At 45.4% G+C, this 144,179-nt stretch overlaps 1 protein-coding gene across 2 annotated transcripts; it reads right to left on the minus strand.

Annotated features, from left to right (window-relative positions):
- Positions 1-781: 781 nt before the first annotated feature.
- On the minus strand, positions 782-88,428 carry omd (integrator complex subunit 5 omd). 2 transcript variants are annotated; one of them, XM_075673302.1, is made up of 7 exons: positions 87,285-88,428; positions 76,126-76,322; positions 63,037-63,315; positions 39,835-39,978; positions 23,075-23,410; positions 14,980-15,378; positions 782-4,044 (listed from the first exon to the last, which is right to left on the minus strand). In XM_075673302.1, the coding sequence occupies exons 1-7, from the start codon at positions 88,201-88,203 to the stop codon at positions 3,526-3,528; spliced, it is 2,793 nt and encodes a 930-aa protein (XP_075529417.1). In that variant the 5' UTR covers positions 88,204-88,428; the 3' UTR covers positions 782-3,525. The 2 variants fall into 2 exon arrangements, with proteins under 2 accessions (XP_075529417.1, XP_075529418.1); XM_075673303.1 differs by lacking the exon at positions 63,037-63,315.
- Positions 88,429-144,179: the final 55,751 nt, after the last annotated feature.

Raw genomic sequence — 144,179 nt, forward strand, 5'->3', positions numbered from 1 at the left:
TTTGAAGAATCAGTTTCTAAGCGCTCCATTTGTGGTGCCGATTACGCTACAAGGGGTTTCATATACTATGCCCTATCAATGCAACTATCCCTTCACCTTTTCCGAAGCATGCCGGCAGCTTCCGCACTTACAAAACTGACCGTGTCGCCCCGCCGCCTCTCCATGCATTGGCAACCCCCCCTTAAATTCCTTGAGGCTTTCCTGGATCTTCCTTGAAAATGCCTTTGAAATTTCGACTTATTCTAAGGAACTGTCTTCACAATGAATAGAAGCCTATGGCTTGCAGAGTGCTAGCCATGTTGAAGATGTCTAAACTATAGACTGACATAGCTCTAGCTGCTTCTAGCCTGCTCAAGCTGTATCAACTAGCTAGTAGCCAACTTGTACTTCCCAAGTTCTACACACACATATACATATGCACGTGTAAAAGACTTTAACAGACTAAGTGCGAGGCAGACTGGGCACGAAAGCACAGTGGTTATGCTAAGAATCGTTATCTTGCCGCAATCCGGATAAGAACTATTAATCAAACAATCTGTTTCAGTTTTCTTACACAGGAAATTGAGATTAGCAAGAGAAAAAGCTGTCCAAACAACTGCTTGACAAGGCTCAACAACCTTAGGAAAAAAAAAATATACCTAATGGTCCAGCAGGTTTTTGTGCCTCTTCCTTCAAATTGTGTGCTTATTCAGCACGTGCTTAAATGTGCACACTGTTTGCAACACTTGTCTCTTGCAGCCATATTGCACAAAGGCAACAATAACTATAATACAAGGGACGCTCTGAAAGTAAGTTTTGTCATTTATTTTCACACGATAACCTTATTGAAAAAAAAAAATATAACACCATTGCATCATAAACTATACATCTTGCACTATCGTTCCACATAGTCATCACTGACGTTGAGCTATCTGCCGTAGCATGCAATCAGTTCAAAGAAACCACTCTGGTTTCTTTGAACTGTGCGCTGAAATGCAAAAATTGTCACACAGCCTTCTCCACCTCAGCACTGTTTCGGACGTGACGTCCCGCACTGTCAATGCAGGGTACAGGTGCCAATTTATACCGGATGCACTTTCATTGGTGACCAAGTCGTCGGCACACGTCTGTCTGCCATCATGATTTGTACTCGAATAACCTCTGGCACGCCGGTCTGCTGCTACTCTCTCTTCTTCGGTGCTCTGCGCATGCGTCATTCCTCCTCCGCTGACGCTCCTTCTGTTGCTGAACGAGCAACGGGCGTGGATTTTTATGGCGATTGTTTATTTCTCCTAGTGTACTGCTTTCTATTTAAAAAAAAACAAAGAAGGCGAAACTTACTTTTGGAACACCACTCGTAAAACAAATATTGCAGAGAACTCACAGTGCACTAGCGTTCTAAAATTGCACAGCCATGTTGCTGCTGTGTTCTGTCACATACGCAGCACGAGTTTGAGCAGCTCAGAAAGACATTGCTGTGGTGAACTTCTGAGCAACTCCATTACATGCTCATTGAAGTGTCCGCACTAAAAAATTCACCAACGATCATGATACTCCCTACTGCGAAATTTGGGTGCAGCTTGTTTAATTGTGCAACATGTTTTAATTTCGCGACATATGGGCCGGTGCAGACAATCTGTCTCGTGCGGCACAGTGCATACGGAGCAAAGTGTGGTGACACTGCCTCGATAATCAGGAGATCGTGAGGCAGCGTGTAGGCGACGCATGGGCGCGATTCACAGAAGCCACCGCAGACAGACCTCCCCTCGTGCAGCACTTTGTTTCCATATATGGTGGCGTCATAGCTGAACAGACGACGTGCGCTACTCTGGAGCCATAGTCGCCGCGGAGCCCATGTTGTATGACACGGCTTTTCTCTTCAGGCTATCGCCACACCCTCCTGCTCCGCTTTCCTCCTTAGGCTGTCTTCTCTATCGCCGTCTTTCATCACCCGCTGTGGTTCACGTTCGCTCTTTCATCCTTCGCTGTGCTTGTTCGTCTGGTTACGCCGAGGGATGCCGATGCTTGCCACTGGGACGGGCACCTAGGAGCTGCACTTTAAAACGCACAAAGATGGTTACATATTTTGCCTTTTCTGTCAGCCTATGCAAGTTGATTGCTTTTCAAAAGGACAACCTAAGCTGCCCAAGTGGTAGTCATTAAAGTGTAGGCGGGCTTTGCCAGAACGACAGTGTACTCGACTGTCTGGCAACGAACTTGGAATGCATTATATAACTGCGCAAATGACAACAGACGAAGAAGGAAACCTGTGTGTTCCCTTCTTTGTCCGTTGTCGTTTGCGCGGTTACATAATGCATTCCAATATGGACCACCAACTAGCCTTTCTCTCCCTGTTAAATGGCAACGAACCCCAACAACTGCCAAACAAATATGCTGATCAGGACCCCAACCTCATACGGGAGTGTGACAGACTGGAACAGGCTGGCAACAGGGCACTGTCCACCAAAGGTGGACAAAAAAAATAATTTTCGCACTGTGGAGCTTCACATGCGAGACTTCGATACCTAGTGTTGGTTGAGTTGTCGTCCCCTTAAGCAAATTTATTCTCTTCCCCTCTCTTTCTGCATCAAGTGCAGAATGGTTTGAATGGCTGTGAACAGACAACACTAGCCAGCAAAGTTCTCTCTAGAGATCCAGTGACACACATAAGCAGACGGGCCACATGTGTATTTGAGGTTATATAGCCGACACCCAAGCAAACCATGCTTACCTTATACACTAAGAGGCAAGTCATAACAGCACAGTCATACTGGCGCGATGCAAGCAGCTGTGGTAGAGCGATTATTTTATTGAACATGTATCGCGGCTCTAAGGAACAGAGCAAATAGGAACTGATTTCTCAGTTCCTAATTTGAGCACAATAAAAAGCCATGACACATAAGTGGCACGAGACCGGCTCACAAACATCTGCAAAGGGGCCAACTACTTCGTACAGTAAAAACAGCCCCATACCAGTGTCACATGGTCACTTTCGATTGCGCTTGGGCCCGATTTGGATTGAGCTCGACTCAGGTATAGTGTTGCTACATGGTCACTTTTGATTGTGATCTTGCTCATTATGAATCCAGACAATCACAATCCCTGCATGGTGATAGATCCTCTAGATCATGATCGTAGGCTGATGATCATGTAGTTCTGAGGGCGGCCAACAATCAGCAGACGACAGCCTTACCCACAAGAAGAAATGAAACATTTCCTAGAAAAAAAAAACATTTTATATTGCAATTTTTGCAGCGTATTAAAGAAATCTGATAAGTAGTTTGGGCCCACTAATGGCACCTGGTGCACTTGAACTCATCCAAACTAAATCTGAACTGGACCGTGTAGAAGCAATAATTTTTGATAGAGATCAAGAAATTCAATCCAAATTTGGCTTGATCGGAAGTGGCCATGTAACACTGGTATCAGACAGCCATGCTGATGTAACATTACATGACATGTTGCAATCATTGGTGGCATACCGAACCTAGGGTCCTCAATGACCAGCACTTCCAACATTCAGCAAGGTCCACATTCACACTAGTTTCATGTGTCGACACTGAAGAACTTCTGGAAGATCAGTCCGCATGTCTGTATGTTGCTGATCATGATGGCTCTCAGCCGCTCCATGTACTTGAGGTCTGCGGCGGGTGCCTTGAACTCGCGCCACAGCTCACCAGTCGTGGGGTTCTTCTGTGTGAACAGTGCCGGGCTGGGGACGTTGTTCCGCATGTACTGCCAGACATCCGACAACACGCAGAAGACTTCGAAGGGGCTCAAGAGCGGCAGCACCTCACCGAGACTGTTCATGGCTGGCGGGAGCAGCTGGCCCAAAGACATAATGCGTAGCACCGTGCGGGTGGTCTCGAGATGCTTGGGGCTCGAGGCGGCTGCCTTCTCCTGGCAGTTGCGCCAGTGGGTCATCGCGACGGCCATGACGGCACGGAGGAGGACACTGCAGTAGCACAGCGACGGCCGCACTGATGCCACCAATCGCAGGAGGTCCCACAGAATTGGGTGATCCACAAACATGGCCTGGATGTGAAGGTCACGCTCGATGGTCACCTGTGCAAAAAAAGAATGTAATTGTGGGCTTTGACATCCCGAAAGTGCACTGAGCGTTATGTGGAATGCTGTAGTTGAGGGCTCTAAAATGTTTTGTCACCACCCATGGTTTCTTAACCCATTCGACGGCATGGAAGAGCTGGGTTGGCAAGCTTTCTGCTAGTTGATATTTTCTTGTTCATTTCCTTGCAAGTCTCTTGTATACCTTCACTTCTGCAATCAATTATTGCAGTTTTGTTTACTAAGTGCTTAAAATATTGTGCACATTGCTTTTTAATGCAAAAGCATTATATGTCTCATGAGGCAGAAAAGCCTGCGGTGTCCGCAACTATTGGTAACAAAAGCCATCATCATTAGTGATGTCATCAGCATCTTGTACGATGTCAATAGTAATACACAATTAAAGTTGGAATGAGTTAGAGTAAGATGATTTAAGATGGAGTAAAGTGAATTAAGGTGAAGTAAAGTGAGTGAAGATTAATAAAGTAAAGTGGATTAAGGTTCATACAAATTAGACAAAGGTGGATTAAGATAAAGTTGTGAAGGTTGTGTGTATGACATATGATGACACAACCAATTAATTAGAGAAGTCATTATGCTTCTGCATTCAAATCACGTAAGAATACGTAAGTGACTGTCAATTTTTGCAAAGCATCCCATAGTAAAAAAAATGACATTTTTACCACAATTTAGAATAATGGTGCTTTCACAGTTAAGAATTAACAAGCACCTATACTCGATCTAACAAATCATTTGCAGCACTGCCGAAGGTACGAGCGCAGTCGAAAGTGACCATGTGACACCAGTATAAGACATTTTCCTGTCCCAAGCAGTTGGCTCCCTTGCAGTGGAATGTAGTTCCAGGCATAATTGCTTATTGGTGGGATTAGACAGCTTTATTTCTGCTTGGTACGTGATACGTTCCAGCGATTCATGACATGTTAGGACCTCTGTGCATGCACTGCGTACACTGTAAATTACTATGGCCGTGGGTAGATGACGCAAGGCAGATGGACACATCTCGGGGAGCATTCGGCCTTCCCACAGGCTAAAAGTTCCTGCAGCCTCCACAGTGCTGTGAATGATGTGCGAGATGAAGAATATATGCAACAATTTGTCGATTTTACCCTCATCGAAATATGGCCACCACAGCTGGGAATCCAACCTAGTGCCTGGCAGCAGAATGCATTGCAGCCACTGCACCACCACAGCGGCCTCACCTGAGCCATGGCAGCTGTAGCTTTATGACATAGCCTGCCGCAATGGGCAACGAATGCTTCTTGCACTCTTCTCGCCTGGGGTGGTGACATCGAGTGAAGGGCAAAGCAAAAACAATGCTGCAAATTTGTTAAGGCATAAATCTAGAGGAACAACACTTGTCAAGGTGTGAAAAACCGATTCGGAGACGAGGTTTCATGAGTAACATTGTTTGCTGGAGCATGATTACGACGAAGGCGCCAAATGCAACAATGAACATAAAAAGGAGACACGAGACACGTCTCGTGTCTCCTTCCTATGTCTATTGTTGTATTTGGCACCTTCGTTGTAATCATGCATAACCAACTCGCCCACCAGCATGTGCTGTTGGAGCATTGCTGCATGAGTGCATGGTGAAGCAGCTGTGCCTGGCTTGACAATGCAAAAACTGAGGCTGTGTGTCATAGTAACTCCCTTCCTTCGATTCAGTGTCTTGTCATCTGACATTCTGAGAGACATGACTGCCACAACAGTGACACGTCTGGATCACGATTGAGAGGCAGTGTCAGCAACGTACATCATCGAGGGTAAAAGGAGCGGTCTTTGCGAGGCACCTCAAGCCCCAGAAACAGACACAGAGAAGTAAGGGTAATAAGTTCGGCTAGTTGGTTTCTGCAGAAATGCATGTTTACCTCCGAAAAAGAAAAAAGGAAATAAAGAAAATAAAACATGAAAACTGACACAGGTTAACGACGTGACCGATAAAAAAAAAAAATTCACCCATTATGATACTCCCTCATGCGAAATTTAAGTGCAGCTCTGTGTGATGTGGGGATGCTGGCTGCACCGCTGTGCCGCCATCATCACCACCTAGGCCTGGCTCATACGCCCGTGCCACGCGAAGCTGGCCTGGGGCTGGAGCGCGAGGAATGGCGATGAGGAAGCTGACCAGTTGGTCTAGGGCTTTAGGCAGTAAAGGAGGTTCTAAAATATTTTTTTGCGTGAATGGGTCCCAGACGACGCAAGCACATTCTAATCGTGACCTTAGTGATAATTTCTGGTAGCTCTAGCTGGTAGCGGCTGGAGACGGTGAATGACCAAGCTGTAGTTCCCTTTTCCAAAGGCGGAAAAGCAATGTTAGGCGTGCTACCTTTCTTCGGGATTCTAGGGTGGCAATATTATTTTCATTAATCAATTTAGAGGGGAAGTCATAACGTCCATAACAATTATAGACGAAGCGGACGGCAAGCCTGTTTACGTTTTCCAGTTTTAAAATATTTTTTTGCGTGAATGGGTCCCAGACGACGCAAGCACATTCTAATCGTGACCTTAGTGATGATTTCTGGTAGCTCTAGCTGGTAGCGGCTGGAGACAGGGTGAATGACCAAGCTGTAGTTCCCTTTTCCAAAGGCGGAAAAGCAATGTTAGGCGTGCTACCTTTCTTCGGGATTCTAGGGTAGCAATATTATTTTCATTAATCAATTGAGAGGGGAATTCATAACGTCCATAACAATTATATACGAAGCGGACGGCAAGCCTGTTTACGTTTTTCAGTTTTAAAATATTTTTTTGCGTGAATGGGTCCCAGACAACGCAAGCACATTCTAATCGTGACCTTAGTGATAATTTCTGGTAGCTCTAGCTGGTAGCGGCTGGAGACGGTGAATGACCAAGCTGTAGTTCCCTTTTCCAAAGGCGGAAAAGCAATGTTAGGCGTGCTACCTTTCTTCGGGATTCTAGGGTGGCAATATTATTTTCATTAATCAATTGAGAGGGGAAGTCATAACGTCCATAACAATTATATACGAAGCGGACGGCAAGCCTGTTTACGTTTTCCAGTTTTAAAATATTTTTTTGCGTGAATGGGTCCCAGACGACGCAAGCACATTCTAATCGTGACCTTAGTGATGATTTCTGGTAGCTCTAGCTGGTAGCGGCTGGAGACGGTGAATGACCAAGCTGTAGTTCCCTTTTCCAAAGGCGGAAAAGCAATGTTAGGCGTGCTACCTTTCTTCGGGATTCTAGGGTGGCAATATTATTTTCATTAATCAATTGAGAGGGAAAGTCATAACGTCCATAACAATTATAGACGAAGCGGACGGCAAGCCTGTTTACGTTTTCCAGTTTTAAAATATTTTTTTGCGTGAATGGGTCCCAGACGACGCAAGCACATTCTAATCGTGACCTTAGTGATGATTTCTGGTAGCTCTAGCTGGTAGCGGCTGGAGACAGGGTGAATGACCAAGCTGTAGTTCCCTTTTCCAAAGGCGGAAAAGCAATGTTAGGCGTGCTACCTTTCCTCGGGATTCTAGGGTGGCAATATTATTTTCATTAATCAATTGAGAGGGGAAGTCATAACGTCCATAACAATTATATACGAAGCGGACGGCAAGCCTGTTTACGTTTTTCAGTTTTAAAATATTTTTTTGCGTGAATGGGTCCCAGACGACGCAAGCACATTCTAATCGTGACCTTAGTGATAATTTCTGGTAGCTCTAGCTGGTAGCGGCTGGAGACGGTGAATGACCAAGCTGTAGTTCCCTTTTCCAAAGGCGGAAAAGCAATGTTAGGCGTGCTACCTTTCTTCGGGATTCTAGGGTGGCAATATTATTTTCATTAATCAATTGAGAGGGGAAGTCATAACGTCCATAACAATTATATACGAAGCGGACGGCAAGCCTGTTTACGTTTTCCAGTTTTAAAATATTTTTTTGCGTGAATGGGTCCCAGATGACGCAAGCACATTCTAATCGTGACCTTAGTGATGATTTCTGGTAGCTCTAGCTGGTAGCGGCTGGAGACAGGGTGAATGACCAAGCTGTAGTTCCCTTTTCCAAAGGCGGAAAAGCAATGTTAGGTGTGCTACCTTTCTTCGGGATTCTAGGGTGGCAATATTATTTTCATTAATCAATTTAGAGGGGAAGTCATAACGTCCATAACAATTATATACGAAGCGGACGGCAAGCCTGTTTACGTTTTCCAGTTTTAAAATATTTTTTTGCGTGAATGGGTCCCAGACGACGCAAGCACATTCTAATCGTGACCTTAGTGATAATTTCTGGTAGCTCTAGCTGGTAGCGGCTGGAGACGGTGAATGACCAAGCTGTAGTTCCCTTTTCCAAAGGCGGAAAAGCAATGTTAGGCGTGCTACCTTTCTTCGGGATTCTAGGGTGGCAATATTATTTTCATTAATCAATTTAGAGGGGAAGTCATAACGTCCATAACAATTATATACGTAGCGGACGGCAAGCCTGTTTACGTTTTTCAGTTTTAAAATATTTTTTTGCGTGAATGGGTCCCAGACGATGCAAGCATATTCTAATCGCGACCTTACGACTGTGTTGAATGCCAATTGTTTCACAGATGGAGGAGAATGTTCCGGCTTGTGTCTCAGTAGGCCGAGTTTATGTCGAGCAGACGCACAAACATTATCAATGTGTTGCAACCAGGTTAGACGATTGTTGATGGTTACACTCAAATATTTAAAGGAGTCTGTTTGAGTGACCGCAGAATGATTAATAGTGTATTGATATGCTAGAGGGTGTTTTTTGTTGGTAATGCGCATAAAAACCGCTTTTTCTTCATTAAGTTTCATTTCCCAGGTGTCGCACCAGTCAGAAATTGCAGTAAGACTTCTATTCAGGATCAATTGAAATTGGCACCTTTAATCTTTTTGTAAAGTAAGCAGTCGTCCGCGAACAATTTAGTACTCACACTATCATCTATGCAGGCTGTTATGTCGTTAATGTACACTAGGAAAAGTAGCAGTCCGAGCACGCTTCCCTGCGGCACTCCTGAATTTACGGGGAGATACCAGAGTAATGGCCCTCAACATCGACAAATTGTCCGCGAATGCTCAAATATGCACAGATCCAGTTTACAATGTTAGGTGGAAACCTATAGTTGCTTAGTTTTGTTATCAAACCAAAATGAGAGACCCTATCAAAGGCTTTGGTGAAATGGAGGAATATAACATCAACCTGGCTGGCTTTATCAAGAACGGAGGCAAAAGCGTAGACGCTAGAGGGAAGCTGAGTAGTGGTAGACAGTCCCTTACAAAAGCCGTGTTGGCATGGGGACAGAATACCATGTTTTTCGAGAAATTCCGTCATGTAATTTGAGATAATATGCTCTAAAAGCTTGCAAGATGTAACCGTCAGTGATATAGGGCAATAGTTTGATAGTAATGTAGGGTCACCTTTCTTAAATACAGTCACAACACGAGCGACCCGCCAGTCTGATGGAACGATGCCACAAGATATGGACGAGCGGAAAATTACCAGAAGAAAATGTGAAAGCCACTCGGCATAGCGACGAAGAAAAGCATTAGAAATGCCGTCAGGACCGCATGTCTTTTTTTGAGTTTAGATTTAAGAGCATAGAAAATATACCCTCGTATGTTATAAAATCAGAACTTACGTTTTCCACATCTTTAGCAATGACCGGAGAGCACTGATTAGACTCAGAGAAGATCGAATGGAAGTAATGATTACATTTGGATGCCTGGTGTTGCTTATCTTGAATTATCTGACCATCAATCTTTAGGTGGTCAAGAGCTTGCCTCTTCTTATAGTTCAAATGTCGCCAAAATTTTTCAGGGTCAGTCTTAAGAAATTGGGTGAGCATGTGGGAGCAATAAAACTGCCTACCTGCTCTAATTTTTTTAGTGAGTGTTTGTTTTAGCTCGTCGAATACTGGGCCAAATTTTAACGCGGTGGATTATATCTCGATTGATCCAAGGATTTTTTCGGTGCACCTTCTCCATTTTACTAGGGATGAAGTTATCAATACAGAAGTTGGCAAATGGATTTCAGCTTTAGCCATAGGTAGTCAACATCATCGCCAGAGAAATCTTCCAGTGCTAGTTCAAGGTAATCGATAACGGACTCGTCATTTGCTTTAGTATAGTTTTTGAAGGATTTGCATTCTTTAAGCGCATTATTGTTTGAACTATCCGTTCGACATGTGAAGCACACAAGCCGATGATCTGATATGCCTTCCTCAACGGTTATTTCAATGTCTCGAAGAGATCTGCTGTGAAAAACCAGATCAAGAATAGAGGAAGCAGATCCCTGCACCCGTATTGGAACGTGAACTGCTTGGTCGAGATCGCAAGCTAACATTGTCTCGAAGATAATTTGGTCCACTAGAGTAGGTCACGAAAGTTTCTTCCAATTTATGCTGGGAATGTTAAAATCGCCAGCCACTATTATGGTCTTTCTGCAATATTTAACAATATGTTCATGCAGTTTGGTGAGGACATCCGACGTGGCACAAGGCGGACGGCACACTGCTACAAGGTTAAACAAGAACCCGTACAAATTGATCTGTAGGAACAAACTTTCATGATGATCAATTTGTTTTATTAACGATACAGACATGTTTTTGCTCACAATAACGGCCACACCACTGCTATGGGAAGTTTGGTCTCTTCTGATTGTTTATGTACGAAGGCATTGCAAATGTTTGCTTTGATGCGCACGAGATGGTTGGTTGTGGATCATCCTTCTCTAAAGCTACATTGATATGGATCAAGAATTTTGTTTGACTCAAGGAAGTGTAAAAAGTGACGGTTTATAATTTTTTCAAAAAGTTTACAAATACAACTTCGGAGGGCGATTGGGCGGTAACTAGTTACTAATGTGGGGTCTTTGCTGTGTTTCAGAATCGGAACAACAAGGGCTTCTTTCCATGCTGTAGGGAGGTACCCCGCAGCCCATATAGCGTTGAAAAGTGTGAGTAGCGTTATTTGAGCACCACTGGGGAGGTGTTTAATCATGTCATACATGATCCTGTCCGGTCCAAGTGCAGAGCTCTGACATGCAGCCAGGGAAGCTCTCAACTCCGCAATGTTAAAAGGCAGGGTATGGGGTTCGGTCTGTCTGCATTTGCAGTCGATAGCCTTGCATTCTGCTACTTGTTTGTGCTTTAGGAATGCCTCAGAATAATGGTTAGAACTGGGAACATGCTGAAAGTGTTTGCCAAGAGCGTCGGCTTGGTTTTCCAAGCTGTTCGCTTCATTGTCCACTAGGGACGACAAATGAATTTCTTGTTCTTTTAGCCTTCTCAGCCCATCCCCATACTTTAGCTTCGTCAGTATATGAATTTATGCTGGAGAGAAACCTTTGCCAGCTTGCTCTCTTTGCCTGTCGTCACATCTTTTGTCCCTGGGATTTAAACTGTTCAAATTCTAATATATTTTCGGCTATAGGACATTCACGTAGTTTGCGCCAAGCTTTATTTTGTCTCCTCCGTGCCTCTTTACAATCATCATTCCACCAGGGGACCCATCTTTTGAATGGGGTGCCACTTGTTTAAGGAATGAACTTTTCAGTGGCATCAATGATAAAAGTGGTAAGGTATGAAACAGCATGATCTATACTAAAATTATCTATAAAGTCTTGTGATAAATTAGTGAATTCCTTAAAACATTCCCAGTCAGCTGAGGCCAGTTTCCAGCGAGGGACGTGCGGAGGGAAGCCAAGCTGGTTTATTAAGTTCAATGTTACTGGGAAGTGATCACTTCCAAATGGATTTTTTATTACACATTATAAATCAGGGAATATAGAAGTGGAGCCAATTGACAGGTCTATTGACGAGTATGAATTATGGTGGATTTTTAATAGGTTGGTTCCTTCTTATTGAAGAGGCACACATTGCCGTTTGAAAGGAAATTTTCAATGAGACGACCTCTCGTGGCCCATCGTGAGGCTCCCCACATCGTGTTGTGAGTGTTAAAATCTCCCACGAGCATCTAAGGCTCAGGAAGCTGATCAATGAGGTTATAAAAGTGTTTTTTCGAGATGATGGTTTGGGGGTATATAAATGGTACATACAGTGACCAACTTATTAAGAAGAATGGCCCAAACTGACACTGCCTCAGGGGACGCCTGAAGGGCGACGTGTCGGCAAGCTACAGACATGTCGGCTACTATTGTTACACTGCCGGAGGCGTTAGCCTCATCACGGTCTTTTCGAAAGATGGTGTAATTTCGAAGGAAATTTGTGTTTGTAGGTTTCAGATGTGTCTCTTGGACACACAGCAACTTTCGATTACGTTTTTGTAGGAGTTCTCTAATATTATCACGGTTATGAAGTCCTCTAACATACCATTGTAGTATTTGTGTCTCCATTATGATAAACGTGTTTTGTGCTGTGGGTTTAAGAGATGAAGATTATGTCACAGGCCCTTTTGTGGCACTGTGACGTGAGTTTTGTCTTTTTTGGAGTGATCACGAGAGTATCGCCACTCCTTAGGCGCTGGTGGCGCCATCTGGCTGGTTGTTGTGACAACAAGCAGCCAGTAGGACACACGCCTACGTGCTTCTTTGAATTAGATGTTTTCTTTTACTTTTATTGTCACAATTTCTTTTTTCCACAATGGGCACGACTGCGAGTATGCGGCATGCTCCGCATCACAGTTTACACAGTGGAGATAGTTCTCACACGATTCAGAGGAGTGCTCATGAGCACTGAATTTAGCACAAGTTTGGTGGCCTCGGCAGTTCTGTGAACTGTGGGCAAATTGCTGGCATTTAAAACATCTCAGAATGTTTGGGACATACGGTCTGACGTGGATCTTCAAATACCGTCTCAATATTCTCAGGGAGCACACTTGAACCAAAGGTAAGTATTAGATGCTTTGTTTTAATCTATTTTCTGTCATGACTTAGCAGAATTCTTTTAACATTTATTACGTTTTGATCGCCTCCAGCCTTCTAATAATTAGCTTCTGTTAGCTCTATCAGGTCATCATCGGAAACAACACCATGGTTGGTGTCCATTGTGCAGCACGGAGTAACTGCCACTGGGACATCTCCAAACAATACCAGGTTATGCAGCTTCTCATGTTGCTTTTTGTCACGGAGTTTCCAAAGGAGATCGCTGCTAGGCATCTTTGATGCTTTATAGCCTGGTCCAAGTGCTTGAGTTAAGGATTTCTAAACAACAAAAGGTGACACGGTTCGTGCTTGTTCTTTTTTTTTTTTTTCAGAGTGGATGACGTAAAATCGGAGGAAGGTTTCTTTTTGGCGACCAAAAAATTCAGAAATTTCATCGGTGTGCCCTCTCTTCAGGGAGCGATCAGGTAGTGGAGGGAAGGAAGTAGCCATAGGTAGACATGCAGTTTTCAGCAACAATGCCAGCCACCCACCATGGAGCCTTACAAGGGGATGCTGCAGGGTCAGTAAAAACAGGGCCTCCAAATGCCAGCTGTACTTTACCACTATAACCAAATATGACATAACCTAGGTTGGCGACTCACATAAGGCTAACCCTTGCTGCCTGGAAGATCTGAAGTAATAAAGAAATGAGTACGAGACAGGAAAGATGAAAAGTGAGAGAAATACGAAGGCTGGAGGGGGAGGGAGACAGGAAAAGGCAACTACAGATTTCCCCCAGGTGAGTCAGTCCCGGGGTGTCGTCTACATGATGCCGAGCCCAAACAAGTGTGTTGCCTCCGCCAAGGGTCCTTAAAGGTCCTAACACTCAGCATCGGCTCAACCTTCAGGATCCCCTTTTCCCCGGACACGGCTAAGCGCCGCACGGTTAAATGCAGAAGGGTCCAACCCTCGTGTGCTTGGGTACGTGGTGTCGCAACACGTAAAACACTTGCTTACGCAGACATTCCTGTCGGGAAAAGCAGAGGAGGAGAGTATGGTGAAAGGGTGAGGAGGAAAGAAGTGCCACATGAGACATGCTTCACAGCTGTGACAAGGCATGCGGCGAGTGTGTACACTGATGCCATATATGGAAACAAAGTGCTGGCATGGGCTTCAGACCCATTGCGCATGCGTTACTTCGCCTGCGCCGCCGCCGCTAGAGAATGCGCTCTGCACGAGGCATGTGTTTCTGTGTTCATGCTTCCCTTCTGAACAATGAGCTGTCCAAGCAAAGGCTCAGTGCCGCCGTTAACAGGACTCTGTCATTGAGAATCAAATTATTCGCCACAATATCTTGCGAATTAAAAATGCCTAAACAAGTGTGCTCAAAATTTGCATAAGGGAGTATTGCAATCGTCTACGAATTTTTTTCCTACGCCTCAACATGATTTATTGGCACACAGGATATGATTATAGAGTTCTAGATGAATAATCTGTTGATCTAGTTTGACTTTGTTTTCCATTAGTGTCCTTTTAACCCTTAAGTGCCGGCAAAATATCCAAAAATGTGTTCCGAAAATTTTATTCTTTTTTCATTGCATATCTGGATAGCAAAGCAAATTTTTGCAGATTCGAAATATATATAACAGCGTGTTGGCAAATTCACAACTTGTGTCTGAAAATGCACAAATGTAAAATGAGGAGGCACTGGCAGAAGGTTCCATCCATCTTTGTCCAGTGCTGCACCATATCAAAACTGTTGTTGTAGTCGGTGACATCACAGTTACTGGATGTGTCATAGCGCTGAAAACACTGCTGTCACTATCAATGCTCTCATGCAGAAGCAAATCACCTTTGGAGCTTGACGACTAAATCAAATGAAGACGGGTGCTGCAACATGCAACTAGCAGCTGCCACTTCTTGAATCTTTGCTGGACAAACAGGGTCTATGGGCTCCCTAGCAGAACAAACAGAGATCTCGACAGAATGTCGAAATGGTTTGGATGAACGCAGCCTGTTACTGGCACTTTGAAAGAGCACCTAAACACGTGGATGAGACAGACTCATCCATGGAAAAATAATAATAAAAAAATAAATACAAGTTTCACCACAAGGAAATACTACAAAGGGTCATTACCTTGAGGAAATCTTCATCTGGCCAAGGAAGCCCGTTGAACATGACATCCGACGATATCATCTCGACTAAGAGCAGTGCAACAATTTTCATGCCACCAACGGGGGAAGTCCGCGTGGGTGATGGCCTGTCATTGCGCCACGGCAGGGCGCAACATGCTGTGATCGCTTCCAGCAGGAGCTGCTTGTTCAACACAACCTCTTCATCTGCGATGGGCGGCGACGGAGGCACGCTCCGCAGCCCAGAGCCAATGACACCAACACGCACTATGGACGAGTGGCTCTGCGGGAAGTTGATGGACGTGGCGAACTTCTGGTTCTCGTCAAGGAGGTGCACAAAGCGAGGTCGCCGCAGGGACACTTCAGTGCTCCGTCGTGGGCACGAGCCAAATCGCCAAGAGACCTGCAATGATTGATTAATCGATTGGTTTCCAAGGCTGATGATGGGCTACAAGGGACGCGGCAGTGGATAGCTCCAGATTAAAGGTACCCTCAAACTCCTTTAGAGTAAAAATCTACTACACAGGAAATGTACTATTTGCGTCATTCTCTTGCTGAAGTGCTCCATGCATGTGTTGGAATGTGTATTTATGTATGCTTATACAGCAATAAATCAATACTAGTTGCAGTACAGCTTAGGTTTGTTCACTGTGTTATGCACTCATATTGAAGTGCACTGCTATATTCCATCTATTGGGTAAATCTTGTACAAGTGCTGGAACCAGCTCTTTTAGCTTTTCCCTCCATTTTTTTTCCCTCCATAAAGGAGTGCTGTGCACAAAGCCAAGGACACGGCCGTCTGTCAATCCTGTGTTAACGCCCGTGTGTCAGCCGGCATGTCAACGGCATGCACAGCAGCCCTCTATTACCTGTGGCCTTGTGCACAGCACTCCTTTATTCTCAATTCGACACCCTTGCTGCTAACATACCTTCGCTCATTGCTGCACCCACCCGCATTATGCCCTCTCCCCTTTAGAGGAGTCCCACCTATATATACTGTGGTGAGGAAAGCATATGTCGCCTTGAAGAAGACAAGTCCACGTGTCGAAACGTTGGCTCCTGCTTGCACCTCATTCTCATTTTGCTCATCGTCTAAAATTTTACCAAGCACTTTAAACGCTAGCTAGCAGTGCGGCGATCAGTTGTTCCCGCAGCGGAAGTGCAGAAGTGCACAGCAAGAGAGCGCTTTGTTGTTTGTCGAAGGAGAAAACTCGACACGCTCGCGTCAGTGCAACCGAACTGTATCGAACTGCATCGAACTGCATCGCTTGGCTGACAAGCATGCTGCTGGTCAGCCAAGCTAACGCGTGATACACCCTGTTTCATCGGCTCCTGCGTGCGACAGGACATGTTCTATTCCCGCGCCAGCCACACTACACTGTAGAGTGCCCAATTTTCACCGACGCAGCATACTGTGCCACTCGTGAGCCTCGTCCGCATTTTTAAGTCTGACTGTACCCGCGCCTGGCCTCCCCAACGGGCTCTTCTTTGAGTGGAGGCAAAATGTATCAGGGCTCTACTGTTGAACGTAGACGCCCAGATGGAGAAAACTGGCTGCACACTGAGAATACTTCGCATCAAAAGAACATCGCAGGCGCGCAACAGTGTGGGCACAGTGCAAGGAGCAGCTAGCCGAGTGCTATGAGTCTGTGGGCTAGCAGGCATGCAGGACCTGCCTGCTGATACACACGAGAACAGCATACGAGCAAGGGAAGCAGACGACCCGGGCACTGGTTCTCTAGTCTTCAAAGCACATCATTTCCGGCGACTGGTAATGGTAGCATTTTTTTCAGTTTGGGCATGAAAAACATAGAGTTTTGCGAGTGTTTTATGAAGCGCCCACTGGCATTTTAAGCGTAAAATTTTCCCCTGAGGCAACTGTATGTCTAAATGATCTGTAACGGGGCTTTTTACCTGGTCCAGAATTTCGTTGCAGTTGGCCTTGAATTATGAATACCACCGACTTCCGTTGATTCGACCTTGACGGGACCAATGATATTGATTTAATTATCTGGTGGGTCAAATTAAACAGCATGCAGAAGAAAAAAACACAGAAAATCACCACTCATTTATTTGGCAGTATCTGCCGGAGTTTAACACACCTCCGAATCAAACCCACGTCAACTTTCTGTGTGTCAAAAGTAGAAAACTAATGTAGAAATTACTTAAAGCTCCTAACTAAAGTATAAATCTAACGCGCACCCGATTTTGTTTAATTGCACGCATTTTTTAAAAATTCAGCATCGCTGTACGTCTTTTAAATTGAACTGTGCTGTAATACAGCCCTGCTATACAGTAGCGTACGAGCGCCGCAAAGGCGGTTTTGGTTTCATATCCAATTGCACTGCCCAGGAAATTTTCGGCCCAATTTTCTTGCAAAACAATATGCGCCCATTAGAATTTAGTAAATACCGTAATCAGTAATCAGACATTGTGAGCTACTGTTATTGCTTCAAGATCTTTCTAGGGTGGCCCAAAAGTAGGAGTTCTTGAAGGGAGATGACGTGTGTTCAATGCATTCAATGTCCCCTAAGCTCTGCTAAGACAGATGCTGCAGCTAAAGGGGTTGTTATTGGTGTCACCATATGGGTCAAGTGCATGTGTGCAAACTGGTCAAGTTCGATTTACCCTGCCAATGCCAATTTTAGTATCGAAGTAACGAATGTTTGGGGCAATATAAATGCATAGGTGCCTAGCAGGACCTTCGGTCGGGATTGAATTAACCGAAAAATTGAATTAACACAATTCTGCAATGTAGGATATAAAAAAGGTACGTATTTACTGACATAATGATAGCACTTTTTTTTTCAAAAGATTTGCACAAATTTAGGGGTGCAATTATTATGCGGGGCAAATTTTCCGTGAGAAAACAACAACAACAATTTGAGCACCGAAAACGCAAACAAGTTGTGGGTCAGAATTTGTACGATAGCTATCATGAACATAACCAAAAATAAAAGTTGGGTAAGGCATAAATGCACACATTATTATGATTCTATTGCATATGGTTATGATTCTATTGATTGCAAATTTCTCAAAAATACTCGTGTCTACAGTTCAATCATACTAACAAAAATATTTCAGCAATCACTTGACACATCAACTCTTCCAACCCAATGGAAAATTGGGAAGGTGATTCTAATCTTCAAATCTGGCAATAGAAGTTCACCATGTAATTATCGACCCATTTCCATTACTAGCACATGCTGCAAACTCTTAGAACATATTAGTATATAGTACTCGAACCTTGTCGCCTTTCTTGAATCTAACTCCTTTTTCTCAACAGCTCAACATGGCTTCCGGAAATAATTTCATGTGAAATGCAGCTCATATCATTTTCTCATAAACTGCACCGCATTCTTGATTGTTCTTCATTAGCTGACGGTATTTACTTAGATTTTTCTAAAGCATTCGACAAGGTCTCCCACATACTTTTTTTTCATAAACTTAGTCAACTTAATATTGATAGTAGTCTTTATTTGTGGATCAAAGATTTCCTTTCAAATCGTTCCCAATTTGTTGCAGCCAACTTTCCTCTAACCAATGTCCTGTTCAATCTGGAGTCCCTCAAGGATCCGTATTAGGCCCCCTTCTATTTCTCATTTTCATTAACGACCGTCCCTCTTCAGTTTCTTCTAATATTCATCTTTTCGCTGAGGACTGCGTTATTTTCCGTGAAATAGTTACTGATAACGATGCTAACATTCTCCAGTCAGATTTAAATTCTATATCTAACTGGTGCAATACTTGGCTAATGGAATTAAATATTAACAAGTGTAAAGTGATGCGTATCTGTCGCGCATCCAGTAGTCCTGTTCCATATTACCTAAACAACTCTCCCTTAGGTGTGGTTTCCTCCTATAAGTATTTAGGCATTCATATCACTTCTAATCTAAGTTGGTCTCTGCATATTGAAAAGATAATTAACAATGCTAACCGCATGTTAGGTGACTTACGTCATAACTTTTCTGTAGCCCCTTTGTCTTTAAAGCTCTTATTATATAAAACACTCATTCGATCTAAATTAGAATGCGCCACTCCAGTCTGGGATCCCAGACCCCAAGTCTGGGATCCAAGCATTAACAATTTGGTTGCGTCACTAGAAATGGCGCAGAATCGCTCTACTCGCTTCATATGTTCCTGTTATAACCGCACTGCTAGTATAACTTCTTTGGAATCTGATTTGTCTCTTCCATCTCTAGCATACCGCCGAAAAAATTTTCGCTTGAACTTTTTCCATTGGCTTTACTATCACCCTATCCTCCTAATGAATTCATTCTTCAGCCACATTATATATCTAACCGTGTTGACCATCGCTTTAAGGTTGGTATCGAACCATGTCCCCCCCCCCCCATACTAAAACCTTTCTTTACTCTTTTTTACCTTGAACTTCACAAGATTGGAATCACCTTTCTTCCAACATTGTTTCCATTAATGATAATACCAGATTTAAATATGCCTTAGCTAACATTGTATAATTAGGATTTACCATACCTTACCATGCTTTCTGATATTATGTTTATGTTCATTATTACTTTGTTATTATTATGTTACTATGCACTGTATTTATTCTCTACCCACTCCCCTCTGTAATGCTTCGGCCCTGAGGGTAAATAAATAAATAAATAAATAAATAAATAAATAAATTATGTAAGCACTACATGAATTGCAGATTGCCCTTTTATTTTTTGTTTTCTCATTCAATAATGACCCCTCACTTTATTCCTAGACTGACTGAATCTCCACTATCATTGGTGCAAGGTTCATCGTCAGAACCGGCAGTGTCACCAGTGGGGCAGCTTTGCAGTTCCACAGAAAGTCATCTTCCGTCCTGTCCAGTGCGTAGGATATGCCGGTCTTCTTAAAGCTCTTGGCCACTACGTTGTCAGAGATACTGCTCCACGCTTCAATGATCCAGGAGCAAATCACCTCTGTGGACAATCTTCAGATTTTTCACTTGGTGTCAAATCACGTTGGGTCGCCGCCATCCACATTGTGCTTGAACGGTTCATTCAGTGACACATTAAGAGGCTATAGCAGCAACGTCAGACCCCCAGGGATCACTACAATGTCCGTGCGTAGCTCCTTAAGCTTAGCATGAACACTCTCGACAAGAGTGCTTTGGAAACTGTCCAACACAATAAGCGAGGGAAGCAGAAGCGCACCTGCTCTTCGTCCCCAAACAGTATAGATCCAATCGACCATGACTTCTGCTATCATCCACCCTTTTACTTGAGTGTGGATGTGGATTCCACAGGGAAATTTTCCCTCTGGAACAGTCTTGCATTTCAGGATGACACATGGTGGCAGCTTTCGTCCGTCTGCCATTACTGCAAACATAATGGTGCATTGCAGCTACTCTGCACCAGATGTCTTCAAGAGGATACTCCAAGCACCCTTCTCGCTGACTGTTGTATTTCGGGCGATGTCGAAGGTCCACGAAGTTTGGTTGGCGTTCCCTATTTGCGACAAGAGGAAGCTGTTCTTTTCACGGATCCTTGTGACGAAGCAGTGAAAGTCTATCATCTTGTCCTGATACACAGATCAGAGCCACTGGCATGACGTTCACCACCTCAGCGACAGACAATTTCATCGCATGAAGCGAGTCGTCCAACCGGAGCTAGTGCGGAAGTCCCTTGCGATGATTTCCAGCTTCTTGGAAATTGTGTGCGCCTGTGTCTCAATACAAATTAAAAAAATTACTCTTAAATTTATATTTATAGAATTATTCATATTATTATTATTAATGAAATTATTAACAAAGGAGAAATAATTTGTATTCCAATATTTATATAAAATATAAAATTTATTTCTTTTCTTATCATTTCTAACGACACTGCACAAACATCTTTGTGCAGGTCCCTTACGTATTCAAGGACCGCCTCCTCAACGTGAGGGAACTTACCCATTTTGGGTTCACAAAAAGCCCGGCACATCCTGCAAATAGCTATCAGCTCTTCACACTTATTTTTCCAGTACCCTACTTGGATTTCATCGATGCCGAAATGCCTGCTGGCAGCACGGTTGCCATGCTCCAGCACGTAACAGCCTTAAGCTTAAACATGGCCGTAAAACTAGCATACCGCCCCATGGTGTAATGGCAACGAAACAGACAAACAGCTACAAAGCACACTGCCACCTTGCAAACTGGCGAAAATGCGGTGTCCATGAGAATGCATCAGAATGCGTTTACTGCGGGATGACGACAGGTCAATCAACAGGCAGCTGCCACTGTAACAGTGCTAGACATAAAAGCAAAAATGGCGGCAGATGGAACGAGCCCATCGAGCTTCTGTTTTTTTTTTCACGAGTACCGTATTAACTGGAATCTAACGCACACTTTTTTCCATTAGAACGGGTCCAAAAATTACGTGCACGTCAGAATGAAGTACGACCCTACATCTGCGATACCATATCACGATCAGCATTTCAAAATGGCTGACTCGCACGTGCTTCAATCCTAGCTGCCGTAGCTTCCTCCATGTGTGCTGCAGTACGTATGCTTAGGAATGACTTAGGTTAGTCCACCGTCCATCTTCCCGTTTGCTGCATTTGCTCTATGAGCATGGAAGTGCCGACTACAAAGACACGCCGAGTTCATCATGATGCAGCAAATAAAAGGAAAGTGCTCACATTTGCGGAGACAGACGGAAACTGGGCCGCATCACGAGTGTTCGGAGTTACCTAAGCTTGCGTGCAGGAATGGCGCAAACAGGAGAGACGTTCTACTCCAGCGGCTGCTGTGTACGGCGCAGCCCCTATCTTGAAAGTGATCTGCGATGGAGACAGTCTACACATCTAGGCACATCGTGCTGTGTTCTCGTTGCTTAGTTCGTGTTGGAGTGAGAAGCCGCACAAAGGTCAATTTGCCCACTCCTGCTACCGCACTTTCTCACTCCAGCGTCTTGATAAAGAGTTTCTGTGGTCATTCAGCGAGACGTGTTCATGTTTGCTTGTGTGCACGTGACACCATGCTTGTTAATTTATTTAGTAAGGGAATGTCTAAAACTCTACACGGCTGATAAAACTACTATCCTTACTATTCGTGTAGCTGTCTACTAATTTGCTACCACAATCGATGCTTCACCTTTCGGGCGAAACTGCAACTTTATTTATTTATCGCGACTTTAGTGTATTGGGAGTAAATACTTGTTTTTCCAAATGAGAGCAAGTTGTATTTCTTTATAGAAGAATGAGGCCTGGGGTACTGTAAAGGACATTTTTTGGGTCACAGCAAATGGGTGCGCGGCACAATTGAGGGCGTTTTTTTTCCTCTTTTTAGGTCGCAGAAAAAGGATGCGCTTTACAATTGAGGGAGCATTAGAATCGAGTAAATATGGTACTTTACATGCAGTGAAACAGTTTCTTCTGTATCAATCATGAATAATACCATTAATATCGGCAAGTCTGCGGAAATAACGTAGCCATGTCCACCTTGAGGGGACAGAAACAGAGATGGGCACGCTCAGCTGCCACTGGCATAGAAACACATGGTGGTCATGCTGCGAAAACTGTAGCATTTGTCTTTATATCCTAATATGGCACGTTTCCGCTAAGGGTGGGCGAATATGTTAGCTGTGTTATAAGCGCTGGCATATGAAGAGGGTACACCTCTACCGGATCAATGTAAACGTGGCCACTGTAGTTGCTGCTCACAATTTGGTGCGTGCCCTCGAGTGCAGATGACAGCAATCAAAAGGAACCTCTTTGTTTTTTGTTGATGACCACAACCATCATAAAGCCAACAAATTATGAAGCCAAGGCAAGTTTGGTTGTAGATTTTTTTTTCCCCTTTAAGTGCAGGAAGTGATGAAGGGAATGAAATGGGGCATCTGCTTAAGAATCTGTTTGGCGCATGCAGTCCACTTGGTAAGTCTTGAAGAGTAGTTTGCAGAGCACTCGACAGATGGTAAGCATTATCATCATCAGCCACACCTGGTACACGACATTTCACTGTGGCAAGTTCGGGGTGCGATTATCATGCAATAAAATTCGCAGTTTTGTTTCGGATACGACTTCATCATAAGGGGGCCCCGCCTGCGATAGCAAACCCCTTCGTGCGCAGTGAACGACGGGTGGTGTCAAGCGGACGCTCTCACCTTGTTGTCAAGTGCCCCAGAGAGCAAATTGCGGAGTGCCAAGTGTTGCGCAACGGAGCGCGTGCACAGCGTGGACAGCAGACGGAAGCAGACGCAGGCGGCCGTGTACTTGCGCGACGGCCCGTAGTGAGCCGGATTGCAGACAATGGCGAAGAAGTAGGCAACAGCTGCCGCGGCCACCTTGACCACAGCTGTGGGGGACATGGCCTCTGGCTGCACAGACGTGGAGAGTAGCTCCGCCACAGCATCGGCGTACGTCAGGTCAGAGGACAGCTGCATCTGCTCGGCCAAGACCTCGGCGAACTTGCAGACAGTGCTGCTAACACGTAGACCAACCTGGTGGAGAAACATGACAGAAGGCCAGGAAAGCGGGATCTCGTCACACAACTGTTACCGTGCTTGACTCCATGAAGTATTAAGTTATTGTAGTGGAATGTGACTTCAAGACTTTCCTGCCCGTGGGAAAAGCAGCAGTTTATTGGGCAGTCTAGTAAATACTTTCCTGCCTATCACACAACATGCTTGCAGCTAAAGTACATAATTTCCAATCATAGAGGAGGAAGTTCTGTTTTCACTGGTACTTGTCCCAAACAACACGATCATTAAAATTAATTTGAATAAAGAAAGGAAAGAAAAAAACTAAACAAGAACTTCATGAAAAGACGTATAAAAACACCATTGTTACTCCACACAAAGAATAAAGAAATTCAGTATATGCAATTCCAATGCAGGGGTCCAGTGCAATACTCCAGCAAATATCCCTGGATGGACGGATGGATGTTATGAGCGTCCCCTTTGGAATGGGGCGATGGGTTGCGCCACCAAGCTCTTGCTATTTACTGCCCAATGTCCTACCTAGGTTAAACAATAAGAAAAAGAAAAGATCATAAAACCACTATGAATTCCCACAACCAAATTTTCTGATTCCCTATTGCGAACTGTGCTTTCATACGTCTCCGTTTTTTGTCGTTTCTCTACCTCTCTTCCAACAATCCTCCAATCGTCTCTTACTAATTTCTATTGCAGACATGTTTACTTTTCCACTGCTCTCGCTGAACCCAAGGGCTTCAAGGAGGCCAGTGGTGCCTAAATCAACCGCTGGGTAGACGTCTTCATACTTTAATAAAACATGCTCCATAGTTTCCCTAGCTTTACCGCAGCAAGCACATGCTTCTTCTTCCTTCTTATATCTCGCTTTATAGGTGCGTGTTCTAAGGCATCCCAATCTCGCTTCGAAAAGTAATGAGCTTCCCTTTGAGTTATCATAAATTGTTTCTTTCCTGATTTCATTTTTTCCTCTTAAGTAGTTACTCATGGCAGGTTTCTTTTCCATTGCGGTCACCCATGAGATTGTTTCAGCCTCTCTGACTTTCCGCTTGACGTTCTTTGTTGCTCTGTTGCCCACACTACAGGCCGCATACTTGCTGGTAAGCTTCCTAGTCCTCTTCCTCCACTGTGAATAAATGTTTTTCCTGTGCAGATACCTCAACACTCTCCCAGCCCATTTACTTTCTTCCACATTGCTCAGTCGTTCTTCAAACTCAATTTTAGTGCGAGCTTCCCTCACTTGAAAACTAGTCCAGCCCATATCACCCTGCACAGCTTCATTTGTAGTCTTCCCGTGAGCACCACAAGACGTTAATTTCCCTTTATTAATTACTTCCCTCCACCTTGCGGGTTTCCGCAGAACTACTACGTCAAACTCTTGCCTTTGCTTCGTGTTGTCGACAAATTCGATTTCGCCCTGCCATCTGCTAGCTGCCTGGTTAGCTCAGATGGTAGAGCAGCTGCCCTGGAAAGGCAGTGGTCCCGGGTTCAACCCCCGGAGCAGGACGAATTTTTCTTCAACTGCGAGGGTTTTCTTTCGAGGAACCCGTATGGGTTTCCTTTGTAGCAATTGCTACCACTGGGTGGATGTCTCATTTTCCCTTTATTAATAAGCTTTCTACATAAAGAATTTCTCGAGATATAGTATAGGAAAATGTTAACCTTAGTGACTAGCCTTAGTGCAATCGTGACGTCGACTTCCGGTTGTCTTCTGGTGAAAAAATCTACTCCCTAAGCGGCCCCCAGATCCTGGCTGAAGGATGCTAACACGCTGCAGATAAGAAGAGGAATCTTTAAAACACGCAGGATGTCTTGATATCAGCGCATGGAAGCTTTGAAATGGTTCGGAAAAGGAAGTGAACCCTGTGCTGAAATATGACAAACCAAAGTTGCCTTTCGTGTCAGTACTACTTCCAAAGTTCAAAAAGTTGTGCGCAAATGCCATGTTTCTGTGGATGAGTGGCATGATGCCGACACCAGCGCGAAAACTACGAGCGCTCATCGCACCAACCAGGCCCCTTTTATGGAGGCACTTTAAATATCTGCATGTGGCGAAAAACAAAAACAGAAATGCAAAACGGAATAAAGAGTTCCTGAATAACCCAATGAAATGCGCTAGCTGACCAAGAGTGCCCGAAGATGGCACAATACCAACTGGCAACCATCAATAGCTGATGGGAATAGGTGCTGACAGGAAATCGTTAAAGGCAAATCAGTTCTGTAGAAGCTCAGAAGGTGGAGCAAGGTTCACGAAAGAGAAAATTGTAGGGGTGCGTGAATACCAAATGGTAGATTTCAAATCAAATACTGAATATCAGAAAATTTAACACAAATTTTTATGCTTCCAAATTTTGCTGAACATGCTCAGGAGGCTAATCACATTACTTAACACTTTCGTTACCACGCCTATTCAAATCGATCACCAGTGATCGATGCTTTAGACCAATGATTTTTACATGTTGGAACCGTTTCTTATCTACTAAAGGCCACCCAATAGTTAGTAAAGGCACTGCACTTTCAGAATCAGTTTAAATTTTTTGCACTCAGACGATATTGTGATTTTTGACGGACCTTTTTGCGAACTAATGTGTGTAATGCTGTACGGAAAAGAGGCGTGGCTGTCACCTTCTGCATCGCTTGAGAAAGAAGCATGCTGCTCACGATTACGCCACACTAGCATCAACACTTTTTAATCAAATGACTCTCAGCAAGTCACAAATTGAATTATATTGCTGGCTTTGTCATCCAACAGCACTGAGCGGTGATAATTAACCGAAAATAATGCCAGCTGTTCACTAGCGGGCTTTGGTTTGGAGTCCGAGTCGTTTTATTCCACCAAAGTCTATTTCTGAAGGTCCTCCTAATGTCCAACATGTGGACGTGGCATTTTCAGCCAGTTTCTGAGAGTTTAGGTTTCATTTATCTTGTACAATCCCTGCAAGGGGCGCTGCTGGTGCTACTGCGTAGTTATCGAAAGTCGCTTCAACGGCGTCGTCCCACGCAGCTGCGTCACGAGAAAAGTGTCATGCTCGAAACTATGCTGCACCGGCACTTCAATTTACTGATGAGGACTCAAGCTATGATTCAGAAGATGACAGCAAAGACACTCAAGCTCTGACAGTGACGATGTTTTGAGTCAGCATGGGACGCCCACAGGAGCTGACCGGCGAGTTTCCTCTACGGCCTGCAGCGGTCTCTTTGTGCACACTTATCTGCCAATATTTTTGCACGACTTGAGAGCTCTACTGATTATCTTCATGGTGCTTACTTCTCTTGGTTATGACGTGCTGCCATCGGCAACAAAGAAACTTCTGTTCACACCATGAAGGCCACCCATAGCACATTTCGGCCAAGCACTACGAATATGTGCAAGTCAATTTACAACGGTGTGGGATTTCCTCCTACTCTTCTTCTCTGCAGAGGTGGTAAAGACAATCTGCAAAAATGCAAACAGATGTGCTTGGATGCATAATCTTGTAGTTGCTGAGCTACGCTGAGAGCGACCGGTCCTGGAAGAGGTGCATGACTCTAGACGAACTGGTGAAGTATGTTCCTTGGACTTCTCATCGGACCATCCTTAGAAGGTGCCGAGAAGGCGGAAGTGCAAAATGTGTTACGAGGACTGCAATGTTGAACAAAAATCAGACGTTTTGTGGGAAAAGTGCGGAGTGCACCTACGCTTCACAAAATCCTGCAACTGCTTTACCGCATGACATGAGCGATGAACTGGGCTTGCATTTTTTTTGTATCTGAAGAATGGCGGAGTACTGAGCATTTATATTTTTCAGACACTATTCCTGAGTTATTTTTCTTTCAAATGTATATTCTGAATTTCCTTAGATATTGCTTTTTTTAGATATCATGTTTTTTTATTGTTGTTTTTATCAACTGGCAGCAAAAATAACACTTTCTGGAATTTTTATGTTTTACATAATAAATGTTGTTTGGCAACAATGTTTGTGGAAAGAACATTGCATTATGCACAATATGCTACGCTGCAATGTGTGCCGGGATGTTATTTGTAGTGGTAAATAATTTTTTTCCGAGCTCTATCAAAAACAAACATTTTCTCGTGATAACGAAAGACTTGACAAGAATCTTGCTAGCTATGAGTAACTTAGGTACCTATGAATAGAGATGTATAGTCCTACGCCATGTTTGCAAACAACGGTAGGTGCTGTCGCATAGACCCCACCCACATGGTAGTGGGGGACTCTGGATTAATTTTGAATACCTGGGGTTCTTTAACATGCGCCCAATGCACATTCTTGCATCTTGCTCACATCTAAAAATGGCTGAACGAGACAATATGGCTAGATCTCCGACCGCCGCAGTCATGGCCGGCGGCACTTGTGATCTGGGCGCAGCTTGTCATAGTGCGCTTATTTTTTACTACAAGATTAATATGGGCTTAAATAAATTAACTTTCTTGGTGTCATCGGAATGAACAGCCAATGAGATGTACTAGTACTAGAAACTCAGCCGAGCCGCCTCACTAAGACAGTCGGTGTCTGCTTTCCGCCTGCAAGACAAAGTGCCATCGAATCGTTACTCGTGAAAATGCCAGTTGTTTAGTAGTAGGTGCTGCTTTGAGAAACAGGTGCACATTGAACATAATTTTGTTTTATTAAGTATTATTTAATGTGAAAAATACTGCAGCCGATTCCTATGTCACCATGAGCGGTGATAGAAGCTATCGCCCCAGCTAGGCAATGGGACTGGTGAGGTACCTGCCCAATGGCGATGCCAGCTGTGTAGACGTGCTGCAACCATCGTACAACGATATCCGAGGAATCGATCGTCCGTCCAGTGTCCAATCTGAGGCCACATTTTGTCAGAACTCTTTAGAAATCTTTTGGGTGGTGGTTCGGACAAGTTGGATGCCCTATCATATTCACGTCTCCTGCTCCTACGGGTAAAGCATTGTCAAATTTGTGCTTTCATTTGCGCTTGCATGAATGACCAACTCTGCACATATTACTTCACGCAAAGAAATTCATCCACACGTTTAGGCACGTTTATGACATGCACACTGCAATTAATGCACCTGTGACCATGCAGCCTATGTATGTGAATGTGTGCTAGGCTATTTACGTTGCTGTGTGACATGCTTTGAGGTGCACTGGCTTGCTCGACCTACGTTCAAGGCTAACCCTAATCTTGCTTTCTCACAGTGCTGTAAGAAATTGTACTGACAAGCTATAAACGATCCTAAGCACCCGCATTTGTTAATGCACACCACGCAAAACAAAACATAAGCTTAACTGTTGCGAAAGGTTTGGCTCATAATCAATGAGCAGCCCGTTGCTTGCGACCATTTTCATCAACAGGAAATCTATGAAAACTTGGGCCTGTTGCATCTTCTAGCATGTAGTGACTGTCCGTCACTTCATTGTCCCCGCCGTGAGGGTCATTGCACCCTGCTTGAACCGTTTGCAGCAAAGAAGAGACAGTGTCGTGCGACCACGTGAAACCAGCCTATCTTCAACATTAACTCTTCATTCCTTCCGCCATTCATGCCTAAGCCTCCGGAATTCCATGAGGGAACCCTTGTAGCGGCTGTCCATCACTTTGTTGTTCCCGCTGTGGGAGTCATCGCCCGCTGCTTGAACCGAAGCAGCTGTCCGACAGGGGCACCACCACTGCCACTCGGAAAACCTGCTTTTATTCTTGAATAAAGCCAGTCGACTCTCTATTCTCAACCTGTCAAAACGTGCATTACTTGCCTCCGCTAAACTGAGCTCCCAATAAGCGCAAGCCACCATGAGTCACGATGCAGCTTGTTGGCCTACCGAGTTTCCCGCGTAGTGAAACTGAACCACACATGCGAAACCCTGCGGCTACTGAGGTAGGTAGGTAGGCATAGTGGCGGCGTGGTAATGCAGTGCCTGCTGTGTAAAAGTTACTGCCGATGACCAGAGCCACTGCATTTTTGTGACGTAGCGCAGTGGTGTAGGTTTATAGTATCATAATCGGCCTACCTTTGTGACTACTGTTAGACAAAGGCTTTTTTCCCTACAAACTCCAATTACCCCTGTCTTGCGCTAGCCGATTCCAACTTCTGCCTGCAAATTTCCCAACTTCATCACCCCAGCTAGTTTTCTGCCATTCTTGACTGCGCTTTGCTTCCCTTGGCATCCATTCAGTAACTTTATAGCCCACCAATTATCTACCCTACGCATTACATGGCCTGCCCAGCTTTATTAATGCGAAAGCATTATATGCCTCATTGTGCGAAAATCTGTCAGTGTGACCGAAAGATGGCACAAAAAATGGCCAACGATGCAAACAGTAAAAACACAAAAAAGAATGCTCGGATCGATGTCAAATTTCTCAGGCAGGTTCCTGTAAACAAAGTAAATTAATGGCTTTGAAAAGAAAATTTGGTAAATTTCAGTCTGGATGGTAATTGAAATGGGGCCTCTGGGGTGTGAGACGAGCACATTTCCTCGACGTCACGGCGCCTCCACGGCTCAGGCTGACTGAAGGCGTGCCTAATGTGCGCATCATTGCACACACTACATCACAGTCACCTGGCTGACTAAAGGTGTTAGTGCGTGCATCATAGGGCTCGTCACGGCTCAGTCAACGAGGAGGAGGTGGGACCACGTCATGAGTGTATAACACGAGTGCGTTCCTGGCAATCCAAGGTCTGCAAACGGTACAATGCTTTCGCATTCCCACACGTAAGCAGGCTTAAGTGTCTCTGCCCATTTTAGAGCGCAGCTTTTAGGCGGCCGTTCCTGTGGCGAGCGTTGGCGTCGGTGGCATAACCCAATGAACGAGCACAGAGAAAGATGAAAGATGAGAGCCGCGAACAGCGGAGTCCAATGACAGCAGACCCTTCGGTGACGCGCGCTTGGGAAAACGGTGTCATGCTGACCCACCCGACAGCTTGATGTGCACTCATATTCGGTCTCAGCCGAACCGCTCGTTTCATACTATTGTCTGTTCAAGTGAGCTTTCACTCGCACTTGTTTTGTTTGCTTGTTTGGTCTCATTCATGCTTGTTTCGAATGCCATCGTTTGGAATTGTTTTGTAATCTGATTGTAAGCACGACCCGAATTTTGTAGTATTTTATGGAAGCCATGCGGCACCAGCAATTAGGCTGGAACCTTTGACGAGTCAGGTATAATCACTGACGCACTTGACCCGCAGACCAGATTTTTGATGATTGCCTACTCAGCTATATGTCTCTCTCAAGTTCCTTGCCTCAATATATCGTGAAATGAAAACAACTATATAGCTGTGCTCAAATTTTACATTAGGGAGTATCGAGTAATTGACCTAGATAAACATACTCCTGTACAAACTCAAGAGGCTGACTGGCGATCCTGAATTCCGGTTCCCTTGCCAGGCTATTGAACATGATCTTTCCCTTCTACACATTAACCTTCAACCCCACTCTTACACTTTCTTGGTTAGGGTCCTCAGTCATTCATTGTAATTTCTCTGGAGTGTTGCTGAACAGGACGATGTCATTGGCAAACCGAATGTTGCCGAGATAGTTGCTGTTGATCCTCACTCCTAAGCCTTCCCAGTCTAATAACTTGAATACTTCTAAGCAAGCAGTGAATAGCATTGCAGAGATTGTGTTTCCTTGTTTGACCCCTTTCTTTATAGGTATCTTCCTACTTTTCTTGTGGAGAATTAAGGTAGCTGTGGAATCTCTGTAGACATTTTCCAAGATATTCACGTATGTTTCCTGTATTTTTTATTATGCAATACCTCAGTGACTGCTGGTATCTCTACAGAATCAAATGCTTTTTCGTAACCTATGAAAGCCATATAGAGAGGCTTAATTGTACTCTGCGGATTTCTCGATAACCTGATTGATGACATGGATGTGATCTACCGTAGAGTATCCCTTCCTGAAGCCAGCCTGTTCCCTTGGTTGACTAAAGTCCAGTGTTGCCCTTATTCTATTGGAGATTATTTTGGTAATTATTTTATATAATACTGGGAGTAAGCTAATGGGCCTATAATTTTTCAGTTCTTTAACGTCTCCCTTTTTGTGGATTAGTATAATGTTTGCATTCTTCCAGTTTTCTGGGACTATGCAGTCAATAGACACTTCGTATAGAGAGCTAGCATTATATCTCCTCCATCTTTGATTAAATTGACTGTTATTCCATCCTCTCCTGCCGCTTTTCCTCGTTTCATGTCTTGCAAGGCGCTTCTGACCTCATCGCTAGTTATAGGAGACGTTTCTGCATCCTGTTCAAGCAGAAGTTCTACTTGATCCAAGAAGCGGGTAAGAAAACGTGTTCCAAGACCGAGTTGGCTGAAAGGCACAGCGTGCCCCTCTCAACGTTGTCCACAATATCAAAGAACAAGTCAAATGTACTGGAGGCCTACAGCGAGACATATTCTTCGAAGCGGTCGTGAGTGCGGGCTCCCACGTACCAAGATGTGGAATCGGCTTTACTTCGCTGGCTGCAGAAAGCAGACGCAGCCCACCTTCCCGTAAATGTAACGATACTGCGGGTGAAGGCAAACGACTTGGCTCTACAACTTGGGCACGAAGAGTTCAAGCGAAGCAATGTATGGTTCGGCCGTCTTAAAGAGTGCTATAATATGACCTTCATAGTCGTCTGTGGCCAGGGCAGCAGCGCAAACGAGAGCGTTGTCGACGACTGGAAGAAACAGACGTTGGCTCCATTGCTTAGTGAGTATGGTGCAGACGATGTGTACCACCCCGACAAGCCAGCCCTTTTTTACAAGATGCTGCCCACAAAAACGTTCGCTGCTTTAAAAATGCACGACTGCCACCAAGGGATGAGCTTATCTACCGGCACAACAAGAAAGCCTGGCTGACAGGCGCAATATTTAAAGATTACGTTCGGCAGCTTGACCGTAAGTTCGCGGCCATGGGCAGGAATGTACTGTTCGGTGTTGTTAACTGCCCGGCGCATGGTGACATCCCACACCTGAAAGCTATCAAGATGGTATTTCTTCCTCCGAACACCACGTTGATCTCGCAGCCAACGGACCAAGGCGTAATTCACCACACGAGGAAGATTTACTGCCACCACCTACTCAAGTGCATGCTCCTTTGCTACGACAACGGCAAGGAGTACTCCATCGACCTCCTCGGGGCCATATGTCTTATTGTGTATGCATGGAAGCAAGTCACTTTGATCATGCGGTGTTTTGAACACGCTGGCTTCTTGAAGGAAAGCACCGTCGATGCTGTTGCTGACTATTCATGTGCACTTTATGAAGAAGGAGCAGAGTATTGCGACTGCGTCAATGCACTCTGCGCAGAGGATAGCGAATCCGGTGTAGTCTGCTTCGCCGAGTGTCTGAACTTTGAAACTGAACAACAAACATGCTACTCAGACTTGGAGAGTGAAGCTACCGCTGATGCAACCATGTGCGATAACAGCCACGACGATGCTAATGAGCCCTCCCGAGCACCTGCTCTCGGGGAAGTTATCGGATCGCTGAACGTTATCCACAGTTTTGTTGAGTGCCACGTTGAAAATTCTCAAATGCTGCACATAGTTGGCCAAGTAGAAAACATGACCCTTGGAACGTCGAACTAGAAGATGCGGCAAACCTGCATCTTTGATTACTTTAAGTAATCCAAAAATCGCTGAATAAAGGTAGCGCATTCCTGCAGCAAAATTTTTTGCCTGGGTTGCATTTTTTTTGTATGTACGGTTAATTCGAAAACCCACTTAATTCGAAGATGTCTTGTGGTCCCAATGGCTTCGAATTAACGAGGTTTTACTGTATCCCTTATTTTTTTCCTTGATGATCAGTTTTGACAATTCCGCGAATTCTATCCGATCTCATGGGTTGGACACTTTCATTCTTTGTTGTTTCTTTATTAGGTCCTGTGTAACTTGGGAGAGCTTACCTACTGGTTGCCTTGGTGCCTTACCACCCACATCGATTGGTGCTTCTGAAACCAGCCTAGTTCCTGTTTCATTCATTACCCCTATGCACAGAGGAAGAATATTTAAGAGTTGAAACTCCCATCATCGTAGGCGCGCGCGGGCGACCACATAAAGTAACAAAAATAGCACACGCTGACAAGTTGGGGGGGGGGGGGGGGGCGCATGCAGTGGCGGCGCCTTGTGGAGCGTCATGCAAGCCATAGAAAAAAAAAAAGAGCAGACGCCTGGGCAGACCGCTCGAGCATGCTCCCTTTGGCAGCACCTGTGCCTTCCGCTCAAAGCAGACAACAAGCTGACGACACAGACGTTCGCTTCAGCGGGCATGCCGTAACATTGTGTTTGTGCGGCCTTAAAAGCCAAACAGCAACAGTTCTTGTCGGTGTCTGTTAGAGGGCGGTAATACTAACAGCGCTGCTACATGCAAATGCCCCCTTCTTTGGAATTGCTTTGGAATTGATTTTGCTTTCGGTGAAAACCGGAAAAACGGGTAGACGTCTTGGAGGAAAAAGGTGAAGAGGTGAATCCTGAACGTCTGCAAGCATGGGCTGCGGTGATTCCTGGGAACTGCCGTCAACACACATTGAAAGATTACGTGTGCAAAAAGCACTTCAGGAGAAACATGATGAAATGGGATAAATACTATGGTGAGCTTAGAGGCGAGGTAATCCTGGACCACCCAAAAAAAACCTGGACTTCATCCAAAAGCTGTTCCCTGCATCTGTATTCCATCTCCAGCATATTTGACACCCTCGAAAAAGAAGTGGACTTCCTGGGAAGAGTCATCAAATATCAGTCTTGCAACCGTTAGAAGATCAAGATTGAGTATACATGACAAGTCAGGAACATTTACGATGGTGAACGTCAGCGATGTTCACACAGCGGGCGAGGCCCATGAGCTTGAGGAAAATCAACCTGGTCATATACTCGAAGAAATTGAAGGCAAAGTTTGTCTTCGATGAATGCCAGCAGCACTTACACTCATCCAATCAGTCATCGTGTTGGTGTCAAACAATAGTGCCACGTACAACCAGAACTTACAGATGACCTTATTATAGTGGTCATCGAAAAGAATGCACTTGATTTTTCGCTGTGCTCAAATGGTTGAAGCGTAGCATTTGTTGCTGTCCAGGCTACCAGCACTAAAGAAGCGCACAGCCGAACGCAAGCAACACATGCAACCGGTAGCCTTGGCAACCAAAACGGCGGTAATTTCTTTATCAGTCGCCAGGTGCCACCAGCATGACAGTTGCTCCGTGGATTTGTGACCTTTTCTGGTCACCGCAAAGCGCGGAGTTTCCACTCCTAAATGTTTTTTGCTTCGTGCCTCCATGTCATCTTCCATCTCTCTGTTCTAAGGCTGCATATCTGCAAGTAGTACCAACCTGAATCGTTTTGCTTTTACTCTTACTGTACCCAGATTAGCCTGTTTTTTTTTTTGACCAAGTTCGCTCTTTCTTTCTTCAAATTTAGCGAAATTGTAGACCTCACTAAACTATGGTCACTGCCTACCCTACCTAACACTTCTACATCCTGCTCTATGCTGGGATCGGCAGAGAGTATGAAATCTATTTTATTTCTTGTTTCTCCATTAGGGATTTTCCAAGTCCACTTCCTGTTATAGTGCTTTCTGAAGAAGGTATTAATTATTCAGAACCTATTCCTTTCTGCAAATTCTGCCAACATCTCTCCTCTAGTCTTCCTAGGATCGATGCGATAGTTGCCAATTGCTTGCTCCCCAGCGTGCCTTTTCCCCACTTATGCATACTACAGTATACTGAGTTTGCACCTTTCTCATTGCTAATTCAACATCTTCATAAAACTGTTTTATTCCTTCACCATCGTGAATGCAAGTTGGAGTGTAGGTTTGTACTACCTTTATTATATACCTCCTATTCAGCTTTATTACTACTGCTGCTACCCTCTCATTAATGCTGTAGAATTTGTCAATGTTGCCCGCTATGTCCTTATGGACTAGAAATCCTACCCTATGTTTTCTCTTGTCTGGAAAACCTCTGTAGCAGACGACGTGGCCGTTAGTCAGCACTATATAAGCCTCAGCAGTAAGAACTGGTGAGGCTTATACTGAACTGAATCCACTAAGGCCAATAATATTCCAGGCAATGTTCTATAGTATGCTTTACTATAATATGTTCCAGTCTTATTAAGAGGACACCAAATTAGTTTCCCAGCACTGATAACAACAACAAACTTGCATATCTGACACAATTAGCATGCCTTGCAGTGGCTAATCGGTACGTTCTTCACATGTGCTTCCGTGCTCTTTACACATGCTGCTTTTGTTGTACCCTCTGTTCGCATAGCGTTAATTGTTTCGATCATTCCAGTCGACCTGGTTAAACCTTGCGCCAACAGATATTGTGTCAAGGCACTGATTGTGGCCGTTCACTGTAGGTACCAAAAACAAAAAAAATCTAATACTAGACCCATTCGATTTGTGAATCAAATAATCCAAACATTCGCTATTTAATCCAAAATTGAATATTCCAGTATTTGCACATCCCTAGAAAATTGTCATCCACCTGACTGTAGCACCAAGCTGCGGAGGAAAGCAATGCAGGTTTCTCAGAAAGAAAGATTCGTAGTCAAAAGAAAACTCAATCCTCAGATCAGGACATCAATCCTCAGATCAGGACAAACTTTTCAACACAGAAGCTTCTTCTACTGAGAAACCTGTATCAGTTTTCTCTGTTGCTTCATGCTGTTCTTGGTGGAAGACAAAATTTCCTTTCACAATATGGCTCAAGTATGTGAAAGCCTTTAATTGCCGGATCTATAAGATCAATGGTAACAATTTTTCAAAGGTTGGCTATGCAAAAATTAGAATTATATGAATGCATAATTCAAATAAAACGCAACTAATCTGCTTCCATAATCCTTTAAGGAAGGTAGCCCTTGACTATCCTCTTGTTTTGCATTCTTCAGATTGTTCAGCTTGTTCTTGTAGACCATTACAGTACTCATCTGTTGTAAAATATCTTGGTTTATATCTTGACTGCGACCTTTTTTGGAACAGCCACCTTGCTTACGTTTGTAAAAAACTTCGCGCCGTATCCTGTCTACTGTACAATATAAGATACTAGATGCCCTTATCAGTAAGGAAAACTATAACACATGCTTTAGGCTACAGTCTACTCCAGTATGGAATAACAATTTACGGGCACTGCGCTCCCCGCTGGCACAACAGAATAAATGCGATAATGCGCTCACTCTTAAAAAACATATCTAATGATCTGAACCTGAATGCTGACACAGACCGTTTCAAAGTAATTTCGATGCCGAATTTCAATGATCTTTTAATGCAAACAGTTGTTTTAAAACACTTCTGGTCCAGTCAATTCCTAGTTCCGTACACAGCTTCCCGATGCTTAAAGCCCAGGGACCCCTTTTGGAGGCCACGTTGTTCCACAGGGTACGGTACTAGAGCTCGGGCCCATTATGTGCCCACCTACTTCAATAAATTACCGCACAGCACCTTCTGTGCAAACACAAAATATAAGTCAAAGAGACTGCTAAGGCGTATCTGTTCGTAAAGGCGTACTTGTTCTGTTTATTTACCGTTATTGCTTGTGTTCGTGCATGTGACTGTGCAATTCCTTTGCACGATGACGGTCAGTCTGGTATATGGTTATGCATTATCTCATGGTAATTTTTGTTCCACACGCATTGCTGTACTTTTGTGTTCCATTATGCTCAATGAAATTTCTTTTCATAGACACTGTATAAATTCTAATAACCTTTTTTGGTGTTCTATACTTGAGTTTGCTGCTTACAACTGGTCTATCAATGTACCGTGTATGGTTTTGCTGCCTGCCAGGTGCTGCCGCTCAAGCCTTCAAAGGCTTTGGCAGGCCTGTGTGAATGTACTGATTTGATCATTGGCAATAAAGGTATTATTATTATTATTATTATTATTATTAAATGAAATAAATTAGCATTAAAGTATGACATGCTCTAGTCAACGCTACTAGGCATCAGGTATGCCCACATGTGCTCGCTCTCAAACTCACAGAGTTTGTCTGTACTTCAGCCTGAAAATATCACAATATAGAGGCATACTAATTCCAGCTTAATATGCCTCTGAAAACATGGAATTATGCAAAGTGCCTTGCACAACGCTCACAAATGTTTGCAGTACCCCTTGAACTGAGATCTTTTTTTTACTAACAATTTCAAAGTTCTAAAGAAGTGATCATGATCTCATACTTCATTCAAAATGCAAGTTCTTCGCAATTTGTTTGAGAAGAGGGTTTCACCTGCTCATAAGATGTCATTAGACAATGCACTTGAAAAGTGCTATTTTCTCTTCTAGTGTGCATTTCTTCATAATATTTCACTCTGAGAGAAAGAATGATTGGAAAACCAGGAAAAAATTAATAATAACAAAATTAGACCGCATCAACTATTCTACTGCCGTGTTCCCTTTTAGCAGCTTTGCCATAAAACCTTCATATGAAACACAGAACTTCTAGAAAACTTCTTGAGATGGTTTGAAAGGTACGTAGACATACTGGCTTACAGTCGACTTTCATTAATTCGACCCTATCGGGTCCGGCAAAATTGATTAAATTATCTGGCGGGTCAAATTAAACAAGATTAGGAATAAACTCCAGAACACACCATTATTTCTTTTGGCAGTATTTGCTCTACACTACCACACCTCCAAATCAAATGCACGCATGCTTTCTATGAATTCAAAGTAGTAAACTAACGTAGGAATGAAATCAAAGCTTGTAAACGAAGTAAAAACCTAACACGCACCCGATTTTTCACAAGATAAATTGTTGCATAAAGGCGGCCGTTTTTTTCATGTCTGCTTTGCCACACAGTTTTTGAAGTTAGCTCTGCCGCAATACATCCATGTGAGGTAAAGCATACAATCATTGGGAAGGCAGTTTTGGTTTCATGCCCAACTTCACTGCACAGGCCATTTTTTACACATTTTGTAAAGAAAAAAAAGTAAAGAAAAAAGGCATGTGTTAGAATCAGGTAAATACCGTAATCAGACATTGTGAGCTACTGTTTTTGCTTGAACTAGGGAGGGTCCAAACCGGGAATTTTCGACAAGAGATGACGTATGTTCGACGCATTCACTGTACCCTTAGCTCCAATGGAACAGACGCTACCACTATAGGATTCGGTATCGAGGTTACTATAGGGGCCAGGCTGGTGTGTGCTGACTGGTCAAGTTCAAATTATCTGGCAAAGGCCAATTTTAGGATCTAATTAAGAAAAGTTTGGGCCCATAGAAATGCATGGGCGCTGGCCGGGACCTTCGATCGGGACTGAATTAATCGAACAATCGAATTAACTGGAGTGAATTAATGAAAGTGTGCTGTATTATGAAATGTTGAATTACTATTGCGGCAGGAGGTGTTTCAAATGTTTATATAACTCTCACATCAAGGGTGCACTTATTGTTTTTTGACCGAGAATACTTCCATGTATGTTGTACATTTAGGTTTTTAAAGCTTGTAAAAATGTACTAGAAAGGTTTGGTTTCTTGTGCATTAGAAAGTTGCGTTGCATTGATTGTCCACACAGACTGAAACCCTGCCATTCAATTGTGTTTAGCAAAATAGAATTTGTGGATTGCACAAATGTAGCCACATTGAAGGGGCAAAAAAAGAGGAAACGACATGCAATTACAACAGGCCACAAAAATCTACCTTTTCTTGGACAGATGTGTTTATATACAGAACAGAGCACTCGTGCTATTCCCCACGCATAAATATGTGCGGAGAGTGCTCACTTGCCTACATTTCTTGCAACACACATGTGCATCAGAAGAGCGGACCGACGCACTAGTTGATATTGCATTATGCAACATGTACCACAAACAAGGCACACAATATGACCATAGAAGTTTGTCTTGGCCTTCGTTGTCTTGCATGTCCCGTCTGCAGTGCATGTACATCACGTAATGTTTCACAGGTTTAATCATGCTAAGAGGACTCCGGTGTACAAGCAATGCCAGACTCTTCCTGCATAGGATATGCAAAGCTGGACCTATGCCAAGCTGCACGACGTGTTCCCATTGTTCGGTCACTCCCAACTGAGGTAATGGTTAAAACAACTGGCTCACCAATGAGAGAACACGAGATGTAATCCTACTGCGGGGAAAGTTTTTCTTTTGCCCCGTTTACATTTTTTTGTGTTTATATAATGGTTACTTCCTGTTCATTCTCATAAAAAATAAATGTGGTCACTGGCATTGAAGTAACAGGCAAACACAGATAAAGGTCTAAAAAGTTATCAAAAACTTCCTTCAGCAACTTCGAGACCACTACTACATTGGGGTTAGCACAGCTACAGGAGGTTTTCAGGAAGTGTACAGCCAATTTTTGAAGTTTCGCTTATACTTCAAAGACGTATTCTTGATGCTGTTGAGCTCTTTTTGTGTTTCATGGCTTGTCGGGCATGATCAGCTAGAGGTATACTTTGTCAAAACGGGTGTGCAGCAGGAACTAACGTAGAACGAAATGGTGCTCGAGGGAGTTGTCGCTTACCTGAGCATTGCCGCTGAGTTTCTTGAGGTTCTCAACCAACTGGGTGGGGTTAGAGACTCGGCCTGATCGCAGTTCAGCCATTAGATGAGAGATGGTGTGGGTCAGGCAGTTCACGTGAACCACCTCGACCTGGTAGATCAGCGCCTGCATGCAGAGGACCACCACTACAGACTCAGATCAATTTATGGACTAGCCACAGTTTCAGCAAATGCCTGTATTTGCTCACGTAAGGCCCGCCCTTTTTTTTAGTTTCTTTTTTTCTTTTTTTTACCGAGTGTGGGCAGTCTTATGGCTACTGACTAAAGCCTTGAACAGCACTCAGACAGCTATGCAAATTAATCCAACTGGCAGTTGACTATGAACACAGCTACAGTCACTGACTGATTTTAAGGACACAAACAATGCTGCAAAAAGGTCCAAATAACTGGGCAGTTAAAAAAAAAAGCGCAAGAAACTAGTTGCAACAAGGCAGTCAACGTTCGGGTCTTCACCCGAACGTTATGATAGCAAATTATTAGACAGCCATATGAAGTAAAGATACAAGTTTTATCAGCTGCATAAACTGCTCTAAACATTTTCTTCCAAACTAGCTTAATAAGTACGTTGTCCTGTGCACACAGGCAAGCACGGAAACAGCGCACTCTATGACCGTGGACACTTGTCAGAACCCTGGCGTGCAGCAGGAGCGAGTGAATTCCCCTTCATGCTGCCTCTTGCTTCAATGCAAACTAGGTGCGTGGGAACACAGTGCACGTGAAGCCCATCACCTATATGAGACCACCTAACCTTCGAACGCACTGTGGATTACCTCCAAGGGGTGCACATGTCTGCACTCAGCTGCAGAAGCCGGAGTAAAAGAGGCGCACCAACCTGGCTCCTCCCAGTGTGCACACATCCCCAATTCCACCCTCCACCCTTGCGCGCGTGAGGAGAGGCACTGCACCCCCAAGCCACCATCCTTTTCAGCTCACCCTCCTGCTTTCCCTCAGACTTATAGGCGCACAGTCGCAACGCTATTGCACTTGGACTTTACATGGAATGTCATAGTAACGCCGACAGCATAAATTTGCCTGGAGTGTCCATATAACTGCTCTCGCAATAATAAAATCAATCTCGTTTTTCAGAGCACCAACACAGCAGAAAATTAATTTACTGACTTTGTTCAGTGTTGTGCTCCATTAAAATAAAATTTAATTGAAATTTCATGATCGCAAAGTCCACGGGTGCATTCCGTGCTCCACCACTGCGCAGATCGACATGCATTGCCAGTCGTTGTGAAGAGAAGACAGCGCATGCAGTGTTAATTCAGCAACAATGACAGTTTAGGCTGTGCTGCCCAAAATCAGTTTGGAGTTTGTGGGATCACATGCAGACCCTGTGCGATGCTCACGTGCTTGCTCGCTAATGGTAGTGGGGAGAGGACATGTTTCACTGCTCTTCGATGACGCTGCCAACCAGGACACCCCGGTCCCTCCTTTCCCTTTCTTGGAACCGCAGACACTTCGTCTCCGTTGCTCGGGGAGAAGCGCTATTCCCCCGATGTGTCTTGGTCTTTCAGCTGAGGAGCCTGCGACTGGCCGCATGTCAATTCAGCCACCGAGACCGCCGCACGCTGTCCCCCTGCTGCGCTCAGCCTTTGTGAGCGACTGATCACCCCTGGGCCCGAGTGCGGATCCGCTCTGTGCGAACTGAACGCTTATCAGCCTCTTGTGTGGTTTCCACATTGTGCGTTTTTCGCCTCAGACGTGCAGAATGCTCCGCTGTTGACTCATTTTGTCCCCCTGGCCTGAACCCACTGTGGTCTCAACTCACTGCGAACTGCGGCTTAGGGGAAGCAGCTTAGACTGTTAGGGCTGCTGCGAAAGTGCTAGCGAGCGAGTGCTGCTCTGCTGGCGCGATGCGATTCAAAGAAGGGTCAGGTGCGCATGTGCGAACTTGAGTAACACCACATAAATTTCAGTGGCTTTATGCCCACATGTGATCTTGCGCCATTTCATCCGGTGAGTGCACACACAAACTTGGTAGGCGTTGACAGTGGTTGACAGCTCATCAAGCTCTGCTTCATGCACATGGCCATCAGTTCAGCCCATGCTTGTGGTCTCGCACTCAATCACTCATGTGGCCTACTGGTACCAACATTTTGAGAGCGAACTTCTGGCAACGGCTTGCTGACTGCTACTCTTGCCGACCAGGCCGAACGAGCTCCGCCTTGTCATATCTGCAACCAGAGAGCTTCCTTTTGCTGCCTCCAACCATGAATGCTGTTCTCTTTCACACTGAACTACTGCCCCTGCAGCACAGCTGTTTGTTGCCAAGTGCAGGACATGGTGATAATACCATCATTGGTAGAACAACTAATGCCATCTAGTAGTGGCTTGCGGAAATTAAGTAGCACGCCGATATGCACGTTACACTTAGTGAAACTTTTTTCATATTTTCGCACTCCAAAGTGGGGGTGCAGGTCTTACACAAGGATGGACAGTAGTGGAGTGCGTGCATATCGACACGTGTACTTGTCTTCATCAGGCGACACGTTTCACTGCCTAACAAATGTTATCGCACAGCGCAGGACGCGCTTGCATGTGTGGGAAGTTTCTGGAATGTTATCGATGGTCCTATCCACTGTCTGTGACCGAACCTTGTGTAATCTGATTGCATATGTGCGCGACGCGAATAATGTAGAGCTTTCTGGAAGGCGCGCGGATCCCAGCAATTAGTCTGGAACATTCGACGATTGATGTATAAAAGCCGACGCGCTTGACCCGCTGATCAGATTTCCACGATCGCTGACTGTGTTCGCCGCTGTCGCCGTTCTTTGAGTGTAGCCTTTTTTGAGGGCACAAGTTCGCCCAATAACATGCTAGTTTCGTCTTTCTCAGTTTGGCTGCTTTCTTCACAGTCACTACCACGTGACAATATGATGAAATGTGGTGAAGTGGTGCGGAAAAGAAAGCGCACAAAGATGCTAGCATGAAACACGAGACGAAAGTGTGGGACGAGGTTGTCCATGCATGGCAAGGCTTGAGCGTGAAAAAAGGAGAGAGAGAGAGAATAACATAAGTGAACCAATTTAAGAAGTCCATGACAATGAAAGAACCAATCAGGGAATGCCACTCATAGGGTGAATGGGCAAATCGGCAAGTGCTGTGACCATGGAGGGAAAGAAAGGCTGGCAGGACAAGACAACAGCAAGTGTAAAGCGTAGGTGAAACAGCGCACCAGCCGTCGAAGCAGTGGTGACCAGGTGCTGGTCCTGGGTAAATAGGCTTCCTCCCAACAGCAGCAGTTTCCTGGGTCACGACCTCGGCAAAAGATCTACTTTCACCTTCTGCTCAGTGGTCGGCAACCATGATGGCGACACCACGGAAACGAGTCCAATCTAGTCAAGCCCTGACCAACGATGCCCATGAATGGCAATATGGTGAGTGGCACCTTATGACGGGACATACCATAAAAACCCACATATAGTCAGTTTTTTTTTCCAGATTTTATGATATGAAATCACATCCCAATGATTTTGAGCCCAAATTCACAGTTCAGGTTTCGGTATTGCTCGGCACTATCATCATCAGGTTTTTGCACTATCACAAGTCGCCACTGTAACCGTGCTGACTTACTGACGGCCACACTTTCCACTATGTCAGGACCACAAAAGCAGTATTTGGCTACTTTAAAGGAAAAGTGATCGTAGCTGCCGAAACCACTGGCAGCTGTGCTGCAGGGGCAGTAGTTCAGTGTGAAAGAGAACAGCATTCACGGTTGGAGGCAGCAAAAGGAAGCCCTCTTTGTGCACAGCAGCCTGAGCAGTTTCTGGGGGCCGAAGAATGAAGTGTTCCCTGAAGTTGAACTGCACTTGACACACTTCGTTCAAGAGAAATGAGCTGTGCACCTCGCTGTCAACATCGAGCTGCTGCAAGCAAAGGCGAGAGAGATTGCTAGAAAAAAAGGCATTCTGTGGATGGACTTCAAGGCAAGTGAGCACTGAGAGTCACATTTTAGCGCCACACTGGATTTTCTTTATGTTGGCGCATGCTGATATCATAGAAGATGTCAGAAAGCTACGAAGAGCTGCTTGTGACCTTTCAGCATCACACGATTTCACTACGAAAGCCGGTCAACATTCAGCTGGGCCAGATTGGCAATGATGTGTATCTGGACATGCTCGCGGAACTAAGGGTGCAGCAGAAAGGCTCCAGGCAAGTTTTCTTGGGGTCAAGTGGAAGTGAGAAGACACGGGTCACCGTAATGTTTGTCTTGTACAGCAGACAGTCACAAGCTACCACCTTACGTGGTGCTCAAATGGAAGACTCTGCCATAAGGGGATAATTTTCCATATAATGCCATCGTCCTCTGTCAAGAAAAAGGGTGAATGGGTGCTTGATTAGGTAAAGTCTGCATGGTGCCAGCAGCCCAGAGCAGTGCTGGGGCTACCATCACTACTTCTCCTGCAAGCTTCTTGCTGTCGCCTGGCTAACCCAAGGAAGCGACTGCTGAGCAAGTCTGGCAACCGAGCTCGTCCTAATCCCGGGAGGGTGATGTCCCAGTTGCAACCGCTTGATGTGTGCATAAATAAAACATTGAAAAACTGAATCAAGCACTGTTATATGGAGTGGATGAGGTCGGGAGGGCCTGAAGTGACTCCTGCCAGACCAACGTTACTAAACTAGCGTCAGTTGTAAAACTCCCCGCCTGCGCGCTTACAGCCGCTGTCGCCCCTTCTGTGACAGTTGCCAGATGGCAGTGCCGTTCCATCGAGCTACACTGCAGATGCCTCGCCGAAGCCTTGAGCTCGTGCAGACGGGCACTTAGCACGTGTTTTACGCTCGCTGGCGTTCTCCCTTGTCCGAATTAGTGATACCATGAGAAAGCGGTATCCGCCTACAGCAATAAGTTTTATCGGGCCAGTTGGTTCATACTGAAAGAAGGGTAAACTGCACGAAAGGCAGAAATGCATACAGCGAAGTGCAAAAGCTGCGTTTCTAAATGTCGTGTGTTTCTTCCTGTCATCTTAACGTTTCACGCAGTTTAGACTCAGGAGCCTGAAGATCTGGCCAATGTGCGTGATTGTAGGATGATATTCATCCCCACCGAAGCTTCTCACCATGCCAAAGAAGCGCTACACAAAGAAAGATGAGGTCAGTCTTTGAACACAAAAGCAAAAAAAAGAAAAGGTCTCTGCCGCTCCGTGAAGATGGTTAACCAGCGAAGCTGAAACATGCGGCCCCTGTGTTTATCACTGGGTTAATCCCGAGGGTTCATTAAAGTATTTCTCAATTATGAGGTTACACGCACAATCGGCTGCGACAGAGAGAATGACGTCACTGACGGTATGCCCGCAGTCCGCCGTTGTCACATGCGTTCGATGTCTCGAGTTTGCTCGGCGGCGTGGTTAGCAGCCTTCGCCCGCCACTTGCCGCTTGGGATTGTTCAAAAGTAAATTTCTTCAAAGTTAAATCTGTCCATTATGTAAGACAATGAGTGGCTCATAATCCCTTAAACAATGGCTCATACCCCCGTAAACGCGGCCTCCCCATTACGACGACAAAAGAGAAGTGAAATTCCACACTGGAATGATGAACGGCAATGCAGCCAGCTGTGGAAAACGACGATGAGCATGGGAGCAATGGCACGAGCGCGTGCTGTGGATTTCGCAGAGTTCCCTGTCGGCACAAGGAATCGCTCTGTTCCACGCCGAGCGAAGCGTCGTATTGCTGGGAGCACCGAAAAAGTGGTACGCCGAACTGTCGACATCGTTCCGATAGCCGCCTTTGCAGCCAGGTACGCCGCTCGTTGGCATCGTCTGCTGATATTCTTAAAACTCGGCGAAAACTACAGTTTCGCGGATGACATGCTTGCTGAAATTTGCCGTCACCAACGAACCACAGAATACACCAACGCTTCACCGTGTGCTTAGTATGGCCCGCCCGCATAGCCACCGGCTATGAGGAAGTGAAGCCGGGCGTGACTGCAACGCCACGAAGGCGTGGGCGGGTTATGTTATGTTATGTTATGAACGTGGATTGCTGACGCTTGGGCCTGCATTCCTGAGAAACTCATTCATTATGCATTCAAGAAAAGTTTGATATTGAACGCACCTGATGGCACTGAAGACGAGTCTCTATGGGAAGATATCACCTACAATGAACTCTCGGAGGACAGTGCAATGAATGACGATGACTAAACAGTGAAATGCGATAGATGATGACTAAAGGGTGAAGTGCAATGGAACCCGTCGTGGTTGCTCAGTGGCTATGGTGTTGGGCTGCTGAGCACGAGGTCACAGGATCGAATCCCAGCCACGGCAGCCGCATTTCGATAGGGGTGAAATGCGAAAACACTCATGTACTTAGATTTAGGTGCACGTTAAAGAACCCCAGGTGGTCGAAATTTCCGTAGTCCCACACTACGGCGTGTCTCATAATCAGAAAGTGGTTTTGGCACGTAAAACCCCATAATGCAATGCAATGAAGTGCAATGGAAATAAATTATTTCAGTGACCAATTTCTTTCAATTATATGTAGATGAAAACATAACTTTTTTTTTTTCATTTTTGCTATCCCCAAATTACATCTCGGACTATTTGGAGGTCCGAGCTATATGCATGTATTTATTGTATGTTCCGATTGTTTAGATCAGTGCACAGAGAGATGCAACACTGCGTGATTAACACAGCGACGTATTTGTTGAATTTGAATGCGCACCAAATGTTCGCAGGCTTGAAGTAAGAAAATAGAAGTGCACCTGAATGTAACATGCTGACGATTAAAGAGAGAAAACTACAGCATGGCACATTCACAATCATAAAAGATAAGACGTGCAGAATTTGCTTTCGTACACAGGAACTTTTGGTTTAATGCAGCCCTGAAACACTTTTCCAACTAATCCTAGCAAGGTCTCACAATTAAAGGATGTCTCACAAATCTCATGCCGCACAAATTTTTCTAATCCTTCAAGTATCAGTGGAGTTAACGCAGCAATATGTGGCTTTCTCTTTTCATCTAAGCCAGTGTGGTGCAAGCTACACAGGGGAGTACCTCAGCCCCAGCCAACAGATCAGTGTCGCAGCGGCGAAAGAGCTCAACCTCGGTGCTCCGTGGCGCCCATGGCAGACTATGCTAACAGCACGCCACTGCTATCTCAAAGGCCACGCACAGCAGACGCAGCTACACGCAACTGTCGTGCGTAGACCAGCGGCACAAAGATGAAATGATTTTTTTTCTGTCTTTTTGAGATCGCAGACATGTATATGTTTCATAAACTCAAAATGATCAAATATGCATTACTGAGAATGTTCTCGCAATCACGAAATCAGCCTGTCATGATACTGCAAGATGACATTGCAGAAGCGAGAACAAGCAATTTTTTGCTAATTTCAACACGATTGTAAACTCTGTGCTGCATGCAGCGCAATAATATTTGACTCATATGTTCACAGCGGAGCCTCTTGTACACATCGTCAACATTTTCTTACTGTGTTTAAAAATTGTTTCAGGGTCTCTACAATGAGACTTCGTAATTAAAATGGCACATCATCATTCATGCTTCATTGGTCACAGATACCAAGCACACAGAGGTGGCAATCTCAAGCAATCACTTTAAAGATATAGTAGCACCTCGTTCATACGTTCTGCAAAAATGTGAGAAAAAGTTGCTCGCTCTCCCATAATCGAGAGTAGATGTAAGCATGAAATGGCAACCGGCAAAGCAGATTGGTTGGAGATGATACTAGCCACAATCTTAAAATGGGTCTAGTGCATGTTTGTGACGACACACCCCACCACACCACACCGTGCCACACTATACACTGGCCCGTATTAGATGCTGCCCAGCTATAAGAAGAAAACTGGCTGAAGGTGGCAAGAAAGGCAGTAAAAGACGCCAGGGTGCCAGGGAATAACATCGAGGACCTCTGTTGTTCAGTACCTTACGCAGCAGTCTTGGTTTCTGTATGTAATGCGATAAAGAGTACAGGGCCTACGCGGTTTCAGAACAACTGCGTCATTTCAGTGGATGGCTTCCTCGAATTATCACATGCTACTTTTGTTCAACTGTGGTTTGTCACAAGGAAAAACTGTACATCCAAAGGAAGGGCAATGGTACAGAGTCCTCGGTGGCCCCAGTGTTGTCCAAGATTTTTCTCGTGCATTTTGACAAGGAAAGCTTTGACAGAGGTACAGGCGCCCAAATCTTTAACTGGCGTGCGCGAGCGGCGACTTTTCCGTGCGTCAGCGCCGTATGACCGGGCGAGGCTGGAAACAGCTTAGCAGACGATGGGCCCAGCTGAGCGCGCTTTGTCCGTATGCACTTAGCCTCAGACTCTTTGCAGCCGCGCCCCGTCATACGGCGCTGACGCACAGAAAAGTCGCTGCTCGCGCACGCCAGTTAAAGATTTGGCCGCCTGTACACGCAGTGCTAGATGTGTGGATGACTTTCTTGCTTTGTTGCATCTGCCCAGTGGTGAGCATGCGGCAGATGTTGCTAACCGCATTCTATGCAGGTTTCACACACGTTACACTGCACTTGATTTCACCCAGGTGAAATGAAGGAAAGTTGCAGTATCTGGATACAAAAATAGGTTTTGAACGTAGCAATCATGTGTGTTGGACTAACGAGCCATGCTCAGAGAAGGAAATTTTGCCGCTGGACTTGTAAAAAGTCGCCTTGCCAGCTCCTGTCTGAAATATTCACTATTAAAGTCATGCCCACATGTAATATGTGGCAGCTTTGCTAACCAGGTCAACTACTTGAAGGCTTCCCATCGAGTTGCCCTCCTTGTAAGTGTGGCTCAGACCATACTGAAAAGGCTTAAGAAGCAGGCGTATTAAATTGAGGTGTCGGAAGAGGATGGATAGGTGGGCCAGTTGGTAATGCATTGTATTAAAAACTTAGAGCGCTAAAAACACAAGGGACCTAGATGAAGAAACACACACTACACACGCTCACTCACAACTCATGTTTAATGCACGTCCCTTGTGTTTTCAGCGCTCTTTACTATAGTGTCGGAAGAATCTTTCAAATGCATAAGGAGGTGCTGCCCTATGTTCACCGTGTTTTCCACAATCAAAAGAGAGTGGCTAGCAAATATGGCATGCACTGCTGCCTGCAAACTGCCGAGCCTGTGCTGCAGGGCCCGACGTGAGAAAGCACACTGTCCAGCCAGACATGTGAGGCAACTTGTACAGTTGACCGATCCTTTAACAGCACTGCGCGAGCGTTGAGAAAAGTGACGAGATCAGCTGGCATAGTGCACGCACACCAAGTTCACGACAAGCCGTTACCTCCAAAAAGCCAGGGAGCATGCACCGAGGTATTCGTGCCCGGGGCTGTGTCGTGCTGGTATGGAAAGAGCCTAGCAGACGAAACTTGCGCTTCCAGTGAACTTGGTGGCATGTGCTGCTCTTGCTGATCTTGTCGCTTTGCGCTGTTAGAAGCCACTGACTGGTCGGCCAGTCAATGCTCACGCAGTACTGTTAAAGAACAGGTCAACTGTACTGCAAACTACAGGTGTGGTTTATAGGATTCCCCTGATGTGAGGCCATGTGTACATCGGACAGACAGGCCACTGTCTTAATGACAGGCCTAGAGAGCATGCCGCGTCATTTTCGCCTGTTGGAGGAGCTCATTTGTGATCACACTGCAAGCCATGCAGCTGCCATCCACAATTTAATCAAGCTAGCATTCTTCACCGTGAGAAAGAAAGGAGGCAATGTGAGGTCCTTGAGGTAGCTGAGATGATGAGGCAGGGGTTAGATGCAGCTGTTAGTATGTCATTCGTGTTATTAATGGAAAAAGGATCGGTTTTGCTTGCATTTTTCCGGGCCTGCGTGTAGCTCGCCACAGGCTGTTGAAGAAAGAAAAAGAAAGAAAGAAAGAAAGAAAGGAAGAAAGAAAGAGAAGGTTCTGTGATGTCATTCTTCTGTCATGTTTACAGTTCTTACTACCCATATTTATTTTACCAAAAATTTTTATGTGATGTTAAGCTCGTGTTTTATCACCATTTACAATAAAAAAAATTGTGATTGCAGTTTTCTGCACATGTGCAATTTTCCGCAAGAGGGCAGAAGGATTTCTTGTATTGTCAGTTGTAAGTAAGTGTTCATGTTGTTCATGTCTTCTGTACGTCCCGTTGTGTTTCAGTGCTAGTTTAACCTTTCTTTTTTGACCATTATTGCATTTTCAGAGCTCTCACTCATCATGGTCTCCACTTGTTGGAGAAGCTCAACTGCGTAAATGGCGTTTCATCGCTAGCAATGCTTATTTCTCTTTGTCCCAATAGGCCATAAACCATTGACTCATCCCAAAAATAAAATTTATGAGGCACCACCCTGGTTGCCACACAAGAATGCGTCTAGCACGCTTTGGGAGGTGATTATTTACGGCACGATGTCACACCATATGTAACGGGTGGCGCTCCCCTTACCGCCGTGTCTTACCCATACGTGGGAGCCAACCGGTACTTCAAGCGCCACTTTCTTAAGGACCATTTCAGAACCCCGTGCAGTGTTGGCCAGCCAGAGGCACGGTATCTCAAACAACAGCGTCTCCATCTTTGACAGAGGCACAGCATCTCAATGAAAGCTGTGAAAGCAATGAAATCAAAATAGTAGCTGTCCCGAGAGAAGGGTACAAGAACGATCCCCTTACCCCTGATACTGGTACTCCTTCATGGTAGTACAAATGGACACGGTGGTACCAGTGTCGTTGGTACCAGTATCATTGGTATTATAGCTGGTACCACTGCATGGTGGTACTGCACCCCGGTACAGATTTTATGCTGTGTTAGACTGCATTACCTGCAGGATCGATAGCCCACGAAAATGGCTAGACACGAAGAAATCGCAATTAGTCCCGAAGAAAGCCAAACATGGATTTTGTTGTAGTCAAGAAGGATCTCATGGAATTCAAGATGGCTATCTCCAAGTCCCTCTGGTCTGTGTGTAAAGCCACTATAGGACAGCATGCATCTTCATCTCCTGTAACAGACTACAATGTGATACGCTGAAATAAGTGCGCTAGATAGCAACCAGAGAATTAAGTGAAGATAAAGTCGAGCACTTAGAGAGATGGAATGAAAAGGTTGATGTCTACGGTGATTCGAAGCCACGTCCTCAAATACCTCACGTACACGATATGTAGGTATGTAATCAATGAAGTAAAGAATAGCTTCCTAGCTGGGCACTTGTTTTGAATACACTGCTTAGTAAACTGGAATAAGTGTGGTACAAATGACATTGTTTCTGAGGTGTGCTTCCGAAATGCAATTTCTTTGGCAACTACTGGCGTACTGCAGGCATACTTTTATTTTTATTTGCTCCATGCAGCTGAGAAGAACTGTCAAGTTCTTGCACAAAATAAATTCATAAGCATATTTATGCTGCTTCTCTATAACCATTCTTATCAGTCAATAAATCAATCAACTTTTATTTGAGTATCAAATGGGCACTGCAGCACAAACGGACATAACTGGCTTAAACCGGTTCGAACTGCCATTTTTTCACTCCTGAGTTTAATCATAATTGAACCGTTTTCTCTGAACTGGAACAAAAACTGTTTCAGTTCAACTCTGTATGATTCATACAATTTTAGAGGACACTGTATTATGTTACGCTGTATTCATTTACACAGTTAGACCCATTCACGTGCTAGTTGGTACATTGTTCATAAAAACCAAGCAGGCATTCTCAGTGTTAATGTAGACAGAATATTGTCTTCACTTTTTGCACTGAACATACTTCATTTGAGTGCTTCCTACCGCGCTCCGAACGAGGCGGAGCACCCTCGGATCGGAGTTAGAGAAAGAGAAATTGGAGGCCAGAAGAGGAAACACGTCTGTGCTTCTCCTGATGTAAACAAACAAGGTGTACAAGTGCCTTTTCTTGAAAAACAAGGCAAATAACAATGCCTAATGCTATATTGAATGTTATGGACCATAACATGCAATCTTGCTGCGAAATTTGAGCAAGAACTAAGCAGCAGTCAGCACCACAATAAAAAATTGGCACTGCATCCATGTTTTGGCAACGATAATGCGGTTAGCAATATTCTGCATCGCCTCTTCTGCAGATGATACTGGCACATTTTTGCAGATGTGATTTCACGTTTCCATGTCATGGTGAAAATGCGACTCTAGGCTGCCACATTCTGTTCTGCAGCTGCACGTGTTGCATTGGCACCGTCATCCTTGTTCAGAACACTGCACAGCCATCTTATCTGTGCCACCTTTTAAACATGCACTGCAATCGCATCATGTCACAACTTCGGAAGTATTACTTTTAGTGTGCACTGCCTTGGCTGGTTCAGCAAAACCTCTCGAATCATCCAACATGCTACATTCTACGTTACATGAAAGTGATAATATCGCTGGAAGTGAGTCGTCTGAAATCTCCGTGTTCGGCACGATGGTGCAGTTTCTGTAATGCTAGTGACAGCTTGCAAGAATACGGAGCGCATGCACATCTGTGGCGCAATACAGCTGCGTAGGTCGCCGAGGCACCCCTTTCTACCCCTGAGCATGCGTGCGAGGCTCTGAGTACAGCTTGCTGATATGCTTACATTTGCTTGCTTGCGTTTTCTTGTTTTTCATTTAATTCTGTCAATTTTAAGTGTGCCAAGGACGCATGAAATGCCTTTTCCTTTTCTTTGTTTGGATATGTATAAAGCCACCAAAGATGAAGTGAAGCATCAAACATTGCACATTAGAAATTTAATACATGCTGCTTGTAAACTTTCCAAACAAAATATAACCTTAAATGATGTGCTCAGCGATGAAGTTCTCACTGCGTGCAAAAAGGTTGTGCATAAGTGGTTAACTTGATGCAGCAAGGAATGGAAGTTTGAGCAGTGAGTTTACAATTCATTATGACTGGCATAAAAGCAATATGTATGTATAGCGGTGACCTTATGCAGATATATACTCATGAAATGTTTCCAAGGGGAGTATTCACATAATAGTTCTGTGGAAACTCGCAATGTGGAGAGAAATAATTAATGAAGGGAAAGTCAGACATCCACCTGTTCATAGCAATTGCTACAAAGGAAACCCATACAGGTTCCTAGAAAGAAAAGCCTCGTAGAAGAAAAATTCGTCCTGGTCCGGGACTCGAACCCAGGACCGCCTTTCCAGGGCAGCCACTCTACCATTTGAGCTAACCAGGCGGCTAGCAGACGGTAGGGCGAAGTCGAATTTGTCAACAACTCGAAGCAAAGGCAAGAGTGCCAAACATAAAATTGTTCCAGGAGAAAACATGCATACTGGTGAATTGGGTATGCATTCACATCTACTATTCAAATCTGCACATAACAAGTAATCTTTAATTCCTTGCTGCATTGATCACCATTGTACAGACTTTGTTCCAGCGATGTCTGCAGTAATATAACTTGGCAAATCAAGGCTGTGGTTATTCAGTACACTGAAAGCAACTTTGCATGTGGCTTAGATAATATAATGCTCCTACATATGGGTCAGTTTAGTAGTATCAGCTGCTTTGTTTACTAGTTGTTCATGGTTACGCTTGGACTATATGGTGCCACTGGACAATGCTGTATCCCTGCAGGCACGCTAGAACAGCTTGGCTATGTACAAACATCCCTTTACATTGCGCTTAAATTAAGGTGGTGCAGATTTGCTGTGAGAATGTGCTTATAAGCATAACTGCCGAGCATTCAAAAAGCACTTAAAATGTAAGTGTGGATGCTCAGCTTTGCAGGTATGACATTTTACATTTATAGTGCAAGGCCACATCGATGGACAGGTAGGATACCACACAAATGCTCGTTCTGCCACCTTGCACTCAAAATGCAAGTTGTTTTCTGTGGTTTTTAGCTATAAACATGTGAAGCAATCTGTAAATTTAAAACTGTATTCACCCTTTCAGGGTTGATTTTTTCGCCATATGCGATTGCCCAGGGTCAATTTTTTTTTTATTGCAGATTCCAGTTCTTCTGAGGGACCTATTTCGAAAAAAGATTACCGTAACTTTTCTAGGGTGACCGTAAAGTGAGAAAAAAATATTTTGCATTGGTATATATGTACTGTTTATTCATGAGCAACAACAATTAATAAAGGAAATAAACTTATAAGAATTGAAATTTGATGCATTGTTATACACATAAGGCACAGAAAATGCGCACACAAGAATATTTTGCAAGTCTCAAATGTTCCTGCTCTTACACTAATATTTACATCCATATCGTAATGGAACTGCATAGGTAAGCGCACTCAAGAAAACTGCACGGTTGTGTGCCCGGCAAAATGTGTGACAAACTTCTGCTAATCTTCACCTTATCGTCAACCAGTGGCAATTAGTTTTCGCAAGTCTCCAAAAAAAGAAAAAGAAACGCATGTGCGGCGGCATCCTTCCTATGCGCATCTCTGTGAGCACTAAACGAGCGAGAAACAGGCAGTTGCCCTCTGAGCGATTAGTGACGAGGTAGCCATCAGTTTTGCGAGTGCAAGAGGCTGAAACCGCCAGCGGAACAAAACCCAAACCACCGCTTGCCCGCGCATGTGCCAATGCGCGAGCAGTAGTATATACACGCACCGGAGCAAACTAGCTCTAAAACAAACCATGCAATGAAAACCAAGAGAGGGAGGCGCAAGAAAAAATTTCCTGTATTCCCACATAGTGGCAGCAAATGCCAGAAAAGAAAAAGTTAGGAAATTGGCGCACATTTTAAATGCACAGACGGCGCCATAAATATATGGCATCGACCATTTTGCATTGTTCGCGGCGCTATGTATTTATGTCATTGACCCTGAAAGGGTTAAGTAAACTGAGACACTCATGAAAAGCAACATAACATTAAAGTGTACGTATTTTTTCGTCACATCAGCTCTTTTTGGTGCAGGTCAATATATATACACTATCTGTAGCTGAAAGCAGCATGAATTTCACATTTAGAGCTCAGAATGTTCAATGGAAAATATTTTTAATGTGACAGACATACATAAGGTACCTTGTCCAATGCTTTGCTGTACACAGATAGCTATGTTTTGCACAACTTGAGTAGCACATTCATAATGAACTAATATACTCAAAATCCATCTTGCACCTCTCCTTTGATGTTCTGCCCTCTGACACAGAAGTACAGACTGGAATTTTTCTTTATGTCAATATTCAAAAGCCAAACAGGTTTTCAGCATCACAGGTCTCAATCTCCCACACAGGGCACTTATTGCATGTTCTGAATGTGCATTAATTGCCGATGGTATATCTTCTAATGTGAAAATAGTTTGTTCGACATAGTTTTACCTGTATATTTTTGAACTTACCCATAAGTTCTCTGCCCTACTTGTATATACCTCCTTCACTACTGGTGTCTGTGCTGTGCCTTCATTAGCGCAGTAAATGTTGTGAAAGCTGTTAATTCATGAAGTAAGAAGCCTATCCAATATAAACAAGAAACTTGCAGGCAAAGTAATCACGACAAACCAGCTGAGATGGTGGCACTATTCTACTTGCTTGTGATAGCACAAGTGTTCCCACTTGTGCTGCTGGGCAGTTGTGACCGACATGCTCGCGAAGGTTTGGGTCATTCACATTTCAAGGGATGAGTAACTGTTACGTGCAACATCTTCCTCTGCCTATATCAATGACTTAACTATATGTGGCAGGTTTAGCTGTGTGATTATTGGTGCAGCTGAAGTGATGTGTCCCACATAGTTTCCGCACACTACCCGATTGGTGAAAAGCATGCAGGAATTGGTCTTTGAGCTGTTGGTTCAGTGGTGGCTTTCCACTAAACTGACTGCTGAAGAGGCAGATTTTACTTCATCGAAAGGCCCATGTGAAAATTAGCCTAGAACTCATGACGCCAAATACAGTTACCATGTGTGACTGAAGAACAACATGTGCCAGAACAATGAGCAGTGGAATTCATCTCACTAGTATACAAAGAATTGCAGCTGCATTCAGTATTTCACTGCTGGTATACTAAGCACAAACTTTTGTATGAGTTGTTTGGATGGCACAATCAACAAGATCCCTCTAATAAGCTATGGCAAAAGCTAAATAAAAAACTGCTGCCTCAGGTACTGCATTGGCATAAAATATGCATTCTCACATGCAGTGGATACAGTTCCTAAATTGGTTTACATACAGGTATGAAATGTTGTAACTGCACCATGCGATAAAATTTCAATAAGATCAGCTGAATACCACATAGAACATCTTTAATGGGTATAGCTGGTGCAACGTGCCTTGACATTAGCAGTTGTGTTGTTTTATTCACACACACATGCATGTAAACACAAGGTACATCTGCATTTGTGTTACTGTGTGCATCAAATGAACAGCACAACTTAGACATAAAGTCAAATAATTTTTTTTGTGCCCGTTTAATTCCTATGAGTTATGCAATGATTTCTTTTTCTCACATGCAGCAACTCAGCTCTGTCCACAAGTTGAGCTGATGTTGCTAATCTAAGCTAGGCATGGGTATCATTTCCAGAATATGATAAAATAAAGAAGTGTCCATGTGTATGGGCCTAAAATTGATGGTTTGACAATATCTTATCTGGCTGGGTAGCAAATTTGTGTCAAAAGAGAAAAATGCAGCCCACTGACCAAAACAGCGCGGCTAACAAAATATAGGGAGCAGACGCTCTGCCGGCAGAGTCACTTGAAAATTTTGCCAGCAGCTCATCCTCATTGGCTGGCTTCAATCACGTAGCTAATACTGACATAATTGTGAAAATTTGTGAAGGGAAAAAAATTTGTGTTCAGGATATTCTCATGACAGCCAATAGGCACGTTTTACATTGTGATAGCAGCTGACTTCTCAGGGGCAATGCACTGTGGCCATGAACATGAACATGAAGAGCCAAAGCAACTCTTTCCGTAGTCTGGCAGCACAGCTGAAAATGGTTCAATTAATGAGTGGAACCGTGGCCTGCACAAAATAAAGATTAATGAGATAGTCACTTATGGCGTCCAACATCCTACCCCCACAAATGATAGGTAGCAGTGTGCTTACAGCTAGATGAAAGTGCACCGGAAAAACATTTAATGGACATACTTTGCAGGCCAAAGTCACTTTAATGCACATTATTTGCTAATGACTGTTGGCAGAATGAACACAAGGACAGAAAATAAAGCACTTATCAGGCACATTATGCTGGTACTTGTGCTATTGTTCACTTTAAACTGAAGGCTCATGCCAAAACAGGTGACACGAACCAGAGAATCAAATGGGGTGGACATACAAAGCAACGGTAAACTTTCGCTTACGCTATTCTGCCTGCATTAGTAACGTGATATAGCTAGTCAGTGGGGAAGAACTCTAGGCAGAATTTCTTTCAAGCAATTCTGATGGCTGCTGGCAGAATATCATATATCGCCATACCTGTGACACTTACCTGTTACTACTTGTCTTCAGTGTTCATTTTTAAATTCATACTGCTTTTTGTCAGGAAACGTAAAATTTGTACTTAATAAAAAAGTATCCAGTTCTTACCTATAACGTATTCATCTACCATGCTGCTGGTGTCTTCACAAACAGGCTGTGCTTAGTCAGCAGCCAAAAACCAGCAGTTAGGATTTTTGGGTACATGTAAGCCGCTTGCATCACAAAATATAAAGCAATTTACTTTGTGCAATCTAAAAATTCTTGCTATTCACGCCAATGTCCAATTACGCCAATTTCTTCCAACACTCTCGTCATAGTAAAAATCACAAGAAGGAGCAAAATAGACTGTTTCTGACGGGGCTGTAGCTTAGGCTTCGCATCCCTGCTTCGCTTCAAGCAAGCGCCATGTTTGCTGTGACGACACCCAATGCCTCCCACCTCGGACCAACCAATGAGAGACGAGCAGGCATGCGGATTGCAAAGTTGCGACCACTTGTCTATCTCAACTGGAGAGCCATCCGCACGCAGGTGGACGAGGGCGGAACGGATGGGCGGATTGACCATGTTTCGGCCCTAAGCGGCAATTTCGCTGCCAACCAAAACGCTGAATGATAATACAGTTGAACCTTGATAATTCGAACTCGAAGGGGCATAAAAATTTGTTCAAATTAAAAGGACGACTTGTTCTTGAAGTATTCGTGCACCATAGCACGATGCACGAATGGTGCAAGCCGTGCACTATCGCAGTGCGCAAGCACACAGCGTGCGAGGTCCGCGAAACTGCCGGCCCTATCCAACACTTGCTTCCTGACAACGGCAGAAAATGAAACTTTAAGGAGCAAGCTAAGTTGGCGCCGGGTTGGCGCAGAGGTGGGCATGGGCGGCGACCATCGAAGGTGAGGGAGTTGAGAGGCAGGGCGAGGGTAGCGCAGTTGTGCGGAGAGGGTGGGAAGGAAGCGGATTTGCTTTCCCGCCAGCTTGCAAGATGGCTCCAATTACCTCTACCACCTGAGTCCCCTTACTGCCACCCAAGACTGCCATGGCAGAGTCGCCGAGGCCAGACTGGGCCTCCGCTGCTGCTTCCCCTCTACGTGCTTGCATGCTTTTTCCTTTGTCTGCTGGAAGATAGGCGCTGTGTTTGCGTTTTTCGTCTTGTGTTCTTAATGTGTCCTGTCTTATGAAGATGACGAAGTCATTGCCACTGATCATAATTGTGTTGGTGTGCTCCCTTCTGTTGCAGCATCACCGCGTGCAAAAGATAAGGAGAATGAGGTACTGGGTGCCACTTTTATGTCCTTGTATTCAGGGTCCGTCTCGTTGTACAGAATCGGATGTGGTGTACTGTCTCTGACAACCTTTCCATCGGGACACCTAGGTTCAGACTCGTCATCGGAAAAAAAAAGTCGCAGTTTTGCTCGAAAGGTGAAGGATCAATTGTGATAGCCAATTAGTGGACAGCTATACGAAGCAAGGATAGTAGTTTTATCGGCTGTATAAACTTGTAAACATTGGAATACTAACTAAATTAACAAGCATGGTGTCATGCGTGAACAAGCAAACATGAATGTATCTCATTCAATGACCGCGATAACTTGCCTTCAAAACGCTAGTATGAGAAAACATGGCAGCAGCAGTGAGTGAAGTGACATTCGTGCATTCTATTGCTTCAGCAAAAAGTGACAGCCGAGAAAACACAGCATACACAAAGCTAAGAGCCGCCGACACACCTAGACTGCCCCCAACACAGATCACTCTCAAGATACAGCCGCACGCAGCTGGCATATGCACAGTTGCAGCCGGCGTAGAACGCCGCCCTCTCCACTCCCCCCCCCCCCCCCCCCGCCCTTCGTGCCTGGCAACGTTGAATGCCTCACGCACATGACAAAAGATGGTGTGCCTCCTCCCCACTACGTTTCTTTAGTGCACGCAAAATTGAGCCGCAACTGTCGGCTCCCCTCGCATGCTTTCACTCACACATACAGCGTAGGGCGCACTGTGACGGTGTTATCACCCTTGGACTTTATACGGAACCTTGTGCGCAGCGTTGAAGGGTCTCTCCTAAGCTTTCCCTCTATGGCAGGGTCAGAGCAATGTTGGTTGGGGGCGCTGCCACGTTATTTGGCACACTGCTGGGAGCACTGCCGGAGCGCAGCATGTTCAAATTAACCATTCAAAATGCTTGAGCATTTGAATTACTGAGCGTTTTCACCTATTGGAATACTCATAACTGTGATGGGACCACAGTTTCAGTTCTAATAAACTGCTGGAAGTTCGAATTAAGCGAATTTGAGTTAATGAGATTCGTCTGAACAACACGAAATATCTCGTAATCACTACACACCAGTTCAAATTTCGCAGCATCCCCCATAATTCCCAATATCCTGGCTACGACTTCGTTGCAGTGGCTCTCCCTGAAGATGCCACACTCGACGGGGAGGCGTCTGTTACAGTTTAGATGCTGTTGCTTTAATATATTTAAGGCTACACATACGTGTGTCACCTCAGCACATCCACTCTAGGGGATTGGCCAAGAATTATTATTATCATTATTACAGTCGCAGACTGATTTTCGGGACTCCAAAAACTCGGTCTGCTTTGCGGCACCGTCATTCTCCCCATAGACCATAATGTATAACAACTTCCGAAAATTCGGACGCCTTGCAACCTCTCGTCTGATTTTTCGGACACTTCTTGAGCCAACTCAATCGAGAGCACCATGCACCGACTCTGACCGCTGCATGGTTCGACTTGCTGAGCGCCATTTTTGTTTTGAACGGAGCCTCCTTGCTGCCCCACGAAGTGGCGCTACTGCAAATCCCAGCTCATCATCATCGTTTCTGCCTGGTTTGTAGCTACAGCAGTTCCAGTCTCAGCTTAGTAAGCCATATCAAGACTATCCAGCAGCTGATTTGTTTGTTTCTTCGTGCACGACGCTGCGAGTAGGCCAGGTTTCTCGTTTGTGCAACTAATGTTGGCGTGACGGCGTGGTGATGTTTGCTTTGTGTGCTGTGTCGAGGTTGCGGTGATGCAACATGGCATACGGAAACATAGCGTCAAGTGTCTAATCGCGCCGACAGTGCCCGCGCATACTGCGCTGGGGGATGCCGGCGAGTGGGTGCCGGGAGGCCTAGGATTTGTTGCCTTCCGATGTGCTCCCTACTGACGCCGAAAATGTTGTGCCAAGACCTGCGCAGTTGTTGCATTGCGATTCCGGACACTGTCTCATTTGACAGTTTCACAGGTGCTGATACTGCTGTACTGACATGCGCAGAACTCGATGATGGCGAGATCATTCGCCAGGTTTCTGCTGCGCCGCCGGACGATGACTCCGAGTCGGAAAATGACGCACCATGTGCTACGCTGCCGTTGCATGCGGAGCGTGTACAAGCAGTGACTGTGCTTTCAGCCGCCTATAGTGACCATACGACCCTCTATGAGGTTCGGGCTTATGTCATTGCGCGTAAACGGAACAGTGTGCAACGGCGCGTTCACGATTTCTTGACACCTACTGCCGATCCCGAATAAGTGCGTGGAAATAAAGGATTTTTTTTTCTTAATCTGCTTTTTTGGACACCTGTTTATTCGGACATTTCCGCAGTCCCCGTGAGGTCCGAATAAACGGTCGGCGAGTGTACTAGATATAGAAACATACAAGCATACAAAGAAAACAGGGAGGGAGCAAGCTGACAACTGCCACCGAGAGGGGCACAACGCCTGCCTACTCTTTCGGGAGGAGGGATGGAAAAGAGGAGAAGAGGCTGCACATACCAACGCCAATATCACACATGCACTGCCACAGTTGCCTGTTGTCTGTTCGGAAACACAACCAGTGACCCAAGTTGTCTACTAGGCCAGAGAGCAGCCAGCAGCAAGTTGTCTATTCGAGCATATACCCAGTGGCCCATGCCTGCTCAGCAAGACAGATATACCGTATTTACCCGCGTATAACCCGCCCCTGCGTATAACCCGCACCCCTAACTTTGAACTCGGCGGAAAAAAAAAAAAAAAGAACTCGCGTATAACCCGCACGTTTACCTGAAAAAAAAAATTGAGCGCTAGAAAGATGCAACTCACACTCAGTGATCATTTCGTTTTCAGAACATTTATTCAAACGACCGCCACCACGTCACTGGTTATCCGATTCTTAATCGTCGCCGCTCTCACTACTGCCATCCGAGGCTTCATCGCCACTCTCAAAGACGTAGTCGTCCTCGGAACCATCCAGACTATTACTGATCGCACATTTTTTAAAGCTTTTGCGCACCAAATCGGCCGGTATCGCTTTCCACGCATCCACGATCCACTGGCACAGCAATGGAATATCAGGCCTTCGCACGCGTCCCGTCGGTGTGAGGGCGTACATGCCGTCGGCCATCCACAGGGCATACAGCCGCTTCACGTGTGCCTTGAACGGCTTGTTCAGGCACACGTCGAGTGGCTGTAGCATGGACGTCATGCCGCCAGGTATTATGACGAGGTCGGTGCTGGTCTCGGCAAGGCGAGCCTTCACCGCATCAGTGCAGTGGCCTCTGAAGGAATCTAGTACGAGCATCGACCGGCGTGCCAGCAAGGCACCTGGTCTTCGCTCCCAGATTACTCGAAGCCAGTCACCGACTAGGCCACTGTTCATCCACGAATTTTCTTCCGCACGCACAACGATTCCTGGGGGCAGTGGAATGCTAGGTAGCGTCTTGCGTTTGAAAATCACATACGGGCGCAGTTTCGTGCCGTCAGCCAAAGCGCATAGCATGACTGTGCAGCGCAGCTTGGCATTTCCGCCGGTCAGCACGCTGACTGATTTGGAGCCCTTTTTTTCCATGGTCGTGTCCATCGGCATCTCAAAGTACACAGGTGTTTTATCAGCATTTCCCACCTGAGACAGCAAATAGCTGTGCTCCTTCCGAAGTGCGATCACATATCGTTGAAAGTTCAACAACTTTTCCTCGTAGGCTTCAGGAAGCCGCTGGCACATGGTTGTTCGCCGCCGCATAGAAAATCCATGTCTTCGCATGAAGCGCTGAAGCCATCCACGGCTTGCACGAAACTCACGTGGAATGTTCAATTCCCGGGCCAACTTCAGGGCTTCCATTTGCGCCATCTCAGTCGAAACAGCGTGGCCACGACTTCTCTGCTCCTCAATGAACTTCGCAAGCTGCGTCTCGAGGTGGGGGTACGCGCCAGTCTTCGGACCCCGAAACGCTCGCCTGTTCCGGTTCGTTGCTTCGAGACTCTCTTTTTTCTTCCTCCAGTCGCGAATGCACGACTCGTCGACGTCATGCTGTCTCGCAGCAGCTCTGTTGCCGATTTCTTCGGCAGCGGCTATAATCTTTAGCTTCTCTTTCGCTGTGAAACACTGCCGTCGAGTCGCACTCATGATGCCAAAACAAAGCAGGCAAACAGTGCAAACTGGCGTAAGTACACTAAACAGCGCCTAACGCGAGGCTCAACAATGCTGGCCTTTCGTTGGCCCTTCATCGGCTTGACAAGCGTCGATGACGATGGGGATGGCGGACTACACGGGGAGGCCGCCGCACATTGCGGTGAAGCCGACCCCCCCCCCTCCCAAGGAAAAAATTCGCAGATAACCCGCACCCCCACTTTTTAAACGCGTTTTTTCACATTTTGGTGCGGGTTATACGCGAATAAATACGGTAGTACCAGCACATACCTAGGGGCCCACGCTAGTTGACAGCTTGGGTCACCGGGTGAAACAGGTTGGAGACAAATTGACAAACCGGAACGAGGGCTCCGAAACAATGTCCCCAGGAATGCTAATCGCATTAAAAGGTTTCAAGGGGAAAATGAGAGTCACTGTACAACTTCCTTGGTAACGAAGTGAAGCAGCCGCTTCATTACCTGAAAGAAGAGCAGCTCAGTGGAACCACGGATGCGGCCCAGCAGGTGACTGAGCACCGTGAGGGTTGTCTTCTCCTTGCGGTGGACACATATGAGGGACAGCACATTCCAGAGCCACATGGTGCGGGGCCCACAGCGTGTGCGCTGCAGCCAGCCACACAGCTCGGGTAGCCGGGCCTCCAGTGCTGACAAGAGTGGGATCTCGGTTGCTCCTGCGAACACCCGCTGCTGCATCTCCAGCAGTACACTGTCCAGCAGCATACCAGCTGCTTTGGGAACCTGCGTTGGGAGCCATTGATGATGTATGGGGCTTTTTGGCGCAAGGGGCAGGGATGGCCAATGTTAATGAGTTTGCAGTGGAGCGATGAACTACAAGAGGTAGATGTGACGTGGCTGTAAAGGAGCCTAAAAAATGGTCGCTGTAATTTCGTAACTCTGTGTGTAATAAAATTATGGCAATGGCTAATGAGGGGTACTGTGGACAAAAAATATACATTGTGAAGGCATGATTATACGCTAAAATATGCCACAGGCAAGCATTTGCAAGAAGCACTACTGCCTTAACAGAGCTCTTAAAGTGCAAGGGGCTGGAGGCATGTGCTATACAAAACTACTACAGTTGACACGTATAACGATACCGGTTTTAACAATACTATATCGCTTATAACAATCAGAAGCTGCTGTACCATCTAATTCTGTACGTTTTCTACAGTGAAACAACCCGCTCACCCCAATGCACCAATGCCAGTTTATCGGTTATAACGATGAAGTCTGGCTACTGGGTGTCTGTGCTGAAAGGTAATGAAATGCGAAATCCTTGAAAAGATAAAAGAGAAATTAGAGCCGCTACACGATGGCCCACCACCCCAACAAGTGCCGCATGCTCGTTTTCCAGCCTCACGCGCCTCTCTCCCGTCGCCCTTCCAACCCTCCAAACACGAATGGGCCGCGCCCACAGCTGTGTGACACACCACTCTCTGAAACACGAATGCACCGTACCAACTGCACTGCTACCAGATTGCTTGCGCTCGTCTTTGTTGGCTGTGTCAATGTCGTTCCTGGACACGTGGTTTCTCAGCCTCATTTGACTCACTGCTGAAACGGAAGATGGTTGATCTGCTCACTGATCACTGGCAACACATGATGTTGCTGGTGAAAAGAAAGTGCACTGCTATAGACGAGGAAACTAAACACTTCTAACTGATTAGGCAATCGTCACAAATGTGCTCATCGCATAGTCATAGCGACAACAGTAGGAATGACACGGTAAGGCAGGCTGCTGCAATGTTGTCCTCACAGGAGGCTTGGCAGATGATTCAGTCCCACCAGGGCTTTGTTTTATTTTATTTATTTATTTAAAAATACCTTACAGGCCTCAAAGCGAGCCATTGAGTAAAAGGGGCAGTACATAGAAAATACATAGAATATATGACATCTATAAACCGTATCAGTTTACAAACGATAACTGTAAGTGCAACCGAGATGAAAAAGAATTATTTAGTTCACGATTCACAAGGAAAGAAAAAACATAATAGAATATAATATCAAGGAATACATCACACAGATTGTTTTTAATGAAGTCGTGTAATTAACAAGACCAGGCTGTTAAACAGTATTAAAGATTAAAAGAAAAAGACAGAAAAGTTACTAATGCGACATTCCAATGGAAAGGTAAACATAGCAACATAATGGTAATAATGCGGCAATAAGGTGTAAAAGATAGGGCAAGTGCAATAAGGCACTGTGCAACAACCGTACAACTTCACATTTCTTTAGTCATGTAGTCAGTCAAGGCATCACAGAATGTATCGTAGTTGGACTGGCATGCAATGCCGTCCGAGAGCGAATTCCATAATCTGATAGCACGAGGAAGAGCAGAGTAATGAAATGCATTTGCAGAACCGTAAAGGTGGGCATAGCTGAAATGATTACGAAGCCTATGTGACGTGGAGTAGAGTCGTTTCAAGCATGCGGGTGTTCGAGTGGAGTGAAGAAATTTGTGGAACAGTAATAGGGCAATGTCTCGACTAGTGCTCAAGGATTGTAATGAAAGCTCAAGTTTTATTTGCGTTACACTAGACTGGTAGCTGTAATCGTTTATGATGAAGCAGCTTGCTCTATTCTGGTTCCCTTCTAGCGTTTCAGTGTGGTATTTCCGGTGAGGGGACCAAATGGGAGATGCATACTTGAGCTTGGGACGAACAAGAGTTAGGCAAACTAGCTTGCGAACATTAGAAGGAACAATTCTAAAGTTCCGTCGCAAGTACCCCAATGAAGGGGAGGCATTAGCTGAAACGGACATGATGTGCTCTGTCCAAGAAAGAGTCGATGTGAATAGAACTGCGGATAACGTTCAGCGATTCGATAACCTCTCCGAGAGCGGGTGCTCGGGAGGGCTCGTTAGCGTTGTCATCGTCGTCGTCGCTGTCATCGCACATGGTCGCATCAGCGGTAGCTTCACTCTCCAAGTCTTGAGTAGCACTTTTGTTGATAATTTTCAAAGTTCAGAGACTCGGCGAAGCCGACTACACCGGATTTGCTATCCTCTGTGCAGAGTGCATTGACACAGTTGCAATACTCTGCTCCTTCTTCATCAAGTGCACATGAATAGTCAGCATCAGCCTCGAAGGTGCTTTCCTTCGAGAAGCCAGTATGTTCAAAACACCGCATGATCAAAGTGGGTTCCACTTGCTTCCATGCACACAGAGTAAGACTTATGGCCCCGAGGAGGTCGATGGAGTACTCCTTGCCGTTGTCGTAGGAAAGGAGCATGCACTTGAGTAGGTGGTGGCGGTAAATCTTTCTCGTGTGGTGAATGACGCCTTGGTCCATTAGCTGCAAGATCAACGTGGTGTTCGGAGGAAGAAATACCATCCTGATAGCTTTCAGGTGTGGGATGTCACCATGCGCCAGGCAATTATCAACAACGAAGAGTACCTTCCTGCCTGTGGCCGCGAACTTACGGTCAAGCTGCCGAACGTAATCTTTAAATATTGTGCCTGTCAGCCAGGCTTTCTTGTTGTGCCGGAGATAAGCTCATCCCTTGGTGGCAGTCGTGCATTTTTAAAGCAGCGAGGCTTCCCACTCTTTCCGACTACGAGTGGCGGCAGCTTGTGTTTACCGCACATGTTCGCGCCGAACAAAACGGCAATTCTTTCCTTGCCCTGCTTTCGACGCTTGATTGCGGTGTCCTTCACTGCGAACGTTTTTGTGGGCAGCATCTTGTAAAAAAGGGCTGCCTCGTCAGGGTGGTACACATTGTCTGCACCATACTCACTAAGCAATGGAGCCAACGTCTGTTTCTTCCAGTCGTTGACAACGCTCTCGTTCGCGCTGCTGCCCTGGCCACAGACGACTACGAAGGTCATATTATTGCACTCTTTAAGACAGCCGAGCCATACATTGCTTCGCTTGAACTCTTCGTGCCCAAGTTGTAGAGCCAAGTCGTTTGCCTTCACCTGCAGTATCGTTACATTTACGGGAAGGTGGGCTGCGTCTGCTTTCTGCAGCCAGCGAAGTAAAGCCGATTCCACATCTTGGTATGTGGGAGCCCGTAGTCGCGATTGTTTCAAAGAATATGTCTTGCTGTAGGCCTCCAGTACATTTGACTTGTTCTTTGATATTGTGGACAACGTTGAGAGGGGCACGCTGCGCCTTTCAGCCAATCCAGTCTTGGAACATGTGTTCTTGCCTGCTTCTTGGATCAAGCAGAACTTCTGCTGTAGCCTCAAAGTTTTATACTTTGGCATCTTTGCTCACTGGCACTTCTGCACAGTTCAGAAAGAAAAGAAAGAACACCACGCTAGCTGCAACATCCCTAACCACCGTACATGAAGAAACGGCGCAGACCGATGTTGTGCGCACACACGCTGCCACAGGCGCAGGGAGAGAATGGGCGAACGGCAGCCAGTGGCATGGAACACGCGCTGACATTGCGCGCACAGCGACTGCAAGGAGCAGCGACCGTGGACTGATTTTTGTGTCAGGTGTACTACGGGTCGAGCGCTCCGTCTATAAATAATCAAGATTGCTATGTGGCGTTGCCTCGCAGCTCCGAATGGTCGTCATTTCGTCGGGTTTACGGTGAAATGGGGATCGGGAATTGCCGCATAGCACCCCAAATCTTCGAATTAACCGGTTTGGCCTAGGCTGCCGGTTCTAATTATCCAGTCAAATTTACAATGGAAAATACGGGACTGCAGAGAACCTTCCAATTATCCAGGATTTCGAATTAATGAGGTTTTACTGTATATTGTGTAGCCGTAGCAATAGTGCAATTATTAATATGGTAAGGATACGGTGAGGTTGCCGACTTCCGGGTAAACGACATTACTTTGCATTTCAAGGTATTTAAAGTCATTAGCCATTTACTGCACCAGCTAATAATTTGTTGAAGGTCTTGCTGAAGAACGAGATGATCATCTGAATTTTTAATTGGGTGATAAATTACGCAGTCACCGGCAAATATTCTTATAGTGGAGGACAAATTTTGAGGTAGGTCATTAATAAAGATTAGAAAAAGTAAGGGACCGAGGAGGCTACCCTGTGGTACACCAGAAGTAACGCTTGTTATGGAGGAAGAGTAGTTATCTGCAATAGTAAACTGCTGATGATTAGACAGGAAGTAACGGAGCCATTACAAGGTAAGACAGTCCAATTTGAGTGCGGGCAGTTTCTATATTAGGCGACAATGTGCGACACAGTCGAATGCCTTTGAAAAATCAAGAAACAAGCAATCAATTTGTAAGTTATAATTTAAGTTTGTGTGTAGATCTGTTGTCAATTCAAATAACTGTGTCTCGCATGAGAGGCCCTTCCTAAGACGATGCTGATTATGAAAAAGGAATTTGTCAGTCTCAAGATGTCTGTAAATTTGCGAAGCGATAATATGTTCGAGCAAGTTGCAGGGAATGCATGTCAAGGAAATAGGATGATAATTCTCACAGGAGTTCCTGTTGCCATTTTTAAATACAGGTATAACTTTCGCCATCTTCCAATCTGCAGGAAGGTGGCTAGTCGCAAGTGACTGTGAATATGTGAAAGCGAATTTTGCTTGATATTTCTACCGTATTCTTTAAAATCTATGAGTTTATACCATCTATGTCAGATGAAGAAGACATCTTAAGGTTATTTGTGAGAGAAGAGAAGGCCTCCAAAGTGAGTTCAATAGGTTCCATGTATTGGTAGCTTAATTCTGAAACACAAGGTGTATTTGACGTGTTCTCCTGTGTAAATACAGAGCTGAAGAATGAATTAAAGACCTCCGAACATTCACTGTCTGGAATAGGAATATAGCTGCTGTTTTGTAATGATAATTGATCGGATTTGCTGTTAGGCTTTATTATTTTCCAAAACTTGGCAGGATTGTTCTTAAGCAGCTCAGGAAGATTATTAGAAAAAGTTACCTTTAGCTTCACCTATAACGGAGCAGTACGATTTAAGGTACGTTCTGCCACGCAGCTGATGTGCAATTTCGCTTAGCAATATTACATAAACGTTTTTTCTTGTTCCTCATCTGCTGAAGCTTTTTAGTAAACTGAGGCTTCAACTTATCGTTCGTTATATTAACAAGTGGAACATACTTGTCTCCTAATGCGCACAGTGTATCTTTAAACGTGAGCCAGTTTTCTTCAACGGATCTATCATAAAATGATGGCCACATCAGTGCAGCAGGCCACATAGTGCGGCGGTAAGTTCGCCAGAAACTTACCGCTGCATTATGTGGAGCATCTGGATGTCTTTAAGAAGAATGTCGGCTAGCTGCGTGTAAAGCAAGCAAAGCCGACAGACACGAGGTTTTCTCATGCAAGCCAGTGAGAAATACGTGGGTGGCGAGAAGCTGCCACGGCAACCTTCTCGCATTTTTTTTAAAGGGCCCCTTTTGGCGCCACCAAAGTGATACCTCGATGGAGCTATGGGGGTTCCGGAGGAAACGGGGGCGGGTGTTCCCACAAAGCTCACGTATTGCTTGCCGCCCATGACTCCTCTTTGCAGTTGTTATAGCAGTGCCATTCTTGAATGCCGACAGCCAAGGCTTGTTACACACGATCGGAGTGCGCAGGAAACAAAGTTAAACAGTTAAACGAGTGAACACAATCAGCGGCCGGATGGAGGAAGGTGGTGGATGGGGAGGGGCAGTGGCCTCCCCGCCATTTTGGTTTTTTCACATCAGCTCTGCCAACCCCTATATTGATATTTTTTCATGCAACCTAGTTATAACCATTATCTGTTATAACAATGAAATTTTTCGTGGCACTTGAATATTGTTATAAGTGGGTTCAACTGTATCATAGTGGCATCTTCTGGAGAGGATACGCTACCAAATTATTGGCCTAATAACATGTAACAACATCGCTGAAGTCTACGACTGATTTGGTGTCAAAAAATTGGTTCTGAACCAAGAAACATTACTGGATGAAGAGGGATTTGCTGCCAGTATGCTAGAGGAAAAAATGTTTCTTTCTCTCAGCTTCGGCTTCTCGACACTCCAGGAGAACGTGGAGGATGGTCAGCCTCTCCCTACATCTATTGCAGGTTGGAGGTTCATTTCCAGTAAGTAAAAAAATTATGGGTGCCATAAGTATGTCCTATTCTGAGACGACAGAATAGAACTTCAGTTCCCTGTATTTCTGTAGCAGAGGGCCAAAAATCTAACTGTGGCTCTATCGCGTGAAGTTTCATTTTTTCTTCCGTATCCCACAAGCGTTGCCAGTGGCTTTGCAGTTTCTGTCGTAAGAAAAAGCTTCAGATCTGTGACAGGGACAGCAGCGGTAGGATTAACAGGATGCAATGCAATTGACGTGGCCATCTGGTTTACCAGAATGTTACCCTCGATGCCCGTATGGCCAGGCAGCCAGCATATGACATGCTGGTTAGATATACACGCTCTATACAAAATGAAATAGAGCTCGTATAAGTACACAGTTTTTGTCTTTACAGAGTGACTTAAAGGCTTTTACGACACTTGGAGAATCAGTACACTGAAGTCTTGATTTCCTTACCTGCTTCACAGCCAACAATAGTGCATAGGTCTCAGCCGTAAAGATACTTGTTTCTGGGTGTAGTACACCGGGTTCCCGAAAAGGATGGATCGTCTGCTGTGTAAGATGCCCCAGCATGAGACTTAGAAGCACCTGTGCAAAACTCTATGCATTTGTGCTTCGAATGTAGTTCTAGGAAATGCATTCGGATTCAGAGTTCTGGAGCGTGCTTTGTAACTTCTAGAAAAGATATATCACATGCTACCACCTGCCACTCCCAAGATGGTAACAGCTTGTTTGGAGGCACTAAGCGATGTTCTAGGAGTGGAACATCCATTTCATCGCTAAGCTCCCTCACACATAGTGAGAAAGGTTGTCTCATAGAGGGACGATTACGAAAAAAGTGTAGCACACGTCATATCATTAATGGTATTAGAACACTGATGTTCATGATTAGAACAAATTTTGAGAAAAATATGTGGTGCTGACATATGTTCTCTGCAGATGGAGTGACCACTCATTTGATTTACATATAAACTTTCAATAGGGCTTGTTCTGAAAGCACTAGTGGCCAGACAGATAGTTAGATGGTGGACAGGCTCTAGCGTCTTTAGTGCACTCAGGGTGACAGTTAAATACCAGGGCACCATAGTCCAATCGTGATTGAATGAGGCTCTTGTAAAGATTCATTAAACACTTCCTGTCATTACCCCATGTTGTGCGGAATTGAATTTTCATTAAGTTCATTGTTTTTAGACATTTCCCTTTGAGATTTAAGATTTATTGTGCGTGAAATGAAAATAAGCCTAGTGCCAAGTATATTACCTACAAAGTTGTGCTCTTTGTTGACGGGTATTTGTCGTCCACACAGTTCTACACAAGGATTTGGAACCAGGCCTCTCTCTCTTGTAAAAAGAGCACAAGAACTTTTGCGGGGGTTAACTTTAAACCCATTTTTGTCTGCCCACTTAGAGACTTTATTCAAGCACTGTTGTACCTGTCTCTCGTATACTGCGAGGTCATCGGATTTGAAGCCTATATGCATGTCACCTATGTCGATGGAATAAAAAATTTCCGGTGATAATGAAGCATAGTGTGTGGTTATCTTAATGATAAAGAGTGTGCAGCTGAGTACACCTCCCTGGGGTAAACCAGTTTCCTGTATAAATGAATGTGACAATACATTGGAGATTTTGACATGGAAGGTAGAATTAGACAAACAGCTTTTTATTAGGTTTAACACATTTCCATGGATGCCCATTCCCGACAAGTCTTGCAAGATTCTGTAGCGCCACACTGCATTGTTCGCCTTCTCCATATCAAGGAATATCGATAGGAAAAACTTTTTATGTACAGGGTGGCCCTTTATGAAAGGGGACATGCAAGTGCGTGTCTTGTGCTCCGTGGAGGCTGCTTCGAGCACCAGCAACAGGCAGTAAGGGGAAGCCTGTCCACTTGTAGTGCCACCTATTGGTGGCCAAAATAACCAGGCGTGGCTGATAGGCAAGCAACTGCTGGACTCCCTCCCACACCAGATAGATGAGCAACAGGCGGAGCTGGCATTGCAGCATCTGCTGCTAGCAAACTACACTTGGTACGCTAGCGCTTCAAACACGGACAAGAAAGAGAGACGCTGCGGCACTCTTCTTGCACATGTTTGAAGTATGCGCTGTAAGTAATAATGCAGATGTACCGACTCATCCAGCTAGCTACCATTCTACAGTACGCTAGTGCACTGGAAACGTGGAAGTGCCAACATATGCTCACTAGTTAATAGTTACTCCTAGCATATTTTAATGCATAAGAATTCTTTGGCGAGTGCTCCAGCAAGATGTGTCTGCCAAGCAAAAAATGAAATGCCTTGTATCTGCACAAAAATGCATAATGTGTGAAGTTACGACATTTAATCATTATAATAGTGTAAATGTAGATGGTTGGCAGTTTTACAAGTGATAAGGAATAATAGAACAAAAGCTGATTGGGGGAATAGCCATAGAGGTACGTAGGGTTCATAGAACATGCATGGGGAAGCCTATAGTAGGGGTGGGCCAACTTAAAATTTGGGCCCTTCGCATCGTGAAATTTGGGGGTAGGCTTGTGCATACTTAGGGAACTCCAGCAGAGTTTCTGCATACTTTTTTGCAGTACGCAGCTTTGACTCCCCACTTCCCCGCATAGCATGAATAAGCCTCACCTTATTCAGAGCAGTTTAGGAGAGACAAGTTCACTCAGGTCGAGCTATAGCTTCAGCAATGAAACATAATTATCTTGTTCATTAATTAATTAGTTGTTGATATAACTATGAAATTTGCTTAATTCATTAATATGTATTAATTGAATGTATGATGGAGGCATTCAAGTAATTAGTAATGAAGATTACTTAATTAGATTGAACTAATCTCCAAGTACAATTAATTATTATTGATTAGGCTCCACTGATTTAACCTTAGTAACTCTTGATTAGTCTAACAATTTAACATAAATTAATATTAACTAGCCTCACTATTTTAATTACCTCCAATTAATCATCATTACACTTAATTAACCTTATTGTAACTAATCTTATTTGTCTTTATTAACCTTAATTACACTTATACCTCTTCAGTGCTCGCTATATACAGGGTGTCCCAGCTAACTTTACCCAGAGTTTAAAGATATTTGAAGGCCATGTAGCTCAACAGAACCAAGGCAGTGTTCTTTGCAGTCGCTTGGAGATATTCAAATTATTTTTTTCATGCAGCCTAATTTGATAATTAGTCTTAATTAATTACCAACTTCTCAAGGACTATAATTACATGAAAAGTGTCAATGACAAAATTGTAGAGTGACATTAAAAACTCATGAGTGATAAACAAATTAAGACCAAGGTACAAAGTACACCAAATACAAAAATAAATGCAAGATCAACACCAAAGCCAAAAAAATAAAGCAATCAATATTCACACACTCCATATGAAATAATCTATCCACAATATACACCAGAGTAGGGAAATACCACGAGACCTTAAAGGACCCCACACCAAGCCCCATGGCAAATTTCGGTTATACACTGGAAATTGTTGCACGTCCTCTACGGAGCGTTCTGCCGAAAAAATTTTTCAAATGGGTTCATTAATAGCCGACATATAAATATTTCAGTGCCGCGAACCCATGATTTGAGGAGGCGAGTTTCACTGCCAAGAAATACCCTCTCTCCACTCAGACCCGTCCAGCCCCCACAAGTAAAATTCCTTCCCTGCGTTCTCCCACACCAGACCTCGAGGATCGCGTGACGCTTAAGTCATGGGCCCTGCCTTCATTTTTTTCACTCCTCGCTTTCCTGCGGCACAGTACATTTACATTGACGGCGTCATGCGCGAGCTGTTGTGATTGTCTCGTTTCACGGAGCGCACGACTTTGTGCGCTGTGCACAAGGAAGACTGACTAGCGGCACAAGTGAGTGCTACACGAATAGTGAGGCACAACAAGCATATCGCAGAGCATGATCACGCGCTGGAACATGGCAGAAAATGACATAATTTCGGTGTCTGGGCGGGCAACTGCACGACCAGGGGAGCAAGCTGAGGAAGCGGAAGTACATCTCTCTTGCTTTGGTACGAAGTAAAACAAAAAAACATGCGGACATTCCGTTTGTGTCTTATTATTTCTCTAAACTTCATTCGTCAATTCAAGCAACAGATCACACAAATAACAGATGTTGCCTGGATTAATTCTCGAAATCACGTGTCACCACGAGGGACGTCCCACTGTAGACACGAGTACATCACCGTCCAGCTTGGAGCGCGGTTGCCGTAAGGGAAAGAGAAAACGGCATCCGGATTCAAATTTCGGACTTTTTCGTGGTGCATAGCAATGTAATTTTTTGCAAACACGATTGTTAGGGTGCATTGTATGCTCTGCACTTGTCAGCTCAAAATGGCCAGACTTGGTAAGGAGCCCTTTAAAAGGGGTCATGAAGCACCCTTTGGAATTGGTGAAAAAAGAGTCATCAGATAGCATATGCCGCTGTGAACATCTTAGACAAATTTTGCAGTTGTGCATGCATAGCACAACACAGCACGAAGTCACCTTTTATTCAAACACTCTTTGAAGGAGAAGTCTACTCCTTAATCTTTTCAGGCTGCAATATTTTGTCATATAACAGATTCCCATTCATGGCTGCTGTTGGGAAATAGCAGGCATCTATCAAGAAGGGTGTTTGAATTAGTGCACTTCTTCCTACTGTTACTGTGCATATTTATTAGCACAATTTAGTAAACAGGCTGAAGTAACCAAAAATGTGATCTCAAATTTCGATAAAAAATACATACTTTCGGAAGAAGCCAGCTATCGTCTGCCCCCGCTCGGCCACGCCGGCTCGCATACAAAGGAAACTTTGGCTGCAGTGCATATCATCGTTGTAGCCTTCGGGTCTCGCTGATTTCTATTAGTTTTGGACATTCAACTACCCTCAAACCACAAGAAACTTAAGGTCAGGCCACATGTACGCTTGCCAGCGCAGGTGCAAGTTACGCTGCTTTTGGCTAGATGCCTTGGTCTGCATCGCTGCCTACTGATCCATCGACAGCACTTCAAAATGTGCAAGTTGGATGTGGCTACTATCCGTCGGTCAAGCTGGTGCAGGACAATGCTGGTCTGCACCATATAGCACGGCCAGACTGGAGCACATGAGCATTAGTGCTGCACACTCGAGCCCCGTGGTGGACATTGCAAACGTTTCACTATAGGCACCGGATGCACAAGCTTTCCGTACCGACAGCAGCGCTAGATCATACAGCCTAGTGAGTGGGGGAATCACATCCTGTAGGAAACCTTGCGCATTCACGATGCCCTCTAGCCAGCATTTATCTTGATGCGAGTGTTTCCATGTTCTACATATGAGTAGCACAACTGTGCATGGTGTTATGGCCAGTCTGGAGCGTGCATTTCACGTCTGGGCAGGCACTCTCTTCAGATCGGCCATGCCTGTATGCATTCAAACGCTGATGTGGATAAGGCAATGCTTTGATTATCAGGTTCGAGCAAGCACGAAGTTCAAGCAAGGCATTAAGCAGGCACGTGTCTGTTGCTGTTCAGAAAATCATCTAATTTCCGCCGTAGCCAAAACGGCTGGCACCGGCCGTTCTTGTAGGACGCTGAAACAGCCTCAACGCCAGCTGGCCAGCGCCCATACTCGCCATACAGTTAGCCACCACAGTCGCACGTAGCTGCATCTGCTGCATGACACAGATATTACGGCCGCCGCGTGGCGCCACAGCGAGCCCACTCACCGAGGACAACAGCATGCTCCGATTGGTCTCTGTGAGTAACAGGGCTCCAGGCGTGTGGCTGTGCACTTCTCTGGCCAGCTCATGCGCCTGGAACAGGTTACCTGCTGTCCGAGTCGAACACCTTTGAGGTGTGTTGCCATCATGGTCGAAGCTCGTTACGTTGGGAATCCTTTTCAACGTGATTCCGCAGTGTGGCATTTATGACTTACCAGATATGGACACTGCCGATGTACCCACGAGTGAATATAAAGACGACGTGTTTCGTACGACCCTAGAAAATTGTGTGATTGCTGTAGTGATAAGTGCGAAAGGAAATGTGCTATTTGCCACTTGGTGCGAGAAAGCACAGCTGCACATAGCTATCTAGTTCACTCTAGCATAGCAAAGGGATAAGGCACTGTGAACCCAACCGTAAGTTGAGGAATAACCTGCATGTCTGGTGTGTCGTAGGTGCCAAAATCGGTAGTGGTGTCTATGTGAATATACAAAACCAAATTTGAATTGCGTGCCACGGTGTCGTTCAGTAGGTGGCGCATGGTGGGCGCACCCCACTCCACCATAGCCTTCGCAGTACAAGGCATTAAAGAAGGAGTGGGAGCACCATGTAGGAGACCAAAAGCGATTTTTGATTGCAAATAACACTTCTTCTGCTGGATGCAATGAAGTACTTTTTGCAGCAAAGTATGTCTGAAACAGTCTAGTTTAACTGCAAATGCATTTCTCGACTTTGATAGAAAGTGCTTTAGGGCTCCTTTAAGCAAGAACACATGCTTGAGTCACTTTTGTGATAAAGAAACCTGTCCACCTCTGCACAAGCTGGTGGCAACAATGGTCCTTACCGCAGGAAGCAGTGCCGAGGAGAATTCGCTCTCGCCAGATGCAATGTCCAAAATCTGGCTGAGGAAGCGCAGATCGCCTGAGCCGCTCTGCACAATGAGTACGACGGTCAAGCTCAGCAGGTCTCGGGTGCCGGGGATCTTGGCCGACTCCCATTTGCCCATCAACGTTGACAGCTTATTGAGTGTGTCCGCTGACACTGCAATGGCGGTAAGTGGTCAGTCGGCATGTGTGACGGTCAGGGCAGGCACGGTGGTTAGCAGCAAACAATTCCTTCTATCAAGGTAAATTTTCATTACCTTTAGCAAATAACGTTTACGAACAGAGGAGAAGAATAGGAACAGAGGAATACATTGGTGTCAAGGTGTGGAATTACAGTCCTTGAACTATTTTCCAGGATTCTTAATAAGTGTAGGTATGTGATATGTGCTTTGTATGCTATGCACAGTATATCCTTATAATGTTACTACGAACACTCATGCACGTTGACATATGTATATGGACATGCGCACATTGTTCATCACTGTTTATCTTTTTTCCAGGGACTGCTTTTTAACTGCTAACAACTTAAGGCTCAGCGCAACACGCACCTGCATGCATCAAAAATTTCTCAAATGTTATTCTTGGTTGTTTCTGTTGTCTATGTTGGTGCGAAACATTGTGCAATCAGATTGTATGCACGACACAAATAGCGATGAACTTTCTGGAAGGTATGTGAAGGACCTACCCTTGTCCATTGTGCACGAAGAACTGAGCAAGATGTTACCTCTGTGGGTAATATGGTTATATGTTGCCCACGTTACCACTCATTTGCTGCAGTTTCAGGTTACCTCGATCACAGACATAAAAAAAAAAAAAGGAAGAACTTCAACGGTCACTCGGAGTTTCCCAAGTGCAGACTACGCTGTTGTCTGCCACCATGCTCTCCCTCCGTGCATTAGCCGAGGCCTCATCATGCTGCGATTTTCTCATCCGCTGCCGCAAGCATGTGGGCCTATCCACAGCGTAACTACTCAATGAAGACAAGACGTAAGGTGTGCTCCAGAGTACTGCCGACTCTGCTATCACTGTGGGAACCCAGCCACATCTACCACAGTTGTTCATGTCGTCAGATGGGACTATGAGCATTCTGCGTGAACCTGCCATGCTTGCGAGAACTGGAATGCCCCGAGATATTGCTGACTACATGGCAGTAACTGGGTAACCTTGATGGCCTTTCCGTTCGCCATCGCCAGGATGTTATGTAACTATGCAGCATCAACCATACTCTGGCCCAACACATGGCTGATCGGTATCCTCAAAAACTAAAAGCATCAACTGATGAACGTGCGGTTGCTATTCGTCAAAATTCCGAGGATCCTTTGCTGCTGCCAAAAACGCCAAAAAGAACATCTCGATGCCAACCTGAACGAAAACATCAAGCAAAGAAAATGCCGCCTAAAGAAGACCTGATGACACCAAGTATTACGTCACTGGGAAAACACAGCACAGCCGTGATCCTATGATGCGACCGAATCGCAGTGCTCAGTGCGAACCACAGACCTCAATCGCAGTGTGAACCACAGACCTCAATGTACTCTTCAAATGCCACGCAGTCACTGCTTAAATGGACACAGGAGCCAACTACTCTATCATGAGTAAACCCTTTTCCATCTAGTTGAAGAAGAATGTTAGGATTGCCATGGAAAGGCCCTCAAATGCAGACAGCCTGGAGAACAAATAGTAATGCCTACTGGAACCTACATGCCAAAAATGATTGTTTATGGCAGGACCTACCCTGCGACCTTCATTATGCTGCAATAGTGGCCACAAGCTCATACTGAGTTAGGCCATCAGAGCCCGTACTGAGTTTCGATGAGAGATCGAAAAGTCTGATGCTGATGAATTGGTGTTTTGTTGTGCAAAGAGTAAGTATGATCAAAGAGTGCGAGTGCCAGGCTAGTGTTATTGAGTTGGCAATGCAGTGGTGAATTACGAGAGGTAGATGTGATGTGGCTGTATAGGTGCCTTAAAACAGCCCTTTTTGTTCATAACAGTCGCACCTACTCAGCATTGCCCAATGTTTCCTGCAGCACATCTGATATCGAAGCCTTATTTATCAGACTGGACAACTCTGTTATCACAGGTGTCGTGTATCGACCACCTAATTCACCTGTAGCTTTATTTCTTCAAAAACTTGAATCTATATTTTCCGCTCTAGTGTCACGACACAAAGGTCCGGTTATAATTAGCGGTGACATTAATATAGACACCAGTCATAAAAACCATAGTGACTACACGTATCTACTAGTCCTTTAATTTTCAAAATCTGATCACTGTCCCCACTAGAATAACAAGTACATCCACAACTGTCATTGATCATGTTTTAACTAATATAACCTCGAATATTAATGCCAGGGTATGCAACCAACCCATCTCAGACCATCTCCCCACCTATGTAACGGTCAAAGACGTCATAAAACCGAAATTATCGCATGCCAGAGTGAGTACGAGGATTGACTACGCTTTGCCGAGATCGAATATCCAATTAATCGACACTAGTACCATATACCACAATGACGTCGACATAGAATTCTGCAATCTAATCGACATCCTCACATGCGTTAAAACTAGCAGCAGTATTAAAACATCTGCTCGCTCATATAAGTTGCCCGTCTCACCCTGGATGACGGAGCAGATTTTAGCAGTATTGCAGCAGGAGGACTTTTGGTATCATAAATGGAAACAGCATAAGGATAACAGCTATTACTTGGGTCAGTACAAAAAGGTACGCAATAAATCTGTGGCAGTTATGCGTACACGAAAAAAAGAATACTACACATGTTTAATCGAACAGAGCTCCGGTAACTCTAAAAAACTGTGGGAAATGATGAAAAGTGTTATAGGCAAGCCACACAAACAAAAGTTTCCAGACGTGGTTGATCAGAATGTTGTAAACAGCTTTAATTCATATTTCACTACTGTTGGAATTTCTTCAGGTACCAATGTAAATAATACAAACTCTTTGTTACCAAGCCCACTCCCAAACTCCTTTCGTATGGGTGACACTGAGCTTAACGAGATGCACTCTCAACACTAGCAACCATGGATAAAGCTGCAGGTATAGATGAAATTACAGTAAGTATGTTAGAAGGAAATATTTATATTCTGGGTCCAATATTATGCTGCGTCTTCAATCATTCACTTGAAACCGCCACGTACCCAACGTCACTAAAAACAGCCCGAGCTGTCCCAATATACAGGAACAGCGATCGCTCAAGCCCTTCTTGTTACCGACCAATATCTGGGATGCTCAGTGCCATTAATGTACTCTTCGAGAAAATTCTTGCGAATCGAATCAATAACTTTACACACACATACAACATAATTTGCCCACAGCAACATGGTTTTCGGCCAAACCATTCAACCTCATCAGCAGTGCAGTCTTTAACCCACATTACAAACTGTGCTTTCAATGACAAACTTGTAGCTGCAGTCTTTCTCGATTTAAAAAAGGCTTTCGATACGGTCGACCATTCCATCCTTTTGTACAAGCTAAAACACTACGGTCTTCGGGAATGGATTTTCGATTTGTTTTCTAGTTACTTCAATGAACGTCATCAGATAGTTGTCATAAATAATATCTCATTGTCACCACAACGTTCATGCAGGCGTGCCCCAAGGGTCTGTTTTGGGACCGATGCCTTTTTCTATATATGTTTACGACCTTCCACGTGTCTTAAGATTCGGGGAAATGCTGATGTATGCAAACGTCACTGCTATAGTAATTACAGGCAATAGCATTGAGGAAATACATTGAGGAAATCCAAAGCAAACATAGATTTGGCAAACGTCTCTAAATGGTTTTCAGCCAACAAGCTTACTGTAAATGTCAAGAAAACAAAATATACTATATTTCACTCCCGCAGAAAACAAGTAGATGCCAACTTTGTAAATATTAGTATTGACAACCCTCTACTAGAATATACTCCGTGTTTTAAATATCTTGGCGTAATCTTTGATAGAAACCTGCACTGGCAAGACCATTTCTTAGCAGTCGGGGCGAAGGTAGCATCGGGGTTCTATAAACTGCTTCAAGCACGTGACTTTTTTGACATTACGTATTTTATATTTCTCCTTTATCCACAGTCATCTCTCATAATGTCTGGAATCATGGGGATGGACCTACAATAGTTATCTCCAGCCGATCAGAAAATTGCAGAAACGATCATTACGAATCATAACGCAATCTAAGCAGGATCACCCCAGCAACCCATTATTCCACGATCTACGGATATTACCCTTCGATATTACGCCTCCTAAAAACAGCAACTGTCGTAAAGAGTATCGTAAGAAACAACCACCCCTTCCATATGTACCTCTTCCATACATCATCGCGTACTACCAGAAATGTATTATTAGGCAACTTTAATCTACCTCCCACGCACAACGCTTATGGAGAACGACGGCTCTCTTTCATTGGTGTTCAGATGTGGAACACTCTTCCACAACAAATAAAATACGCTCAAAATTTTGCACTTACAGCTAAAAAATTCTTTCAGCGCATGCATTAAACATGTTAAGAGACATCTATCTGCTGTTTGCCATCTCATTTATTATTGTAATATAACATGCACAATGTTTTCGAATTGAAGCAACTGCTTCTTGTTATGCTTTCTTTTTGTCATTTGTATTATGTATATATCCCCCTCATCACTTTTTCAAGTTTTTATTGTGCATGTGACAAAGTATCTGCATTATAGAATTTCATTTCTTGGACCCATAACTAGCCTACGGCTAGGGTCCAAACAGTACTGGACACACTTTGTGTTTTCATGGATAAATAAAGAATTTGAATTTGAAAAACAGTCACTGTAAAGTGCTTAAACGTATATGTAATAAGATTATGGCAATGACTAATGACGTATACTAAGAAATGAAAGATCCATTGCAGAAGGCTAATATATATATATATATATATATATATATATATATATACTAAATATGTCAGCACTACAGCCGTGACAGAGCCCTTGCAACCCAAGGGCCTGGAGCCACATCCTATGCAGAAACACTAGCAACATCCTCTGGAGAGAGGATGCGCTATGAATTTCTTGGGCTAATAACATGGAACACAACATTCAAGAAACTTAGAACTGTTTTCTGGTGTCAAAAAACGTTTCTGCAACAAGAAATATTACCAGATAGAGAAGCATGCCTCACTCATCGCAAAATGCCATTTTGCCTTGCAGTCTTATGAAAGCTTTGTTTTCCGATTCTCACAGTGCATGGGATCTGCATAATTTTAATGGAAGCTCGTCAGTCGATCTGCCCACACAATATGATATCTACGTTTGTTGTGTGTGCAGTGTATCTCAACTTTTTGGATATACATATACCAGCGACCTGTGCACTAACCATGAATTAGTAAAAAACAACCTGCAAGAAGCGACCATGCGAACTTCAGTGCATGCACACAACATCTAGTGAGGCAGGCAGCAATGAACATATCGTCGGAACTATACTCAAACGGCGTGACTGATACAAGGACACACAGGAACACAAATACCACAGAACAAGCGTCAATTGCCAACTGATATTTGATAGAGTCATCAGAAAAGAAATTGTATTTTTGCATGATGGACTATGAAAGTGTCATGTATATGTCTATTTGCATGCATGCCTATTCTGGGATGGCTATATAAAGGCTCGCATTCCTAAAATAAAGATCCAGTTGGCAATCAGCGCTTGTTATGTGGTATTTGTGTCTCTTTGTGTCCTTGTATCAGTTGCACTGTTTCAGTATAGCTCTGAACACAAACCAACTAGACCTCACCAAGATATTACTAATATCAGGTGGGCCGAGTTGTGAATGTGCCCACTATAATGGGATTTCATCTAGCCGTGTGATTAAAGCTTCCAAGTGTGAATGTGCCTTTGAGATTTGCTGCATAAAGCTTGCATAATGGATGGCACTGCGCAAAGCACAAGTCTGCTTCAAATTTGTTTCATCAGATGGTAAGAAAGCCCATTAGCATTGTTTTTTCAGTGTTGTTCTACTTGCACCACGGTTTTCTCAAACCTTTACACAAGCATTGAGAGGGAAGTCCTAAAGAACAGGTACACTCTATAGGTACACTGAAAATATGCGCGTCTGTAATTGCTGCTTGCAGCAGTTGAATTAAGGATACCAAACAGCCACAGGGAATCTACTATGTTGGCATTTTCAAATCCCCTGATTCTTCCCTGGCAGTCTGTGACATTGGCGGTTTAGGTGCAATAAATGGACTACAGCTTCCAAAATTACCGTACTGGGCCCGTAACTTTGAACTACTAGCAGCAACACATCAGTGAGTTGGAATACACTACCATATTCAAATGAATCATGCATGTGTTCCATGCATGTTCAAACCTTGAATTGTAGCGCGAAGTGAACACGGACACAGAAAGGAGCAGACAGGACGAGCGCTGTCCTGTCTGCTCCTTTCTGTGTATGTGTTCACTTCGCGCTACAATCCAAGATCATGTTACCGTACCAACTCGCCCAACTTTCTATTCTTTTGCATTACATGTTCAAACCACCTGGCCAAGCTCACGCCCACAAAACGAAAAGGAAACTATAATTTGTAGATGTGCAGGTTTAGTTGAAACCATTGCTTCCTTCTTCCATATACCACTATGTTCACCCTAACTCCTGCAGGTACTGTTTTTTGCAATTCACACAACTTAGACAACATTTCCTGCTTTAACGGGGGATGATAAGCACATATGGGACGTCAGATATTTTTGTCATTTCCTCAAGTACCGCTAAACCATTTTTTTAAATTGCAGGTGCCTAGCAAAGGAATTCCTCATTACACATACCAAATTTACCTTCAAAATTGTTCTCTTCAAAATAAATTTTTTGACTTTGACATCCCTGTAAAGGGCAACTTGTCAAGAAAATTTTTAAAATTAAAATTGTGTAGAAACTCCTCTGGTAGTTGTCCAAGCATGCATAAGCGTTGTGCCAGTTGCTCAGCTCTGTGCAGCCCGGCGTCATTATTAATGTTATGAAACTTGATCCAACCATTGTAAACCCTTATCAACATTCATCGGTTGTTCGCTTATCATGTTCGATAGCGAACATGACAAGGCAGGTTCAATTAGATAAGAGTTCATTACAGCACTCAAACCCATGCCCATTGATCTTAATTAAGGTGAGGTTAAGGCATTCGAACCCTCGACCTTAGGTGGGAGTTGAACCCACAAGCTTGACTGTTAATTAAGGTGAATTATGGTTAATTTAGAGAAGCTGTTGCAAAAAACACGACTATATTTGCTGAGGAACGTATGCAATGCTTTACTGATGGCTCAGGTACTTGTTTTGAGCTTGTTATTTATTGAAACATCAGCTGTTTTGTGTGTTGTATGGGTGATTTCAATGAATGTATGCACTGTGCGCTTCACTTTGCCAAGTGCTTGTAGCCTCTGCCTTACGTGGGTATGAGACATTGCTGAAGGGATTACGAGCCATTCGTTGTCTTTTGTGACATATTTCTTGTTGGATAGGCACGGAAATGCTTATGCATTTAAAATCTAATTTAAGTAACACAATTGTCCAAGTTCACTAGATGCATCAGATAGTTTACAACAATTGGGCAGAACCTTGAACTTAAAATTTTGTTAGTTGCAGAAATAATGCTTCTTTTGTAGGCAAATACCGTGTTTTCCAGAAATAATGTTTAAATGTTCAGTTGAGAACCACCAGGCCCATTCTCCAAGGACATAATTTTCTACATAATCTAACACTCATTCCATTACAAATTCCTTTCTGACAATTTCTCTACCTTTTTTCTTTCAATTGCTTTAAAGTAATTGAGCAAAACCGCAGCAAACATTGTGGGGCTTGCCCTCATGAGCATGGCTTCACCCTGTTGACAGAGGGTAGCATAAAAATTTCTTCAGAATGTGCACTTTTTCTTCGGCTCTGATGAAGCTTCTTTTGTGGCAAGTTTGGGCACTTGGCATGCGCCACTCGAGACAGCATTTCTTGGACACCAACTTGGGTCACTGGCTATGTGCCACTGCACATGTGCTGCTCCTTAACGACAAAAAAATTGCCGCAGAACCCATGTGACAACGACAAGTCACAATAATGTGTTAGCAGTGACTCACTACAGTTACGCAATTTGTTGTCACCATCAAAACAAATTAAGCATGAGGCATGCACTGCAATGGGACTACTCTTTCACACTACCCTAAGAACACTTGGCGCCATCTAGTGCTGCTGCAGTGAAGCCTGTGCGTGGCCTCCAAAATGCACAGTGTGTTGGTGCGTGTGAATGCTGAGCAACGCATCATGTGGCAACTGAGCTCTTTTGTCGTGCTTATTTCTGGGCAGGCTGCGTCATCTAGTGGCACTACTGAGAAGTCTGTGTGTGGCCTCTGAGATGAGAAACGTGGCATGCAAGTGCTTGTGAAAGCTGAGAATTGTTTTCTTGCTAGCTGCACACTTCGTGGCACACACTCAGTGGCTCAAGTTGGCGGGAGGTTCATAGAAGAGCAACGCATACCCAGTGCATTCATGCTGCAGCTCACTAAAACGTTGGCACGAAAGGCGTTCTTTGAAAAGCGGCACATAACCAGTGCATTTCTGGCGCAGCCTGCTAACGCGTCGGATTGCTGTTATCTTTTTCATCCCTGTAGAGTGGCACACACCTACTGGCACATACCCCGTGAGTCGAGTTGGCATCAAAGAGGTCCAATGAAGACGAGCCCAGACCGACTGGCACATACCTAGGGCTCAAAGTCGGCATCAAAGAGTTTCTTCGAACAGTGTCACCTACCCAGTCCCACATCTACAGTTACCCATGTCAGGTTCATTGAAGGGCAGCACATGTGTACACTCTGTCACATGCTCAGTGACCCAAAGTTGGTCTGGTGGTTGGTTTCAAACCCTGCTACCTCAGCACAGCAGCTCAAATGGTTAGATAGATGGATAGATATATAGGCAGATAGATTCACACTTAACACCTTAGCACGTAAGTACTTCTTGTTGGGCCAGTAGGTACCGCATACCTATTAGAAGGGGGTCGCTAATTGACATGTATGTGGACGAAGAAGACAGGACGAGTGCCATCATGTCTCCTTCATTTGTGTGTATGTTGATTAGCGCCCTTCTAATAATGTATTGTCAACTCACAACCTTGTCTAAACACACCGATCTGTTCAAAATGGCCGCTTTTCAATGGCTAACAAACTTTGTCGCTTGGCACGGCACGTGCCTGCATGCATCGGAAATTTCATGAATGTTATCCATACATACATACATACATACATACATACATACATACATACATACATACATACATACATACATACATACATACATACATACATACATAGATAGATAGATAGATAGATAGATAGATAGATAGATAGATAGATAGATAGATAGATAGATAGATAGATAGATAGATAGATAGATAGATAGATATCTTTCAAAAAGTGCGTGAAGTACCCCAAGAATGCAAATGCATTAAAAGGTGCTCGCTGGAATCAAACCTGCGCCCATGTGCGGACTTTGCAGCATTGCCGCTAGCTGGCACAGCGTGTGCAGTGGGAAGTGTGAGATCCCAGCTGCATAGACATTTCGGCCTTAGCAATATGAATTGTCATTACATTGCTTCAGTGCTAACTGCATTAATGTGGATAATCCATCCTGAGATGGGTTCTGCCTAAACTTTTTTCCCTTAATTTTTCCAAGACTTGGGAATTCTTTGATAATTTCAGGTTTTCCAGGTTTTTCCTGATGGTAAACACCTTAAGACACTGAGTAGGGCATTTTTTCCTTTCTGCCCTGAAGCTAATTGCCGGTAGTTTAGTGAAACTGACGAGCTAATTGTGTGGCTAAGAGCTGCGATTTTGTAGCAATGCCTTTTCCCAATGCTAAATGTGAACAGCGCCAAAAGGCATTAGCATCGGGAAAAGGCATCGCTATAAAATCCCAGCCCAGCTTTTCTAAAGCAAATTGCAGCATCCACTGTCAATCAGCGTTCACTGGCAAGCGGTGAGCTAGCGTGCGTCTCTGCCGATAATTCGGGTAAGTATCGCAAGACTGCTCTGCTTGTATCACTTGTTGGTTACTTGCCTATTCTTAACACCTTGACATTTTAGTGACACTTTTTGCCCTTGTCTTGGCATTTGTACCTTTCTTTTTGTAATGAATGAAGAATGAAATAAATAGAATGTAAAGCCCTGAACAACACATAATTTTCATGTTCACTGCACAATTTTGGTGTCAAGTTTTCGTCAACTAATCTGTGCACAAAATTCGATGGCTGGTGCAGTAACAGTTAAAACCCAGTGAAATGGACAGATAGATGTGCTGCCTTCAAATGCTGCAGTTGAGGTAAACTGTGCAAGAACTACCAGAGGTGCTTTGCCGCAGGCATTGAGATCACTGTAGCCACCTACTGCCCCAGGCCACACAGTCATAAAAATTTTTCTGCGACTTTCTCCTCACATTCACTTTGTCTAATGTACTGGGTGGGATCATGACCCGAATAATGATGGGTTACTGCAAACTAGCAAGTGCACCGTGATGAGAGTGCTAGTATGATAGGGACCACAGCTGGTGCCATGGCATAGGTATCAAGCTGTACCAAAAGCTTTAAAAGGACAACAATGGGGAAATAGAGTTGAGCACCTCTAAAACGAAATGGCTTGTATAACAAATAAATAATTATTTCCCACTTCTATTGTGACATGCATTATGCATGATTTTAACAAGAGAGTGACCTGTATAACAAACGATTTCGTAGGCACCAAGCACTTCATTATAAAGGTGTTCCACTGTATTACACTGGCTATGTCGGGCCAATTGACTTACTAAGACTGGCGCATGTGAACTATTACACAATCTAGGTCATGTGACCTACCCAACATTGGTGCTTCCTTTCAAATAGGTTGCGCTCATGGAAAGTATAAGGTAGCACAGAAGGAGAAAATCTGCAGTAAGGTATGGTAGGGCTAGTAATGTTTGGCGTTCAAACAAGTGATGTCTTTAAAAGTCACGTTTCGACACGGGGACCTGTATTCGCCCTAACGTAGACAATTTGAACTGTTGGCTCCAGAGACGCGTCTTGTTTGACCGCTGCCCATGAGGCCACCATCTGCCTGTTACTTAGCCTTGACTCACGGACTTTGGTGAACTCGGAGACGACGGCGTTGAGCAGGTGCTCGGACATGGACGCCAGCTGAAGCAGGAAGGGGATGGTGGCAAGCTGCTCGCGCGTCGGGTTCGCGGCGAAGCTCTCCTGCATGAGCGCCACGAGCGCGCGCCGAATGTCGGCCGCGTGCTGTCCGGCCAGGTGGCCCAGGATGCCGACGACCGAGGCGAGCTTGGGCACGTTCCTCTCGACGGCGCCCATCGCCTCGTCCTCGTGGCTGATGAAGTCCTTGAGGCCGCAGGCGAGCACGCGCGTGATGACCGTGTGCGGGAAGCAAGAGCCTATGTGCGCCACCACCCAGTCGAAGTGCGGCGAGTGCTGCACCGACGTCTCGAGCAGCGTGTCGATGCACTTGTCCGGGTTGGTGTCGATCAGCGTCGACAGGCACTGGGTCGTCAGGTCGATCAGCGTGCGCGTCGGCGGGCACGCCATCCACATCTGCAACACCTCGGGCAGGCTGGACGAGTAGTGGACGATGCGACGGTCGGCGTACTTTCGCGTCAGGTGGCCGAGCAGCTCCAGCGACCAGCTCGATATGATAGGCGCCCAAGCACCCAGGTTGCTCTTGATGAAGCCGGATAGAACTCGCTGCACCTCTTCGACGGCCACGTCGCGTTCTTCGAGCTCGACGGGCACGCCGGTCTCCTCGGAGTCGAGCCGCATGATGTGCCGGTTGACGGCGTCGTCGAAGAGGTTGTGCATGTACTCGAGCACGGCCTCGCGCGCCACGGGCAGTGTCTTGAGCAGCCGTATCGCCGCCTTGGCCACATCCGAACCTCGAACCTTGCTGTCGTAGCTAGAGGTGCCCGCGAGAAAAAGACGCAAGTCGTTGAGCGCGTCGGCCGCCGCATTGTTGCTGTCAGCGTGCGAATGCATCACGCTTGCCATGCTCCGTTCTCAGTTTGCTACAAACCGACCAGGTGAGTGCATGGCGTGATAGGCGCAAGGTGGAGTGGAACTCGTGTAATGTAGTCTCCGGACCCGCACACTTTCCAACCAACGCGAAACTAGATGCCAAAAAACAGATCACTGCGGCCTATTCAAACAGCAAAAGCAGGCGAAAGTATAGCGAAAGCTTCGAAGCATCCTCCACGATTCTCCATGGTACCAGTGTTGCCAGGTTGGACAAGGCGGCGTGGCCCAAAGCTAGAGAAATAGTAGCCTAACTATAGCGAAACACAAAAAAGAGCGAAACAAATTTGTAGCCAAATATAGCCATTTATATTTGCAGGGTTATTTGTATAAACATTTTCACATTCTACTACGGGAATCCCTTTTCGCACAAACCGTCGTAACAAAATGTCCTTGACGCTGTGACGTATTAGAGGCAAGGAGTTACGGAGTCGCCATCTGTCGGAAGCGCCTTCCTTGCTTCGTATGAGGGATCACGCGGCGCGCTCCTCAAAGGTTTCGCTTACGGCGCTCAATAAAAACACCACGCTGCAGCCCTCCTGGACATTTATGAAGGTACACTCAAAACGAGGGAAGTGTTTGACTGTCGATATAATAATCTTCGGCAAGCTGAAAGCACAGAATCGTTTACAGACCCAATCTATTTACCGAATACGTACAGTGAACGCCAATGCGCGCGGTCGCCGCGATGTGGTCTCCCGAATCGGCTTCTTACGTGAAAGGTAGGCAAACGCTGAGAGTAAAGTATGTGAAATGTGTTCTTATAGTGGGCTGTCTGTATAACCAAATGTGGCATAACAGAAGCCTCAATGCAGAGATCGCACGGGTTCGCAGCGACCGACTGCGCGTCTGCATGCATGTCCGCGCGTTTGTTTGGCTTTTTTCGTTTTCGCACCGTGCCGTGAGCTTTAGGCCGCAGCATATGAGCATTTTACAGCACACTAGCAACCACTGTTGCGTGGACGCTATCAGAAATGTTCTAAAATAATTTCGTCATAGAGACTTCGACGCTTACGGCGACTGTGATGTGCCGTCGCAACGATTCAATCTTTTTCTGTCTTCTAAACTCTTGGACATTTCAGTATTATTTCTCAAGTTGCGTCGCAGTGTATGTTTATCGGTCTTCTCAGCGTGCGATTTCCCTCTGCTTCTTTTTCGTAATCCAGTGCATTTTTTTAAATGTGCGTCTTACCGCTGCCTTTCCGTTTCAGTGAACTCAACAGTATCTAGCATCAAGTTCCTAGAACAAACCATCATGACATTAGCCGGGCAGCAGGCGCGGGCGAGCGTCTCAGTACGCGTTTCCAGCTACTCACCGAACATCGTAGTCCCATTGCCGTAGCAGAAATATTCTTCGCGTCTTTGCTTGCAGCATACCTGAGTTGTAGCCGATGGCTGTCTGCCGGTTCTAAGTTTCGCAAGCCAAGCTTCACGCAGTTCCTTACCCTGCGGCTACGTGTGAATAAGGCTGACGCCGGGCTCCGTTGCGTACGTCCGGCACTGCGGCACCGAGCAGTAGCCAACCATGCTGCACGCCTCCAAAGGCAGACACTATCTATTATAGTACTTTCAAATGTTGTCAAGCAGAAACCCAAGGCGGTAAAACCTCACCATTTAATCAGAACCGCAGCGCAGGTGAAGGCCCTTCCGAAGCAGCTGATGCGGCCGCTGTGTCCACGTGATCCCTCATGGCACGTCACGCCGACGGTGGCGCCAGCTTTTCCAGTGGTGGAGCTCACCCGGTCGACCCCTTGGACATCATGCTTGCACACATGACACTTTTTGGTTGGGCCCGGCAATTTAAGTTCCAGCGAATTGCTGCAGATGGCGAACCTATCGAAATGAATCTCTAATGTTACCATAGAGTTTCTCACTATATTACCATATATATTACCTAGAGGGAAATCTGGCGCTGCTGCGCTGCGGTATACAGCGCAGCAGCATACTCTCTTCTCGGCTCGCTTGGAGAAGAGAAGGAAAGGAGAGCAGAACTGCACAGGCGGCTCGATGCGCTTGAAACGCGGGCAGCGGAGAATAATGGGTCGAGACACCAAGCCGGTGGCAAAAGCACAGAAAGTAGGGTAGACCCTACAGGCGTAGTGGGAGGCAGGGAGCCAGACCAAGCGGTAGTCGGCACGCCGCCGGTGAATCGGCATAGTTATAGTGAAGCAGCGCAACACGCCCCGAGTGAGGTGACACTGCAGCCACAGGGGCGCCAGCGAGCGCGAGGAGAGGAGGGGAACAAGCTAACCCCAAGGAATGAGCTCATAGCCAATGATAAGAGGCAGCATAACCTGGAAGTTAGGAGGGAATGCTCTAGTACTTATCGGTGGTGATTCAAATATGAGGAGGTGCAAAAGAGCTATAATGGAGCGTGCAAAGGGTGATAAGCGGGTAGCAGTCGGGACGTTCCCAGGCCGGACAATGGACGCAGTACTGAGAGAAACAAAAAGCGAGCTTTCTGAGAATGTTGCAGAGCGCAATTTGGTAGCGGCGGGGCTAGATGATGTCTTGAATGGTGAAGCCGCAAAAGTAGTGGAAAGATTAGCGGGGGGAGTTGACGATTTAAGGGCGATAGCACAGCAACTCCAGATCGTGGTATGCACAGTGCCGGAGGTGCAAGGAAGGAACGGAGAAATTGCCAAGGACGTTGTGGCTATTAATCGTGAGATAAGAAAGCTAAGCCAGGAGACAGGATTTGAAGTGGCAGACATAAACAGAGAAGTGCATAGAGCAGGCTTTAGCGGAGGCTTTACACGAGATGGCATCCACTTTAATGGAAGGCTAGGAGCCGAGATAGGCTGGCGCCTGGCAGGTCGGGCAGTAGCTTTTTTAGGGGGTCCACTGCGCCTCAGGGCGTAGGGGTAGGTATAAACAGTGTAGAAAGTGCAACAATGGAGGCTGACGCCTATAAAATGGCCACTAGGAGGTCCAGGAAGAAAACTACAAAGAAATGTAACACCAGGATCAGGTACATAAACATGCAAGGCGGTAGAAAGAGAGCGAGCTGGTTAGAAATAGAACAGCTGTTAAAGGACGAAGCAGTAGGTGTATACGCGCTATGCGAAACACATCTCAGGGATCTAGAAGATTGATTTATTGCTTGGCTTTCACCAAGGACGCGCAGCTCCTAGGACGGCTCTGAATACGCCTCCCCCCTCCTCTTCCTATTCCCCATTATAGGCCTTCGCGCCATCCTTTAATAAATACATTTTGTCATCATCATTGATTGAAAACATTATTGTTCCACAGAGCTGGGGTGCCCGCCTCTTAACCTACACGTAGGTGGGTGGGGGGGGGGGGAGGACGAAGCAGTCCCCGCGCGTTGAGGACGATGAGTCTTCACGGCCTCAACGGCCAGGCGGATCGCTCGACGCTGGTCGTCTTCAGCCTCGCTCTGGAGCAAGGCCTCCCAGGCTTCTCTACTGTCAATGTTTTCTTTGGCCCCTGGGGAGCCAGCACACTCCCATATTATATGGTCTAGCGTACCTTTTTGCTTACAAATTTTGCAGAGGGCGTCGTTATAGACCCTCGTCTGTGTTAAGTAGATCCAATGTGGTGATGTATAACTGTTTCCCTGGAGGCGTCGCCAAATGCGAGCGTCCTCCAGAGAAAGAGACCGATGCGGAGGCGGAAAGATTCTTCTTTCGGCTTTGTAATGATCGACAATTTCCCTGTACGTGATGATGCTATCTTTTATCCTTGGAACGGCTGCTCTAGAGTTGCCCGGTGGTAGAGTGCTCGGGCGAGCTCGTGAGCAGGTTCGTTGCCTGGGACTTCTTCATCGGCTGGTATCCAAATAAAAGTTATGTCCCTCCTGGGAGGGTTTTTGAGTAGAACGTGGAGGGCTTCTTCCGAGATTCTCTCTTTGTTAAAATTTGGGATAGCTAATTTGTTATCGCATACTATTACTCCCGCTTTTGTACACGCACAAGCGAGCGCTACTGCAATCTCCTTGGCTGTACACGCGTCCCTCGTGCCCGTGGAGCACGCTACCTAAACGCACCCGTCGCCATCAACCACCGTCGATACCGCAGCCCCGTCTCTGCCGCAAGCGGCGTCCACGTACGCCACGTTATGCGCCGGTGTGTTTTTAAGTTTACTTACTAGAGCCTTAGCCCTGCGAGCTCTCCTCTCTTTGTTGTAGATAGGATGCATATCTTTAGGTAAGGGGGCGATTCGAAAGCGTTTACGCACGTCCAACGGAATGTCTTTCTTGTCAGTCGGGGCACCCCTGTCGCATTGGATTCCTACCCATTCCATGATTTTTCTCCCTGTTTTAGACTGGCCTAATCTTTCCAACTGAGACACTCGTACTGTCTCAGTGAGCTCAACTAGCGTGTTGTGAACCCCCATTTTGAGGAGGAGGTCTGTCGAGGTCGAGTCTGGGAGCCCTAGGGCTCTCTTAACGCTCTTCCTAATCATCGCATCTATTTTCTCCTTTGCTTCTCGTTTAAACACAACATACGGTGTGGCATACGCTATACGGCTGTTAATGAAGGCTTGCATGAGTTTTAAGACGCTGTTCTCTTTGAGGCCCCTGCCTTTGAGTGAAATTCTTTTAAAGATCCCAGTGACCTGCGCCGCGTATCCTTCTAGCTTTTTTATTGTCGTGAGGTTGCATCCATTTCTTTGGATATACATGCGCAGAATTCTGATTTCCTCCACCTTGGGAACCTCATTTCCGTTTACGAAAACAACGGAGAGGAAGGGAGGAGGAGTAGGTATGCTCATACGCCAAGGACAAATTGGCAAAGAATAAATTAAACTTGCAAAGAACATGTCTGGGTACCAGGTACAATTGCCGGTAAAAAGGCATGGCTAGGAGTAGTTTATTTAGGGACAGGGGACAAATGCAGGCGAAAGAACAAAGATCTAGTGAAGTGTCTCGATGACGATATAAAGCAGTTTGGAGAAGGTGCCGATATTTGTCTGCTTGGTGACATGAATGGCCACGTCGAGGATCTGGATGGATACACAGAATGTAATGGGAAGTTGATGCTAGACTTCTGTGAGCGGCACAACCTAGTTATAGTAAATAGAGAAACTAAGTGTGAGGGACAAATCACGTGGAAGTCCCGTAACAGACAAACGACCATTGACTACTGCCTAATGTCGCAGGGATTGTATAGCAAGCTCCCAATAATGGAAGTAGACGAAGAGAGGAAGTACAGCCTCGGAAGTGATCATAAGCGTATTAGTCTACAGTTGGGAGCCCTACTCAAAAGAGAAATGCAGGGAAGTCAGAAAGAGTACGCAAAATTAAATGACGAACAAGTAGCGCAAATAGCGGCTGGCATAGAGGAAGCAATAGAGAAACATCCCATGGACATCCAAGAAGCAAGGAAACGCCGATAAAAGCATTGGAGACAGTCATAACAAATAAGGAAATTCCGCACAGCTGGAAACAGAGTAAAATGAACTTGATTTATAAAGGGAAAGGTGATAAGAAGAACATAAAATCCTTCCGACCAATTACGATAACATCAGTTATATATAGGCTGACTATGCAGGCGGTGAAATTAAAAATGCAGTCATGGGTAGAAAGTAATAGAATACTCTGAGAACTTCAGAACGGGTTCAGAAGTGGTAGGCGCTTAGATGATAGCCTGTTCGTGCATACCCAGTGCATAGAAATAGCTAAGGCGGAAAATAGACCTCTGTATTTAGCCTTCCTGGACATAAGTGGTGCATACGACAACGTGAACAGGGAACTCCTGTGGAACATATTAAAAGCTGAAGGTATCGGTCATGAGGTAATTGATTTTCTACAGGAAATATATCGAGAAAATATTGTTGAAATAACATGGGAAGGAATTAAGAGTACGACAACTGTCCAGGTTCACAAAGTATTAAGGCAAGGTTGTCCTCTATCACCGCTGCTGTTCATGCTTTATATGATAAGCATGGAAAGAAGGTTACAACAAAGCAATCTAGGGTATAATCTGTCGTACAGATTAGGCGAAAAGGTTGTTGAGCAACGACTACCGGGTTTAATGCGGACGATATTGCACTGTTAGCAGATAGCCAAGAAGATTTGCAAGCTCTGGTTAATTACTGTGGAGACGAAGGAGACAGTTTAGGTTTCAGTTTTAGTGCAGCTAAGTCCGGCGGGATGTTTTTCAACGATACGGCTGATCAGGAGCTTACAATACAAGGCCATGAAATACCCCGAGCGGCTGAATACAAATATCTCGGGATATGGATAAACAAAGGGCAGATGTAAACGGAAACGCACGAACGTCTCTCATAGCAAAAGGACGAAGAGATGCCGGGATAATGAAACATAAGGCATTGTGGGGTTACAACAGGTATGAGGTACGGAGAGGCATTTGGAAGGGAGTAATGGTGCCGGGGCTTACTTTCGGGAATGCGGTCCTGTGTTTAAGGGCAGAGGTTTAGTCGAGACTAGAAGTAAATCAGAGAGCTGTGGAAAGATTAGCACTAGGTGCCCACGGGAAAACCACAAACGAAGCAGTACAGGGGGATATGGGCTGGGCATCGTTCCAAGCACGGGAAGCTCAGAGTAAAATCGTATACGAAAAACGCCTGAGGAAATTGGGCGATAACAGGTGGGCAGCTGAGGTATTAAATACCTATACAGAAAGAGCGTTGACTCACAATGGCGGAAAAGAACTAGGAAGCTAACCAGTTAGTATGCCAGACACGAGGATGAAGAAAGACAGAGCATTAAACGACAGGTTAAAAACGCGGAAGGTAAAGATTGGATAAATTCAATGGAAAAGAAGCATAGTGTGGAACTATATCGATACTGGAAACAGCAAATCAGGAAGGAAGCGTTTTATGATAACTCAAGAGGCAGTGCCCTACTCTTTGAAGCTAGATCAGGATGTCTTAAAACGCGGAGCTATAAAAAGAAATTTAACGAAGAAGAAGACACATGTACTGTGGGTGGTAAATATGTAGAACAATGGAACACTTCATACTAAAATGTGATGGTATCAAGCCAGATGTCGATGCGGCTACAGTCACCCTTCCTGAGGCCCTAGGGTTCAGAGATAATAATAGTCATGTTAAATAAATATGCGGTGGAAATTAGCAAAAGGCGATTGGAGGATTCGTGGCTCAAAAGCAGAGAGGTGACATAAGGTCAAAAGGGTAGGAAGACGTTTTTAAAGAAAATCGAGAAATTCAATAACTCACAACACAGATAAAAATAAAAATAAAAGGCAAAATAAATATCTGAGCATGGTGGCAACTGCCATCACTCCATTTCAAAGGGGACGCTCCTACCTTCCATCCATCCATGCATGGGAATGCCGGTATACTGTGACTTGGGATTGGCATCGTTCTCGGAGAGCCAGGGAAGCACCGTTCCGTCTGTCACAATGATTCATTTTCTGCTAAAACAGCACGTAAAAAGCTGTTTTAGCTTTATTATTACAGAAAAACATGTTTTGTTTAACTATGAGAACTTGTTATTGCATGTACAATTATATGAAATGTAAAAAGTATCAGCGGGCCGCTAAAGTTGGAGGACAGACGACACGATTCATGTTCGCTTTGGAACAGTTTGTCGTCTGTTCTTGCTTTTCTTCGCTTGGTTATGCACTGTAGGTGAGTAAACTTCACTGGAAGAAGTAATATGCCTGAATGGAAACATTTTGTGAAGAACATCAGCCAACACAAGCCTCGCAGACATATATACCGTCATTCCCATGACGGCACAGCGCCCCTAAACCTAAGCACATGGGTGTTTTCGCATTTCGCCCTCATCGAAATGCGGCCGCCGTGGCCGGGATTCGATCCTGCGACTTCGTGCTTAGCAGCCCAACACCTCCACTAAGCAAACACGCCAGGTGCTTATGGGGAATGAAACCACGTATGCATTTAGTTACTACCTTGAAGAGGGACCACAGTTAGTTCACAGAGCGCTCATTTTGTTAAAAGAGTGGCGAATGATAAAGAGTTTTCTAAATCGACCACTGCACTAGCACATGCAAAATACGGGTACAATGTTTGCCTCTTTTGTCAGATTTCCTGACGAAAGTTAGTTGGTGTGTGAGAGACACAATATTATGGTCTGAAATATCACAATAAATTCGTACATCTAGACTGCAGGGGCGCATGTCTGCTAGCCAGAAAAGATTTAAAGAATTGTGCCAGAGCGGGTTTGAATGCGAGTGGACACTCTTACCAAGTGCGTTAGATAATACAGCAGTCTATTCCATAAACTCATCAGAACAATTGGGAGGACGATAAAAGCTTCCAATGACAATATTGAGCTCAGCTAGCAAAAACATTGTCAGTAACATATTTTACTCATTATGCAAGGATACGTCATTTTTGAGCGGGACAGAAAAGGAGACGGATAACGTAAAACCCGTCGCGTTGGCATAGTGACTATGGTATTGCGCTGCTAAGCACGAGGTCGCGGGATCAAATCTCGGCCGCATTTCGTTGGGGACGAAATGCAACAACACCCGTGGGCCCCGTGCATTGGGGGCGCGTTAAAGATCCTCTGGTCGTCAACATTAATCCGGTGTCCCCCACTACGGCGTTCCCCGTCATCAAATTGTAGCTTTGGCCCGTAAAACCCCAGTATTAAATTCAACCCGAGCGGTGACTAACCAAACAAGTACGCTGTTTATTCATATAGTAAAATGCTATTTATACGCAGTAATCACCAAGTGCACAATAGCATGACACGTTTAGAGTTCACAACCAAGATGTGCCAACTCTTTCGTGAACTAAGATACTGATGCGGGCACCACGCGTACCATGCATACTCGTGGACAGCAAAAGCTTAAAAAAATATAGCGCTTTCTCTGTATCCGATATTTTTTCATGATAATACACATGTCAAAATTTGCAAGGATTGTACACGCCCGCATGGCTATAGACAAGTGGCCCATCCTTTAGCGTGTTTGGATGTTCCCGTAATCTATGGCCAACGCCAGGACCCATTGAGCTTATACATGTAGCAGCTAAGGCCATGTGATAAAGAAATGTACGTAGTAAATAACTTCGCAGGGTTTTGTTTATTCATTGCTCCCGTGGTTGACCTTCGTAAAAAAACTTGGGTAATTTAACAGGAGCACTGAACGAAGGTCTCACGCCTGTCTTCTGCATAATGTATTTCAAATTGTGGGACACTTTATGAACGTGTTACACAACGGTGAAGGCTCTGGCTGGTCACTAAGGGGCCGCCTTGTAGCTACTTGTCAAACATCGCGCGCACTGGTAAATGCCTTCCAGATTTTTTTACGGATGTAAAATCTTGAAGGAATATTGAGAACAAAGAACGGGGGACATTTTCGAAGATTTCGCTGCCCACAAATAAGTTTATACCTGCGTCAGTGAATCCTTTGTATCAGGAAATATTTGTCATACCTGTGAATTGTAATCACTTGGTGATTGCCGCTTATAGATAATGTTTTACTAGAGGAGTAAACACCGTCGTTCCTAGGCAGCGCTCATTCTTGTACCATTGCAAAGCATAAGTATGTGCCAACCAACCGATACACTGTTGACGTTGGATTTTCTCAGTGTTGGGAGCCCGAATACCATGTAGCGACTCCTGCAACATAATATGGCGATACCACCGCCACGGAAATTTCTTCTTACAGCATATCCTGTGGCCCGGTAGTGCTATTTCATAATCAATAATATCTCGGTGTAACCAAGTTTCTGTGACTATTAGTACATGTGATCTGTCTGCTCTCTCTACGCTTTCTAGTTCAGCCGCTTTGTTCGCTAAATTTCATGCTACATGCGTAATGCGAAGGATGTGGGATCGTTCTTCAACTGCGGCAAGTTGTTTTTTCATCCACTTTCAATTCCATGAATTTATAATTTCTTTATTTCAATTAGTAAGTACAAGTGATTTTCTCCGTTTTGTTCTTTGTGTCTTTGCTTGTTGGCTTCTTATGATATGACGCTACATGCAAGGTAGAAACCGCGAACGAGGTCAAAATGCGAAATAAATGCGTTTATTAGCACTCTTGGCACAAAACAATAGAAAAACAAGACAGACAATTTCGGACACAGTCATCATCATTTATTAATCACTTATTTTCCCTTAAGGGCCCTGGGTTTGAACGTTACATAGGAGGAGGGTAAGTCGTCTGGACGTTAATTGTTCAGCGAAGGAAGCACCAAACTGTGGCGACGTGGCCAACGCCAACTTATTTATATAGTGGTGGCTCCTCCGCGTTGCGTGGTTGCTTTTGGAACCACGTGGCTACGTTTAACGAATGTGGATGCGAGCGTCGGAAGGAGAATATATGTACTACACTGGCTCCCTGAAGGGAGCTGTTTCAGTAGCTGCAGCACTGCTCTCACTCCAGCAGGAGTAGGATGAAAACCTGCGAATCAGGACCTACCACATATTTAGCATACATACTTGCTGGCGGTACAACTTTGGAAATAAAGCGCGCACCCAAGAGCTCACACATAGTTTGCTCATTAGCCGGGAGCCGATTGGAAGAGCACTGAGAGTGGCGATGTGCCTGTATAGCTGCTGCTCCCGATACAAGTTTTTGTCGCTCAATACGCGCTCCGTAAACGTTTTTCCGATCGCGAAAGAAGCCCGCGCATACACGCGATATTGCCGCGCGACGGGCCGCTCGAGGCACTTTGCGTGCGTTCGCGGGCTTCTTTCGCGCTCGGAAAAACACTTCTACGCATGGCGAAAGTGAAGGGTTTACCGGGAGTTTTTCACGTTGCTTTACAATTTCTCCATTAACACTCCATTAACACATTAACGCTAAGTCGGCCGACAGGCAATGCGATCGCCTGTCGGCCGACTTGGCAGCGGTGGCAGCAACGTGTCTACATCGCTAACGGCGAAACTGCTCCTGTTGCAGATCGTACTTCACCTGCCTGAGCCCTCCTGCGGCCGGGAACCTGGAAAACCGACAGTTCTGCTGCTGGGAACCTACGCCATTTTTGAAGCCATCACCACCGAGCTTGATCATCGAATGCCAGGCGTGCTACTGTCTGCGCAATCTGCCGTCAGCCCTGAGACAATCTGCGCAGGCGCCGACTGGGAGCCCGTACAAGATAAAACGCGAGCGCTTGGACCGTTCGGCTACTTGGCAACGGCGGCAGCAACGTGTCTACATCGCTAACGGCGAAACTGCTCCTGTTGCGGGTTAGTGCAATATTACTTAAAGTTGAACTGGATTGTGCCAAAAGCCACTGCCGCTGCTGCCTCCTCTGCTGTTATTGATTGCTTGTCTAAACGTACTTTGTGTCATTTTGCTGAAATGTCCGATCACGAAAACCAAGTGTCTAGCGTGTGTTCGTCCTGTAAGTCACCTATTTGTGACGATGGGCCGAGAGTGACATGCACGGAGTGTCAATGCGCATATCATTTCGGTGAATGTGCGGGCGTGACAGAGAAATCATTTAGAGCAAACAACAATGCTGCAAAGCAATCGTGGCGCTGTCTCATGCGCAGGGAAAATGTTTCTCGCAGAAGTAGCAAAGAAGGCAATGGTCCTGACCTTGATGTCAGGTATGCTCTTGCCTCTATCCTCGAGAAACTTGATAATTTGCCAGGATTAACAAAGAAAGTGGCAGAAATGGAAGAATCTGTGCAACATATGTCTAAAAAGTTTGATGAATTTGAAAGACATGTTTCCCGCCAGGACATTGAGATCAAGGCGCTGAAGAAGAAAGTAGTGGAACTAGAAGCAAACGACGACGTGACCGAAGTAGTGCAAACACAGCTGCAACAAGATGTTAACGACCTTGAGTACCGAAGCAGGAAACTTAACTTGGAGATACACGGCACTGCGGTTGCACCCAACGAAAATCTACTTTCCTTATTAAACGCGATTGCCCCGAAGCTTGAAGTCCCGCTCTTAACGGCAGAAGACATTCAAACAATGCACAGATTGCCTGCTCGACAGGGTAGGACGCCGGGAATAATCGCACGTTTCGCCAGACAGACAACAAGAGACTCATGGCTGAAAGCTAAGAACAAAGCCAAAAATGGTGAACCGCGCATCATCATCCAGGAAAACATGACTCTATATAACAGAGACTTGCTTCGCACTGCGAAAGAAAGGGCAAAAGACAGCGGTTATCGTTTTGTCTGGCATACGAATGGGAAGATCCTCGTCCGCAAAGATGAAGGAATGAATGTAATTCATATCAAAGGAGCAAACGACCTGGACGATCTTAAATAAGTACTACGTAAGCACAGTACGTAAAGAAAGAAAAAATTATACAGTGTCCGTATCACCTTCCGAATGACCTGAACCGCATTGCTTCGTCTTTTTCATCTGCATCCATTAAAGCGGTACATATCAATGCACGATCAGTGAAAAATAAAGCAGAATTGCTAGAAGAATTCTTTAGTGAATTTCAATTTAAGTTCTCTGTGATAATGTTGAGTGAAACATGGAGCACTAGCGCAGATAATGTCTATAGAATGGCAAATTATAGAACATACTACTTTAACAGACCTGTTGGTCGTGGCGGGGGAAGTAGCACTACTGCTGGATGCGAATGAAAATTGTGAAATTTTGAGCCCATTCAGTACAATTACACCGGATTATGAGATAATGTCATTGTGTTTGGGTAAATTTCTTTACTCTGTCTGTTACCGCCCACCAAGCGGAAATGTAGCTTCCTTTTTTAACTTCTACAATTTTTTCGTGTTATGTAGCAGACGGTGGTTACACGCTTATTGCTGGAGGTGATTTCAACATCGATTTAAGCAGTGATAATCATTGTACTAGAGAATTTAAGATGTTATTGGCTTCGAATGGTTTTATGAATGTGCTCGAAACACCTACTAGAATAACAGTTGAAAGTCAGTCTACTTTAGATTTGTTCGTTACTCATTTCTCCCATCCTAAATTCGAGACTGGTGCCTTATCATGCCCTATCAGCGACCACCTACCAGTGTTCTTGTGCATGGAGACGGTAACCCAAACACTAAAACAGCCAAAAGGTATTACATACCAACGTATAATCAATGTTACTCTTGATAATTTTCGGGATGCTGTTAAGCAAGTTTATTTTACGCATATTGCTTGCCTTCATAATGCCAATGAAGCATACGATAAGTTTATTGATCTCTTTAAACAGCTATACCACTCCTACTTTCCCTCTAAAATATGTAAACAATCTCGAAAAATTCGCAAACCGTGGATCACCCCTGAATTGCGGAATGAAATTAAGTATAAAAATAAGCTATACAGAAGGTTTATAATGACACGTGCGACAGAAGATCTGCATTTATTTAAACAGTTTCGAAATAGGTTAACAAAGACACTGCGATCAGCTCGAACGGAATATTACTCCACATATCCAGACGTGAAGAAGGGCCGCCATGATGTGATTTGGACCCGTCTAAACTCACTGCTACATCGTAATCAGTCACAAAACCATGTGCACAATTTAAATATTGGTGGTAAAAAGCTAACGGGTACTGAACTCGCAAACGCCTTCAATGATTCTTTTACAAATAGAAAAACTAATGGGTCGTTGTCGGAAATATATGAGTACATAAACTTTCATAATGATAATACAATATTTTTAGATACTGTGACAACGGATGAAATACTAACTGTTATACTCAGCCTAAAAAAATAGTAGATGCCGAGATATTGACGACATTCAGATAAAGCCTGTAAAATATGTTGCAGATATCATAGCGCCAACCATCACACACATTTTGAACCTTTGTTTAGCTACATCGATATTTCCAGAACAAATGCAGGTTGCAAAAGTAACTGTTTTATTTAAAAAGGGAGATAGAAATGATTTCGGCAATTATAGACCTGTGTCCGAACTACCTGTCTTCTCCAAAGCACTAGAGAAAATTTTGCACTCTAGATTTGCTGAATTTATAGATAAATACAATTTGCTTAACACCCCATGTCAATTCGGATTCCGAAAAAACAAATCTACTGAACTGGCGTTCTTAGAACAAAAAGAGTATATTCTGTCGTATATTGAAAACAGATCTTTTGTGATTGGAATGTTCGTCGACTTCTCAAAAACGTTTGATCTTGTGAACCATGAATTACTTCTAGAGAAACTATGGTACTACGGAATCCGAGGACAGGCTGCAAAACTAATAAAATCTACTTGTCTAAAAGGCAACAAACGGTTAACATACATAATGCATATTCAGAAGTAAAACCTGTTTATTCTGGTGTCCCACAAGGTAATATATTAGGACCACTACTTTTCAACATTTACCTTAATGACATTGTAAACATAAACCCAAATGCCAGATTCATAATATATGCAGATGAGACAAGCATTTTTTTTCTCCTGAAATGACATTCATGAACTGATACAATGGTGCAACACGACGATGATCTCGCTGGAAAAATGGTCCCAATCTAATCATATGCGTGTTAATGAGGGCAAGACAAAAGCGGTAATCTTCAGGACGAAAAATAAACTGGTTCCTCCTCACAAAAGTATCCTATTTAACTCCAAACAAATAGAAATAGTTGACCATTTTAAATGTCTTGGTGTAGTATTTTCTTCAACTATGTTATGGACAGCACATGTGGACCAAGTTGTCAAGCAGTTAGCTAGAATAACTGGCGCAATTGTCTGCATTAGGTACATTCTTCCTAAACCAATTAAACTGCTTCTCTACAACTCATAATAATTTTATTCTCACATTAACTATTGCGAGCTGGTATGGGGCACTGCAACACCGTCCTGCCTACAGAAAATTTATATTTTGAAAAAAAAGTTTCTTCGCAATGTCTTTAATGCAAATTACGGAACAACCACCAAACACTTTTTTCTTGAAACTGGTATAATCAAAATTTTTAATTTGTATCAGTATCGGCTCAGCGTTCGTTTTAAAATAGAAATCAGAAATAATATAAGTAACATTCGGCACCTAGCCAACTTACAAGAAACTAAAAAGAGTTACCCTTTCAGACACCCCGAAAACTGGTTGGTGCTGTTGCGTTTCGCCTGCGACACGTGGTTTTGCCGGCGCAACGGCGGCGGGGCGGCGGACATTTTGGCCCGATCGTCGTCACCGCAACACTCATCGCCAGGTGTTTCCAGGCGCGTCTGCGGCGATGCGACCGCCTAGGGATTTCGTTCCAGTCATTGTGCCCGAAACAGGCGATGCCAAAGCAGGGATCTCATTCCAGTTATTGGGCCCGAAACAGGCGATGCCAAAGCAGGGATCTCGTTCCAGTCATTGTGCCCGAAACAGGCGATGCCAAAGCAGGGACCATCTTCTCGTTACAGTCATTGTGTCCGACCGGCAGCGCCACGACAGTGTGCTGCGCAGCGCCACGACAGTGTGCTGCGCAGCGCCACGACCAGGTGCTACGAGATCGTGCGCAGCGCCACGACATGGTGCTACGGCATCGCTACGACAGTGTGCGTCACCATTAGCCCATTGTACATTCACGTGCTCGTCTTTTGAGGGGTTCCTTCTTGCCCTCAACTGCGAGAGTATAAAAACAGCTGCCCCCGGACGCCAGGGAGGGCTCCGATTTCTTCAGTTGAGTGAAGTGCTCTCCCGTCTCTCTACTTCGGTCAAACCTGACCGCCAACTCTTTGCGATGTTAAAATAAACAAGTTGTTTCGTTGTTACCAGTCGACTCATGCTTTGCCGGGACCTTCGGATGCTTCCAGTTGTACCCCAGGCCGCCAGGCCAACGCTACCCTTGGGGCTTGCGACCCAGGTACAACCACGGGCGTCAGCGCCGAGTTCCCAACAGATCGTACAAGCGGTCCGATCCGAAACATCTGGTTGGCAGCGGTGAGATCGCCTACGACTTCAAACAACGGTCTGCCAGCGGCGAGATCGCGACAACGGAGGCCAGCAGCAAAGGGATGCAGTTGACTGTATGCTGAGCAGCTCAACGACGATCCGGGAGCAGTGCAACGAGCCCTGTGTGACGACTGGTTGCCTGCAGCGGAACGACTGCGCGGAATTCCTGCCTGCGAGGTTTGGTGAGTGCGGGACTTTCTTCTTCTGAGCGTTGCCAGGCTTTTTGTTAGTGTCAGAAACAGAGCTGGTAATTGTGGTTGTCGTTGCTGCCGGGTTAGTTTGCGGCAAGACAATAGTAAGCAGTAGAGAAAGCAGCATTCAGAGCAGCCATGGATTTGAAGTCGTTGCGCAAACCGAAATTGTTGGAGCTTGCAAGAGAGTTGGGTCTGGATGTCTCAGACAAACTAAGAAAACCGGAACTGATAAAGGCTATTCTTGAGTTAGAGGCTGAGGATGACGAGCTGTCGGAATGCCTTGAGACTATTGAGGAGAGGTCAAAAAGACAGGAGCGCGAACTTAAAGAGCAAAAAGAGAGACAGGAGCGTGAACGTAAAGAACAGAAAGAGCGAGAGCAACAAGAGCGTGACCGTCAACACGCTTTGGAAATGAAGCGTCTTGAGGTAGAAATGGAACGCGCTCGTAATGGAAGTCAGGCACACGGTGCAGGAGAACGCGTATTGTTCAAAATGACTGACCTGATGCGGCCGTTTAAGCTTGGAGAGGACATTGGTTTGTTCCTGGTTAACTTTGAGCGAACGTGCGAGAAGCAGGGGTTCTCTCGGGAAACGTGGCCACAGCGCTTGCTCACTTTGTTACCCGGCGAGGCGGCCGACGTAGTCGCTCGCTTGGATAGAGAGGAGGCAGAGGATTTCGACAAAGTAAAATCGAGTCTGCTAAAAAAGTACCGGCTGTCTGCGGAGGCGTTCCGTCGGAAGTTTCGGGAAAATGAGAAAGGCAGAAGTGAGTCATATACAGAGTTTGCGTATAGGCTTATGTCGAACATGCAGGAGTGGCTCAAAGAAGAGAAAGCGTTTGGTGACCACGATAAAGTTCTGCAATGTTTCGGGCTAGAACAGTTTTATAGTCGGTTACCTGAGAACGTGCGATACTGGGTCTTGGATAGGCCAGACGTGAGTACGGTGGCTAGAGCCGCTGAGCTAGCCGAGGAGTTTGTGACGCGTCGAGCTCGCGGAGCTAAGGACGGTCAAAAGGGTGAATTTGGCTCCAAGTCTGAGAGGCCAAGGTTCACGCCCATGAGATTTAAGGGGGACACGCGTAGTGCGGATGCGAGCGAAAGCAGTCCGACCAAACGTAAAGAGACGGCGGCAGCCAAACGCAGAAAGCGGTTCGAGATGAGGCGAGCGCGCTTGTGTTATACGTGCCAGAAGCCGGGTCACTTTTCGGCGCAGTGTCCGGAAACAACACCAAAAGTTGTGTTTTTTTCAATAGGCAGCACTGACGAGAACATGAAGCTTCTTGAGCCTTACATGCGAGACCTCCTCGTAAACGGGAAAGAGTGCCGAGTGCTTCGCGATTCCGCAGCTACGATGGATGTAGTTCACCCGTCTTACGTAGAACCCCATATGTTCACGGGCGAGTGCGCATGGATCAAGCAAGCCGTGGAAGCTCATAGCGTGTGTCTGCCGGTAGCAAAAGTGCTTATTGAAGGACCTTTCGGAGCGCTTGAGACAGAGGCGGCAGTGTCATCTATGCTGCCACCCCAGTACCCGTACCTATTTTCAAACAGGTCCGATCACCTCCTGCGCGAGAAGGGGCTTTTGTTTGGTGAAGCTAGTGTTCAGGCCTTAACCAGATCGAAGGTTCGGGAGCTCGCTGCAAAGGCGGTAGTTGCGGGGCCGACGTTATCAAACAACGAAAAAGGGTCAGAGGCGCAGCAAGCTGATATTCAGAGCACGCCCGAACTGAATAAAATTGAGTCTGTAGCGTTGAAGGCGCCAGATACTGGAGAGGAAAATCCCGATTCGGGAAAGTTAGAAGAGCTATCTACTGATTTGCTCATCGCGCCTACGTCAGACGGACTTGATAGGTTGCTAAAAGTCAGCCGGTCGGCTTTGATAGCCGAGCAAAAAAAGGATGGCAGCCTGGAAAACGTGCGCTGCAATGTCAAAGAAGGTATCGCCAGGAAAACTGCGCGTTTTGTGGAAAGAGGTGGAGTCCTGTACCGGAAGTATCTAGACCGCAGAGGAGTGGAGTTCGATCAGCTGATCGTGCCTCAATGCTATCGTCAGGATCTGTTGCGCTTGTCGCATGGGGGTTCGTGGTCCGGACACCTAGGAGTTAAGAAAACTAAGGACCGTCTCTTGCAAGAGTACTATTGGCCAGGGTGTTTTCGGGACGCAGACCATTTCGTGAGGACATGTGACACTTGTCAGCGGGTGGGCAAACCAGGGGACAAATCGAGGGCGCCGTTGAAATTGGTACCTATCATTACGGAGCCTTTTAGACGGCTCGTTATTGATACTGTGGGACCTCTGCCGGTAACAGCCACGGGGTACAGACACATTTTGACTGTGATCTGCCCAGCGACAAAGTTCCCTGAAGCAGTGCCGCTTAAAGAACTCAGCTCAGTTGAGATAGTTAATGCACTACTGTCCATATTTGCGCGAGTTGGTTTTCCTGCGGAAATCCAATCAGATCAGGGCACAGTGTTTACTAGCGCTTTGACGACAACTTTTCTCGAAAGGTGTGGGGTAAAGCTGTTACACAGCTCAGTGTACCACCCACAGTCGAATTCCGTTGAGAAGCTCCACTCCGTCATGAAGCGCGTGTTGAGAGCGTTGTGTTTTGAACATCGAACTGACTGGGAGCTGTGTCTGCCTGGGGTGATGTTTGCTTTAAGGACCGCGCCGCATGCGGCTACGGGGTTTTCGCCAGCTGAACTGGTGTACGGTCGCTCGCTTCGATCTCCGCTTCGCATGCTTCGAGAATCATGGGAAGGTAGGGGCGACGACCCAGTCGTGGTGGAGTACGTGCTTAAGCTCCTCGAACGCTTAAGAAGGGCACAGGAGTTGTCAGGTGAAGCAATGACAAAGGCCCAGCAGAGGGCCAAGGTTTATTATGATCGGACAGCCAGGGCCCGTCGTTTTGAGGTTGGCGATGAGGTCATGATATTGCGCACATCGCTAAACAACAAACTAGACGTGCAGTGGGAGGGCCCAGCGCGAATTGTTCAGAAACTGTCGGACGTTAACTACGTGGTAAGTCTGCCAGGAAAGCGGAAAGCACAGCAAGTTTACCACTGTAATCTGCTCAAACCTTATAGACAAAGGGAAGCAGTGGTGTGCATGATGGTAAACGTTCCTGAAGAGCTTCCGGTCGAGCTTCCGGGACTAGGCTCAGTGACGAACAGGGAAGACACCGGTCAAGTCATTAGTGACCTTATCAGTAAAGCACCGCTGTCGCCTGAGCAGAAAACCGAACTACACCAGCTATTACAAGAGTTTCAAGGTCTGTTCTCTGAGAGGCCTGGTAGGACTTCTGTACTTACTCATGATATAGAACTTACCTCCACAGAGCCAGTACGATCCAAGGCGTATCGGGTGTCACCCCGCCAGAGCGATATTATGGAGGCTGAGGTAAAGAAAATGCTACAGCTCGGTGTTATTGAGGCAGGTGAGAGTGATTATACCTCCCCTTTGATTTTAGTTGAGGTACCGGGCAAGGAACCTCGTCCTTGCGTCGACTACCGCAGGCTTAATTCCATCACTAAGGATCAAATTTATCCGATCCCTAACATCGAGGAGCGCCTTGAGAAAGTTAGTAGCGCTCAGTTTATTTCCACCCTAGATCTTGTCAGGGGTTATTGGCAGGTTCCACTTACAGAAGAGGCTAGTAGGTATGCGGCGTTCATTTCACCAATGGGAACATTCCGTCCTAAAGTGTTGAGTTTTGGTTTGAAGAACGCGCCATACTGTTTTTCAAGTCTCATGGATAAAGTGTTGCGGGGACAGCAAGAATTCGCTTTACCGTATCCAGACGACGTAGCGATATTCTCCGCATCCTGGTCTGAGCATATGACACACTTGCGGGCAGTGCTAACCCGCCTGCGCGAAGCAGGCTTGACAGTAAAGGCTCCTAAGTGCCAGTTAGCACAGGCCGAGGTTGTCTACCTCGGTCACGTGATTGGTCAGGGTCGTCGCCGCCCCTCTGAAATAAAAGTGGCCGCTGTGCGAGACTTTCCGCAACCGCGCACAAAGACCGATATTCGGTCGTTCTTAGGTGTCGCCGGCTACTATCAGAGGTACATCCCTAGGTACTCTGATATCGCGGCTCCCCTGACGGATGCTCTAAGAAAGACAGAGCCTCAAACAGTCGTCTGGGACGAGACAAAGGAAAGAGCTTTTAGCGCCCTAAAGAGTGCCCTAACAAGCCAGCCTGTGCTACGATCGCCAGACTATACAAAAGGGTTCATTGTTCAGTGCGATGCTAGTGAGCGAGGCATGGGCGTTGTACTGTGCCAACGGGAAAATGGAGAAGTAGAACACCCCGTCCTGTATGCTAGTCGTAAGCTGACCAGTCGTGAGCAGGCGTATAGCGCCACCGAGAAAGAGTGTGCATGTCTCGTGTGGGCCGTTCAGAAATTGTCATGCTATCTAGCCGGCTCGAGGTTTATCATTGAGACAGATCACTGCCCTCTCCAATGGCTGCAGACCATCTCTCCCAAAAATGGCCGCCTCCTGCGCTGGAGCCTCGCTTTACAACAATATTCCTTTGAGGTGCGTTACAAAAAGGGGAGTCTCAACGGTAACGCCGATGGCTTAAGTCGAAGCCCCTAACGTAGGAATCAGCCTCAAAATTGTTTGTTACTGATGTTTTTCTTCCTGAGGCAGGATTTTTTTTAACATATTGCTTTTGTTTAGTGTTTCAAAGTGATGATATGCTTTCTAGTGCAATTTTTCAATTTGTGGACGCGTTCTGAGTGATGCTAGACTACTGTAAGGAACTAGGCAGTGGTATAAAAAGGGGAAAGAGCCTGGCAGGGCTTAGTGAGGGTTGTGCCGTGCTTGCTGACTGAGCGGTTGAGTTTTCAGCGTAGTTCTAACGCTTGCCGGGAACGAGAACAAAAATGTGAACTCTCCCGAAGTCACTTTGCAGTGTCCCGTGCGAACCTGAACGAGAGAACGAGGCCTTCTCTGTGCGCTGCGCTCAAGAAACGTCAAGGGACGCCCGACTTCGGTTATGAGCATCATCGAGCGACATCCCTCCGGACAGCGGATGCAGTCCCCTGTCCATCGGGATCTCCTTTCCCCGGCGGGGCGGTCTGTTGCGTTTCGCCTGCGACACGTGGTTTTGCCGGCGCAACGGCGGCGGGGCGGCGGACATTTTGGCCCGATCGTCGTCACCGCAACACTCATCGCCAGGTGTTTCCAGGCGCGTCTGCGGCGATGCGACCGCCTAGGGATTTCGTTCCAGTCATTGTGCCCGAAACAGGCGATGCCAAAGCAGGGATCTCATTCCAGTTATTGGGCCCGAAACAGGCGATGCCAAAGCAGGGATCTCGTTCCAGTCATTGTGCCCGAAACAGGCGATGCCAAAGCAGGGACCATCTTCTCGTTACAGTCATTGTGTCCGACCGGCAGCGCCACGACAGTGTGCTGCGCAGCGCCACGACAGTGTGCTGCGCAGCGCCACGACCAGGTGCTACGAGATCGTGCGCAGCGCCACGACATGGTGCTACGGCATCGCTACGACAGTGTGCGTCACCATTAGCCCATTGTACATTCACGTGCTCGTCTTTTGAGGGGTTCCTTCTTGCCCTCAACTGCGAGAGTATAAAAACAGCTGCCCCCGGACGCCAGGGAGGGCTCCGATTTCTTCAGTTGAGTGAAGTGCTCTCCCGTCTCTCTACTTCGGTCAAACCTGACCGCCAACTCTTTGCGATGTTAAAATAAACAAGTTGTTTCGTTGTTACCAGTCGACTCATGCTTTGCCGGGACCTTCGGATGCTTCCAGTTGTACCCCAGGCCGCCAGGCCAACGCTACCCTTGGGGCTTGCGACCCAGGTACAACCACGGGCGTCAGCGCCGAGTTCCCAACAGATCGTACAAGCGGTCCGATCCGAAACAGTGCCAACAGCACGCATCAATACCGGGAAAGAGCGCCTTCAACACACCCTTCCTTCCCTACTCAACGCGTACGAATCTGCTAACATCAACTTGTTTACCTGTACCCAACGAGATATACGTGCCATATGCAATTCATACGCAAAGGAATGTGCCACTGAATAATCATTAGGTATAGTTAATGCTTAATATAGGATGTTTTTTTTGTTCTATATTTATTGTGTCCATTATTCTTTGTCATTTGCGCTGTTATTTGATTAATGTTATTTGGCGATTATGTTAAGTGTAATCCTGCTTGTGACGAAGCAACTTGGTTTCTGCACATGTAAGTGCAGATAAGATTTTGTTTAGTCTTCGTATGTTCTTGCTATGTTTTTTTCTTCTTTATCATGAAGCCATCATGTCTGCGATGCGATTGCCCGTCGGCCGCAGGCAATCGAGTCTATTTTAGACTCGAGTCTATTTAGAAGACATGGGACTCAAACGCTCTGCCCATAAGTCTGAACTCCTTGTACTCAATAACAGGAGAAGGGGCAGAAAACCGAGGGGATATGCTCCCGAGGAAGAACCCATGTTAGTATACTAACCACGAAGGCAGGCGAATCTATTAAGCAAGTAGAATCTATTAAGCAAGTAAAAGTTAAGCAAGTTTTTTTTTCTTTATCATGAAGCCATCATGTCTGCGATGCGATTGCCTGTCGCTGCTGCTTTGTATTTAGGGGCTGCGGCCGAGTCAAGCTGTTTACGACAGCTTTTTCTGCAGCTCCCCCTGTCTGTATTTTTGAGGCAGAAATAAAATTATTATTATTAATATTATTTGAGAAGATTATTAATTAAATAATTAAGACAATTATGCAATTTGTTGTAATGCAATAAATAATCTGGGTGTAATCTCAGGCCAATTTCATTAACATCATGTCTAGGGAAGACAATGGAGCATGTCATATTGAACAGGTTAACGAAATATGTGGAGGACAATGACATCCTACCGTATAATCTGATTGGTTTCAGATCAGGCTTGTCCACACAAGATACCATGTTGTTAATCAAACATCAACTGCTTTTTTCTAAACCAAAAACACTCGAGCTCTCTTGGGGTTGGATGTCGAAAAAGCTTTTGACAGAATTAAGAATAAAGCAATACTTGAAGTGATTTCCGAACTGGGATTGGGCAGAAAACTCTATGAAGTTGTCAAAAACTTTCTTGGCAATCGTTCAGGTCACCTTAGATTCGGGGATATTAAATCAAAGAAGATGGATCTCGGTGACAGAGGGAAGCCACAAGGGTCGGTCTTGTCACCTATATATATATATATATATGCTTTTCAACCTGGCCATGTCAAAAGTGGCAAAGGGTTTAAAAGGGATATAGGACATTCACTTTACCATTTATGCAGACGATGTGACTATATGGACCGCTGAAGCAAGTATGGGACATGCGGAAAGCAGACTTCAGAAGAGCATATATGAGGTAGAGTCTATTTTAGAAGACATGGGACTCAAATGCTCTGCTCATAAGTCTGAACTCCTTGTATTCAATAACAGGAGAAGGGGCAGAAAACCGAGGGGATATGTTCCCGAGGAAGAACCCATGTTAGTATACTAACCACGAAGGCAGGCGAATCTATTAAGCAAGTAGAATCCATTAGAGTCTTAGGGTTGTTCCTGCAAGCAAACGTAAGAACAATAAAACACATCACAAGCAAGACTGAGGAGGTAATAAGACTGCTAAGGAAAATCACTAACAGACACAGATGGTTGGGAGAGGAGAGCGCCATGAGACTGGTCCACGCTTTCGTCTTGTGTCACTTCTCATATGTAGCTGGGATGCTCAGTTGGACACAGACAGAGCTAAACACGTTGAACAGATTAATTAAAAGGCTAGTCAAAACAACGGTGGAGTTACCGATTAACACGCCGGATAATAAATTAATGAAACTGGGGCTCTACAACACAATAGCCGAGATAACTGAAGCTCAGCAAATTGCCCACAGAAAGAGGCTCTCTGGAACAAGGTCAGGTCAGGAAGAGCAATACTAGAAGAGGTAAGGTGGTGCCCAACCGAATCGAAAATTTCAGGTGAAGGCACAGTGTAACTGAAAGATAGCATAAGAGAGATAATCAAGACGACCCCTTTCCCCAGGAATATGCACCCGGAGCACAACCTGGAAAGACGAAAGGCAAGGGCCAAAGCTCTCCTGCAAGAGATAGAACACGACATGGAACATGCGGCTTTTGTGGATGTTGCATGGGTCAGAGCAAAGGAAGCCTTTACGGCAGTAGTAGTTGATCCATATGGTCTCACTCGGGACACTATTACAATCATCACTAAAGACACGACAGTCGCGGAACAAGTAGCGATAGCGTTGGCTTTAAAGGGATACGGAATAAAAATCGAAGAATATAGAGAAAACCCCACAATTGCATTCCTAAGACACGATTGCTATAGTATATAGTCATTATTCGGGTTACTTTTGAGCGGATGGCTTTATTTTTGACTCTCTATGAGCGGCCACCGCGTCACTCGCAAAGCGCTCCCGACAACAAGCCGGCGGATCTGACGTCACACCTACCCTCAGCAGCCGCGGAGCGAGCTGGCCGGCTGCGCAGTTTTGTTTTCCTCGCGCTGAGCAGTGCAAAATGCAAAGTTCTAGTGAGAGCGATAGCATGAGCGGAACTTATGACTCCGACTTGGATGAGCGGCCTACTGAACGACCACGAACGATAAAGGCGTATGCCTACGATCCGTCCGCGTCGTCAAGCGAAATTGACGACGACCCGCCGCAGCAGTCCCCCTCCGCGGTGCCGAGAGAGTCTGGACCAGCAAAGTGGTGTTTACACTGTGCATTCCGTGTACACGCGTTCGCCTCGAGAGATCAGGGGCGGCATCATAGGTGGAAACCAGATTTAAACGCGGTTCCTGCGGCTCGGATCGCAAGCTCGCACCTGTCACGAATAGGTTAGCGAGACGAGAGGCGCACGCCTCATTGACAGTGTTGCATCCGAGGCGGTGCGCCCAGCGTGATTCACTCACGCAAACGCTTTGCCATGTTTGGCTTCAACAGAGCGAGGACGCTTATGCCTCAGGCTATGCAATGTCAGTGGACGTAAGGAATTTATTTTGCGTTCTGCGCAAAGCGGCTTGCTTCGCCCGCTTGGATGGGTAGCTGCTAGCGCGTAAAACCTGAAAGCCATCAATGCACAATACAGGTGCCGTGAGTACACACTGTACAAAAAAAGAAAAAAAAAACGTAGAAATCGTTGAAGATATTGACGCGTGTAGACCTCCCTGTACCTACGCCATCGGAGCAGGTGTGGCCGGCGGCGTGAGCATAACAGTCGGCTGCCGACTCTCGCGCGGTAAGTGCTTGATGCGCGCAAGTAGCTGTTTTGAGAATAGATGCGATGAAGCAACGGGTGAGGATTGGAGCCAGGCATGTGCAGTGACTAAAATGCGCCTCTGTAAGCAGGGAACGTCTTGTTATTCACGGAGTGAACGAGTACATGCGCAGCGGATTCAGCGTCCCGTTGTTTCATCGCAGCCGAGCACTCCTTCCCTTGGTGCACACTAGATGGCGCCACCAGTCTCATGTCGGCGAATTTTTTTTCGTCAGCCGTCGCTTCAGACGATGCGGATTTCGATTCATTCTGGCAGAATTGGCCAAACATCTGGCTCAGAACGTCGTACAAACGACAAATTACGGTCAAACGGCACCTGTGCGCAAAACTACAGCGTGAACAAGTACGCGAGAAAAAAAGACTACCGCTGCCTGCCGTTTTCACATGCGCACAGCAGACCCTCGGCATTTTGCGGCGTTGACACGGCTGCTCCACACATCAAACCACAAATCCACGAGATCAAAGACGAGATTTTCGAACAGCTCACACGAGGAAGCGGTACGAATAGGACGGTCGAACAAAGAAAGCGCGTTGCTGCAAACGTCAACTCGCCCCTTCGCGCGCTCAGTGTGGACGATCGCTCGCAATGGGCCTCGAGGTGGGTAAGCGTGACGTGATATCCGGTTTTGCCGGAGCTTTCGGAGGAGGCCGGTAGGTGCTGTGATTTGAGAAATATTCACTAAAATAATTACTTTCCGCTCACTTCTCCTCAGAAAGAGCGTATTTGTCGCTCTCGGTGTGACAGCTCTCACTGGAGACAGAAATCTCGGCGACAAATTTTTTATTCACTATCCCTTTAAGGAATAATAAGTGGACGAGGATTCACAGTGACTCTAGGACGGCTATTAGACACTTTACAAATGGTTTCATAACCAAAAGGGCTGCCCAGCTGATCGGCGAGTTGGACAGCCAAGGGATCGAAATCAGCTGGTTTCCTGTGCGCATGTGGTCTGCCGATCCATCTCGGAAGAATTTAAACGAGACGGCTAACGCAGCTGCGCGAGGACGTACTATCTGTGCACTACGCGACCAGGACCTTAATAATATACAGGAGGAGAACAGGGACCAATTACTCACATATAATGAAATCACGAGGCATTACTACATGAACACAAGGGAATTCCCAGTGCCACACGTTAAGCTCGATAGAACTCAAGCGGTGACTCTGAGACTGTCGCAGACAAGAACTTATCCAAGTCCAAACTTTATTAACAAGCTATATCCAGAAAGAGAGGTACCAATCAATTGCGAGAAGTGTAATGGCACCATTACTCTGGATCACATGCTTTGGCAGTGTCCCGTGCCTTTCACAGACTGTGACAAGGGGAGAGACTGGTGGCGGCGAGTCCTACACAGTGGAGTTCTTTTCGATCAAGTACAGGCCGTCCGGAAAGCCCACGATACGGCGGTCAGGTAAAACCGTACTGTCCCGACGTGGGAGCCGCCTGCGTCTACCTAAGGGTTGATCTTCAGGACATTAATAAAGTTCATCATATCATGCCATACCATCTCCAAGCGACGGCAAACAACATTGCTTCTGTCCAGCTACATGACATTAGCACATTTTAAAATCTTGGTACATGAAAAAAAGAACCGTGTGTTGAGAAAATTGCACAAACAGGCCTGCAGTGCGGCCTGATCCCGGTGACCAGAACCGGTAACGCACTTTCTCACCAGAGCAGGATTGGTCACCCTGGTGCAGTACTTGGCCACAACCTCCTATATGAATACAACAATCAAACCCCGGCCCTCAGTCCCCAGCAGCCGCGAAGCAACTGACCACGGCGGCGGTCAGATCAGTGACGCAGCAGAGGGTGCTAAGAATACCTGGCTCCGGACAGGCCGCCATTGGAATCTGAACCTGGCAACGTTTAACGTTAGAACGTTATCTAGTGAGGCGAGTCTAGCAGTGTTATTGGAGGAATTAGAGGGTAGTAGATGGGATATAATAGGGCTCAGTGAGGTTAGGAGGACGAAAGAAGCATATACAGTGCTAAAAAGCGGGCACGTACTGTGCTACCGGGGCTTAGCGGAGAGACGAGAACTAGGAGTCGGATTCCTGATTAATAAGGAAATAGCTGGTAACATACAGGAATTCTATAGCATTAACGAGAGGGTGGCAGGTCTTGTTGTGAAACTTAATAAGAGGTACAAATTGAAGGTAGTACAAGTATATGCCCCTACATGCAGTCATGATGACCAGGAAGTCGAAAGCTTTTATGAAGACGTGGAATCGGCGATGGGTAAAGTCAAAACAAAATACACTATACTGATGGGCGGCTTCAATGCCAGGGTAGGCAAGAAGCAGGCTGGAGACAAGTCAGTGGGGGAATATGGCATAGACTCTAGGAATAGCAGAGGAGAGTTATTAGTAGAGTTTGCAGAACAGAATAATATGCGGATAATGAATACCTTTTTCCGCAAGCGGGTTAGCCGAAAGTGGATGTGGAGGAGCCCGAATGGTGAGACTAGAAATGAAATCGACTTCATACACTGCGCGAACCCTGGCATCATACAAGATGTGGACGTGCTCGGCAAGGTACGCTGCAGTGACCATAGGATGGTAAGAACTCGAAATAGCCTAGACTGTAGGAGGGAACGGAAGAAACTGGTACATAAGAAGCCGATCAATGAGTTAGCGGTAAGAGGGAAAATAGAGGAATTCCAGATCAAGCTACAGTACAGGTATTCGGCTTTAACTCAGGAAGAGGACCTTAGTGTTGAAGCAATGAACGACAATCTTGTGGGCATCATTAAGGAGTGTGCAATGGAAGTCGGTGGTAACTCCGTTAGGCAGGATACCAGCAAGCTATCCCAGGAGACGAAAGATCTGATCAAGAAACGACAATTTATGAAAGCCTCTTACCCTACAGCTAGAATAGAACTGGCAGAACTTTCGAAGTTAATCAACAATCGTAAGACAGCTGACATAAGGAAGTATAATATGGATAGAATTGAACATGCTCTCAGGGACGGAGGAAGCCTAAAAGCAGTGAAGAAGAAACTAGGAATTGGCAAGAATTAGATGTATGCGTTAAGAGACAAAGCCGGCAATATCATTACTAATATGGATGAGATAGTTCAAGTGGCTGAGGAGTTCTATAGAGATTTATACAGTACCAGTGGCACCCACGACGATAATGGAAGAGAAAATAGTCTAGAGGAATTCGAAATCCCGAAGGTAACGCCGGAAGAAGTAAAGAAAGCCTTAGGAGATATGCAAAGGGGGAAGGCAGCTGGGGAGGATCAGGTAACAGCAGATTTGTTGAAGGATGGTGGACAGACTGTTCTAGAGAAACTGGCCACCCTGTATACGCAATGCCTCATGACCTCGAGCGTACTGGAATCTTGGAAGAACGCTAACATAATCCTAATCCATAAGAAAGGGGACGCCAAAGACTTGAAAAATTATAGACCGATCAGCTTACTGTCTGTTGCCTACAAAGTATTTACTAAGGTAATTGCAAATAGAATCAGGAACACCTTAGACTTCTGTCAACCAAAGGACCAGGCAGGATTCCGTAAAGGCTACTCAACAATAGACCATATTCACACTATCAATCAAGTGATAGAGAAATGTGCAGAATATAAGCAACCGTTATATATAGCTTTCATTGATTACGAGAAAGCGTTTGATTCAGTCGAAACCTCAGCAGTCATGGAGGCATTACGGAATCAGGGTGTAGATGAGCCATATGTAAAAATACTGGAAGATATCTATAGCGGCTCCACAGCCACCGTAGTCCTCCATAAAGCAAGCAACAAGATCCCAATAAAGAAAGGCGTCAGGCAGGGAGATACGATATCTCTAATGCTATTCACAGCGTGTTTACAGGAGGTATTCAGAAACCTGGATTGGGAAGAATTGGGGATAAAAGTTAATGGAGAATACCTTAGTAACTTGCGATTCGCTGATGATATTGCCTTGCTTAGTAACTCAGGGGACCAATTGGAATGCATGCTCACTGACCTGGAGAGGCAAAGCAGAAGAGTGGGTCTAAAAATTAATATGCAAAAAACTAAAGTAATGCTTAACAGTCTCGGGAGAGAACAGCAATTTACAATAGGCAGCGAGGCACTGGAAGTCGTAAGGGAATACATCTACTTAGGGCAGGTAGTGACGGCGGATCCGGATCATGAGACGGAAATAATCAGAAGAATAAGAATGGGCTGGAGTGCGTTTGGCATGCAGGCATTCCCAAATCATGAACAGCAGGTTGCCGTTATCCCTCAAGAGAAAAGTATATAATAACTGTGTCTTACCAGTACTCACCTACGGAGCAGAAACCTGGAGGCTTACGAAAAGGGTTCTACTCAAATTGAGGACGACACAACGAGCTATGGAAAGAAGAATGGTAGGTGTAACGTTAAGGGATAAGAAAAGAGCAGATCGGGTGAGGGAACAAACGCGAGTTAATGACATCTTAGTTGAAATCAAGAAAAAGAAATGGGCATGGGCAGGACATGTAATGAGGAGGGAAGATAACCGATGGTCATTAAGGGTTACGGACTGGATCCCAAGGGAAGGGAAGCGTAGCAGGGGGCGGCATGAAGTTAGGTGGGCGGATGAGATTAAGAAGTTTGCAGGGACGGCATGGCCACAGTTAGTACATGACCGGGGTTGTTGGAGAAATATGGGAGAGGCCTTTGCCCTGCAGTGGGCGTAACCAGGCTGATGATGATGATGACTCAACAATAGACCACATTCACACTATCAATCAAGCGATAGAGAAATGTGCAGAATATAACCAACCCTTATATATAGCTTTCATTGATTACGAGAAAGCATTTGATTCAGTCGAAACCTCAGCAGTCATGGAGGCATTACGGAATCAGGGTGTAGATGAGCCATATGTAAAAACACTGGAAGATATCTATAGCGGCTCCACAGCCACCGTAGTCCTCCACAAAGAAAGCAACAAAATCCCAATAAAGAAAGGCGTCAGACAGGGAGATACAATCTCTCCAATGCTATTCACAGCATGTTTACAGGAGGTATTCAGAGACCTGGAGTGGGAAGAATTGGGGATAAAAGTTGATGGAGAATACCTTAGCAACTTGCGATTCGCTGATGATATTGCCTTGCTTAGTAACTCAGGAGACAAATTGCAATGAATGCTCACTGACCTGAAGAGGCAAAGCAGAAGGGTGGGTCTGAAAATTAATCTGCAGAAAACTAAAGTAGTGTTTAACAGTCTCGGAAGAGAACTGCAGTTTACGATAGGTAGTGAAGCACTGGAAGTGGCAAGGGAATACATCAAATTAGGGCAGGTAGTCATCACGGATCCGGATCATGAGACTGAAATAACCAGAAGAATAAGAATGGGCTGGGGTGAGTTTGGCAGGCATTCTCAAGTCATGAACAGCAGGTTGCCACTATCCCTCAAAAGGAAAGTGTATAACAGCTGTGTGTTACCAGTACTCACATATGGGGCAGAAACCTGGAGTCTTACGAAAAGGGTTCTGCTGAAATTGAGGACGACGCAACGAGCTATGGAAAGAAGAATGATGGGTGTAACGTTAAGGGATAAGAAAAGAGCAGATTGGGTGAGGGAACAAACGCGGGTAAATCACATCTTAGTTGAAATCAAGAAAAAGAAATGGGAATGGGCCCGACATGTAATGAGCAGGGAAGATAACCGATGGTCATTAAGGGTTACGGACTGGATTCCAAGGGAAGGGAAGCGTAGCAGGGGGCGGCAGAAAGTTAGGTGGGCGGATGACATTAAGACGTTTACAGGGACGACATGGCCACAATTAGTACATGGCCGGGGTAGTTGGAGAAGTATGGGAGAGGCCTTTGCCCTGCAGTGGGCGTAACTAGGCTGATGATGATGATGATGACATGATAGTTGGAACACCCTGTATAACGTGCGCTGCTAAAAAAATCACTTTGCTCTTCACTGAATAAATGTACAATTACCAAAAAGGGAAAAAATATGCAGATTCCACGCACTTTGGGAAACGACGTAAGCGAAGCATTCCTCGCTGGGTGCTTTGATCGACGATGATTAGCGGTGATGTTGACTGCTAAAGCTTAATTTCTTCAACGTTTAGTCTAGCATGAGAGTGGTGAGTTGATGTTAAACGTTACCTTGCGTGCACCACTGCTGTTTGTCTGCGTAGCACACAGAACACACACGGAGACCCGTTTGCTTGAGTCGTTGTTTTGTGCCATATTTAATAATCTCTGAGAGGGTTGAACATACTCATTGCCTCACATGGCACATCGCATTGTGGCAGAAGTATTAAACTTCTGTACTATTGAACTTCTGTATTAAACTTCTGGATTATGAGGTTGTACGTGCCGAAACCACAATCGTATTATGAGGCACGCCGTAGTGGCGGACTCCGTATTAATTTTGACACCGTGATGTCCTTTAGCATGTGCCGAAATCTAAGTGCGCGTGCGTTTTCTATTTGGCCCCCGTCGAAATGCGGGTGCAGCGGGTGGGATCAAATCAGCAATGCCACAGCCGCAAATCTAATGAGGCAGGCACAGAAGCGTTGATTTGACGGTCGACCGCTTTCATAGTGTCGCCTGGACCCTGCGGTGCGCATTAATTAATGCGGCTCTGCTTCTGCACGCCCTGCGCAGTTTGTCCGCTTCACATATTTGCATGGTGTTTATTTTTCAGAAATAGCAGCAACGCACTGCACCGTACCTTGAACTTAAGCTTATCCAGTTTCTCCGCAACCGCCGTCGTATAGTAGTAGGGGTTGCTTGCCTTCTCAAGTCACCCCCCCCCCTCCTTTGTCTGGGTACTGCCTCTTCTCCCTCCTCCCTCCAGTCCTATCTGCGTCCCCTCTGGCCTCGCACCTTAGTCAAAAAGGGAAGCGCTGCAGTTTCTGGAATGCTTCTGAGGGGCGTCGCGGATAATTACAGCTGTCAAGAGGCTAACTCAGGAAAAACTGCAGCTGCTGCTTGACGGTCTGGAAGACATTAAGACAAGACTTACGGCTATCGAAGTAACACGGACAGAGAATAAGCATGCCATAGATGACTTTAGTAGACGCATTACTTCACTGGAACCAAAGTTATCAAACTTCGATCAGCTTTGCACAATCGTCAGCGAGTGCAAGAACCAATGCGACGACTAGCTTCACTTGATTAAATCTCTGTCAGAAAAAGTCGACAATCAGGAAAACCAGAGTAGGCATTGCAATTTGGTTTTCTATGGTTTTCTAGAGTTGAAAAATAGCCAGTTTGCCATATCTGAAGATTTTTTCCGATGTACTACGTGCGAAAAGAAAACAGCTGTGTGATTTGCGAAATCACGTAGGAAGGACAGCGATAAAGTTAGCCTTCGGTACGATACATTATTCTTCAATCGCATAAAATATGTCTATAATGCTGAACTAAACCAAGTTGTTTTCCGGAAGTGACCACGTCAATCTAGCAAGGGCAATGTTTCTTTTCTCGTCACAAACTGTCGTAGTACCAAGAATGAAGTTCACGAATTTAGCGTGCTTGTTGACTTGGTTAAGCTCTCTTTAATTTTAGGAACAGAGCCCTGGCTGAGTGACGATATAGCTGATAATGAGGTATATCGGTTACAGGAGTTACAGAAAAGATCGAAATTGTCGAGGTGGCGCAGTTTTTATATTGGTAGAAAAAAGCATTTAATCTGTCCAGCTGCCCGTTCCCGTCAGAGAATGTGACTGTATCTAGTCTTTATAGACCACCTGATTCCTGTGTTGAAATATTATGTCATTTGAGATCCGCAGTTTAAACGGTACGGGCCGACAACCTGCTTATAGGCGGAGATTTCAATCTCCGAAATGCTTTGTGGAACGATAAGGGATCACTAATTTCAAGTGAGGGTCGTTTGTGTTAGGAAATTACAAAATTGTTGATTTGTACACACTATCTCCAACAATATCTAGACCAACTAGAGGAAATTATGTTTTGATCTGATTTTCACAAACCAACCTCAATTGGTAACTTATACGGTTGTCATTCTTGGAATTAGTGACCACAGTGATGTTTTATCTCAAATGGAAATTACACATGTAAAACCTGCGCACACAGTGGCGAAACTTGTGTATAACTATTTGAAAGCTCAGGTTGATAAAAATAATTGAAGGTTTGGACGGATATCACGATGTTTTTGCAACACAATTAAGCCGAATATAAAAATACAGGTGAATTATGGACTTGGCTCGAAAAACATGCTAGAACTTCGGCAGCGTTGTATACCACGTAGGATGCTAAATTAAAGACAAAGTAGAAGAAAAGTCTTGGTTTTCGAAAGCGTTGCGCAGTCTTACATAGAAAAGGCAAAGATTTTATCATTTTCTCCAAGTGCCGTGAAGCGATAACAGGAAGAAGCTGAAAGAAAATACGTCAGAAATGAAAAAGGTAATTCGTGCAGCTAAGAATGGTTTGAGTGAATCTATCCAGTTGAGAATCAAAGATGATCCCAAGCAATTTTGGAAGCACGTGCAAAGAAATGGAAAAGAGGCGACATCTATTCCGTCACTTGTGTCTGGCAACGGCGTCGTTTCTGACGACGAAGCTAAAGTGGAAGACTTTAATCGGTATTTTGCTTCTGTGTTTTCTACTGTGATGGCAAGCAACGATGATCACAGAAGTACCTCGTGAGAACTGATAGACGATATGGATGACGTCGTTAGCAGCACACGTGTCAGAGAACTGCTGCTTTTGAAATTGAACGCTGCTAAAGGCGGATGACCTGATGGTTTAATAACTTCTTTAAAATATGTGCCCGACCTACAGTTTCTTTTTTGAAAATACTCCTTGAAAAATCAATGGCAGAAACTTCCCTGCCCAATGATTGGTGCAGTATTTCCAGTCCAAAAATCTGGACCGTGAAGTGACGTAGTTAATTATCGTCCGATTTGTTTAACGCGTGTTGCTTGAAAAGTTTTGGAGCACGTTTTATACTCAAACATTGTAGCACATATGAATCGGTATTCCCTATTTAATCCTTCTCAACATGGCTTCAGAAAGAATTTGTCTTGCGTAACCAAATTAATTGAATTCACACATGATATTGCCAGTGCTTTGGATGAGCGATATTCTACAGATTGTATATATTTAGATTTCAGGAAGGCATTCTACACTGTATCCCCATTCTTCGTTAATTAAGAAACTTCATACGTACAACATTAATACACAAGTTATTTCATTGATTGCCGAATACTTCAGATTGCGCAAACAGTACGTAGTTTTGAATGGTGCTGAGTCATCAAGAAGAGACTTCACTTTCGGCGTCCTTCGGGGCTCAGTTGTGGGTCCACTTTATTTCTTTTATTTATCAATGATATCAGTGAGGGAGTCCTGTCACAGTTAAGATATTACACTGATGATTGCGTTTAGCATAAGCCTATTAGTTCCGAAGACGATTTCCGCATTTTACAGTGTGATCTCAGCCGCATTGCTCAGTGGTGTTGTAATTGGAGCACGAACTTGAATCCAGCTGACAGTTTTCATGTCCATAAGCAAGAAAAAAAATTGTCTGTTTCAGTATACCTTAGATACTATTGCAATGTCACGGATGTCTGTATATAAATACCTAGGAGTTTATTTTAGCACTGATTTATAATGGCATCGTCACGTTGATCATGTAATAGCGAGTGCAGGCCAGTCATTAGAGTTCCTACGGCGCAAAGCTTAAAATTTTAGTATGCTTGCTAAAGAGCTACCGTTCAAGACGTTCGTCAGGTCTGTGTTAGAATATGCGTGCGAGGTATCGGACCCACCGATGGTTGGTGACAACGAACGTCTGCAAAGGGAACATAATTTAGCTGCAAGATTTGTTACTGGAAATTAGTTAAACCTTTAGCGCTTCACAAGCGAAGAATAATTTACAATGGGAGTCTCGAAAATCGCAGGACATAACTCCCGTTAGAACTTTTTCATAATATCTTTCATGCAACAATCGGTATTGACAGGCAACAGTACATACTTGAACCATATTATGCATTAGCTCGAGGTGACTGCGCCCATAAAGTACGTGAAATGTACTTGTAACTAGCGTGAAATGTGACTGACCGGTTGCCATGACCGAAAGAGATCACGTTCTCGTGACGCCTGCGGCAGAAAGAATGTTCCACATCCGCCGTCAAGGTCTGTGAGTGGTGGCGCTGGCTAACACTCCCAGGGTTCTACTAGGAAACATAAATACCGAAGAAAGTGGATGGGGAAACGGCGCCGCGGTAGCTCAATTGGTAGAGCATAGCACGCGTAATGCGAAGGATGTGTGATCGTGCACCATCTGATGCAAGTTGTTTTTTCATCTGCTTTCATTTCCATTAATTTATTGTTTCTTTATTTCATTTATTAAGCAAAAGTAATTTCCCCTGTATTGCTCTTGGTGTCAGTGTTGGCTTCTGAAGATATGACTAATAAAAGTCGGGTCCCTAGGTTAACCCCTTTTCTTCTCGTGATATGTTTTGCCACACAGAACTATTCAGGATGTCTGTCTTCCCTAGAACAATTCGGGAGTGGGATAGACTACCATCGTCAGTGGTTGATGTAGTATCGAGTCATGGATTGTATGCCTTGTTGGATTGATGGGACTTAGGTTTTTTCTGCATGCGAATAGTGTTTATAATTCTTTGACCAATATGCTTATCATTCTTACTTTATTGTTCATTTCTAAGTCGTATTGCACGAATGGGCTTGATGTAATGTATTTCCCCCACTGTAATGCCTGCAAAGGTGGTGTAAGCTTGGCATAAATAAAAAAAAATAATGTGATGACGGACAGGGAGCTCCGAGGGCATTGTGCACATTCGACGCGGTGGGGTGAAAACGAGTTTCGATAAGTGTCGCCTTTCCTCTCTGACTCGCTCTTGCCATGTATGCACACGCCGTGACCCCCCTTCTCCCCCTCCCCCTACGCTGTGTGCCTAGCAGCAGCGGCCACATCTGCAGCAGCAGTGGGAAAGTCGAAGGAAGAGGCAAAGAAAGCTTCGCTTTAAAAAAGCACCCCTACAACTGAACGCAAGTTGGTTGTGAGGTGTGCAGGAGGAGAGGGCACTATAATTTAGCAGTCAACCATGCTGTCTGCGGCTTCCGTACATAGAAAAAGTCAGTATGCTAATAACTCTCAAAACACACACACACACTCACACAAAGAAAGGCCTACCTGCAACAATTACCCAGTACCGGCAAGAAGGATCACAACCTCGCTTTCAAATAAAGCAGCTTCCAGTGGACTCGGCTTCCGACGTCGAGTCGTATCATGTTCAATGAGGGCAATAATTATGTTAAAAATAAACGTGCTGTGTGCAGTGCTCTACAGACAGCTCACGTCACGCACGTGCTCAGGCAGTTACCAGCCGACCACCGCATGCGTGCAATCACTCAAACGAGATGGTTGGCAGTAGGACGTACATGTTTATTGAAGGCTAATGTTTGTAGTGAAATAGAAGAGGCGCCGCGTCATCGCCTGTCCTCTGTCGCGAAGCCCAGCACAGTGACTTCTCTACCGTCGCGCGCAACGAATGGCATGACGCAACACGTCGCACGCCGGGATGTCGCTTCTCCCGCAGCGCTTGCAGTTCTTGGGGCTGTAGCGGCAGTCGTAGAGGTAGTGCTCCTTCAGGTGTCGCACCTCGGCCCGGTACGGGCAGCCGAACTCCGCGTGGACACAGAACGCGAGCTCGCGGTATACGTGCTCCAGTAGGAAGGCCTGCACCTCGAGGTCGGCCTCCGCAAACGGGGCCCCGTCCTGGGGACACGCAGCGCTCCGGGGTGCACCTTGGTCGCTGCCGGCGTGGCCTCGTGCCCGCCCGCTCTCCGCGAAGGCGATCTCTCGGCAGAAGTCGCACACGACGTGGCCGCAGGGAAGCAGCAGGGCCTTGGCTGGAACGGCCCGGCAGCCTGCGCACACGCGGCTGCTCGCTAGCGGCTGCGCGAACAGGATGGACCGTCCGTGCAGGAAGAAGCAGTCGAACCCGACGAGCAGGTACGGAGTCGGGCCGCCTGTCGGAGAGTCCGCGCCCCGCGGCGCCGAACCAGGCATCGATGGCTTGCTTCTGCGCTGGGCGTCGGTTGTGTGCGAAGCGGCGGTCGTCTCCGTCGGATTCGCCGATGTCTCGCGCACTGCCTGCTCTGCGGTCGTAAGCGTGTCTTCGCTTGCTCGAACGGCGTCGTCACCGACGCGGCCGGTCCTTGGGTCTGTCATGACGAAGGCAACTGTCGGACGACGATAGGACTCGCTTTCGGTGAACGTCCGGCTGGCCACCCGGTGGTATAGTCGCCGTGACGCTCCGAGGTGGTGCCGCGTGGTTGTCGTCGACGTGCAGTGCCAAAGCTGACCGAACGATGGTGGAAGCGCCACTAGCACTTGGGAAGGCTGAGGCGACCAGTGCTGGCGATAAGGTGCAGGCAAGTTTTGTGTCCGAAGAAGGCTCTCTCACCCGGCCATCCTCTGCCCACACCACCGACGTGTTTGAGAGGTGCCAATAACAGAGAGAAAAGAGAGATGGGTCTCGATGCGAGGTACTCTATTGGCTGCCACGTCTAGGGGCGAGGGGGCGCGAAATGGTCACGTGGGTGTATTTGTTGGGAGCAACTGAGAGACCACCGGTGAAGGCCGCCTTTATACGTCACCCGAGAGCGGTGACTCCGTGGTGAATGAAAAGGAGGCAAACCGACAGCCTACATATCTGTAGTTTATGTATGGGTAAGGAGGTACGGAGATACAAGCGGGAACAGGGCTGATATTAGAGGTGTTTAGATTAGGGGACGCAAGCCACGCCCAAGCATTGGGGGAAGAAAACTTCATTGCGGGCCCTTCCCTGTCTTCTGTGCTCGCACCAGGTTCTTGTGTACGCTTGACGACGTGCATACCCCAACGCTTGGGCGCGACTTGGAACCTCTCACCTAAATCTCTCTATCTTCAACACGACGCCAAAGTAGACCTCTCGTAAAGATCTGAAAACTTCGTTCCCCCTCTTTCGTCTCGCGAAAGGGCACGTACGTCTTGTATGCGCGTCGTGATGGGAGAGGAGGGGGCAAGTTGGGGGACTACCTGTACAACCGCTCCACAATGGCCAGTAAATAAAGGCCGGGAATGCTGCGAATTTCTGGAATTTCACCATCTATCCACAAAGGCCCGTCGGCACAAAGATACAATGGCCTAATTTGCCACCGAGCTGGCTTTCACTAATGATGAGCCCGAGGGAAGGCGAAATGTGCCCAGTAAATTGCATTTTGATGGCAATTCTAAGTATGACATTGCGAAGCCCCGCGGACCCGCAAAACCTCAAGTCGTCATACTGCATTTGAGTTGACGTGCCAGAGCGGCAGTGTGCACCTGCTCTACATAGAAGCAGCTTTTGTGTCTCGCGAGGTTTCTACAATGAGCGGTGTCAAATTCATCGAGCAATAATTTAGCTCTCAATGCTTAGGTGGCTTCCGGAGGCAAATTAGCTTATGCATTTGTCTATGGATAATGCATGCTCAAAGCCGATGTTTGGACGAGAGCTTTCGGAGGTATGCGGAGCTGTGTAGAGAATCCGCTTATCAGGGATGTGGAAAAAGATCTGCTTTTCTCTTTCTTATTTATTTTTTCAAACAACGAAATATATATAGCTTTCAAACTTTCATATAAAGAACATGAATGTAACGAATAAAAAGATATAACGAAGTATATCTAAAATGTTTCGCGCCGATATCGCTATGCCACAGATATGCCTACAGATATGCCTACTGCGAATATCAAACAAAACAGGTATTTTCGTGTCCGATCCAACCTCTTCATAATGAGGTTTATGGGGGAAAATAAAGTATTTATTTCTCTCTCTTGCTCTTTTCATAATCAGGCGCGAGCGGAAGGCGAACACGTGGTCGCACCACCGTGCAAGCTGAAATAACAGAATATCTTATTTTGTTGTAGCGCAAGCTGAACAAGGACTACAGAAAGGCACATCTGACACACACAGCGCTGTGTGTCAGATGTGCCTTTCTGTTGTGCTGAAATAACAGCCGCTATATCAAAGGCAAGCTCGCGTGTCCTAATGCTAATTGGTTGATACTGCCAAGCATCGCTGTTATTGGGAACTTGCAATGAAACCTGCTGCCTATAACAACTCATATATCAAAATATATATTTTTTTCACCTTTATGGGTGTTTTAGCTAAACAGCGCGAAAAATAAGAGAGGCTAATGAACGGGGGCGCCTCAACGCACAGAGGAGCAGAATTACATTGCCTTGATCGGCTATCAAAGGCACGCGGCCTAACGCACAGAAAGAACACACAACGACAATGCATGTTACTGCCATCGTCATGTTTATCTTGGTGCCTCCATTGATTGTTTCGGCCACGCATATTATGCTGGAACCTTTCGCATGTCATTTTGAATGTTAAATAGGAAGCAACCAGTGTTCCTCCTGCATTCAAATCTGCTTCATGTATGCGAGTGGTTTAGTCATATTTGTTTCCATTCAGCTGTGGACAGAATGCTAGTACGATGTGCGTTTCGAATATCGCAAGTTAACACGATGCGGCAAGTAGGATCACAGCTAAGCATGCGGTGGGACGTCCTCAGTTCTGTGCTACTACTACAACAACAACGACAACAACAAAGAAATCAAGGCAAACACTGTTTTCTACTTCCATCAGTGGGAGGCGGTGACTATGTGTGTTTATGTGGAGACCCAGCATTCAGAATCTTACCGTGGCTGTTGTTGCAAATATGAGTTATTACTGATGTTTTATTTACATTCGTAGCATACAAGCTTGAAATAAAAACGAATCGGAAAGCGGTCGCAAGTTTCACAGATGGTGGCGAAAGCACGTGGTTTGTTCTTCAAGATACCCGTCCCATTGTTCCATGGTTCAAACGTTAGGACAGTATCTTGCGGATCCTCCGCAGTCACTGTATTCCCTGTCATGTTTTCTGTGCACCCCATTAATAATACTTGCCCATTGTATTCCCTTTTCTTGCATACCTGGACGGCCGCAAAAGTATATTTGAAAAGAGACGGAATATTTTCCTAATTATTGTCACATTCTAGTGACGGTAAAGGACAACCCAACAAAACTGCGAATGACGAAACGAACCCCCTTGATGGGCGAACTTGTGCCCCTAAGCGCAAGCGACACTCGAAGCACAACGATGGCGGCGAATGCAGCCGGCGATCGTCGAGTATCTCATCAGCTGGTAAAGCGCGTCGGTTTTCATACATGACTCACGAAACTTCCAGCGTAATCTGTGGTGCCCGCGTGCCTTCCAGAAACTACTGCACGATTCGCGTCGCGCAAACGATCAGATTCGGTGACAACAGACAACGGATAGAGCCATCGACAACATCCGATAGACTCCCGATACATGCAGGCGCGTCTTGCGTCGAGCGATAACGTTTAACATTTGTTAGCTAGCGAAAGAAGGTCACCAGAGAAAGATAAACAAGCTCACGTGTCAAGATATTCCTTTCAAGAGCATCGTCCCGATGCTTCAGGCGAGCAAACGCTAGTCTAGCTCTCACAAGAGCAAGGTCAAGCTCTAGCCCCTTGTAAAAACACTAGTTATCTCAACGCGCCTGCTCGATAGTTATACGGCTACAGGAGCACTCATTCTTTTTTTCATTTTGACCTACCCCGCAGACTCAGCAACAACCCCCAAATATTCTGGCGGTTAGTCGATCCCCAGTCATCCCCTATTATCAGAATTTGTAATGACAGTGAAATATTACCGCACCATGACTGTGCTAAACTGTTTAATAGTGCTTGTTCATCTGTTTTCACTACTGAACCACCATGTGCCTCTGCTTGCTTCCTCTGTTCCAGCCATGCCTCCAATGCCGGATATTTTTTCACCCGATGGAATATCCGCACTGATTGATAAACATAAATTATCCTCATCAGCCGGTGTTGACGAAATCACCTCAAAGCTTTAAAAAAACACCAAGCGCATCTCTGCAATGTATCTAACCTTGTTATTTTCCCAATTATTGTCATCAGACACCTTCCCCAACGTGTGGAAAAAGAGCAAGGTCTTTGGAGCATACAAATCAAGTAATTCGCTCCTATATTATTGTCCCATAACCATAACTAGTGTCCCTTGCAAAATGCAACACGTCATATGGACACGTGAACACGTAATGGATTTACTACACAGTAATACCTTTTACATCCGTCGCAACACGGCTTCCGCAAAGGTCTGTCGCTGTGACACTCAATCAGCTGCATTGCTTCATGACCTACACTCAAATATCGATACTAAAACTGCAACAGATATCATTTTTCTTGATATTGCAAAAGCGTTTGATAAGGTAGCTTATAAAAATTATTATTAGACTTTCTCAAGTGAAGTTCAACCCTAGCGTCCGAACATGGATAAAACAATTTCTCACTAACCGATCACAGACGGTTAGTATTAACAATACTACTTCATAATTTCTTCCTGTAAGATCAGGCATCCCACAATATTTTATGTTCCCTCCTATTCCTAATATGCATCAACGATCTACCGTTGCATGTTTCACCTCATATTCAAATGTTTGCTGAAGATTGCGCTGTCTATCGAACGATCACTAACAGTAATGACCACAAGTTTCTACACAATGACCTGAACAACATTACACAGAGGTGTGATCACTTGTTAATGGTCCTAAACACTTATACATGTCAATTTCCTGCCGCCGTGATAGGTATCACTTTCTCTACACAATAATGACATCCTCATCGACACTACGACTCGGCTAACTATGTCTAGGCATTACGATCACACATGACCTAAACTGGGGCTCGCACCATGACGAACATCACCTCATCTGCTTACAAAACCTTGGGATTTCTGGAACGCCAAATCCGCAATTGCACCTTAACATGTAAAATTCTTAGCATATAAAACACTGCTTAGATCGAAAGTGTGATACGCATCCCCCGTACGACACGCTCACCAGATTTACCTCAGCAACGCATTAAAATCCATACAGAATCACACCTTAATATACATTCACTCATCATACTCATATGACTTCAGGGAAAACACGGGGAAAGTGGGAGATGGAAATTCAAGACGATGCGAAAAATGAAAACAAGGTGAAATCAGGAGCTAACGTTTCGACAAGTGAACTTGTCTTCTTCAAGGCGACATATGCTTTCCTCGCCACAGTATATATAGGTTGGTTGGTTAGGGTATAATGGCACAAAGGCAACTAAGGCCATGCTGCGCCAGACACAAGGCAAAAGGAAACGCAAGGTTAGAGCAGGTAAACCTGCATTGCATTATAGTTCGTGTAGATAACCAGTTGTTTCTAAAAAGTGGAATAGGTTACTAAGTGGAACTAGCGGGTATTGTGCCAGTAATAGGACAGGGTGTAAAGGTATATGTAAATTATACAGGTTGTGTAAAATCTTCCGTCACTGTGTTTCAAGGTGTGGCCATCTTATAAGGATATGTATTACTGTAAGAGGTTCATTGCATTTTTCGCAAGTTGGCGGGTTTTCTTTTTGGAGGAGAAAGTTGTGTGTTAAATGTGTGTGTCCAATCCGAAGTCGACACAGGATTACCTCATAGAACCGTTGTTGGTAAGTGCACGATTTCCACTCACCATTTATGGGTTTAGTAAGATGTAGCTTGTTGCTTAGACAATGGTCCCATTGTTGTTGTTGACATTTGATATCAAGGCATTCCTAACCGCAGTGATACTATCCTTATATGGAAGCGTTGTGTTTGTTATGTATTTGTGCGCTGTCATTGATGCACACCTATCAGCTACTTCATTACCCGGTATACGAACATGGCTTGGTGCCCAGCAAAACCTAACTGACCTGCCGTATTCGTTTAATGTTACCATGTTTAAAATATCCCCTATCAGGGGTTCACATTCAGATTTCATGTGAAGAGCCCTCAGCGCGCTTAACGAATCAGTGTATATGATTGTGTTTTCGTGTTGTTCTGTGATGATTTTTTAACGACACTCCATGCCGCATATACTTCAGCTGTGTAGACAGAGGCGTGCTGTGGAAAATGAATACATCTTTCCCAATGTTCCATTACGGCCCCCACACCCACGTGTTCTTTTGTTTTAGAGCCATCAGTGTAAAATTCCATGTAATTTTGATATTTCTCCTGAAGACCGCGGAATTCTTGTATAATGTGTTCATGTGCGGTGTCTTTCTTCTTTAAATGTGTCAATGTGCAGTCGCATAACGATGCGAAGTCGTACCACGGGGCCAACTGTTGTGGTTTTTTGGCAATTTGGGGGAATTCACCAGGAATGTCGTGATCCCGACAACATTGCTCATACCGCTAGACAAGTGGCCTAATCATGTTCGGTTTATTTGTATAGTGTAAGCGTGAGCTGCATTGTGTGATGATGTAGCAAATGTGTTGCGGTGATGACTGAATTCTGAGTACGTAAGAGAAAGTGAGTAATGCTCTTCGCTGCTGTAATGATGGTTCATTACACACAACGCGTAAACTTTGAATAGGTGACGTTCTGTAGGCACCACTACCACTGGCCAGTCGCAGTTTAAGGCTATGTACTGGATCAAGTCGTTGAATGTAGGACTGTCTGGCTGAGCCGTAAACAATGGAGCCGTAGTCTAAAACGCTACGCACAAGAGACCGGTAAATACACGTAAAAGACATGTACGGTCGGAACCCCAGTGCTTATGAAATGAGAAGTAAGGGTATCGTGTATGATGAGTAGTCCCCCTTAAACTTCCTGACCTGTTGCCACATCCTTTTGGATGTGACGGTGCTATTAATTGTAGATACATATTTTTGCCAATAAAATTTTGCCACCTGTCTCCGAATATATCGAGTTATCGCTTTGGCTTGTTTGAAATTGAGAAAGTTGTTATGTGTGGGGTATCTGCGTAAGATTCCCCAGGCCTTGTTTTGCTGCTTTTTTGCTGCGGTGCATTCATGTGTCCACCAAGGATTCAGCTTTTTCCGAAAAATGCCAGAAGATTGTGGAATTTTTCATTAATTTCGTCAATGCTTAAGTCTGTTAATGTAAGCTCCTCCAGCGTGGCGCTTTCTGTGAAAACAGACCAGCCTGCCATTTGTAGTTTCCAATGGCGCGGTTTGTGAGATATAATAGCTAGCGTTGGGGAGGTGAGGGTGATTATAGCAGGTAGATGATCACTACATCCCATTTAAATCCATTTACGTCCAGTACAGTACAGTACATCCCATTTAAAATCGGTAAAAATGTCGGGAGAGCAAAATGCTAAATCAATGCAGCTAAAAGTACGTGAACTCGGTGAAAAATGAGTTGGCGCACCTGAATTTAAAAGACAGATGTTGTTTGTCAAAATAAAATCTTCGATAAGTTGTCCTCTTTGGTCATTCTTATCGCTACCTCAAAGAGTGCAGTGAGCATTAAAATCTCCAACTAAAACAAAAGGCTCCGGCAGCTGGTCAATTAAATCTTACAGATCTCGAGTTGTGAAATGGCTATCGGGAGGAATGTACAATGAACAGATGGTGACAGTCTTAAATGACAATGCGGTGACAGCTACTGCCTCGTACGGAGTATTTAATAATATGTTCCGTGTGGGAATGCAGCTTTGGATGACAATAGTGACACCTCCTGATAAACGACTGGAGTGCTCGCGGTATTTTCCTACGACAGTAAAACCTTTAAGAAAATTTGTACGTTTAGGTCCTAGGTTCGTTTCTTGGAGGCAGAATGCAACTGGTGAGAACTTATTTATATCTTTGATGTCACCTAGATTGTGAATTAGTCCTGTGCAATTCCAATTAATGATGAAGGCCATCGTATTGGAATTGGAAAAAAATATTACTTATGTGCGTGAGCTTACAAGTTGTAGGTGACGTGTTTTGAAAAAGTTGATTACCCTTATGAACGACGGTGTTGGATCTGGAGGACAATCCCAATTGCTGTCCCCCAGATTTTGGACCTTGCCCTTGGGTGCGGGAGTTGGCCGAGGTTGAGGAGGACTTTGAGATGAAAACTGGAGGTTTATTTACATTATTTACAGTGAGAGTACCAAGAAATTAACAGTCATAAAGTCATTACGGGCCGGCAGCAACTCGGACGCTGCGGCCCGTGGCAAGTAGCTCGAAAGAGATTAATGAAGGAATGCTCCCTTGCTGGTCCCGGTCTCTGGCTTTTAACCCCTTCGGTGTCTCGAAGTCACGTCACGTTCGGCCAATCGGCGAGCCCTCTCAGGTGTCGTCATTTTCGGGCAATGGTAGGCGCCCGTGCGAGTGCACGTCACATTCGGCTCAGAGGGTCACTCCTTGGGCTCCAATTGTCCGAGGGATTATTTGTCTGCGGTATAGCCTTCCCGGTCTGCAACTGCCTTGATTGCTGCCAGGGCTTCACGGTACATTACAGCCGTCTTGCCTCGGGACCCACGTTACTTGGAACAGTGCCAGGCTCTCGCTAGACTTTCGGGAAGAGTCAAGCAGTGAATAGCTCCACCTGCGGCGCGCGAGGTGGCGGACGCCAACTCGTTTTCACGTGCTGCGCCTCGGGAACGTGGTAGATCTGCTTCTGCTTTCCTAACTTAGTTGTGGCGCCATTCGATGTGGTCTGGTGAACTCGAAGGAGGCTCAGGAAAAGGTCCCGTATCTAACAACGGTAACCGTTCACGTTACCTTTCCCTTTCTCAACGGAGTTATAATATGTTTCTCCTTCTGGGAGTGCTCCAAGGAGCGCGGGTCTTTTGGCGTCAATGACGCCGGTGTTTTCGGATCGAGCTCCATCGCCTTTTCCGAGGCACTGGATGATCGAGATCCAGGCGCCGAGACGCGCGCCTGTGGCCGTGAGGTTCGGTTCAACTTCGGGCCCTGCGGCACTGTGGTCTGCCGGCCCGTCTTCGATGATGACGGAGCAGTACTGGCTGTAGCCACCAAGGGGGCGGCTGGAGTTTCTACAGGAGTACCGGAAGTGGACCCTGCAGACTCCTGAAACCGGTGTTGCGCTGCCCCCTGCCGCGTCACACTGGCATAGCTTACTTGAGGTAAGTGCCCTAGCCTTTTCCTCGTTTCATAGAATGAGATCTTTTCCTTTACAGTTATTGCAATGATTTATTTTTCTCTTTTCCAGCAAGGACAGCTCCGTGAGTAAGCTGGATGATCGCCTTTTCAATTGACACATTGTGCGGGAGCATTGCAGTTGTCAGATGGATGGTCGTTAGCACTACACTTGGCGCATGTTTCCTTTCCTCTGCATGATTGTGATGCATGTCCGAACCTCTGGCACTTGAAGCACCGCCTCGGGTTCGGTATATATGGTCGGACATTGATTTTCAGGTAGCCTGTATCGAGTGAGCTTGGCACAGTATTAGAACCAAATGTGAGTACTACGTGTTCTGTGGGGATCTGTTGGTCGTTTCGTAGCAGTGTTATCCTTTGTACCTTGATTACATTTTGCTGCTGGAATCCCTCAAGGAGCCCTTCGTCACTGAGGTTCAAGAAATCTTTTGCTATTACTCCTCTGCTGGTGTTGAGCGAGCAATGTGGGGAAATTGTGAAATTAATGTCACCGATACTTGCGATTTAACTGATTTTTTCGACTTGTTCTTTCTTTGTCAGTTCGAGGAGGAGGTCTCCGCTTGCCATCTTTGATGCTTTGTAGCCTGATCCGATCGTGTTTGATAGGCATTTGGATACTAAGAAAGGCGATAGTTTTGCAATAGTTATGTTGCCTTCACTAAGGAGGACATGGAACTTTGGGAAGGTGTCATGGTTTGGTTTCTATACGAACTGAAATGTTGCTTCGGTGCGCCCTCGTTTTTGAGGGTGATCTCGGAGGGGGGGAAAGCATTTGCCATTAAACACTGCCACCCACCACCGAGCCCAACTAGGGGAAGCTACTAGGTTGGGAATAATACCTGCAGACGCCAGCCATGCATCGCCGCTATAATCTAATATATATATATATATATATATATATATATATATATATATATATATATATATATATATATATATATATATATATACCCAAGATTGGATATATTACACACGGTTAACCTTGCCGCCAGGAAATACGGAAGTAATCAGAAGTGAAGACAGGAAAGATGGAAAAGTGGAAAATTGAGAGGAGGACAGGAAAAGGCGATTGCCGATTTCCCCCGGGTGGGTCAGTCCGGGGGTGCCGTGTACGTGAAGCAGAGGCCAAAGAGGTGTGTTGCCTCCGCCGGGGGGCTTTAAAGGTCCAAACACCCGGCATCGGCTCAAGCCCCAGGATCCCCCTTTCCTTAGACAAGGCTAAGCCGCGCACGGCTACACGCGGGAGGCTCCAACCCTCGTGTGCTCGGGTACGTGGTGTCGCAACACACCAAACGCCTGCTGACGCAGACCCCGCCCCCCCCCCCCCTGCGGGGATATATAAGTGGGGTTCTTCTAAAGAGAAGAGGGTGTAAGGCGGGTGGGTGTGGCAACACATCCAACCGCCTTACACCATTTTCCTTTTAGAAGAACCACACCTATAAATACTGTGGCGAAGAAAGCATATGTCGCCTTGAAGAAGACAAGTCCACTTGTCGAAACGTTAGCTCCTGCTTTCACCTTGTTCTCGATTTGCTCATCATATGACATCAGTGTTTCATCATTAAAAGTAGATTCTGGTAGGGACACGTTAGTGCACCGTCGTCATATCGCGAGCGTATCATTATTCCAGAAGTCCTACACCAGTTAGCTTCGCCACGCACGTTACATTTTAACACCTTCGTGCATGTCTCTGCGCAAAGGGCGTCCAATGAATGTTTCTCGCCCTGTAGTGCACGCACGCACTGTCGCCTGCTCATCATAACATTTTCATCGCACAGCTAAACACTGGAACAGCCTTCCCCAACACATTCGCTGCCTTGACTACCTCATCTGCTTTCGTGGAAGAAGTCCCCACAAGTGTTCTGTAAAATAACATCGTGAACAACCTTCAGTAATATTTTTGTATACCCACCTTTTATGTATTAACCCACAAGGGGTCATTAAGGTAATAACATGAAAGCAAAAACCGTAAGGTAACGAAGTCACAAAGTTCGTAAGCGGGCGCAGAAACGCTTAAGACAAAGTAGGTGGATCACTTCAGGTCGCGCGCGGCGCCGCTGTGATAGCGAAGTGTCATCTCGCAAGATCTCATAGTTTAGTGCGCCAATACGTCGGATGATCTTGTAGGGTCTGAAATAGGGTCGCAAAAGTTTCTCGCTAAGTGCTCGTCGGCGTATCGGAGTCTAGACCCAAACACGGTCACCGGACTGGTATTCCACGTAGCTTCGTTGAAGATTGTAATGCCAGCTGTTGGGCCTCTGCTGGTTCTTGGTGCGCGTGCGGGTGAGTTGTTAGGCTTCTTCGGTGCGCTGCAGATAGGCGGGGACGTCGAGGTTCTCTTCGTCTGTGACGTGCGACAGCACGGCGTCGAGAGTCATCGTTGGATTCCTTCCGTAAACCCGCTTGAACGGCGTGAGTTGCGTTGTTTCTTGCACTGCCGTGTTGTAAGCGAAGGCTACCTAAGGGAGGACCAGATCCGAGGTCGTGTGTTCGACGTCGATGTACATGGATAACATGTCCGCGAAGGTCTTGTTCAGGCGCTCTGTAAGCGTCTGCGGGTGGTAGGCGGTCGTCCTGTGGGGACTTATTTCGCTGCATTGCGGGATGAGTTGAGTAAGCTCGACCGTAAAGCAGTTTCTCTGTCCGTGACCAGAACTTCTTCCAGGGCACCATGTCGTAGCAGTACGTTCTCGACGAAGAATTTCGCCACTTTGGCCGCGCTACTTTTGGGTAGGACTTTCGTTTCGGCGTAGTAGGTATGGTAGTCGGTGACCACGGCGATCTGCTTGTTTCCGGGTGTTGTCATCGGAAATGGTCCCAACAAGTCCATTCCGTTCTGCGGAACAGTCGGCAAGGTGGCTCAATTCGTTGCAGAAATCCTGCTGGCCTTGTTTGTCGTATTTTACGTCGCTGGCAGTCTCGGCATGCCCTGACGTAGTGGGCAATGCCGGCAGGTCAGGCACGGCCAGTAATACTTCTCTTGTATTCTCGATAGCTTACGGGAATATCTGAGGTGCCCAAAAGTCGGACCGTCATGTAGAGCGTGAAGAGCCTCTAGACGCTGTGCTGAGGGCACAAGAAGGTAGTTGGCGTGGATTGGTCAGAAGTTCTTTACGATCGAGAACGTCGTTTTGCAGGGCAAACGAAGGCAATACTCGCCTACCATGATGACAACGTCGGTGTTGCCTTCCAACTACTCTACGAGGCATTTTAGCTCCGGGTCTGCTCGTTCCTGTTCAGAGAAGTCTTGCGCGCTTATTGTTCCAAGGAAGGAGTCATCATCATCACTTCGCAGTGGCGGGTGAATGGGGGAGCGAGGCATGCAATCGGTATCAAAGTGTTTCCGTTCGGACTTGTAGACCACGGTGACATCAAATTCTTGCTCGGAAGTTATGGTGCCGCTTTTCTCTATTAAATGCCCAAATTCTTGCGAACAAAGCGAGTAAGCTTGAAGGCTTTATTTTTCTTCACGATTCCCATATTCTGGCAGTGACTGAAACATGGCTGTCTTCACAAATTATCGACGCTGAAATTGTTCCCCCTTCCTATAAGATAGGGAGGCGAGACGGCGATGGGCGAGGGGGTGGAGTGGCAGTGATAGTTGAAAAAGAAATTGAATGCGTTTTAGCCGACCACATTAAAAATCACGAAACCATTTGTGGCAAGATCAGTTATCGCAATTTTCCCACTCTTCTCGGCGTCGTTTGTAGAGCCCCGAGAAGCCGAGTATCCTACATCGAAGAATTGGCTGATCATCATGAGGGCTTGATAAGACCAAATAAAAAATTTCTGCTTGCCGGTGATTTCAACTTGCCAGGCACTAACTGGAACTCCGTAAATATCACATATTCGCATCATGTCAAAAGTACACGGCTCCTCCGCTTTCTCTCGCGACCCAACGCAGCTGGTTAGTGCTTCACTTCTACACGTGTCACGAAAAGGACTGCAGCAATCCTTGATCTTCTATTTCTTAAAAACTTTTCTGAAGGCTGCAATGTGCCTATTATGGATGGCATTGCTGATCATAAATCAGTCCATATAACTTTGCCTGGTGTGCCTGAAGGTTCGGTGCTCGGGCCGATCCTCTTCCTTATTTACATTAATGACATAAGCAGCAACCTCACTTCTACAATTAGGCTACTTGCGGACGACTGTGTTATATACAGAAGGATTACTGACCCTCATGACACTAATGCTTTGCAATCGGATCTTGACAAAATCGCTAAGTGGTGCAAACAATGGCACATGGAAATAAACGTACCGAAAACGAAACTTGTAACATTTACGACGGCTAGAGTCACTGAACCCGTCTTTTATTCTATCGGTAACGTGGCCATTGAAAAAGTTCCTGCAATCAAATACCTAGGTGTCCACATTTCTTCTGATTTGACATGGCACAAACACATTGAATATATAACCACCAAAGCACCCAAAACCCTCGGTTAATTAGGCGTAACTTGTACTTTGCAAATCAGGCGACCAAACTCTTAGCATACACGACTTTAGTCAGATCACGACTAGAATATGCCGGTTTCATCTGGAACCCGCATCAAGCTTATCTTGCCGATAAACTGGAATCACTTCAAAATAAGGCTTCTAGGTTTATCACAAGGAAATAAGCTCGCTACTCTAGCATCACATATATGAAATCATGTCTAAAGTTAAGCTCACTTGAAAAGCGAAGACTTGTCACCCTGCTATGTCACTTTCACAAGCTCTATCACAATCCTTCGCCGTTCACAGAATCTCATATCAAACCAGCACATCGCATTTTCCCCCGGTTAGACCACTGCCTCGAAGTGCAGCCCAAGATAGCTCACACCAAACTTATGCGTCATTCGCCATTGTTCTTTGTCATTTATCATTGGAATAAACTACCTGCAGAAATTGTTCCCGAAAATAATTACGACGGATTTGTAAACAAACTGAAGTGCTTACTCTGTGCTGATCCTTAAAAGATTATTATCAGAAGTGTATTCGTTTTTACATTCTCTAGAGCATTGTGGTCCAGGTGTGTGCATGTTCTCAAACACTTTTTTTATCCAGATATGTTCCCTGTTTTCCTTAGCGCATGTTTTTTTATGCTTTTCTGATTTTTCACTGTGTTATGCAATATGATCACTTTATTGGTTTTTTTTAACCCCCTATGTAATGCCCGTAAATGGCCCTTAGGGTATGTAAATAAAAAAAAAACGCACATGGTAGTAAAGCACCGCCAGTAGTAAAAACGCTTCATGATTTTTCGCCTGCAGATGACGAATCGGCACTTGACATTTTATTCTAATTTTCCCGATTTCGAACACGGAGACGACGTCTTGTACCTTTAGAACAGGTTCAAGGCTAAGGTAGTTGTATGCATGAGTAGGTTTCTTCTCGTCCGGCGAAAGAAAACGAGGCATCACAATCCTCGGATCAACCGGGATATTGTACATCCGGATACATCCGGTACATATCCGGTATATCCGGTACATCCGGATATCGTCGCTTAGCCCGGAAGCGGAAATGAAAGGCTCATAATACCGACATGGGTGCTCTCAAAGAATATTTGGTTTCCAAAATCAAAACTGCCCGCAAAATAATCTGTGAAAAAACCCTCGTTTATTTTGTGAAAGACTCATCCGGCAAGTTTTGGCGCTTTTCGTCTGGTAGTAAGCAGACTGTCGATCAATTACGTATTAATCATAATGTTAATTCAAATATCAAAGACATTGCCAATGCACTCAATATTGCTTTTCAAAGGGCATTTACACAGACTTCTACCACGGCATATCCCCCAATGTTAACGCATTTCCTTGTCTTCCTAGCATGCCGACTTTGGTTTTAAGCCGCGAGGGCATACACGCACTGCTACTACATATCAAAACAAAAAAGTCAAGTGGCGTCGACGGTAATACTGATGCTTTCCTTCATCGGTACTCTGAAATAATTTCTTACTACTTTCATATCATTTTCAATGCCTCACTTGACCAAAGTTGTCTGCCGAGTGATTGGTCAGTCGCGAGAATAGTGCCTGTCTTTTGAGTCAGGTGAAAAGTTGAATGCTGAAAGTTACCAACCTATCTGGCTTATATGCACGTGCTGCAAGTTGCTGGAGCACATAGTAGCCCAACATGTATCCAACGATCTGGAATCCACCAACTCCTTTGTCAAATTTCAACATGATTTCCGTTAGAATGTGTTGACTACAACACAGCTGCTATCAGTAATTCATTACTTTTCCCTGGCCATTGATGATTGCGAACAAATAGATGCAATTTTCCTGGAATTATCAAAGGCATTTGACTGTGTACCCCATAGCTTGCTTATTGAAAAACTAAAAGAAATTGGGATGCCAAACAATCTTGTCAATTGGTTGAAAGCATATCTAGAGAATCGCGGACAATTTGTAGAATGTAGTGGAATCGGGTCTGATTGCTTACAGGTTCTGTCCGGTGTACCACAGGGTTCAGTGCTCGGACCCCTATTGTTTCTCATATTTATTTATTTATTTCGGATACTTTCCTGACCCGAAGGCATTAACAAAGGAGTGGTAAGTGAAAAAAACAGTACATAATTATACAATAATAGGTATTACAAAACGGCAGAATATACAGCAGTCTTGAAATTGCCAACGTCAGAAATGGCAGCGATGGAGGGAGGAAGGTCGTTCTAGTCGGCGCCGGTTTTAGGAATAAAAGAACCATGACACATTTTTGTTCTAAAATATGGAACACCAACTTTAAACATGTGATCGAAACGGTATGAAATGTATGAAGGGCGAGTAATAAGCTGATCCTTTAATAGTGGGTTGTGGTGATACAGCCTGCGGAAAAGACACAGTCTAAAACATTTACGGCGCAATGAAAGCTCCGGTAATGTGTGTTTTTCATGGAAGTAATGCTGGCGTAACGGTAATAGCTAGATAAGATGAAAGGTGCTGCGCGATTCTGGACGAATTATAGTGTGTTTATCAGTGTGATTTGATGGGGATCCCATACGGTGGATGCATATTCTAGCTTTGGTCGCACTAATGTTTTGTAGAGGATAAGCTTTATCGGCATAGACGCAGCAGAGAAATTTCGACGCAAGTATCCAAGAACCGATATCGACGATATTGCTCAAAATGTTGATGAAGGTATCAGTGTGAAGTTGTTTGCCGATGACTGCATTATCTACTCTGTCATGAAGGATTCTTCCTGCCCGCAACTACCGAATACTAAATTATGTAAACTCGTGGACTAGTGCGAACAAAGGGCCATGAAGATTAATTTTTCAAAAAATAAAACCCATCGGTGACATTTAGAACGAAAGAACATCCTTTACAATACGTTTACAAAATTGTCGATCAGTGCATAAATCATGCTACATCCAGTAGATACCTCGGTCTAACAATTATTACCAATCTTAAATGGGATATGCATATTAACAACACGTGCTCGAAAGCATTCAACAAATTATGCTACCTACGCTGGAAATGAAAAGCGTCAGCGTCAAGCGTAAAATTTGAAGCCCATCGAACTCTGGTTCGACCAGTCCTAGAGTATTCGTCAGTGGTGTGGGAGGTGTATATATATCATGTCAAAAACATCGAACAGGTGGAGAGCATCAAACGTCATGCTGCCAAGTTCATATCATCTGATTATCGTAAACGTTCATCTTTTACTGATATGCTAAGGCAACGTAAGTTGTAGTTGCTCCAGTTACGCAGGCAGATCGTCAGGTAAAAATTCCTGTACTTGCTTTTTCACAACAGGGTTGCCACGTGAATCATACATACCTTTGGCATCACAAATATCATCAAGATTAAACCACACAAAAGTGATAAGGCCATATTATGCCAGGACTAAACAATTCCAAAATTCATGTTTCCCTCAAGCAATCGAACAATGGAACCGCCTGCGTGCGTGTGTTGTTGAATGTACTAATGTTAATACTTTTGATCGTTCTTTGCGAGCTCACCTTTTGTAACCCTCTCCTGCTTGGGCAGCACTGCTGCCTGTAGTAGTTGTAAATAAATAAAAAATGTAAATCTAAGGCTCCATCATGCTAAGGCGCCCTGGAGGGTCCTTAAATTTTGCCAGCCAGAACAATGCATCATAGTTGATCACAACTTTGAAGGGCCTACCATAGGGGCAAGGACGAAATTTTGCTGTAGCCCAAATGATGGCAAGTCATTTTTTTCCGTCGTAGAATAACTGACACCTGCTTCCTACAGCGACAGACTAGCGTGAGCAATTAACCTTTCGAATCTGTCTTTCCTTTGGTCTAAGACGGCGCCGAGACCTAGGCTAGTTGCATCAGTGTGGAGTTCGGTGTCGGGTCTTCATCGAAGTGGGCGAGCACTGGTAGTGACTGCAGGCGTCACTTAAGCTCTTCGAATTCTTCGAATAGCCGCGTTTTCCACTTGAACTGGACGTCGAATTTTGTGAGATAAGTCGATTCCTCGACGTGAAAAGCCTTCGACGAAGCTCCGTAGAGGCCGATCCACACGATGGACCAAGTCTGCGGGCCGATCGGTCACGTGATGCGACGTCACGGCTCGCCGCGGTCCGGTCCGGCGCAGAGCACATCCACACGGCGGACCGCCATAGCAGACGAAAAAGCAGACCAACCAGCTACGCTAACGCTTTCTCGCGTTATCATTGTAATCATTAATATTCCGCCTCGAGTCCCACGAAGCCGGGAACTGCTCAACGAGGGCTACAATATAAAAAACCTCCTCGTCACTCCAAGAGGACATGGTGTTTAAAAAATATATCTGCTGCACGCACGTGTGGGCGGAAAGGCGGACATGAAACGACTGGCTTTTGCTGAGCCGAAAACTAGATTGGATTTGGCTGAAGACACTCTGTTGCCGGACAACGTTCGTTGGCTACGCCAAAATCGCTGCGGTATGCATGCGGTCCGCTGCCAAAACTGAAGCGGAAAAAGCCTCGGCGATTTGTTGGATCGCGAGGGCCGCGGTCTTGCGCGGGCCAACGGTGGTCCGCACGAACTGGTGACGTCCTATCACGTGATGCGCGGACCACCGTCCAAAATATCAATTTGGTCCGTCGTGTGGATCGGCCTTAACGGGCACACAGACCAAGGGATGTGCGCGCTCGCTCCTTGTCGGCGGGCTGTGGGGAATATAGCAGACGCCTTCTGCGGATCAGGACGACTCCACCGATGACGTGGGCTAGGAACATAATGTCATCGTAAGTGAAGCGACACTTTTCCGGCGTCAGACTGAGCCCTAATGACTTGAACGCTTCTAGTACTGTCCCAAGCCACCTTTAAGTGATTGCCGAAATTTCCGACGAAGACGACGACGTTATTCAAGTAAACAAGACAGGTCTGCCACTTCGAGCCTGCTAACGCCGTGTCCATCACGCGCTGGGACGTTGCAGGTGCCGAGCAGAGTGCGGATGGCATGACCTTGAACCTGTAGAGGCCGTCGCGTGTGATGAAGGCGGTCATCTCGCGATCCCTCTTATCGATTCATATTTGCTGGTAGTCAGCCGCGATATCTTCAATAAGAAATACTTTGCGTTACAGAGCCGCTGACATGATCAATTCAAAACGCAAACGGTGACTTCTACGTAATGTTTTTTTCTACTTCTGACTTGTTCATGAACATTCAGAGGCGGTGATGTCAGGTCGAAAAGCTGGCCATCTGAATGCTCGCCAGTGTAACCAGTTTGCGCAGGAAGCATTCAAATAACTTCAGCAAATATAAACTGCAAGTTTTTACCTGCGGCAAATGTGAAGAGCGACCAGCCGCTAACATATACCGAAGCAAAATGTA

The sequence above is a fragment of the Dermacentor variabilis genome, chromosome 10 (genome assembly GCF_050947875.1).
Source record: "Dermacentor variabilis isolate Ectoservices chromosome 10, ASM5094787v1, whole genome shotgun sequence".
Classification (NCBI taxonomy): Eukaryota; Metazoa; Arthropoda; class Arachnida; order Ixodida; family Ixodidae; genus Dermacentor; species Dermacentor variabilis.

What these genes read in the sequence shown, in the direction of transcription:
- omd (XM_075673302.1), bottom strand. Translation starts at nt 88,203, where the DNA reads ATGGCAAGCGTGATGCATTCGCACGCTGACAGCAACAATGCGGCGGCC. An exon ending in CCTCGGCACTGCTTCCTGCG is followed by an intron (nt 63,316 to 76,125) that starts GTAAGGACCATT and finishes CTCCCAACGCAG; the next exon opens with GTTCCCAAAGCAGCTGGTAT. An exon ending in CAGATGAAGATTTCCTCAAG is followed by an intron (nt 4,045 to 14,979) that starts GTAATGACCCTT and finishes TTTTTTGCACAG; the next exon opens with GTGACCATCGAGCGTGACCT.